Source organism: Prinia subflava, chromosome 13 (assembly GCF_021018805.1).
Source record: "Prinia subflava isolate CZ2003 ecotype Zambia chromosome 13, Cam_Psub_1.2, whole genome shotgun sequence".
In the NCBI taxonomy this organism is placed as follows: domain Eukaryota; kingdom Metazoa; phylum Chordata; class Aves; order Passeriformes; family Cisticolidae; genus Prinia; species Prinia subflava.
This window is the reverse complement of record NC_086259.1, coordinates 7,094,625-7,209,050: the sequence shown is the minus strand read 5'-3', so window position 1 is coordinate 7,209,050 and position 114,426 is coordinate 7,094,625. Positions and strand designations below refer to the sequence as shown.

Genomic DNA, 114,426 nt, shown 5'->3' with positions numbered 1-114,426 from the left:
AAAAGATGCTGCTCATCAGTCAGCCACAGCAGTCTAAAATCAGTCAACCAAGCCCCTAATGCGAGAGTTTGGGCTTATACACACAAATATTGCAAACCCTCCTCTGGCACACCTACACTGATATGAGATGAAGATTTGGGCTGCCCATGTCAATCACTCCATGTACCCACCAGGCTGGACAGCAGATTTCACCCTGCCCACCCACTCTCCACCCCAGACATGACCCTTTCCTGGACGGGTTTTTGCAGGGAACGCTGAGTACTGACTCCCTGGTAAGGTCCTGGCTGCACCGGCAGTGCTGGGAGGGAACAGCTGTGTTTGGTGTGCTCAGCCACTGGCCCCAGAACTGCTGGCACGGAGCTCCCCCAGGCCCAGAGGAGATGTCAAGGAGCAGGATGCCAAGGCTGGGGGCAGGAGCTGGTGGGATGGTGGCAGGGCTGACACGGACTGGAGGGACTCTGCTTCAGCACAGCCATGGGAGGGGGGTGGGAATTGTATTATCTGGATAGAGGAAATCAGATCAGAGGGCTTCAAATGGAAATTATTTTCACTAGTACAGATGTCCCTAGGGACCAAATTCACTGCTAATACAATTTGGCCAAGAGGAATAAACTATATTGATCTTGAGAGCTCAAATGCTTGCTGAGACAGTCCTTCTAGAGAATTACAGTATTTATTTCCTGCATCACTGTCAGCAAAAGTATAACTGTGATTACAGCCCAGTGGCTTTTTGCACACACCAGTTAACTTCACACTCATCTTTTGCTTCAGTTCATAATTACTCTTTTAAAAACAATCTCTGATCTGCTATTCCTGTATCACACAAACATCTTTAATTTTACTGTCTTTTGTCACTTCACATCTCAAGTTTTAGCTTTCTGTGACTGTCACAATAAAGCTCATTCTGTAATTGCTCCACAGCCACCCAGTTCTCCCAAGGCACTGCTGTTCCCCAGCCTGGCCTGCACATGGATTCTTGCCCATCCCTGCAGTTCCACAGCCCCAAGAGGTACAGCAATATCCTCCTCTAGGCACACAGCTAGACTGTGTCCATGAAAGAGGTTTGCATGGGTGTGAGTGTATTGCTTATTTTTGGAAAGCAATAAATAAAACCATATAGATTTAATTGGACAAGAAACACTGCTGGCACCTGTAACATGGTATTAATAGTATTTATCAGGGGATTTTATCACTACAAACCTATTCCGAGGTGATTTACTTGAAGTAAAAAGCTTCAAAATTCTAAGACACTAAGACGGGCTGCTGCACATCCCAAAACATGCATTACAGCTATTTGCTGGCATATTTCCACATCACTTTACATTCACATCTTCCTTGTCTTTCCTCATTTCTCTGAGCCTTCTTTTCTTATCTACAAACTGCCTTTGCCTATTCTGTGGTTTCTCAGTTTCTTCACCTATTCTTTTTCATGTTTATTTGATGTGTCTGGACTCCTGACGCAGAGCCTTCTTGCTGGGACACACACTAACGCGCTGATCTCGCTCCCTCAGACATTATATCTGAAGATAAATTGGGAAATGAAGATGTAGAGCTGTTGGAAGAGACTGGTTTCCCCAGGCACCAGTTTAGCCTGGATCATTGGATTTACAACACCAGCACCGCCAACACTGATTTGACTATTAATCCCTGAAGTGCTCTAAGAATTGCAGCATAAATCCAGTGAAGGAGCACTCATATGGCCCTAAAGACCCATAGCGCTTATCCTGGTACTCCATTCATGAAAATTGATCTTCTCATAGTAGCAATGACAACTCAAGGAGTCCATGCTTTGTAAAACCAAGAGATCCACTTGCTGTGGTAACGTACTTAACTGCCAGGAGGTCTGTGATACAAACCAGCTGCTGTTCGTGCTTAATACGCTGCAAAGACTGGCCCTTTCTTCTTTACACACATCAAGAGAGATCCCTATTTCATTCCCTGTTAGGGATCACTTTAGTACCTTTGTGCCCCACAGCAGCACTCCACAAAATCATTATGTTTCCTGTACCCTGCCTCTGTAACTCCCTCCCCAGATATCCTTTAGTGAGCAGTGCTTAGTTATCTGCTAAGCCAATATTGCCATGTAACAAGAATATAAATCTTATGCGTATTTGGAGAAAAATCATGCCTGAGCAGAGGACTCCAGGAGTTGGGACTGGGCTGGCAGGAAAAGGAATTGGCCATTCTGGTTTCAAGACATTTCTGTGTTGTAAGTGAGCAGGACTTTGTCCTGTCCCAGGAGAAAAGAGACCCTGATGTGTCAGAGCAGATAAATCTCACAGCGAGTGGCATCCTCCTATGTCTTGACCATGATTGCTAGAAACATGAGGGCGGATTTCAACCAAAGATCTGCTGCTGGTGGGTGTGCAGCCCCAGAAGAGATCTGACACAGTGTTAACTACCTGCAGCAGCAGCCAGGGCTGAGGCTGGAGAGCTGTAGGACAGGATGGGACCGGGAAAGAACTTCTCCCTCCTGCCAGGAGAAGTGGGGTGGGAAGAACTTCAGCGGGGACAGAGAGCACCTGTGCCTGCCATGCCCCCGGAGCTCGGGCAGTGGCCGGCTCCAGCACCACACTGGTAAATCTCGGCGGGAGGGAGATCTCCAGCACAAATAAGTGCGAGGTGAGGAGACTGCAGGATGGAAAGGTGGGAATGTCTATCCCATCATCTGTGGTGGGAGTGACTGCAGGATGAGAGAAGTGAGGACTGACACGGCCGGGCCGCCCCACACGAGTGTCCAGACTCTGCTGTTCCTGTGGGAAGGGCACGGACATATTAATATCCACCAGCCTGGTCTACTCCGCGTCCGCGACCACACTCAAGCGCTGAGTGAGCACAGAAAATGAGGTGGCCTGTGTTACAGCCATGATTGACAGGGCTTTTTAAAAAGAAAATCGCCCATGACAGTAAATGAAATATCTGTAGCTCAGTGTCTCTCGGTTCACAGAGTTTATTAGAACGCGAGCAGTACACAGCCAATTCCTGCCACAGCGTCCCTCACGGCAGGCCCCGCCCCCCGCCGCCGGCGGCGCCGCCTTGCTGCCGGAACGGGGAGCGCCGCTCTGCGCACGCGCGACCGACACGTCATCGGCCCGTGCCGCCTGCGCCGCGACACCATGGAGGGTGAGGGGACAGGGGAGAGAGCGACGGGGAGATGGAGGGTGAGGGGACAGGGGAGAGAGCGACGGGGAGATGGAGGGTGAGGGGACAGGGGAGAGAGCGACGGGGAGATGGAGGGTGAGGGGACAGGGGAGAGAGCGACGGGGAGATGGAGGGTGAGGGGACAGGGGAGAGAGCGACGGGGAGATGGAGGGTGAGGGGACAGGGGAGAGAGCGACGGGGAGATGGAGGGTGAGGGGACAGGGGAGAGAGCGACGGGGAGATGGAGGGTGAGGGGACAGGGGAGAGAGCGACGGGGAGATGGAGGATGAGGGGACAGGGGAGAGAGCGACGGGGAGATGGAGGGTGAGGGGACAGGGGTGAGAGGGACGGGGGAGATGGGGAGATGGAGGGTGAGGGATGAGGGGAGAGCGGCGGAGGGTGAGGGATGAGGGGAGAGCGGTGAAGGATGGAGGTCAGGGTTGAGGGGAGAGCAGTGGAGGGCGGGCGCCGGTGGGCAATGGAGGGATGGGTGGAGGGTGAGGGATGCAGGGTGGGCGGTGGAAGGTGAGGGATGCAGGGTGAGGGATGGGATGAGCGCCCGCCCCGGCCGACCCCCGCCGCCGTGTCTTGCAGGACAGCTGTACCGCCGGCTGCCACCCGAGGAGAGCGGGGAGCTGTGCCTGCAGGTACGGACCAGCCCCGCCCGCAGGGCCCCCGAACGCCATGCCGGGGGTCCCCTGGCGATTCCCACTCCTACACGGTCTTCTGAACGCCGTTAGACACCGACGGGCCGGGGGTGGGCTGGGTCCCCGGATTCCCCTGTACCCCACTCGGAGCTCGCTGTTTCAAACGAAATGCAAAAAAAGGGCTTTTCCCCAAAGGGTCCGAGAGCGGGCCGGACGCGAGGGCCGCGGTGTGCCCGCGCTCGGCACTGCACACAGGGGCTCGGCGTGGAACATCTCCCTCCGCTGGCACTGACGGGAAGATCTCCCGTCCCCACGGAGATTTTGCCGACTTGATGAAACCCCTGGTCAGCAGCAAGTTCTAATTTAATCCACACATACTATTTTTAAGCGTCCTTTCGCATCTCTTTAGCCCCAGGACTCAGAAAAAGCCAAGACATTTGTACATGCCTTCCTGAAGCGCAGCATGCCCAAAATGTCAGAGGAAGCTATCCAGGAGATGTTGACTCGGAAAGCTGTCGTTCTGGAGCATTATCCCAAAAAAAAGACCAAGCAAAAGAGGAAGAAGACAAAAGGTTTTACTGCCAAGCAGAGGAGAGAGCTGCGTCTGTTTGAAATTGAACCTGAACAGCAAAGGTAAGACTTTGAGAGTGTTCTTTCTCTAGTAAAGTGTAACTACATCAAAAGTGTGTAAAAGCAGCAGCACGTGCCTGTAGATAGGAACCCTCCAGTGTGGAAAGTCAGTTTGAAACACTGCCTGTGGCATTTCAGCATGAGGAGTTCTCTTGTCTGCATAGGTGAAAGATTCATTTGAGTTGAGCTCCTTTTGTGTACCTAAATATGGCAAGAAATCAAACCCAGACACGATTTCCTCTGGTTTCTGTTTGTAAAGTTGGACTGTCTGCTACCAGAGAGATAAAATTCTGCATAAGGTTCCTTGAATTCATTATGCTGAGTGAAGCCCCTGCTTTGCTAGCAGAGTAAGCAGGGAGATAAGAGTAGAAAACAAGGAGAAATCTCCTCAGTCTTAGCCTCATGCTCTAGAACACATCACTGTTTTGGGTTGGTAAAGAGGAGCATGCTTTGTGCTTGTTTTATAAAGCAAAGCAGCTGTTTGGAGTGGGTCACCTTGCAGGGTAACTAAGGCTGTGTAAATTTAAAATGTCAGTCCTAACTCTGTGAAAATATTGACTACTTCAGTAATCAACCAATGGACTTTTGTATAACTAAATTTTCATTTCTTTTCAATAATTTCATTTCATTTTCATTCATTTATCTTTTTTTTACTGCAGATATGCCATCTTCCTCCCACTCCACGAGCTCTGGAAGCAGTACATCAGAGACCTGTGCCATGGACTCAAAGCAGATGCGTACGTTGACATATTTTAAATTTAGTCTGGGTTTCATATATAACCTTCCAGTTTTATTGAGTTACTGCCTGAAACACTGTGGTTAACTGATAAGCATATAGGTACAATTTCACAGAATCACAGAATTATTGTGATTGTAACAGTCATGGTCACATTTTATAAATGTGTTGGTTCATACGATTTTTTTCCCTCCTCTTTGATCCCGTTCTCTTCTTCAAGGCAACCCCATATGATCCAGAGCAAGCTGCTCAAAGCTGATCTCCATGGAGCCATTGTTACAGGTATTCTGTTTGTTTGCTTGTAGAACATCATCTGAAATTCAGTATATGCTCCTGTAGTTGAGGTGCTTATTTTAAAATTCCTTTCAGTAGCATTAACTCTTGAATCACATTGTTAAGATCGTATTTCTCTCCTTAAAATGCTAATTACTTCATGACTACTCTTGAAAATCATGTTGTTGGTTGCAAAGGTTAACTGCATCTGAAATTTTCTAATACTTCTGTTCTTTCAGTTACAAAATCCAAGTGCCCCTCTTATGTTGGAATAACAGGAATCATTCTGCAGGAATTTAAACACGTCTTCAAAATTATCACTAAAGAGGACAAATTAAAAGGTATATAAGGTGTTCTTTTTCAGTTCTTTTCACAACTTGAATCATAAAACATTCTTGAGCACACTCTTCATTTTGTGCCTGTGAGTACATTGGTTTGTATCAGTGCTTTTGGCTCTTTGCATAGAGTGGCAGAAGTCCCCAATATCTTACCAGAAACACGTCTCATTAGAGATGAGCAGTTTTTAAGAAGTGCAGCACTTAACTGTAAGCTCCTCCATGAGGACTAACTGTGGTAATTCCAGATAATGTGGAGGCTTGGGTTATTTTTCTTCTCTTGATTAAGTATACAAACCTTGAAACGTGCCAAGGCTCAAATCTACAGGAGAATAAACATCCCCTGGTGTGTCAGTGTATTGCCATAACAGGGACTTAGTGCACTTTGTTCAGTGTGTGTCCTTTTGCATTTCAGTTGTCCCCAAACTGAACAACGTGTTCAGCCTGGAGCTTGATGGATTCATTTCCTACATCTACGGGAGCAAGTTCCTGCTCAGAGCAAGTGAGCGCTCTGCAAAGAAATTCAAGCTGAAAGGAACTATTGACCTGTGATTCCAGGGGAGTCAGAAGCACTCACAGAAACATCTGCTGTTTTCCTGCAGTTCAAAGAGCAGATGGAAAAAGTAACAGCCATTTGAAATATTTATAACGCATTTCTTTTTACTGAAGGATGAGCAGTATCTGCTCTCTTTAAGCAGTCTCACTGACTGTTGAACTTGGTTGTGTCTGGTTTTTTTATTCGTATATAATATTCTGGTTTTTGTTAAAGTTATATGATTAATATTAACTACTAAAACTTCTGTTTCAGTTTATAATTGTAAATTTGTACAGTGAAAATTATATTTTGTAACTCTCTAATAAATGTTTTTGTTGCCTTCTGTATAAAATGGACTTTGGCTCCTGTTACATGCTTGCAGGGAGGCTGCAGGTGCTGTTCTCTGTAATCATGCAATAAATGCTCATTGTCATGGCACAGTGCAGGGAGCACAGCACAGCCCACGAGAGGGAAGTGACCCCATTCAATCTTGTATTTCAATTACCCACAGAACTGCAGTATGAATATTTAACCTCTGCCACAGAGCTATTGTGCTTTGTCTGTCCTCAGCCCCTTTTTTATTTTTTACTGTACACTTCATTTTTGAGTGCCCAGATTACAATCCCTCATGGACTGGAGAGGTTTGATGTGTTTGGGAGGTGGAAGGGACCTGTATTTAGATTGCTTAATATTTTTCTGTTATAAAAGTGCTTCTATGGTGGCTTTAAGCGTAATTTTCAGGAGCTTTTCATCAATTTCACTGTCAAAGGAAAGACTTGTACCTAGGAGTTTTTTTCCCTGTTACCTTTCAAGCATTTGTAGCCAAGCAGGGTCATTTGTTCAAAGGGAACACGGCTGTTCCTCACACAGTCACCCCCCAGAGCCGAGTAACTGGGCTGGGAGGGCAGCCAGAGCTTCTCCCTGCTCTGGAGGGCACACAGGGCAGGAGAGAGGCAGAGCTGATCACCACTGCAGCCCCAGGGCTGCACAAACACCTCCCTGGCCGCCAGAGCTCCCACTGCATTCCAGGCCTGCTGCTGGGAGAGGTCACAGGAGAGCTGCTCCTCCCTGGCACCAGCCCGCAGACAAAGCACCTCCACCATCCCTGATGGATGAACTCAGTGTGGGCAACACTGGTGCTCCAGAACAGAGCCTTTGGAATCTGGAAATAGGAGCAGTTGGTACAGAAATAAAAATCTTTGTTGCATTTCTGTGAAGCATTGCCCTTGAGACAGGGAAAACAGTGTTCTTGCCAGGGACAGATATTTATATGGGGAAATAGTCATGTCACACCAACAATTTTTATCTGTGAGTAGGAACAATACATGTTAAAGTTGTTAGACATAAGTTATTCTACCTTGCACCCATTACTCCTTTCAATGTTCTCTAAATTAAAACTCTGTTTCCTGTAAGACATCAGAAGGAAAAACAAACAAAGCTGTAGAAGCCATAAATCATAACAGAAACCTTCAGGACAATGACCTAGTTTTAATTTTGCTCATAGTCTTCAGTGTAACACCTAATACTGACATCTGTTAAACGACTATAATATTAAATTAATAGGGGGAAGCTAATAGAACTTTATTGGCATAGTGCAGTTAATTAACATTAAGGGCCTTTAATGGAGGGCTGAAAGAGACATTAATGGGGGTGCCATACAAATTGGAATTAGGCACAATCATGTCTCATTTTGCTGTGAAGGACAGAACATGTTCTACCACATGGACACATAGATGAACACGATACAACTTCCCACAGCTACTATCACTTGTGTTTTTTAAATTATTTCATCCACCACAAAGCCAAACACTGCCTGGGAGTGCCTTGGTAAGAACAAGGCTTTTGATATTTACAGTGAAGAGTGCCCAGGAGATGTCAAAGGGCTCCCCAGAGCAATCCCAGGCTGGTGACAAATGAGGAGTAACAAGAGCTGAACAGCCCGGGCACTCAGGATCTTTACTGCAGCTGGTGAATCAGCTGGGAGGCCTTTCTGCAGTGCCTCCAGGAGTTCCAAACAGCCCCATAACTCACTGCAGCTGAAGCACCACAGAGCTGGCATCACTGCCCACCCCAGCAAATCAACCAAACCCCTCATGGGGTCTGCTCTGTGTTCACTTTTCCCAGAACACATTAAACTCCCCAGTGCTTGTCAAGGAACTTCCTTAGAAACCAGGAAACGTGAAAATGACAGCTCACCAGCTCTTCCCTTCATGGCCATTGCCCATCTTTTCATTAGCTGAGACAGTAAATAATGGATTTAATATTGGGAAATTGGAGAACTAATCACAGCTGTCTCTAATACACTTCATCCTTCATATGTTCACCTCTGGATTGCACTCAGCAGAGACAGAGCAGAGTTTTTTGTAATGATTTTTACACGTAAACTCTCCCTAACCAGGGAATAATGAACAGCAGTGAGCAATATCTCACTACCTTACACACATTTCTGCTTCCCTATGCATTTATATTTATAACTAATATGACCTAAAAGAATTGTAAGCAATTACTGAATTTTGAGCATTTAAGCAAGAATAGAAAAACCAAAATCTCGTAATTTCTATTAGAAACCTCAGAATAATTCATTGTGGGAAATGTTAGAAATTGAAGCCAATTCACATCCAAGAAAACACACAGAAAATTCTCTTTGAGGGGGATTTCCTCTAAAAAATGGGTTAGACAGCAATAGAGTGGAAACCCCCAAAACAGTCTGTGACTCTCATCATTAAACTCATATTAAATCACTGTAATAACAGCAGCAAGTAGCTGATGTTAACTCTATATATTCAATTCATCCAGTGTTTTAGAGAGGTGTAAGAGAGCACAAAACTCTGATCCAGACCACACTTTCAGCAGACAGCAGCAGTATTTTCTCAAAACCAGGGTGGCCCTGATTTTGTCTGAACAGGGCAATCCCTCAGCCCCTTACCAGAACAGTTCCCCACAACAAATGCTCACCTTTGTTTCTGTTGTTAGATAACCCAAATCTGATCAAGCCTGTCATGCTACAGCTCTCACCAGTCCACAAATCAAGTGCAATTATACAGCAACAACTGATTTAATGGAATTTCACAGAGGTTAGACCTGCCTTTGTTTCGTGCTCTCCACCCGTAATTCTGTCATTCCTATGGTGACTCTAGTTCTAAGTCCCTACAGTGTGTGATGAAAATGTATTATTTTGGCAAGGCAGAAATTTCCCTTCATGTATTGGTTTAATTAAATCAATGAGCAAACATGAAAAATAAGGGATCTATAAAACAAAAAAAAATATAGAGGATGTGCTGCTGAGAGGAGCAGTTACATCTGGCAAACGTGAACCTCCTGGGCTGCAGAACAAACAGCACCTGACACTGCCTGCAGATGGGTTTTGACACCTACCTCTGCAGGCTCTGCCTCTTGGATAGAGATTATGGAAAACCACAGAGAACCCAGCAACTTTTAATATTAAATTAAGAGCTCTCCCTGTGAAGAGAGCTCTCTGCTGCTTTCTACTATTACTCAGACAAGGTACAGTGCATTATAACCACTGAGAAGAGAAAAAAATGAGCATACCATTAGCTAAAATGACATAACTGACAGGAAAAGGCACAGTTTAAACTTTACATTCTATCTTGCCCTGCTCTCCAGTCTATTTTTAGGCTATTCTTTTTTTTTTTTTTTTTCATTCTGCTAAGAGCTCTTCCCATATTGCCAAACCATACTGATTTAAAACATGCTATTTTCATATACTTTCATGCATTGACCAATCTTCTAATAACCATTCCCTTCTGCAGGCATCTGAGCAGCATGTAAAGATCTGCATACAGGCCTGTTAACAGAAACCTCTTCCAGCTGTACTAGTCAATAAATTCAGCCTTATTTCCATCAACTCTCAGGATTAGCTCCTGCTCTCATAACATATGTACATACTTTTGACTGAGGAACTAATCCTGAAAGGTACAAAAATATAGCATAACATAGTTAGAATATTAATAATAATATTTAAATCAAAGGACTTTGTCTTCACCTCAAAATTTTAAATCAATAACCCAAACTGAATATAAATGCTTAGGGGTTCATGATTGTTAAGGGCTCTTTGGACATTCTCTGGTGTACACACACTACAGCCCCAAAATAGACTCCACTTTATAGCACCATTATTCTGGGAGGGAAGAATAAGACTGTGCTCTTCTTGTAAATGTTAAAATAATTCCATAAATCTGAATAAAATTAATTTTTTTTTCTTGGTGAAATTGTCTGCAACACTCTGCCATGCATATTCTTCCTCTACAGGATTATTTCAAAATTATGGACTCAGAAATGTTCAGCTGGATAGTTCTTGGGTGGCTGAGGTGCTCACTGAAGAATTTAAATGATGTAATAGCTATTGAACACCCCATTATATGGCTGCCTAATTAATGTGAATGATAGTTATGTCTTACTCACAGAAGATTATTTTACACGGAGGAAAATCTACTCACTGCCACAGTAGCCATTTCAACAGTTTTTATAGGAGCAGTTGCATTATGGCTTCATTGAGTAAAAGGTAAGTAGCCATCCTAAATAATGAAGATTGAAGGTTTAATAGTCCCAATAAAGAATCCTGCAGGTTTTTTATTTCAAAAATTAGAGTTTGATTGCAAGCGTATGATAATGAGAGGGAGAAGAGCACTGGCACGTGGAATCCTTTCGGCTCCTTGGGAACTTCCATTTCTTCTGTGCACAAATACAGAAGAATAAGGACAGGAAAACAGAAGATAAGCTGCTCTTTACTTTTCCTAACAGCATGTCCAAGCTCCAAGCCTCTCCCTGTGGAAGAGGATGTGCTGGATTGTGCTGAAGGCTGACTTTACTGGAACAGCTGCACACGGCTGATCACGTACACACAAATAACCCCAAATAACGTGAAGAGCCCAGCTTAGACCCATTTGAATGATGATATGCAGACATAAACCAGCCTTGCAAACTTGTCTCAGAATTGCAGCCTATTACAGCAACTCCTTTTTGCGAGGCAATAGTCAAGGGACTCGGCATTTCTGTTACGAGACCCTATTTCCAAGGTTATATATCACAGATTATAACAGCTATAAAAACCCAAATGAGACTTAAAACTTGGCATGAACAGTCTCACTTGGGATCTAATATTTTTTAAGCAAATCTTTACAGGAAAAGCTAAAAGTTTACTTGTAATTCTTGTTATTTTAGGTCTCCATTGGTACATAATTCTCAATCTAGGCTCTTACACTCTCCACATTGCAGAACCCAAGTAATCTCTGCTCACAGCTTGCATTTTCAGAATGGCAATTCAAAGATAGGACAATTGATTTGACATTTGTTTCTCCAAATAGCAAACTTTCAGGAAGGGTTTTAAAAGAACTTCTGTTCCAAGGCAGCCACTTTTTTTTTTTTTTTTCTTAAGCAATAAAGCACCACATGTGTTTTAGCAAGTAAAAAGTGGCAACAACATTAACCTGAATTATGGTAACAATGACTACAAAACAAGCTGGCTGGGGATTTGCAAACACAATCTCCAGATGTCTGCAAAAGATCTGATTTATCAAACACACTCCGGGTAGGATTTGCACTTCCTAATAAAAGAGGTCTGTGGTATTTATTTAGTGGTAGTGTCAGTGAAAGGTGCTACCCTTGTGACATCTTTCAGAAAAGTGAGTAGATCCCTTCTGAATAATCCACAGGATATGGAGAAAGACATAGAAAGACCCTAGAAATTAGAGCTTGGTTTCACCAGTGAAACAGGATGAAAGTGAAGGTTAAATATAGGGAGGGAGGGAAAAGATTCTAGGAACAGGAGGCAGCCTCAAGAGGAAACCTCAGCTAGTGCCTAGGGGAAGTCCAATGTACCCCAGCCTTAGGGACAGGCTAGAAACACTAAATACCAGCCATGGAGGGTGTAATTGTATTTTATCAGCACAGCCTGTGGCCATTTAAATGCTTCCCTCTGTGTGGGGCCTTGAAAACACCACAGTGAACAGTGCAGGCTGGTTTCAGCTCTAGTTTTGATGCAAGCCTTGCTGCTGAGGCTGTGATGGGAAGCCTTGGCTGGTGCTCACTGTAGGGGTGATTTTTGAGATGATTCCCTGCCATACAGCAATGCACTCTCTCCAAGCAGGTCTCCACACAACCCTCCCCATGGATAAATGCTGCATGCAAGGAACTGCTCACTCTTGTTAGCAGCACAAGCACTAGGGCCATGAAATTTATATTCCCTCATCTTCACTGTCACAGTTTAGTCATGAAGTAGTTTGGACTGAAAACTAGTGCTTTATACAAAGAATTTGGGGTCCTTTTATCCTAGGCTCACCATCCAGGGGAAAAAGGAAGAACATACTTATGTATGTACACAGGAGTAAACAAGTAAAACATATGCTCCATAGTTTTAATTTTGCATTTACAGAGCAGTGCCTCCTATTTGCAATGACTTGCAAACACTGGCTTTAGGACAGCACATCAATGAGATAATTACCTTTTGTTCTGATTCGTTGTGTTGGGTGTTATTCTAAAGCAGCAAAGTTGTGGTGATTCTTTAGGACTCTTTAGAAAACCCAAGGTTTACCCAGCAAATGATAACACCTCCTGGTTTTGAACAAGGATTTACTCCTGATTAAACCAAAATGGGTTACTAAGGTGAACAGATTGAGTAACCAAGCTCAATTAAGCATACGCAATATGCGCTGTAACAACATCCACTGTTTGGTGAAGTAATAAAACTGCTTTATTTTCTTTTGACTTCTGGCAGTCTACCTCCAAGAGCCATTCTTTCCTGCTTCTACCCAGCCAGCATTTCCACGAGGATGCCTCAGGAATTTTAGCTACTTTGCCAAAGATGTTGTTGCAGAGGGAAACAAAGAAATCCACCCTACAGCCATGAGCAGAGAACAGCACCTACACGGGCATGGGGAGAGCCCAGCTGAGCAAATCCCCTTCTCACACAGGCCAGCTTTACAAGACAAGTCACTTGGGGGCTGTACATCTAAGAGAATGTTTCAAAAGGCAGTTTTCTTCCAGCAGAATGGTTTGTAGCTTCAGGAAATCTACATTAATAACTCGTAGCTTGGCTCCAGGGCATAGGTATTTTCATTTATTGTTATTATTTCTGCTGCTGGGTTTGTTGTTGCTTTAGTAGAAGCTAACATAAAAATGATAGAGAAATTTCGCCTATACCCAGAGCAACACACTTTGCTTTGGTACCAGAAGATGGAGCCACATGCTCACAGTTTTAAAGAGGTTTGTTTTTCCTCTTGCCCAGAAACCCACCCACGAAGAAGCCAGTGCCTAGAAACTGCTCCCTTACCTTACATGAACTTGCTGCTTTCGTGTGTCTGTGTACAGCGAATCTCGTGCCTGCCTCACCCCATGTCAGCTGCCTCACTCCCATGTTTCCATAACAACTCCATTTTCCTTGCTGCAAATATATTTTCTGAATTGCCTACCATGTCAAAATGCAATCAGGAAACAGAACCAAACTAAGCCAGGCATTTCCAGTGGCTACAATATCACACTCTTCATTTCCTCAGTGGAAGGATATACTCTTCAAGGGAGTTATAAATATCCCAGAACCATCAACAGAAGACTCCTGAGTCCTCATCTTAAAGACCAAATAAAGGCAGATATTTTTATTCTGTGTCCTACAGCTTAGCTATATGTGCTCAGATGACAGAACAGGGTAGGTCTGTGCTCTGCTGGCTCTTCAGCACTGCTGCAGTCAGAGTAAGGCAGGAATTTCACATGACCACGGTGTGCCTTTGCCCACCCCAGCAGGCCAATAAACTTCTGCTTCAAAACCTACTTGCAAAAAAACCCCAAACCCCAAAACTAAACAAACAAACAAATCCACCAAAAGAAATAACTAAAAAAAAAAATCACCCACAATACAAAAAACACCTAAAACCCAGCCATGGTAGGGCATCTCCCACTGTCTGGTTTTTTGTTTGTTTGTTTGTTTGCTGTTTTTTGTTTTGTTTTGTGGGGTGTTTTTGTTTTTGTTTTTGTTCCAGTAGGTTAGGAAGCAGAACCATGCTCTGCACAGCACCCAGGCTGTGGCAGTGCCAGTGGCTGCTGCTCCACGGGCAGGGCAGGCAGGGAGCTCTGCTGGCCCCTGGCAGCTCCACCCTGAGCCACACAGAGGGGACACGGCTGGACAAGTGAGAGCCACTCTGCCAAACCCTGCCTAGGCAAGGGCTGTGCTGGTTCCACTGCTGCCAGCCATCTCCACGTGAAGATTTACAAAGGGGCCTTTGTGAAATGACACACATCTGATGGGAAGAGAAACCCTCCACTAAAGGTATTAAAGTCCATTAGGGCTTTCCTTTGTTGGCTGCTTGCTCTGTCAGCTGTATGAGCAGCCAGTCCTAGAGAGTCAGATCAAAGCAAGACAATGGCATTCCTAATAATGAGAGCAGAGACCTTTCAAGTAAAAATGTTTTTGTTCAAGAACACTGTCAGATCCTTTCACGTCCTTTTCTGACCTGGCTATGTCCCAGGTTAGTACAGAACTGTTTTAAATACACAGGTTTAATTATCTCTTTAAATACACAGGTTTAACTATTCTTTTAGCTGCTCTTTCAGACTGTTCTCAGGCAGAAGAAGCAGACAACAGTTTACTCTCATCCATTTTCTCAGTACAATGCTGTAATCTCTTCATAACAAATCCTCCACCACAACATTTAACATCTCTCTACTGGCACATTAAAAATGAAATCAGCAAAGCATTCTATCAAAGTGTTCACAAAAAAGAACCCTCAACATTATATTTAAAAAAATCTAAGTACAGGAGAAAGCATGCTGCCTCTATAACCCCAAATGCTACAACCTGTCAGCAGCAGAGGCTCACACATTGCTTCTTTGGGAAGCACCATTTGACAGAAAACCAGAAGGATCTGCACAACACTGAGTGGGGCCCACAATGGCAGAGGCTGACACAAGTGTCACCCTCTGTCCTGAGCTTGTAGATACCACGAGAAGGCTCCAGCATCTGCAACAACCACAGTAATAGTTACTATTAATTCTCAGCTTTTGTTTAAAAATTTGTACTTGCAAGATTGTCTTCATTCAATTAAAGGCAACCTGAGCAACAAATCTGAAGAAAATGTCATATCAACCCTTCTTTCCCCCATTTATTTCAGTGCCATGGCCAAAAGCCCAATTACAGCTTTGGCTGCCAGATCTTCTGAGCAGTAGCTCCATCTCTCCCTGTACAATTTTTGGATAAACATTTAAAAGCTTGGATTTGCTTCCTCTGCCTGCAACATGCATGTGGAAAATCTCACAACACCAGAGGTTTGTGTCCAAAAGGAGACAGAGGAGTCCTGTAACTTTATTTCAATAAAGGGGGAGGCCACAGGGCATTTCCCATGGGGTCTCTCAAATTGCTGGGGGATGCAGCTCCCTCTTTATCCGAAGTTCCTGCCCACATCACCCTCTCCTTTCCCCCCTGGCTGAGCTACTCTGAAGGTGCAGACTCCCAGAATCGCCTACTCCACGCTCCCTGTAACACACACCCCCCCCCCCCCCCCCCCGTTATTTTTTCTTTTATAACAAAACACTATTCATAACTGTATTAAGCCTTTATTCTTCTTCTGTAAGTTCCGGAATTTACCACGGCCTTGGCGCAGCAGCAGCCTGTGTCAATCAGTAACATTTTCTACATCTGAGGGTTTCTTCTCTCTCCCCTATCTGTGAGTCCCTGGCCCTATCTACAGGAAGATTCCCATGCTCTGTTTATAAGGACACATTCATCTCGCTCTTTTCACATGTAAACAACACTCAGAGTCCTTGGGGCTATCAAAGCACCCTGCAGAGGTGTAAGGCACCCAGGCATTCCTACACAGAAACTGAAAGGACTTTCACACTCCTCCCATGTGCGGTCCCTGGCAGAGCAGTGTCCCTTGCACAGCTGCAGCAGTTTTCCCAGTGGGGCTACAGGACTTGGAGACAGCCACAGCCAGAGCAGCCTGCTCCTGTGGGCAGCATCACCAAAAGTGGATAAACCCTGCCAGGTTTAATCCCTGCCAGCCTGCAGAACCCACAAAGGACACTGGGGCAGAGCTGCTCAGCGTGCTGTGACCCCAAACACAGCACCAGCACTGCTCAGCCAGCCAGGGCAGTCCCAACACGAGGATTCCTCTGAAGGGCTGCCCTGAGGTGTGCAAGCTGAGGAAATCTCCAGGAAGGAGCAGAAAGGGCCACAATGATCACTGACTCCTGTGTCTGCAAGATGGATGAGAATTTGAATTCCTGTGTGAGGGACCAAACATATCACTTAATAAAAACAAGGCATCCTACAATGAACCTCTCTTTCCCATATTTATTCCTCTCTAAACACAGCAGTGCACAGATTATAGGGAATGGTTTTACATTTAACTTCAACCCCAAGTGGTAAAGAAACGGATTGTATCTCACAACGTAAATTTGCATCTACCATCATTTAATGGATGTTTTATACATGCTATGTACTACTGTGTTTTTATGGAAAGGCAAAAAAATTACTTGGGAATTTGTTTTTAATTAAGCAATAAGGCTCAATGGGGTACTGCTATCATGCAATAAAACCACTCCTGGGGTGTTGTGAGGCATTTGGTCCAGATGAGTGCTTCAAATCACCCCCAGATTGTGATTAGATGATTGCTCCCTGGAGTTAATATTAGATGGCTCTCTCTACAGTTGTCTTATTGCTATTATAAAAAGCCTTCAACATGGGGAAACTAAGTAGCTTTTGTGCTTGAAGAAGATGAAGTTTGCAGTTTCGACTGTTGAGTGGCTGTGTGAGCTGTGAGGGTCCCATAGATCACTTCACCTATTTAGCATGCGTGAAAGATCATCTCGGGGCACTTCTTTGACCCAAACAGTTTTACAATTAAGTGTCTTCCTTCTTTTGCTAGAAGATGGAGGGATATAAACAGCAAACAACTCCAAAATAAAGCAATCCCAAGACAAGGCGCTGAGGAATTTGATTTAGAGATAAGAGTTACCGCTTTATCTTTTTGTTGGGAATAATGAATCCTAATCGCTATTATGCTAATTGTATTAATGAAGGCTAATGCATGCAGTATCGGCAAGAGATTCTCTCAAGTTGGGTCCATGAGGAGGTGCATGGCCTGAGGCGTTTGTGAGGGCTCCCAAGCTAATGAAATCAAACCACCCAAATGATACAGAGCCAACCTGCAGTGCCTTCCCCTGCCTGCCCCCAGCTGCTCTTCAGGGGAGAGGTTAGAGATGAAATATTTCATTCTGGGAACAGATAAAACAAAAACAAAAAGCCAAAGAAAAACAAAGAAAACCGAAGTATCCTGCATTTCAGTACATCAGTAAGGGAGAAATCTCAGCAAAACATTAACTCTTGCAAAACTCTCCCAGAAAGGCTGAATGGTACCACCTGGACATGGACAATTTTTGCAGAGCTTAAGTACAGAGCAGAATCTTCAACTCCCCCTTCAGATGTCCCCTAACAGCAACCACATTATCTCCTATTACACAACATCGCTCTGGTTTTTCAACCAGACAACAATTTTTACACTTCACAAATTAAGGTGTGAGCCTTCCTACATCCTGTGTCACATCTCATACATCCTGCACAGCCCAGGCAGCAACACAATCTGTAAAAGCCAATAAACCTCTTCTACCTCAGAAGAAATCCCCAATTCCTTGTTCAGATCAGTACCTCTCCACTTAAAGATCCAACATGTCAATGGATGGGGATCTCAGCCAAGCTGAGGTTTGCTCTCTCTGTTTCCAGGATGGCAGCAGAACACCTCGGAAAAAACCACACCACCTGGCTGTGTTCCTTTATATCTGAAGATAAAAGGAAACAAAGATTTCCATTTTTATTCCCCTTTCACAGAGCTCTCTGCACACGCACTCAATGCATGAAACCTCCCCAGGCAATGGCAGCAGATGCCTTCCTGCACAAAAGACACTGATGTGGGGCAAGGTCCCTTACAAAGAGGTTTTTCCTTTCTGAGCAACACACACATTCAGCCTGGGTTGCAGTCACAAAGGAAAGAGACCAAAGCATGTTCTTCACATAAATGGAAGCTACATCCATAGGCAAAGCAGGGTTCAGGAATGACACTCTTTTATTTGTCTTTGACTAATCAGTCAATCAGTCATTTACATCTTTTTGCATTAACCAGTGATTATCACACTCTTGTTCCCCATGCTTTTTCCCTATTTCAATATTTGAAATGGCTAATCTACCTCAGTTTAGTATTTGAAACACTTGCTCACAGTTATTTGCTCACCATGATTTATCTTGTGCAATAAAAGCACACTGAATATGAGATCACTGTTCAGACAGAACAGCAACAGTAGGTAAAGGGTTCTGAAGAACATGCACAGAATTGGTGCCTTCTGGAAGGAAGGCTGAGCTCAGAAGGTGCAGCACTCTCTCACAGCAAGCTGAAAAATGCATCCAGTAGCTTTTCTAGACACACCTCTCTTTTCCCACATTAATTTCATACATTTAGTTCTACTATTACATCCCTCTCTGCACTGAACACCTGCACCTTCTCACAGTTCTGGCATTTTATATTCTCTTACCTCAGCTTTTCCTCACCTTCCCCTTTTGTATTTCAAGCCTGCTCCCACTACTGGGGAGCACTACTCAGAACCAGGGGCTGGCAGCATATCAGAGCTGCTTCTTTATCAGTGTGTGCTCACCCATCCTGCTCCTTGGGAGTGTTCAAACTTCTGAGCTTCCCCTGTTGGGAGTCTCTGCACTGGCAGTTCTTGGGTGCAACCTGGAGACTCATCACGACCAACCCACTTGATCCACTCAGAAATTATTGATAATTTTTGGTTGTTCAAGACTGAAGTTGCATCTCTACAGCACTGTACTAATGTGACCCAGGAGCAGGGCTGAGCTCTGAGCAGGGAAGGGTGCAGCAAACACCAAGACAAGCCTGTAACTTTAGAATCTGCAAATGTGAGAGGTTTTGCTGTCCTTGCACACAAGAGCTTTTGTAAGGATCACTAAGATTGGTGAGCTGGGACATGGCCCCGTGGTGAGGCACACGGGGCAGTGAGTCAGGAGCTCTGGGGAGTGTTCCTCAGGTCCCAAGTGATTCACTCTGAGCCAGCTGCTGCTACTGAAGACAACAGCAAATGACCCACGGCTCTGTGTGGTGACCAAGCACCGTGTGACCAAATGAAACTCCCCAAGAGTGGAGCTCCCTGTGGGAAGGGTACAAACCCTCACTGTTATTAGAACTTATGCTGCACTTCAAGATCCTGAGAATAAAGTGCTGCACACACACAAGGCACAGCAATGCCTCTGTAAAAAACAAAAGCACATTGATTGAGTATTGCTTTATGCAAAGGCAGAGGAGCTAGCAAAGGTTGCTTTCAGGAATGTTTTCATCACTTGGACAATCATGTTGCAGCCAGGCTCCCAGAGCCACCCAAGAAGTGGGCAATTTCCTGCACCAGGGTTGAGAGATGCCCTAAAGGCACAAGCACCCTCTGAAACAGGTTTGCTGGGCAGCAGTTTCAAGGCATGTGGACAAGTGAGAATCTGGGAACTGGCACTCTGAAGTTCCAGCCTGCACTGACAGAGCTGAGCATGGATGTGATTTCTGCACTGTCAGACTTGGCACAACTCATTTCTAAAGCAGGCAGATGAAGCTGGTAGGGCTTCAGAGACACAAATCAATCACGGCAAGTCACTCATTTCCAGAAGAGGCTGAGCAGCTGAATCTCCAGGAGCCAGATCAAGCATTCATCCCCCCACACCACACTCTCACTCTGGACAGAGGTCACACATCCCTACAGGTAACCTGTATGATGAACACAAGTTGCCTTATTCCTTCATTAGGTCACAGTATGCCAAGCTCAATTCAATAAAATGTCCACTGCTAAAAGCTGTCTTGTCCACTGATTAAATGCCCCGTGTAGTCAATTAGTTAAAACCACTGTCTATCCCATGAGCACAGTGGGTTTCTAACATCCCAAAATGAATCTAAATATTGAGTTTGATTCAAAAGAATTTTATCAAATGCCTGGGTTGTTTTTTCTTCTTTTTCAAACATGTACTAAACATACACTGAGCTGAGAATTTAACAGATGTTTTTGTTACTATTATAATCTAATCTTTTCCTGCAGGCTGTTGTAGTAATTTTGCCACTAGAAGATAATAAAAAAATATTTTCTCCCCTGCAGAGCTTACCTTTGGCTGACTCAGCTGAGCAGCTGCAGTTTCCTTTACTTGCTTTGAAATTATTGCATCCCAATTGGGCAAGATATTTCTGCTACTGAGAAACAAGTGGCTTTGGAGAAAATGCCAGAGACAATCAGATAAAGTCTCTTCACCTTGCTCTAACTGCATTAAAAGCTGGTAATTTGGGCTGCAGCTTTTCCAAGTGGTCCCACAAATGTTTCGTTTTACAGCCAGGAAAAACAGAGCTCCTGAGCCTGCCTATCAAATAACTCTTAAGATTACTGGTGAAACTCCCAGTTTGTATCTCAGTAAGGAATTCAAACAAGTGTGTAAGAGCTTCCAAAACAAACAAACAAAATACCAACAGAAAGTCAGCTCTCGATTGCAGCTGCTTAATGCTGACTGGAAGCCCAAAGTGTATCTTGGGGCTTCTCCTGCCTTATGCAAGAGTTGCCTGAACACACCTCCACTTCTGACTGAAGAGGCACAAAGAAAAAATCCTTCAAATCCCAGGTGGCTTGGCCAACCCAGTGCTGTGTTTGGCTGACGTGTTGTCCAGGTGAGCATACTGAGAAACAACAAGAAAAATAAACTAAAATAATACATCTAATAATAAAGGCTATTATTAGGATAACATGAGAGCAAATTCAGAATAATTTTAGCATATAGGAGGAAAGAAATTGTTTCAGAGTAATAATCTGTAGCTGGTTAGGTCTGAATTAGTCTGACAGCTAAGACAAACTCTGACATATTTAGTTCAGCACTTTGTCTATTTATACTTTACAGATATTTACTGTTAGATCTTGTTAAAAAAAAACCAGCATTCTGTAGAGAATTAATTTCTAAGCTGGGCAGATCTCCCCAGAGTTAGCAGACTGCTCCCAGGGCAGCCAGGACAGAGAGAGCTGATACTCCAGCTCAACACAAACCTCCTCCCAGGTGTGAGAACCAGCCTGCAAAGGCAGACCACTCTCCTTCCATCGACAGACCCCTCAGTCCCACAGAAAAGGCAGGAGGACTGAAAAGGCCCCACACCAAAGCCCTGGTGATAACCTGAATCTGTTCAGCCCAGCAGCCTCCCCTCTGAGCTGAGCTTTCTCCCAGGTTTTCAGGGGTTTATCAGTGGCCTGCTGGCCCTCTGTGTGTCCCTCCCTCGTACACTGCTAGGCAGCCACGTACTGCACTGAACTTAGTCCATGTCCTCCTTTATCTACTCCGCTGACACAAAGTGTAAAGAAACAAGGTCTTGTGGAAACTCCCATGATTGCCAAGCACTTTAGCTCTAAAGTGCACCACGAGCTTCCCAGCCCACATTATTATTACCAAAGAAAACGAAAACCTGGAAAAAAAAATATTTCTAATACCTTGACAGGTCCATCACTTCCCATTAAAAATAGAAAAGCTATTACAGAAAGTGAGCAAGCACCTGAATTATAGATCAGCACAGGCCTGTGGTTGTGTGACTGCACCCGGCAAGGGCCTGAGCTCGGCTCCCCTGCAGCAGTGCAGAGGGGCACTCACAGCTCTGCCCACCTACCCCTGGCAGTGCCCAGCGGGAGGGATGGGTGGGTGGGAGAGAGGAATGCAAGAGATTTCCCTGCAATGCCAATTTCAGTGTTAATAGCTTGTTCTCTACACAAACGTCTGTAACTGTAATCACAATAGTGGTTAGAAGATGTGATCCAAAGCTTGGGAAGAGGTCTGGTTTCTGTTTTGGACCAGTGTAATGCATAGCTAGCTCTATTTATATCCCTCTTCTTAACTGTAAAACACCGGGGGTGTTTTATCACTGAAACAATCTTTATACAATGCCATCCCTGTGTGCCATTCTGCCTGCTGGAATATACTGTGATCAGGGGATGATGAAACCTAAAACTTCGAGCAAACTAAATACACTGAGCTAGGCTTGTGGGGCCGAGAGCAGAGTGTGCAGGAGGGTGGTGGGTGCCAGCAGGGCACACACAGCCACGGGCACAAGCAGCTGTGGGACACACACAGCCCCGGGCACGCACACAGTCCTCAGGGGACACACAGACAAGGGACACAGGGGGCATGGGACACAGGCGGGCATGGGACACAGGCGGGCATGGGGCATAGACGGGCACGGGGCACAGATGGGCATGGGGCACAGGGGGGCATGGGGCACAGATGGACATGGGGCATAGACGGGCATGGGAACAGATGGGCATGGGGCATAGGCGGGAACGGGACACAGACGGGCATGGGGCACAGGGGGGCAGGGGGCACTCGCAGCCCTCGCTCGCTCGCACCCACGGGGCGCTCGCAGCCCCGTTTTCTCGCACCCACGGGGCACTCGCAGCCCCGCTCACACACACCCGCGGGGCACTCGCAGCCCCCGCTCGCTCGCCCCCATGGGGCACTCGCAGCCCCGCTCGCTCACGGCCCGGCCCCGGGGCGCCCATTGGCCGCGGTGGCGGTGGGCGGGGAGCGGGGCCCGGCCCCGGAGCGGAGCGGAGCTGCCCGGCGCGGGCCGCGGGAGCGCTGGCCGGGGCCGGCCGGCAGGTACGGGGCGAGCGGGGCGGAGGGGCGGGCAGGGCACAGCGGGGCCTTTCCGCCGCCGGGCCGGAGACAGGAGAGGGGTGGCGGCTCCGCTGCGCCCGCCGTGGGACAGAGCGGCGGGGTGAGGGCTGTGCACGCCCCGAGGCTCGGCCCGGGGGTCCCGCGGTGTGTGCTGCCCGTCCCGGGGGTCCCGCGGTGTGTGCTGCCCGTCCCGGGGGTCCCGCGGTGTGTGCTGCCCGTCCCGGGGGTCCCGCGGTGTGTGCTGCCCGTCCCGGGGGTCCCGGGGTGTGTGCTCCCCTCCCGGGGGTCCCGCGGTGTGTGCTGCCCTCCCGGGGGTCCCGCGGTGTGTGCTCCCCTCCCGGGGGTCCCGGGGTGTGTGCTCCCCTCCCGGGGGTCCCGTCACGCGTGTGTGGGGCCGGGGTCTGTGCGCGGCCCGAGCGCTGCTCCTGAGGGGCGGCGGTGCCGGGGTGTTTCGGAGGGGCTGTTTCGGAGGGGCGGCGGTGCCGGGGTGTTTCGGAGGGGCGGCGGTGCCGGAGTGTTTCGGAGGGCCGGCGGTGCCGGGCTGTTTCGGAGGGCCGGCGGTGCCAGGGTGTTTCGGAGGGCCGGCGGTGCCGGGCTGTTTCGGAGGGGCGGCGGTGCCGGGGTGTTTCGGAGGGGCGGCGGTGCCGGGGTGTTTCGGAGGGGCGGCGGTGCCGGGGTGTTTCGGAGGGGCGGCGGTGCCGGGCTGTTTCGGAGGGACTCTAAGTTGGCAGCTCTGCCCGTGGAGCAGGAGGCCGGGCACTGCTCCCGCTGCGGAGCTGTAGGCGGGACCCCGCTCGGGCCGTGCGCCCCTTCCAGAGGGGCTCCGGGGCACAGGGAGTTGTCGCTTCCCCGGTGTCCCCCCTCGCCAGCCAGCCCGTGCCTGTCGGTGCTCACGAGTGCGGTGAGCGGCGGAGCGGGAGCGCCTCGGGGTGAGCGGGGGGACGGAGGGGGTAAGGAGCTCTGCCTTGAATTTCGTGGTTTTCCCCTCTTCCTCCCTCCCTTCCTTCCTTTCCTCTGCCGCTCGGGCGCCTCTGAGCCGGGCTGGCACTCGCAAGAGCCCCAGCTGAGCTGAGGCTGCCAACAGCCGGGTTTGTAGCACCAGTCTGAGCTCTCAAAAGCCGCTGCCCGGCCGTCCCCGTGCTCTGGCCCTGTGCTGAGCAGCAGTGGCCAGAGCTTGGTAGCTCAGTCCCCCACTGGGACTGGGGACATTCTAAAGGCCTGATGTGACAGCCAGTCCCAAATGTACGTGTGCTGAGTTGGGTGTCCTCATAAGCATGACAGCAAGGGGTTACCAGAGCCTGCCCTCCTTACCCCAGCAGTTACAGAGTGCCAGGAAAGAGGGAGAAGCAAGCTGAAGTGCCCTCAGGCAGGAAAAGGAGGAACTTTGTTCTTCTTGCTCTAAATGCTGCTCGGGCAGCTGCGTCCTGCTTGCTGTCCTTGGTGAGCAAGAGCTTATGCCAGCCCTAACTGCAGGACACATGTCTCAGAGCAAAGCAGAAAGAGGGAGTCAGGCAAAGCTGCAGAGAGATGAGGCTCGAGGCGTTTTCTGCTGGCAGCCCTCAGCAGTCAGATCTCGGTGTCATGGACCATCCCACTCGTGGTATGCATGAGGCATGCAGTGGATACCAGGGCTGTCAGTTCTGCCTGGTGGTAGGAGCAGAAGGATCAGGTAGAACAGCTCACTACATCGGTACACCTAAGCCTTAGATACATACAGGCTTGAAAAACATACCCCAGACTTGTTGACCCGTGAGCTTAGGTTGAAATGCTGTGCCTGGCAGGCATCAACATGGCTGTTTATAATCACAAGTGAACAAGCGCTCATTGTTGGGTGTTGTGGCGTGCTTACTTCTGGAGTGCCAAGCTGTATTTTTTTTCCTTTGAATATCAGTCACATTCACTGCATAGTATTTGATCACATGCAGAACCAGCAGATCTTGATGAAAAACACAACCTCAGAATTTGCCATGCCAAAAACGTCTGTGAAAAGCAGCACGCCAGAAAAACACATCTTGCCACCCTAATTTCAGCTGGGTAAGCTGCTGCTGCTGCATGTAGCACATGGGCATATGTAGCAGTTGGTAATAAGCACTGTGACCCTGCTGACCTGACACAGCAAACATGAGCAAACAGGAAAAAATCATTTACAAAAGGAATAAAATAGATTAGACTTCATATCCTCACGTTGTTCCAAAGGGAGAGGCTCTCATCTCCCAGGAAAGGAGACCACAGTAACATTCAGCAGCTATCTTTATTTACCAGATTCCCAAAGTGCTTGCATTCCAAAGCCAAACTGTGGATTATTTGCAGTGAGTCACGGTATTAACATGAAATTGGGTTTTATGTGGTCAGTCAAGCCGAGTGCTGTGTGGAACTCAGGGCAGGATGGATCTGGCTTGTGGTGGGATGTGGTGAGTCAGCCCCCCAGATGCTGTTTCTCCCCCCCTGCCTGAACAGGGAGCACACAGGGGGATAGAATGATTTGTCCAAGCCTAAAGGTAGGCACTGTAAATCCCACTCCTATTATTTTTTTTTTTTTACTTTTTATTATGTGTCTGGTATGTGCTGTTCTCCAGTCACTTATGCCTGAGGGGAGAGAGAGATGGAAGGAAAACATTCTTTTGCATCCCAGGAAAACTCCTTTGAGAAATACCCTGGGCTAGAGCAGCCAACAATTTTAGTCTTAGCAGAGAAGATTTTCCCACAACAGAACAGAGCTGGCTTTCTTAGGTTAACTCCTGGTATTTTAATTAGGTAGCAAACCAGAAGGTGGAGGAGTAAGGACATACCTGCAGGTAGAATGTGTAATGAGAGCTCACCTTCATTTTTTTTTTTTTCACACTACAGGATTGTGTTCAGCCCCCTCTCCTTTTGCTCCATGCAGTAAGTCCAAGAGCTTTATGGCCCGTGCAGGGACCCAGGTCAGTGCAACAGCTAAAGCTTTCACAGCAGCAGAGCTTACACTCCTCTTTGAAAATGAGCTTGGATTTCCTGGCTCTGTGCAGGCAAGGTCTTTAGATCTAGCAAAATATTTTCGTTTCCACTGGAATCTGGTGTGCAGAGATCCCTAGAAGTAGAATCATGTCAAGTACCATAAGTTCTTGAGAGGTTGGGCCATGCTTCTAAACTACATAAAATAAAGGTATAAGAGGTAGGCTGAGCACTCCATAACCCAGAAGTGTGAGGAAAGGAAACTGGTGGGACTGCTTTGGTTTATCCCATTTGGTGTTGCAGGTGCCAAAAGTTCTTGACAGTATATTATTGCATTCTTTGCACACCAAGGATCCCAAGCTGTAATTTGAGTTTTCCCTTTATTATTTGTGTGCTCATCTTTCTCTTTCACTCAGAAACTGCTCATCCAGGGGTTTGTGTAGACACCACATCCCAGGACAGGTGAGAGTCTGGGTAGCTGTAGTCAGGGAATTTCGAACACGGTTGTGGACAAGTTTGCCCTGCCTGTTTGTTCTTCAGCCTGATTTGTGTATTTAAGAGGGAGAGGGTAAAAACACATGGTGCTTATTGCAGCAGGGCACGTCCTCTCCATGCACAGATCCACGCAGGCTGATGGATCCACACGGAGAATGGAGGCTCTCTCCTCTCTGATGACAAGTAGCAGATCCTTTGCCCAGCTGCTGCATGTCTGTGCCATGGCAGGTTGGTTGGGGTGTGATTTCAACCCCTGGATTCCCCCTCTGGCTGCAGCCTGCCCAGAGCAGTCAGTAAATGTAAACTGCCTAGCAGAGTGGATGTGCCCAGCACTGCCCAGCTCCATCCAGTGCATTCCAGTGCTTTGAGGCCCTGGAGATCCACATCCTTCCCTCCAGTGGGACCCTGAGGAAGGCAGCTCTTGTGGAGCACTCACCACTCAGTGCCTCTCAGTGAAAGCTATTTCTGCAGATCAGGTCACTTCATTTAGGTCTCCCATGGCTAAACCTGTGTGTTGGCCTTGTGCCTTTTCATCCTAGAGAAGGAAGTTTTGGGAGCTCAGAGGAGTTGCCTGGTCTGTCTGCCAGATGGGTCAGGTGAGAGGTGCACGGTGTGCAGCCTTCAGCAGCAGCTATGTGGCTTCCCTTCCAGCACAGCAAAGGGTGACTGGGGGTGGGGGCAAGGGTAGACTGTCCTACACACACAGCACCAGGCATGTTGTCATCCTCCTGTCCCCTTCCTTCCTTGGCAGCAGGGACTCTGGGCAAGGAGCCCAGGGATGCCGTGGAGAGCAGCTCTGCAGGAGTGGTTCGATGAACCATCAGCAGGCACCAGGGTAACAACACATGTCCCTGTGATCCCCGAGCTGCCTCGTGATGGCTGAGCTACCTCGCTGCAGGAGGAAATGACTCACATTCCCATGGCCAGCTGGCCTTGGGGGACAGCACCCTCCAGCCTGCAAGGGGCAACAAAAAATCAGCTTCAGGGAGCGCCTTCCTTAGTGCTGACCGCCAAGAGCAAGCAGCTGTTTTCACTTCAGAGTTATCCTTACCTGGGTTTCCTGTTAGAACAACAACACAGCACTCTGTCAAACCCCCAGATTGTGTGAAAAGGAGGGTACAGAGGTGTGGGAGAGATGAGTGTGCTGCATTCCACTTCCCCTTCAGCAGAGCTCACACTGTTTTCAGAATGATGTGTCTTGCATTTGGAAGCACCATCAGTCCTGGGATAACAGAGGAAAGGCTTAGCTTGTGTGGGTTTATTCACATCATGAGGGCTTTTTAATTTCCTTTTTTTACCCTTTTTGTCATGCATGGAAGACCAGCAGGAAAAAGCAATACCACAGAGTTTTTCTCTGTTCTTGCCTCAGCTCTGGCCCAAAATGAAGCTGTGGGGGTGTGTCTGTAACCAGTCCTTGAGAAAGCAGGTGTGCAGTCAGAAATAGGAGGCTTGCTCTCAAGACCCTTTTATGCAGTTCTATGGATCTGCATAAAATCAGGTTCAGACCAAGCAGCTTTCTTTTCTAAGGGCACATAGGGAGACTGGTAGAAAGCACAACCAGGAGGACCTGGCTGTGCCTTCAAGGACTTCCTCTGCTGCAAATTGACCCATCCCAGTATAGGCTGGGCTGTTGCAAAATGAGGTCAGAAAGTTTGAAGGTTTTATTTAGGAGGGTAACAAACTAAAGGTCGGAGTGCTGATGAAATTACCTGTACCCTCATACTGCATTAGGAGCATCTCACCTGGGCATGCACTGGCCACTCACCCTCACCCTGGTGCAGCTGTGTGCAGGTTCAGCACTTCACTCTTTGTTTTCCTCTCTTCAGAGTGGGCTGGAGATGGTGGACCACCTTGCAAACACGGAGATCAACAGCCAGCGCATTGCTGCCGTGGAAAGCTGCTTCGGGGCTTCTGGGCAGCCCTTAGCCTTGCCAGGCAGGGTCCTTCTGGGAGAAGGGATTTTAACCAAAGAATGCCGCAAGAAACCAAAGCCTCGCATATTTTTCCTTTTCAACGACATCCTGGTCTACGGCAGCATAATCCTCAACAAGAGGAAGTACAACTCCCAGCACATCATCCCCCTTGAAGATGTCACTTTGGAGACGCTGCCAGACACCTTGCAGATGAAGAACCGCTGGATGATTAAAACCTCCAAGAAGTCCTTTGTGGTGTCTGCGGCCTCCCTGACGGAGAGGAAGGAGTGGATCAGCCATCTGGAGGAGTGCATCAAGCACCTGCTGACGAAGACGGGCCGGCAGCCGTGCCGGGAGCACGCGGCGCCCTGGATCCCCGACAAGGCCACGGACATCTGCATGCGCTGCACGCACACCAAGTTCTCCACGCTCACCCGCAGGCACCACTGCCGCAAGTGCGGCTTCGTGGTGTGCGCGGACTGCTCCCGGCACAGGTTCCTGATGCCCCGGCTGTCCCCCAAGCCCCTCAGGGTCTGCAACCTGTGCTACAGGCAGCTGCTGGCAGAGAAGAAGGAGGAGGCGGAGGCGGAGCGGAGGCAGGCGGAGCCGCTCCGCGCTGCCCTGCAGGGCTACGAACCCTCCAGCGGCGACGACAGCGACAAGTCTGACGACGAGAGAGCCGAGCAGTGGCCAGCAGACACGGAGTTTTACACCTCACAGGTGTCCTGGTCATCCTTCCACAGCTGACCTCCCTGGCAGCAGCGTTTCGACACTGGGGAGCCAGCCTCTGGCTCCAGTGCATCCTCTTCTGCATGTTCTCCCTGAAGGCCATGCCTAGGAAGGTGGATCTTGGCCCCTGTGTGTGGTGGCAGAGCAGAGAGGAGGGTACCCCTCTGAGAACCCCTCACACAATGTGAGCACAGAGAGAACAGCTCAGTGAAGAGCACTGAGGACTGGGGCAGCGCCCTGTGGATCAGTCTTGGCCAAATGAGCTCACCTTTGGTGCCTTATTCATTCTTCCTCTCTGCTAAAACACAGCAATGCAAACACCTTATTTGAAATGTTTTGAGATTGGCTCCTGGGAGAAAAAAGAGCACAAAATCCTGGAGTTGATCACATTTGCCTGCTCAGAGTGTGTTCCTCTATCACAGCAAGAGCCACTCTGGATGCTGCTTTCCATGAGCATTTGGAGATTCTCACTGCAAGCTGCCAGCCTGAGGGAATAGCTGCCCATCCCTGCTCTGTAAGGCCAGCTCCAGCTTCCCTGTCTTCACCTGCATCTCTCCAGGCTGGAAACACTTCAGAGAGTGGTACTTTGAGTGCAGGGAGATGTGTGAGGCTCAGTGTGAGCAGCCCTAGCAAAGCCCTGGAGCATGCAGCTCTCTCACATGGAAAGAGGCCATGCCAGTGGTACCAGGCCAGGAGGAGGAAGGAGAGGGGAAAGGGACAGGGAAAATTACACTGAGCACTGAAATATGGAGGCAGAGAGGTACTGCAGCTCACTGAGTAACTAAATGCAGAGCCCAGATCTCAAACTCAGGCAGTTACACTAGATTACTAGAAACTTGAAAAACTCAAGCCTATCAGGTAAAAGGACAGCCCAGGGAAAACTTGTTAAAAGTCTTTAAAAATCCAGGACAAAGCCCCAAATTAAGATCCTGTGAAGTACAGCACATCAACTTCCCCCTTCCCTCCTGGGCTGCTGCCCAAGGCATCAGATTCTCACTTGTGGGCTCACCTCCTGCCTTATCAGTCTCATGAGCCCAAAGTTATTGTCCTTTATGTACTTCAGGGATGGGAGCCAAAGACTTTACAGTTTACTTGAGATCAACTTTAAAGTTCAAACTCAGTTAGAAATAAACTGTGTTTATTCAAGTATTCTATCCAAATGTAGCGTGGGAGTAGATAGAGAGGAAATCAGACAACAGCAATTGTTTTGCAGCAGACATTTCTACAAACTCCATTATTACTTTTAGTGTATTTTTGTGTTGTGTACTTTGTGGTCTGGAAAAGCAACATGGCTGGGAATACACTGCCAGTGATCTAAAATGTTTCCTGACCATGACCTGTTACAAGCAGTGCATTGCTTGACAGATGGCTGTGAGTTTTTTAAAATTTCAGTTCAAGATAATTATTCTTTCTGTCTTTTATAAACTACTACTGTTCCAGTGAATTTGTATCACTTGACTGTGTGTGAATAAAGACATGGCCAACAGGAAGGAGCCAGGAAAACAGGACAATAAAGGGTGTTGTTATTGAACAAGAGTCTTAACAAGAGCTGGGATCCAGGCCTGGCCAGCCCAGCACAAGCTGGGACTCCTCAGCTGTGGGGAGACTGCTCTGGTTTCTATTTACTGCTTCAAGGTAAGGGCATCAAATCTGATGCTTCCTTTCTATTTATACCGTGGTGTCATCTGACAGACTCTTCCCAACTCTTCTGCAATCCCCTGCAGTAGTCTGTATTAATTGGAATGGTATTTTTCCAGTGGGGACACAGCTCAGAGTGGGCCAGCAAACCTTAGGACCTCAGCAGATGTTTTTGGGCTTTAAAGCAATAAGTACACTGAGTTCTGTGTTTTCCATCCCTCTCCAGGCTTGGTTCCTAACTCTGCACAGCAGTGATTGTTTTTTCAATGCCTCCCACCCAGCAGAAGGGTGGGCATGCTATGCAAACAGAAAATGACCTTAAAAATAAACAGCCATTAGAGTGGTTCACGAGCCAAAAATAGCCCAGCTGCTGAATCTGCATCCAATCCGAAATGTATTGCAGTTTTGAACCCAATCCTTAGTTCTGTTAGAGATCAGCTTACTTGATGTGTTCGAAGGTCTTACTGTTGCCAGCCCCAAAAGACCTATGAACTGCTTTTATGCTCTAATGAGGGACAGGCACGCCTCTAAAGAATGCCTTCTTGGTGAGCAAGAGCTTCTCTTAATAACAGCAGGGGAAAAATAGCAGAAAAAACTAAACGACCATAACGAAGCCAGCCTCTTTTTTTAGTGCATGTTGCTGATGGCTTTTGGGGAGATGCACACAATTTCCACAACTGGAAGCCCCAAGAAACCAAGCAATTCTTAAATGCCTGTGGTAAAAGGATCCTGCCCAGGAAAATGGGGAAATTTAAACAAAGCCTCTCCCCCACTTCCTGAAGTTCTGTAGCAGAGCTCAGCACTGGGATTAGAGCCTGGGGCTCCTGGCTTCTGGCCTGCTGAACACATGGGTTTTAAATCACAGGCTGTGTGCTGTTACAGTCCAGCCTGGAGTTTTCCAGCCTGATTCTATCTCCAGTGCATTAATAGGGCATTTCCTGATGGTTTGTGCTCTTTCTATTTTAGCTAAAGAAAGGCCTTACCAGGGATTCATTGCAGTTTGCAGCCCCACGTGGCCAGGAAGAGCAGCAGCTCCAGGGCTCATCTTGGGAAACATCTGCAGGCTGGAGGGTTTGTGGGGTCACAGCCTGCTCCTGAGGGGCTCCAGGCATGAAGGGTGGGGATCATTGGCCAGAAGGGTTCCTTGCTCAACCTCTGCCTGAAGGTGTCACAGCCCAGAGGGCACAGCAGGGTGAAGGTGAATTGCACACCATCCTCTCCTGCTCTCCAGAGCAGCTTAGAGCGGGAGGAAGAGGATGGCCCTGGTGCAGCAGCCAGTCAGGAAAGCTTAAGAGAAGGTTGTGGGGAGATTTGCTCTGCAAATAAACTGAAAGAATCAAAAAGGTTCAAGGAAAGCTGCTTGTTTTGCTGTCCTAAGGCACAGCTCAAGCACACCCTACCAGCTCCCAGGCACACCCCAGCAGCTCCCAGGCACACCCCAGCAGCAGGTCCCAGCACGGTGCTGACTCAGCACTCACAAGCACTCAGGAGGAGAAGTGAGCCAGCTGCTCCAACCAGGGCTTGCTCCCAGTTACTCAAACACTCAGTTTCCATCCAGGCTGGATTTCTGGCTCTGCCACTGCTCACAGCCTCTTCCAGCTCACTGCTGCTGCAAGGCAGTTTCTCATGTTCCTCACTCAGCCTGGATTTTTGATTAGGAGGAGGAACTGAGGAGTGCACATGGTCCCAGCTGCTCCTGAGCTGTAATGGGGTGTCTTCAAGGGAAGGTACAGGCTTCTGTTTCTCACTTTTTCTGCCCCAGGCCATGGCCCTTTGGGAATGGTGCTGGCAGGAAGGAGCTGTTACACTGCTGTCCCATCCATGGTGGACACAAAACAGCTGCAAGAAGCCCTTGCCCAAGACCTGCGTGCTGGAGATGGTGTCCAGGGCACGTGGAGAGGAGCACAGGCTGCACACCAGGGTGTGAACACTGCAGGGGCAGACCCAGCCAGGTCTGCTTGATGTTCCATGTCACAGGCAGCAACAGCCCCAGTGCCACGAGGTGTGTGGCAGGGAGCCCCCCTGCCTGTGACCTTGTTCATAAAACCTCTAAAGGCAGCCAGTGCTGCGGTCCTGAGCCACAGGTGGAGGAGAGGAGGCAGGCAGGGAGGTGGTGTGAAGGGCTGGTGAACCCTGAACAACATCAAAGCTGGCATTTGACTACAATTCCAGTAAGGGCTGGAAATGCAAAGAAGCAATGAGCAGGTTTTCTGTCAGCCTCTTCTGGAGAGGTTCACGGCCCAGAGCAAGTTACACAACCTCCTCAGTCTGTGACTCTAGGAAGGGGAGAGAAGGAGGAGGGTAGCTAGATAAAAGGTTTTACTTTAGCAAAGTTCTATTGTGCAGCACCTTCTATTGCACACACCCTGGGACAGAGCATCTGCTGCCAGCAGCCATCCTGCTACCTGTGATCCTGCTGCCCAGACTGCCCCATGCAGCAAGGGACTGCTGAGCTTTGGCCAACCTCTTCTTTTTCAAAATCATAAACGCAATGTGTATGGACAAAATGGATTTGAGAAGAAAAAAGCATTAACTCAAGGCCAGACAGGTCTCTTTCCCTCTAACAGCAACAAGAAAAAAAATTCATGTGTTTTTTACAGGGAGAGTTACACATAAAGTAAAACCAGAGCCTTAGTGGCTTCATATAAAAAGGGTTTCCAGAGAGCTTTCAGAAGTGCCCCTCACAGCCATCCTCAGATGGCTTTAACAACTCCAGCAGGGGTGAGAGACAGAACCAATCCACAGAGCAGAGCCACCAGCACCCAGGTGACCCAGGTGACCCAGGTCACAGCTTCCTGGCTTCCTCAGAGCCTCGGACGTGGTGAGTGCTCAGCAGCAAGGTGCAGGCAAACTACGTGAGATCCTCCCCAGAATGTCCCTGGGCACACCTGTTTCCTGCTGAGCAGCCTCTGAGAGCCCGGTGGTGTTCACAGCCCAGGTCTCGTGTGCTGCCCCAGGCTTTGTGCTCCCTGTGAGGCAGCCCTGCTCCCCAGGGACCCACTGCCAGGGCCCACAGCATCCTCCCCCTGCACAGCTCCTGGCAGCAGGGAGCCCACGCCACTGCAGGGCTGTCTGCTCTGGGGAGGGGCTGCTTCTGCCTGGCCTGGCAGGACCCTGCTGCTGTCCTGACACCCCCATGTGTCGCTGTCTGTAGAGCCCAGGGGAGCAGAGGCAGCAGTGGCGCCGTGCATTAACCCTGCCGGGCTGCAGCACAGCTCCCTGCTGGGGCTCAGGCAGGGCAGATGCCTGCCCCCAAACCTCAGCAGAGGCAGCCTGGTGTCAGCACATCCGTCCCGCGGGGCTGCAGCGGCATGGGTTCATTCAGCAGCACCGGGCTGGAGGCTGAGACAGCCCCCGCGGGCTGAGACAGTCCCCGCGGGCTGAGCAAGCCCCTCTCGGGTCCCACAGGCACTCGGGATGTACACACTGCAGCATCTGCTTGCAAGGAAACTGCTTCCATGAGAGGGGGTCTACAAAATCCACTGGCAAAGAGCTGCTAATCAGGGGAGGGTGACAAATGGAGACTGTCAGCTTGGCCACTTCAGGACTTCACAGTACTGCTGCTGCTCCCTGCAATGCAGCAGCTGGAGCTGTGTTACCTCCATGAAAACGGGATCTGGAATGAAGCTGGTGTAGCCCTGGAGCAGGGGCAGCCCTTACAGCACACCCTGGAGCCTAAAACAGCCCCCTGGAGCAGCAGATCTCACAGCAGCTGCCGTCCTCCCTCTCTCCTCAGGGACACTCCAAAGCCAGCCATGGTTGTGTCACAGCAGGATCCAAAAGGATGTGTGTGCTTGTTGAGACCTTACAAGTTAGAGCTCCACAGAGCTTCCCCCCATTCCTGCAGCCTCACGCTTTGGGAGAACCATCTGGGCAGTGCTTGAAGAATGGGGAGCCCCCAGCACTGGAAATGCTGCTCCCCTTGGGAAATGGGGGAAGGGTCCTGTGCTGGAAGCTGGCAGAGGAGCTGTCATTGTCTAAGCATTGGCAACACAGTACCCTGGACACAGACCTTTACAGGCTGCCCCAGAGCAGATCTGTTCTTAACACTGTCTGGAGGCTCATCACCTCCCAGACAGCTCTGCCTCCCACTCAGAGCACTGCAACTTTCTCCTCCTGCTCATCCTCCCCACAGAATTTGCCTCTGGAGGCTGGATCCTCCTGGGGCCAGCTCATCCAGCTGCACTGGGACGAGGCTGCAGCAAGCAGGGCCTCCCCCCAAGCTGTACCAGCCCTGCACAACAGGCACCTGTGTGAGCTGGAGAGTGCCTGCCTGCAGGTTTAGGAATGACAGCAAGACAGGGGAAGAGAAGCAGCTTTTTAAATGTATATAAATATATATGTATCTAGAGAGAGATTCTGCAAAACAGCAATAGCACGACCATATCTTAATACAACTTCCACTTTGAAAGGGTGTGAATAAAGATTTCCCTCCTTATAAATATGGCCTAGTGCTTTGGGTTCTGGTGGCTTGAGGACATTTTCTCTGTGGTGCAAGTAATAAAGGCATTTGGTTTATTTTTAAAGTTGAAATTGCAATTTTGAGATCATGAAGTAACTGATTGCAAGTGATGGACCAGGAGAGGTCAGGTCCTCTGCTTAATCACTTGTTTGTACATGGGAAAGCAGTGAGAGAGGAAGGCTCCCCTCCTGAGCAGAATAAAAGACACAAAGGCAAATGGGCAGGTCTTCTCTAGCACAGGAAACCCCTTTTGTACAACACAAAAAATGCCAAGCTTTTTTCAGAACACAATTGCTTTGGCAGTTCATACGTTGTATTTTACTCACAGTGTTGGCACAACACTGCAGGAATTGGGAGAACATGAAAGCAGCCTTACTAACCCAGAGCCAGGGTTTACCTATCCCAAAATCCCGAGGAACAGCATCTGAGGCACCGACAGAGTAACACCCCTGCTGCTGTAATTTCTTGTCAGCCTGTGAGAAGCTGGTGGAGGCAGTGGTTGGTCCTGGTCCCGTGTGGCCAGTCCTCACTCTCAGTCTGCCTAATCACTTTCTGAACACATTTTTGTTTTGGCACTTCGAGCATCCTGTGCCAATCAGCTCCACAATTCCGTGTCACACGGTGTGAGCAAGCACTTCCCCTCACCTCTGCCAGTTCAGGGGGTGTCCCCTGCCTTCTATACCACAGTACTGTTCCTCCTATTCACCTCTGTGCCAGCTGTGACAAAATCTCCCCCGTTAGTGCCTTTTAAAGGTAGAGCAGTTTAAACCAGCCCATCTTTGCACAGGTGCCCTCCTGTGTATTTCTCCAGTGTTATTCTTCTCTGTATCCTTCACAGCTCACAAATGCCCTCTTTGGCTCCAAAAGGACAAAGGCGAGTGGACCAAGCAGGCTGCACAGACTATTCAAGATGTGGCTGCTACCTGGCTTTGTTCAAGGACATAACTACATTGGCTTCTTGGTTTCCTTTCTGTCTTAACCTTCTGACTCACTGCTGAGCCCTGAGCTTGTGGTGTCAGAAATCTGCCCAGTGACCTCAAGCTCCTTCCTGAGAGAAAACAGGTCAGCACTCTAGTCAGGGTTATCCTTCGGTGGCACGTCCCTGTTCCCAGGGCTGTGCTGGCTGCAGGCTCATGGCCATGTCTGCAGCTGCTGGCAGGCTCTGGGGGGCTGTGGGAAGGTGGCTTTGCTGCCCAGTGAGGTTTTGAAATCTGGCAGATAAACAGAGCATCCCCTCTATTCCTCTCCAGGGTGTGACCTTGTTTCCCTTTGCAGCCAGTGCTCACCAGGATGATGCTGGACTGGGGACACAGCAGCAGCAGCACAGAGCTGGGGCCCTTTGGCTAAGCCTGGCTTTAACTCAGGAGCACTGGGACTGCATCCTCTGGGCAGGGCTGAGAGATGGCGTGGCTGGAAAGGGAGCTGCTGCAAAAACCCTGCAAGCACAGCGTTAAACACTCAGCACCTGCAGCTTTCCATGAATATCCGAGGCTCCCAAAGACAGCCCAAGGCTGTCCAAAGGACATGGGGCAGCTTTGAAGCTGGCTCGGTTGCTGGGGTGTCAGCAGCCAGTAGTTGGTTAATTGATTTCCTGATTGCTATCTGCAGACACCATCCAATTTTGGTCTATTGCACAACAATTCAGCACAGTTACATTAGGCACAACACAAATACATACCTTTGGCACAAGGCAGCTTAATTACTCAGTAAGAGCAGAGCACTTGGAAGATGTAAAGCACTACAAGAGTGCTCCTTATTATCCTGGCCGGTACTTATCATGAGAGGCACAATGTGGGGGCTAATCTTCAGCCCATCCTCCCCAGGGATGTGCTGCTGCCATTGTCAGCAGCCCCAGCCCCACGGGCCGGGTGGAGGACATGAAAGTCTGAATTTGGGATTGCCTGAGCGTCAGCACAGGCTCCTGCAGGGTTAAACTTCAGACAGCACAAAGCCTCAAGTATGCAGGCGGCTGCCAGGCAATGGGAGGCTGTTTGCTGTGGTTATGGAGCAAATATTTTTATACACAGATTCCTGGAGAGAATGGCTGGGAAAAAGCATGTGAGCCCCTGTTATGGAAGCCAGCAAAATCAGATCCAGGATCCTTCCTCACCAGAACCCCAGTTAGCCTTTTATTACTGAGTTTGTTCCTGCATAAGCCATGAATAAACTGCAGTTTGGCCAAAGTCTGCTGCAGGAACTGTGCTCACAGACAGGCACAGAGCAGGCAGCTGATTCCTACTGATACCTCAGCAAGTATTCTGCTTCAATCTACTATTTTCTGGACCATTTTGCCCCATCCCCTGCTTTGTTGAGTAACCAAGCATTTGTTCTTGCACCAAGAATTTGTTCTCTCTCAAGCCCAAATATTACATTCAGCTTTTGTGTCTTTTGTATCCTACACTGCTCTAAAAGGGAGCAAGTTTTTAACTTAGCATTTTGAAAAACTAGTTATGTAGGGTTTGAAATCTGCCTGGAAGAGCAAGGTAGAAAAGTGAGATAGCCCCCTCATTTTTGCCCTAAAGGAGTAGGATTTGTAGAGCCAGAGAGGTTTGGGTAAATGCAGATAACAACCAAAAATCAGAGCTGCCCTGGACTCCTTTCTTGCAGAAAATTTCTATTAGTACCAAGCAGAATTGTGTGCCAGGGAGAGGGCAGAAATGGAGAGGAAATATCCATTGGACAGTTAGCTGGGTGAGAACAAACACTGATTTTGGGAATCTATGCCAATATCAGAAGAATTATCTTACCTACACCCAGGACAGACTTTACCCACTTTGTGAGGAGAGGCAGATCTCCCCCAGCTGTGAGGGAATGCCAGCACCTGGGGAGGTACAGCTGAGGCTAAACCTGCACTGGCTCCATGGTGTCTCCCACTGCCAACACTCAGATCTCTGTAAATGTTCAGGAGCTGATTCTGATTCTCCAATTATTTTGCTTTAACGTCTCAGCACAAGGAGCTGCTCAGGGAGCTGCAGCTGGGTAAGGTATAAATAAGACCTTCAAAGCTTTTGTGTTTTTAGAATGAACCCAAATTACAAAGACTATTCATCATATCTCACTGACTGATACAGAAATAAAACCCCCTTCATTCTGTCTTCAGATTTCATGTACAAAGTAATCTGAGAGCGCTCTACTCCAAAGCAGCATGTCAGAGCACAGGACAGATTTAATTTCACCCTAAATCACTCCTGCCTACTGAAGCTGAGCAGGAAATAAGGAATACAAAACATTTGCATCCTGTTAGACACTCCTGTACAGGGTCTAATTAGTTAAGGTCAAACATCAGTGTAAATCTTTCACTCCCCTGCCACAAAGAAAGTAGCTACATTTCAAAACTTAGCAGTTTCTTCTTTGTCCTGATTGCTGTGAACCTCTATAACATTCATTACATTCCTTCTTTGATGCTCATGTCCTGAGTGCAGGATCAGAGAGTGGTTAGCTACAGAACAGTGCTATCACATTTCTGTAACACACCATTTCCTACTGACAGATTACAAAGTGTTTAACAAAAAGCTCATTCAGGATCTAGATGGGAAGGTACTCAAGGTCACCCAGCAAACAGGCAGAAGAGCCAGAGGAGGTGATAGATCTCCTGAGGCCCAGCAGAATGGACTTGCCTCAAAGCCACACTGCTTTCCCTGGTGACAGCTGAAGGGTGAGCTCGGGTGAAAGATGAGCAGTGACTCGGAGGGATCTGCAAAGGTACAGGTGTCCAAATGCAGTGTTTGTACTGAATGCTGAAAGCTGTAATGCTCACATTAAATTCTTCCTGCTGAACAGTCATCCAAAGAAATGAATACCTTCATTTTTGCAGACTTCAGAATAATTTTATATATTTACCTCGTAGGCTCTTCTGGAATTCATAAATCACGCTTAATGAGAAGTATTAGCCCACACTTACTGCAATTACATGATGAATGTTTGATTTCTGGCTTACAGCCTGAAAAATACATAGATTTCTGTGATCTCTAGAAAGGTAAAGATGAAACCTCACGTTTTAATTAGGGGCTAATAGCTTTAGTTCACTTCAGTGCAAAGGCCTTTGGTTTTCTAAAAGCTTTCCAACCCAGCTGAAAGGCTGCTACTCAATTAGTCTGGAGTTATACATCAGCTGATCAAGCAGTGACAGCCTAAGCTATTGCTTTCTCTGTAAGAGCTTTTAGATGGGGGAAAAAACGCATTGCTTTTACATCCTCTGGCTGCACCAGTTTCCAAACTGCTGATGAAGACTGAGCTCAGCAGGTCCTACCACTGCAGCTACACAGGATCAACCCCTGGCCTGCCCCCGTGTCACCAGTGAGCACTGCTGGAGCTGCTGCAACTCTGCGAGGAAAAAAAGGGGAAATTTAATCTCCACATGAATCTGCACAGTTTTTAACAGGAATATTAATTTTGGAATAAGTGATTGGAAGTGTGTGTATGTGAAAGCACCAGAACAATTAACAGAGAGGCCTCTCTGGCTAGTGAGGGATGCCATTCCATCAAAGGGAGGATTCACTCCTGCTGTCCAGCCCAGGAGGCCCACTGGTGAGAACACAGCACAGCAGCTCCTGAACAAGACCCTGCACTGACAGCAGGACAGTCACAGGAGTTTCAGAAAACCACATGTGCCAGTCCTCCTGCCAGCCCAACAGGCCAAGGGGCTCACAGGAAGGCCAGCAGGAAGGCAGCAGCAGTAGGATATAAAAGATATCCTAAAGGAAAGAAAAGATTCGTTCAAAAAGCTAGCTAATCATTGACAATCAAGAAGAACCAGGAGATGAAGTGAGGATTTGACTCATCCTCCATGTGCATAAGCAAACTTGGCCAGACCCTCTCAGCAGGTATGTCATGAGAGTAAGGCTGTGTAAAATCAAATTGCTTAATGACTTTGAATATTACAATCCCCTTCCAATAATCTTTCAGTGAGTTTTGTAGCCCTAATTTCCTACGAACCAACCAAAGTGAGAAAAGGCATGCTCATCTCCACTGGGTTGCAATCATCAGAGGGGTGTCATGTGATAGACATGTGGACACACACAAATAGCTCAAATAGCTTTATGTGTGCCTAGCAGAATTGTACCTCCAAAGAGCAGCTATCCTGGCCCCCTCAGCCCTCTGAAGGACAGGTTTCCTCCCTGAAGAGGTGGGTGTTAGTGGGAGCAGGTGATGGCAGCCATTCCACCCTACCTGTGCCCCACGTGCTGCAGCACACGTGGCAGGAGCTACAAACTGTGACCTGTGAGAAGGGCAAGAGTTCTGCCAGGGCACAGCAGCCTGTGACCAGGCTACAGCACACAGCAGCACACACCACACTGCTGGAACCGTCTGAAACGATGCTGAGAAACAATCCAACACCGACAACATGCTGCTAGCATCACACCCCAGTGCTGCTGTCACTGAGCTCACACAGCCCCCCACCACCAGCTGCGTGCTGTCCTCACCCCCTCACACCAAAGCATCTGATGGGAAAGCTGGGTGAGTGTCCAAGTGTTAAAAATAAGACGCTTGACACGGCCAATATATCAAGCAGCAATTTAATAATTAATTAATTAACATGGTAAAGTGTGAGCAAAAAGGCAGTGCTGGGTACAGTGGTAGGGGTTTTCCCTTCCAACTGCACACCCATTGCTGGATTTGATGGTATTTTATTTGCTATATTCATACATATTCATAAGCTTTCTCAGCAGTTTCCATTTCTAGTTTTAACGTCACAATTCAATACCTAACAGCCATAAATCTATAGATTGTCCTGTATAATTCTATAGACCATTGTGATCTATTCTGATATTTCAATACTCCAGGATGTACTTCCAGGATATGTTTTTCCAGGTGGTGGGATCTGGCTTTCAGATGTGGGGTCCCATCTCTATTTTCAAGTCCATCAATCTCCAATGCTGATGTCCAGTTTCCCTCTCCAGGAGCCATAAATCAGTGAGCTGAAGTCATATCTTCATGTCCAGGATGTTTTCCCACCTTGTGTGAGGCCTGAGCCCCCTCCTTATTTCCTTCTTTTGTCTAAAAAAACCTTTTTGCACTCTAAAACTACAGTTTAAAATTCTTTAATACAAAGCAAGCTTCTAAAGTTATAATTAAAGGACACTTATTGCAGAATAGCTTGAGACTTATAATAGATAATTGCAAGCAAAAGATTTATTCAAAAACTTCCTTCCATGCTTTCCTCAGCTGTTTATTAGAACTCATCTTTATAACTGTCCCATGGCTGTGTTCCACCACTATGATTACACAGATTTTCTTCATTTCCCTGACACGAAACATAACTTTGTATTTCACACAAGCCATGCAGCAAACCACTGCTGCAGGAGAACATTCAGCCTTAAACAAAGGTGCTCAGGCAGCAAAGCAGCTCTGCAGCCTCGCAGCGGGCACGGGCAGGGCACTGCAGCCCGTGGGGGAACCCCAGCCCACGCTGCCCTGGAAAAGAAAGGACAGGGACACGCGTGTGTGCCCCTGCACAGGTGGCTGCACAGCACCCCCTCCTGCCAGCAGCCCTTCTCTCCCTCAGAGAATGGGAATGTGTCTCCTTTGGGAATGTTCTGGCCAGCAAAGCCCTCTGCAGGTGCGGCTGTGAGCCCTGCAGGGAGAGGCTGTCCTTGGAAAAGCTGCCCAGGGAATGCTAATCCCTGGTGCTTCTCACATTGCCTAAGAGGTGAGAGGTGCTGTGACAAATGTGACGGGAACAGGCTGAGCCAAGAGCCACCCTCCTCTGTGGGGCACAAAGAAATGCAGCCCTCCAGGTAACACACTCCTCCACTGTGGACCATCTGCCTTTGCAAACTGGCTGCTGCTCAGCTCACAAAATCCACTTGTCCTTCAGTAATCAAGAAGTAAACTGCCCTCCTCTGCCTGATTCTGTATTTTCTCGCTATAATTAAATGTGACATGCAGCTGCAGTAAATATTTGTGCTGTCACAGCTCACATATGATAATCACCAAAGAGCCAACTTGAGCAGGGAATGCATATAAATTCAAGTCTAGTCTGTAGCTGGGCTAGTATTTTAGTCTAATACAAATTCACTAAAGCTAGAAATTTGGCAGATTAAAAGCAAAAAAAGAATGCAACCTTACTTTCATAGAAAAAGGTAACTAACTGTGTTATCCAGATACTGAGGCAGTCTTGAGAGGCTGAGTTTAAGAATTAATCTAATTGCCACTAGATGGCACATCTCAATTACTAATCTGTGTCTGAATTCAGGACTGAACTTGAAAAAGCATATATATTCCGTTCCATTTCTACAAAACACTTTGTGTTGCTTTCTATTTTGAAATCAGAAAGCTTAACACCCCCCCAAAAGGAATTCTCAACTAAAAATACACCATCTGCCAGTGAAAATCTAGCTTGATTTTGTCACATCTACAACCAAACCAGGTTAATAATCAGCATCACAGATGGTTTCTTTATATAAATATGTACATCTCCCCACAGTGACTCTTTCAGCTGCTTCCCAAAACTGCTGGCACTGTCTCCCCTCGTTTCCTAGGCAATGGCAGTGCCTCACACTCAGGCTGGACATTGCACAGCTGGAATGGGTTTCAGAAGATGCCATCCCCTGCCTGGGGCTGTTTCCAACACCAACAAGGGATGCAGTGGTGAACAGCCACGTCTCACCAAAGAACAGCAACAGATGGATATTAAAGCACTCCCGTGCAGCTGCTCGTCTCCCTCGGATGATCAAATCTGCTGAAGGGTGCTTTTAACTCGCCCAAATTCCCACATAAGGCTACAGACCAAAAATCACAGTGACCTCCATACGACAGCGTGGGGCTGCAGTCAGAGCACTAAAGGTACAATCTGCTCTTCCTGCAGCATGCAGCAATATCAACTGTTATAAACCACTGAAACACAAACCACAAAACCTTTCTGGCTGCCATGCTCATTTTCCCTCAGTAGTTATGTATCAGGGTGCCCATCAGGAATGGTCATGTCCTAATTCTCTTAAGTGCAAACTCACATGAGATGAGCACTTGAGCTCATTTCTGTTCTTCCATTGCCAGCAGTGAAATGTGCTTCAGAGCAGCCTGCAAACCTCCTGCTACCACTTTGAAAACAGGTACCTGCCACCTTCCGAGGGGCTCCGAGAACATCAAACCTGTAAAATAGAGATGGGAGAACAAACAGAATTCAGTTCTGGTCTTCTGGTTCTACTCCAGTCTAAAAACCTGTAGAAGTTAAATTTATTGTAGTGACTAAGAGCATGCTCCTCTGTGGCACAAAGCTTCTCAGGAGCTCAGCAGCAGTGGGGTTTGACATGAGCTGGGACTGGTCTGTACAGAACTCTGAACTACTTGGACCCAAGGTCTGTTGGCATCTATATGACACATGCCCTTTTACACCACAGTGAAGGCTAAAAGAGTGTAGTTATAACTGGTTTACAATTTCTAAGGGTATAATAAAAAGCCTTTTAAAGAAGAGTATCACAGGAGAGCAGAGGAACAGAGTGAAATGATCTAAACTCCATCCACATCTATTACACTGGTACAAGTGATAAAAATCCATTCACTACCTACGTTTGGGCCCAAATTTATGAATACCTGTAAAGTGGGGGTCATGATATTGATGTCTGAAACCACTGAAACTTGTACAGGTCTGTTTAAATACTAAATGCTATTACAGAGGAACAGGAACCCCCATTTTCCTACGGCCTGCTTCACAATCAGTTGTCAGTTCTGTTCATTCTGGGTTTGAACAGCTGAGCATAGGATGCCAACTCCATCCCACTGGATCATTCCATCATCTGCCACTGCCAGCAGAGTGTTGTTTTGGAAAGACTGAATTTAATTTGTGAAATAATCAGAAAACTGCAAATGAAAGCAACAGGATTCATAAAAATGGTATTTTTAAATGGACATAGTTTTTAAAATCTTTTAAAAGTTGCAGTGTGTGTAATCTGTCAATGAAACTGAAACCCCAGTGGTTTCAGGCTTGGCATTATGAAACTCTGACAAGGTTAGGAGTGTCCATTTACCATTCACTTCCACCTCCTTTTCCCATCACTGAAAAAGTGTTATCAAATGCAGAGAACAATCACTGCCCTGCACTCCACTGAATTTATCAAAGGCAAATGGTACCTGCAGAAATGAATTAATCAAATGCATACAACAGCAGCTTTGAATTTAAAGCTTTACCATTTAAATCTTTACTTAAATAAACCTCATCATGCACATGGCGATAGACCTTTATTTGAGGCAAAAAAATGAACTTGTCAGAGAAGTTTTAACTTGTCCTTACATAGAAAGAAGGCACACCTGCACAATTTCTACCCACAAACTTGTCTTACAAGTGCCTTGAAACCCAGTGTGAACAACTGGCTGGGCCATTGAGCACCATGGCATTTGGTGCTCACAGTAACAATGCAGCTGGCACGTCACCCCACCCCACCAGCACTGCTGCTGCCAACTGCTGGGTGCCCACTACAGCCCTGCCTGAGTTCCTAAAGAGTTCATTTCATTTAAAGCAACACACAGATCACTAAGAGGCTTCTTATGAATATTTTAATGAAAACACAGGACCATCTGTACAGACTCAGTCAAGAAACCAATACTGAAATGATAACCTTAATCCTGGGGCTAATATAAAACTGGCAGATTCAGCTCCCCAGTTTTATAGTGCTTGCCACACCCTCCCATTCTAGGGCACAGGACCTTGGTGAAAACTGCATTTAAAGCGTTCACAGACTGTTTTCCTGTTACTTGAAATCTTGATTAAGTATTTGCTTCATTTCTTACATAAAAAGGTAACTCAAGAATTACAATAAAAATGTGACAAACAAGGTATGGATTGAGTTGTTGGAGTTCACAGTTGAGTAATACACTTCCTTATAAAACTTTCCTTTGCAGGGCTGAAACAAACAGCAGGTAAAATTCTTCCAAGTGCCCCAGCAATGTTGGCACTTTAATGTGTCATTCACAGGAAAAAAAATATTAAAGCACTTAAACAGAACGAAGTCTCCTAAATAAAATGGCTTTGAGAATTTTCACAAGTGATACATTAGCCTAAGAGCAACATGATTCCCTTCAGCAATTTGAATTAGTCCTAGTGCAGAGCAATCCAAAATTACATAGCAAGTCAGTGTCAGGATAATGCAGTCATCTAATGCTAGCCTTACAAATCCACACAAATCAAAAATGATAATAAAAACTCCCAAAAACTAAACACAACAATTACTTAGATTGGCCTATATTTATAATTAGTATCAATAGTAATTGTTGTGTTGAAGATTCACAGCTATGGGAGTGAAATTCATTCCAGCATAAAAAGCCTGCCCCATAGAGGATTACTCTCCATATCTTATTTGTGCTTTTAGCTCATTGGTGAGGTATGTGGTCAGCACTGCTAACATCTTGTCCGTGAGACTCGAATTTGTCATTACAAGAGCAATCAGCTGAGCAGCATCAGTCCAATGTAAGTTCTGGACAACAGCTGTGGCTTCAGCGCAGAGTTTCTGCTTCTCAGCAGCAGGCAATTCCATTAAAATCTGAGGGACTGACTTGAACTGTCCAGAAGTCATCCATCCAAGCAATCCACCCACTGCTCCTCCTAGGAAAGACAGAAAATCATTAGTCTTTATCAGTCAATGTTAAACCTGAAGTTCTGTCCACAGCCTTCACCAACAAAGTTCCCACCTCAATTATAAAGCAACTCAGAGCTGTACATGTGTCTGCTTTAACTAGAGTTATACACGATATTCAAGGCACCAAAAAGGATTTTAAAAGCTCTTTACATCCACAGCAATCATAAAAAAACCCTTCTACAATCAAAACTAATAGCTTCAAGCTACAAACCAGAAACAAAACACTCCTTGGGACACTCTCTTAGGATAAGCTCTGCTACTAAATAAAACCTTACCCAAGGAAAACCCCAGACCAACAACTGCCTTATCAGTGCCATAATCTCTTACCAGATACTCCCAGCCTGATCAAAGCTTTCTGCTTCTTCAAGAGTCACCCACTGCAGCCTCCTACACACATGAAGCCCTCCCCTGCAGGTGCTCAGAGACCAAACCCACGAGACACGTTCAGGCTTTCATCTACCACACGCACACCCCACCCAGCCAAGGTGGACAAGACATGCTCAGGTAAGCTGAAGGTCCCAGAATACCAGCAGAGGGACGGATCATCCACAGTGGCTGCTGAAAAACCAGCCTGGCAGCCCTAGAGGGCTCTTCTCCATCAGCAGTGTGAGGGCAGCACAGCAACCCACGGGGCTGACAGCACTGCCGGGAGGGAGGGAGGGAGGGAGGGAGGAAGGAAGGGACTCTCACAATGGAGAGGTGGCAGAACTGACCCTGCCACCCCCTGAGACTGTTCCTAAAAAGTCATCTATGCACTCACAGGGATGCAGTTTTTCATTAGACAAAAATTCTTAATTTGCAGCTTTTACTCAGTTAGCAATTTTCCCCATGATACCACAGAAATACTTGAAAGCCTACGATGGCTGAATTCATCTTCAAGGGACTTTTATGAGAACATCAATAACTGATTTAGGGGCACTTAATGCAAAAGCCACTAGAAGTATTGATGTCTAAGCTCCTTGTCCATTGAGACAAGATTTGTTATATGATCACATTTTTTCCCCCAAGCAACCAAGTCCACTCTGCTCAGAGCAGGCAGTCCTAGGGAAGCATGATGACTGCAAGCTTCTCCAGCAATGCTGCACATCCTCATTCCTGGTGCAAAGCAGCGAGAGGGACAACCCCTGCCATGCCTATCCAGGCTGCTTGAGCAAGTGGAGGTGCACTTGACTGTAAATGTCTCCCTGTTTTGCTTATTTACTTTTCCAATTTAAAAAGTTCAATGGGACGGTTATGATTTAGTTGCACTGTAACTGAGTCGTTGCTTTTAGTTTAGTTAGTACTTATTACTCTTATTGTATATGCTTATTATTGTATACTTTCAGTATAAAGTAATAGATATACTTGTTCCAGTGCCTTCCTCAGTGGCTGAAGAACATCCATAGTGAGTGGGAGACACTATGAAAGCTTAAACAAACACTTAGAAGAGAAAATACATCCAATAATAATATTATTTCTCTTCATCTCACTCAAGAATAAGGCCACTTACATTATTACCTTTACTTCAGCTTACAGATTTCTTACAAAAGCTTGATTTCCCTTCTTTGTTCCTGATAACTTCGGTCATATATTTGTCTAAATACTACTCTGGCTATTAATTAAGTTTAGTTCCTGTAATAGGAGTAAACACACAGCTTCACTTTGCGTTTTCTGTTACCACTCCTCACAAATGATTTGCTTGTTTTTGTAACTCAACCTGACGGAGGCACATTGCAACTCACTCCAGAATCAGTGAGCCTGTGAAATTCCTGCAACTGCTCACACGACATTCAGGGGCCAGGGCCCACATGCCTTCAGTCACAAGGCAGCTTCCAAACTAGACAACTCTTAATTCCAGAGTTACAGGGGAGAAACAATTCTTTATTATTAGACTTTGGCTTTCCTGTAACAAGAAGAAAAGCAAAGTGACAGGGAATAATGAATCCCAGAGGAAAAAGACAAGTTCATCAGCACATGGATATCAGGAACTTTTAAAATACAGAAATAATAATCGTTTTTAGTAAGAGCATTTGGAAAATGATCCTGCCTCATGCTAAGGCTTATGAGGCCATCACTCTCACCCCCTGTGGAATTGCATTTTATTGAAATGGTATGCTGTAGCTCACCCCTGGAATCCAGGCAGCAACAACCCCCCACGGCAGCAGGAAATCTCAGCACTGAATGCCCTTTTCCTTCAGCCCACACCTCTCATTTCTTCTCTCGGGGACTGAACCCCACTCTTGCCCCAAGGCAGCGCTCACTTACCCACGGCGATTCCCGGCGGGCCGCCCAGCACGCCCCCCACGAAGGCGGAGGCGCCGGTGAGCAGCGCGCCCCGGCCCGAGTGAGCCACAGCGGCTCTCATGCCCTTCACCCTGGCCAGGTGGCTGAGCAGCTCCAGCACATCGTCAGTGCGCACCGGCATCTCGCCCACACCGAGGCCTGCAACAGAGATGGAAGTTATCTGCTCAGCACTGCAGCTCAGACTGAACCTAGCTGCTGGGAGTTCGAGGGGAACAAACCTCTGGTGTTCAAGGACACACAGAGTTATATAGGAAACAGTATCTGCTTTCTGTTTCGTTTCGGGGAAAACCAGCCCTTACAGTAATTGCTGAACGTTACTGAATCTGCCAATGGTTAACTCAGGATAGACCAGGAAAATTTGGTTTATGACAAATTCAGATTCTGTATCAAATACATTGCTTCTGGCCTGAGCAATTCCCATGTGTGTTCAGCATCACATACCGCTCTGGGAAAAAGAGAGAGTTTCACTCTACCACAACTAGCAGATTATAAATGACAAATCTGTCAGGTATCTTCTCATTGTCCTAATTTTTACCCCAAATCAGTCCATTATTTTCACATATCAGTTCTTCTCCCTGTTTTGTTACGTTTAAACACTTCCATGCTGATTTCTGAAGGCAAGAGGCTGGCTGTAGCAACCAAGAAGGCCCTGAGGAAAGGTTGGAGGAAGACCTGGCACTGGGACATTTAGTGCTCTGGAGTCAGGCCATCAGAAATGGAGGGGTGGATGGACAAGGCAGTCAGGACTCTGAGCAGAGATGCCAGAAGAGTCTCATGTAGGAGCAAGCAGAGACACAGGACCTTCAGCTTGTAAAATGCTGTCACATGTCCTCAGCAAGGGACAGAGACCTGTCCCTGAGAACAAGCACTTTGAGATGAAAAAGAAGACTCTCCACCTCATTCACTTGCTACTGCTACTCATTACATAAATACTTCCTACTATGCACATCAGATGATGAAAGGGCTTCCAGGGATAATTAAAACCAAACAAAAAGTATTGAATAGGATTAAAAATAAAATCACATATACACAAGTTGCAGATTTCTCATACGTGTAATGTCAGCACTATAGAACAGATGAGCATTTGGGGTTTTTTCAGCCCCTAGAAAACTTCTTATCCCAGTGTGTGTGCAATACTTTGTCAGCACAAGCCAACCTGTTTTAGAGTCTTTCCTCAATAGATCTCCTCCGTGCAAAGTGAAAGTGGAGTGGAATCACACTATTTTTCATATTAAAAATTAACTACTGCAACAGAGAAAGCTTTCTTTTGCACCAAAATAGCTGACTGCAAATCATCCACGTCACTGCAGCATCCAAGCACTGCTGACACTGAACAAGAGGCTGGGTTTCAGGAAGGGACTCCATATGCTCCATAGCTGCAAAGAGGCACAGTAGGAAATTCATCAAATAGTTGATTTCTCTCACTACTTCATTCATCTTTGTGCCAGTCTAAAGAAAACATCCAAGTTCATCATTTTACCACTGTTGCTTTTGGGTTTTTGGTGGGCTGATGACACAGCAGTGGCTCAGAAGGGCAGAGCGTGCTGGTCAGCAACAGCAGAGCAGTACACTCTGCTTCCAGAGTTACATATTGTCTGACTCAATAGGGCTCAAGCTCCAAGTAATGAACAAATGGCTGCTCTGTCTGTCCTAGAGCAGTAGGGAAAACCCCCCAAATACACAACTGGTACAGCTCCCACTGCCAGGCCTGGGAATGATGGAAAATGAGACAATGAAGTGTTTGTTTTTACCTTTCTAACAAAAGGTGAGGAGCTTTCCTCTCACAGTGACAATCACACCAGCTCCACGCAGCCTGAACTGCTGCAGGATGCACTCACTCCTCTCAGACTCTGATTTGTCCTTGTGCTTCACCTCTGTGCCATGTCCTCAGACTAACCCAAGGTGCTGAAAACAACTTGCATCTCCTCTCTGTGCTAAACTCAGTGACTTTCTCACACCAAGCCCTCTAGAGTATGAAGGCTCTGCAGCATGGGTGGGACACCACCAGTTGGAGAGCTGACAACACAATGACAGCAATATAATCAGCCTTGCCCCCTCAGACTGAGGCAGTGCTACAATTTCCTAAAGCAATCTAATTGTAGCAGATGTGAAATGATGTTCTGTGAGCAGACACTGCCGGAGCTGAGGCAGGAGGCTCCTGCACTGGGCTGAAGCTGGCTGCCCAAAGTCACCTGCATTACCATCCTCCATGTGGCCAATACTGCCAGCTGCCTCTTGGTGATATGGCAAAGGCGACACAGTGCAAGGATGATCAGCTACCACTGGTTTCTCCAGATAAACAAAACACTCCTTAACAACTAGCTTCAAACTGTAGATAACTTACAAAAGTAGCAATCACACTGCTGTCTGATGCTGTACAAATTTGTGGCAAATACGTAACTCATTAACCAGCCTCAAGATAAAGCAGAAATTTACTGGGACTCAAGAAACTGAAAGTAGTTTTCCCATACTGAATTACTAACCATTTCGATCCCTTCACAACTCCCTTAAAAGGGAATTTTCACTCGCAAAATTAACATTTATTTGGGTTTTTTTGGCTTCACTGAACAAGGTTCTTGGCATAGCAGAGCGGGTCCTGCTTAATTCTGGATGTGAGCATCACACTCAAAACTCTCAAAGACTTGACAAGGAGCACTCATTTTCTCTAAACTCTTACAAGTATTTCTATGATCTCTTGTCATATTCACTATAATTTAAGTCCTGCAGAGAACATTAGTGAGCACAGTACATACATGGAGGTTTTTTTTTTTAACTGTACATACAGAGCACTAGTGGAAACCACTGAAACATAAACCATGTCCTAACATGTAAAGTAATCCCAGATTCCTGCATTTGGCACATTGAATTATGAATTCCTTGAAAAATTCAATTAAGTTCCATTTAAGAATCAAGATGATCAATCAGGCAATTTTCAGTGAGCAGGTATTTATTTAACCACACACCACAGGCCATTAAAGGATATTTTGACAATACACTAACAAGCTGTAGCACAGAGACACCACAAAAGCATTTAACCTGCTGTTAGGATAAGCAGCCCCTACCAAAAAACCAACCAAGTAACTGTCAGCAGCCAGCCAGCTCGCTCAGGAAATCAAACAAAAGCTTATAAAGCTCTGCAGCTGCAAACCTCTAACACCTCACAGACTGGTAAGGTCTGAAAGCAGCCAAGTGCAAGAATGTGGAGCACAAAGTTGCATCTGACATCAACCTACTGATGAGAATCACAAGCAAGCAGAAGGGGAAGACAGGCATGTTGCAAAACGCCAGTGGTGCTACAAAGGAGCAAGGGCCTTACCCCAGAATAGCACAGAAGAAACTGTAAACTTTGTGTGTTAAAGGTACAATCACCATAGCCAAAAACATTTATAAACTCTGATGGTGTAACTGACAAGTGACTCCATGTGCAATTTCATTCTAGCACCAAACTGTTCCCTACTGATTTCACCCAGGCATTAGGAAACACCAAGATTGTAAAATACTGAATTTGGTCTAATGAAGGGATAGAAATGTCAACATCCATAAAATTGTGTGCAGCTATCAAAGGTGCTAAGGCCCCACAGCTCCTACCGACTTCACACGGTACCAAGAATCTTCAGCACCTCAAGAAAAAAACCAAACCCAGGAGTTCTAGAACATGGAGTGGCTGAGAAACCAAGCCTTGCTGTGCAGTGTTTTTGTTCTGCTGCAGTTCAGTGGCTGCTTGCCTTGTGTCTTTGTGGTCTCCCCAAACACTCATCCAAAGCCTTCAGTACTGCACTTCAGTTAATGCCCCTCCCTCACTTTCACCCCAAGGACAGGGGAACACAGTGAACAATGCTCCTCTCTCCCTATCCAAAGGGAATGGATCATGTTACAACACCTCAACTTTGAACCTACAGCCAGCAGGTTTCCTTAAAAAATCCCATAGAAAGAATTAAAGCAACAACATTGCACCCAGCTCACTGAAAGTCCTGCTAATACAAATAATTGAAGAGGGTCCCCAGATAACTCTGTGGTGTGGACCCCATTTCAGCTCTTTCCAGTTTAACATTCCCACCTCATCACCCTACTTCCCCCTTCACCAAATGATGACCTTAAACAAGCAAAAACCCATCTATGCTTGGGCTCACTATCCCACTTAGAGAAAAATGAGCCTCTTCCTGAATGTCCACACATGGAGACAATTCTCCCCAGCACCCAGCCTGCCCCACCACTGAGCTGTGCTCACTGCTCCTTGCAGCTTCTCACTGAGGTAATTGAGTGAACACCTCTGCCACATCTCTGTGCATGCACCCAGCACAAAACTCCACCCACACTGCACATTCCAAACACACCAGGCCATGAAAATGTGGAGCTGAGTCCTCTTACCTGCAGCTGTCTGTATCATGGTGGACATCATATGGTGATGAACAAGAATGTGAGCTGACAATTTCTTCTGTCTCAACTGTGCAGCGACAGCTCTGTATGTGCTGGAACCTTTTATAAGAAATGTGAGAACAGCACTGAAGCAAATCCAAACACAAGGTGCTCCGACACTGAGACAGACTAAAGAACATGACTTCCTAAACAACAGTGGGCAAGAAGATGTCACCTGATTGATTAAATAGCCAGAAGTCCACCAGTTATTTCAATAACAGCTGGTGGACAGACAGGGGCTCAAGATACTCCCATCTGCAAAGGAGGACTATCTCACCACTGGTCCATACACATCCTGTAAGCACGAGCAGCACCTGGCTCCTAAAACATCACTTTCTGAAAATCCTACCTTTAGAGCCTGGTCTAGTACCTGGAACCTGCAAAGCAGATGGTCTGTCTGATACAAAGCATGATTGGCATCAGCAGGCAGCAAATATACCAGTTCTGAACCTGCTCTGCATTTGCAATTTTCATTTATTTTGCTGAGAGAGTGTTTACTCCTGCTTGGTGGCATAAAGGTTAAAACATGCTTAATGCCATCCTCCCCTCAGCATTTGGTACTCTTCTTTCCTAACCATAAGGATTCACTGTATCTACAAATATTTACTGTAATATGTTACTATGTATTTACTCAGATTTCTTTCCGTTTCAATTATACGAGATGGTAAGAAACTCTGGTATTTGCTAGACAACCTGAATTCAATTGAAATGCATAAAAGAGCATTTTAATATTGTTTTGTAAGAACTGAGACCTTAAGAGCATGGCTCTTCCTCTGTGTATTTATCAAAGCATGTAATATAATCAAAGCACTTAATTGGTTTATTTAACACAAGAGGTAACAGATTTACTCATTAGATGAGCAAACTACTTCTAGAGACCTAGAAGCTGATTTTACAAGGTTCTTAGGTACCTAAAAATGCAGGTAAATATTCAGTGGGAATGATTTCAGTTCACTGAGATAAAAGGAAATTTGGCACCTAACCTGTCTAGGCACTTAGGACACCCAGCTTACCTGGTCTGCTAAATTACAGAGCATCTGTGAAAGACTGCCCATAACTCCTTCCGCCCTTGAATTTTTATAGACTTATTCATTGTCTTTCTAATTATAAACTAAGAGTGGGGTTTTTTTCTCTCTCCATTTCCTAGCCAGTTTCTCAATTTTGGAAGCTGTATTCAAAAAAGTTACAGGTAGCTTTCATTAGCTAGCTGATACTGAAACCAATAATCAGAGTTTCACTTAAGAAAGGAGCTGACACTCAAACACAAATAGCAGAGCTGTTCCCCTGTAGAGGTATTTAGCACAGCACACGGCAGTGATATCTTCAAAATCTGAACTAAGCCTGAAAATTAAAGATGTTTTCCCTGACTCATTGCAAAAACATAAAACTTCCATCTCATTAAAATTAATCAACATGTTCTGAATGTTTTAAATTTTATTAAAAATGTTATGACTAAAATAGGCTGAGCATAAAATGTAATTATGAATCCTTTCAAATAGCCGAAATTTAATTACACCATAGCTATTTCTTTATTTATTTTCCTGTCAATGTCAGGTTTACTACCGCTGAAGCATTGCTCCAGCCGCAGTGTGATTTGGAGAAATGCGGAGTGAGGTGTTCACTCCAAACCCACCTAGACGCGATTGTGTGTCAGCTGCTGGGGGTGAGCCCGCCCGGGCTGGGGCGGATGATCTCAGAGCCCCTTCCCACCACCGTGACTCGGGGATTCCGTGCAGCTGAAGGGGCTCAGCGGGGCCTGGCGGCCTGAGGGCCGCACCCGGACCGCGGCCCCATGTCCGGGCCGGGCCGCGGGGGCTCCCCCGGCGCTCCCTGCGAGGCGGCCGCGCACACGCGAACCCCGCGGGCCGGGGGCGCTGCCGGGGAGCGGGGCCCTCCCGGACAGAGCCAGCACCGCGCCCTCCCCTCCCTGCTCTCCTCCCCGCCTACCTCCGCCGGCGGCGCCCGGCTCTCCGCAGGCCGGGCAGGACGCAGCGGCGGCGCCGGAGGAGGGGCCCCGCGCAGCGCCCGGCCCAGCCCGGCCCGGCCCGGCCCGCCCTCAGCGCCGCCGGGCCCGGCAGCGCGGCCTCGGGCCCCGCCCCGCTCCGCCCCGCAGCCCGGAGCGGACACGGGCTCTGTGCGGGGCCCGGAGCGGACGCGGGCTCTGTGCGGGGCCCGGAGCGGACGCGGGCTCTGTGCCGGGCCCGGAGCGGACGCGGGCTCTGTGCCGGGCCCGGAGCGGACGCGGCCTCTGTGCCGGGCCCGGAGCGGACGCGGCCTCTGTGCCGGGCCCGGAGCGGACGCGGCCTCTGTGCCGGGCCCGGAGCGGACGCGGCCTCTGTGCCGGGCCCGGAGCGGACGCGGCCTCTGTGCCGGGCCCGGAGCGGGCGCGGGCTCCGTGCGGGGCCCGGAGCGGACACGGGCTCTGTTCGGGGCGGCCCCGCGGTGCCGGGCCCGGAGCGGACGCGGGCACGGAGCGCCTCCTGCCAAGAGAGCCTGCGAGAGCCGGGAGCGTTCGGCCTGCAGAGGAGCAGCTTGGGGTGACCTCGCTGGGGCCTTCCAGGGCGCGAAGGGAACTTAGAGGAGACATAGGGCAAGGCTATTTACTGGAGCATGTAGTGGCAGGACGAGGGGGAAGGGGTTCACGCTGACAGACAGCAGGTTTAGATGACAGATTAGTGTCAGGAAATTAATTCATGATGCCAGAGGTTTCTGTCCAAAGAGGAGACAGAGGAGTAAATGAAGTTCTGTGATTTTATTTGAATAAAGGGAGAGGCCACGGGGCATTTCCCACGGGTCTCTCAAACTGCTAGAGGATGCTGCCTCCTTTTGATCCTAATTTCCCGGCCGCATTTCCCCCTCTGTTTCCCCAGTGCCTGAGGTACTTGAGAGGTACAGACTTCCCAAATCTCCAAATACAGAGCCTCTTCTAATGCGTATCCTATTCTTGTTCTCCAAGTCCAGGAATGTAACAGGGCCTTGGGTGAGCAGCAATCTGTCAATTAGTGGAATTCCTGTGGAAATTTTTTGGTTCCCGTCATTGCTTCTTTCACCTGTCAGTATCTTATCTACCAGCAGGCCCACAGTTTGTTTGTAAAGACACCTTCCTCTCATTGCTTTCATTAGGACAAAATTCTTTGATTGTGGTGAGGCACTGAAACAGGGAAGGACAGTCACTGTGGCTGCCCCATCCCTGGAAGTGTTCAAGGCCAGGTTGGACAGGGCTTGGAGAAACCTGGGATTGTTGGAGGTGTCCTGCCCCTGGCAGGGGGTTGGAAGAAGATGTTTCTCAAGGTCTCCTTCTAAGCCAAACCATTCCATGATGCTATGAATTTAGGGACAGGGTTGTGGCACAGAACATCTCAACGCCATCCGAGGTGGGATGAAGGAGGAGAAAAGAGGCTGCCTGCTACAGAAGAGTGTTGGGACATACCAGGCTCTACTCTGAGAATTTCATCTCAGAATATTTTTGCATGCTTGTCACCCAGGTTTGTTTCAGTCAGCAGCTCAGTAAAATGCAGTGTGCTAGTCTGATCGAGCACCAGGAGCAATCAAAGGAGCATTAAAACAGCCGTGTCACATATGGCTACGAAATATCACACTGGATCCTAATACCAGTACAGTCTGGGAAAAATTACACCAAATGTTAAAAACGCTGCCATTTCCTCAAGAATGGTTTAATAACAGAGGGGTTTGGCTTTGTAAACTAAGCCTTCATTAAGATTTCATTTCTGATTTAAGATAAACCATCTCCTGTCAGTTCCTTGTTCAGAAATTGAAAATGCAGGATGAGAAAATGAAGGCGAAATATAACTCACAATTTTTGTCCCTTTCCTGTGGCTACACTGGGGACTTCTTAACCTCCTCATGCTTTATGTAATCACATAAAATAACTCTCTGTGTAACAACTCAAAATGTTACAGGTCTACTGATGCTCTTGATTTTTATGATTTGGATGTAAAACACAAATGTAATTCCTAAAATGAGCAAAGAACCTAAATGCCATGTACATTTTAAAAAGTAACACCCCAAATTCCAGCTGCAAGCAGCTTTGCAAGGGGCAAAATGAAAAGCAATGAAGTCTGCCAACCATCAAAGGAGGGATTTTTTTTATCACTCTGCTAAACCGAATTGTTACTTCACTGCTCCATCTAAAAATACATACTGGTTATTAGGCTATATCAGTAGGTATTTATTAGGTTTTTTAGTAGGATAGAAATGACTAAAATCGAAACGTAAGGTAGCTGTGTAGGATATATATCCTTAATGCTGTACATGCTGTTGCAATCGCACTACACTCTTACACAAACACTGACTTCTCTGCAGTCAGCGGAAATCTGGTTCTTGCGGGAATGTTTTTTACAGGAAACTGGTTCCTTATGGGAATCTGGTTCTTTACGGGAATCTGGTTCTTGCATCTGCTGGGTTGCATAGGAGTGTGTCCGCGGCTGGCAGCCCGATCTGATGGAATACTCCTGCTGCTCTCCTGGGTGGGCGCTCACGGGTGCCCGTGTGTGAGCACAGCTCTCGCTCGCAGGGCCTGCGCTGGGTGCCGGCGCTGGCCCGGGTCTCCCCGCGATGGCATTTCCGCGCCCCGCTCCCGCTGCCCGGCGGCTCCACCTGGCGGCAGCCGCACCTCCGAGAGCCCACAGCTCCTCTCAGGGATCTGGGGAAACCTGCAGCTCCTGTCAGGGATCAGGGAAACCCGCAGCTCCTCTCATGGATCAGGGAAACCCGCAGCTGCTCTCAGGGATCTGAGAAACCCGCATCTCCTCTCATAGATCAGGGAAAACCCGCAGCTCCTCTCATGGCTCTAGGGAAAGCCGCAGCTCCTCACCTGCACCTCGGGAATGGCCTCCTCAACACGAGCTTTGCTCCAGGTACAGACCTTTGAGTGATTTTTAATTCTAGGAGCTGGTGGAGTGAGAGCAGGTCAAGGCAGTCCTGTTGCATGCGCAATGCTATTAATAATCTCACCGTATTCTCTCTATGTGTAGGGACTGGAGCATCTCCCTTAGGACAGGCTGAGTGAATCAGCCTGCTCAGCCTCGAGAAGACTGCGAAGGGATCTCATCCCTGTCTGCCAAAGGGAGGTATCAGAGCACGGAGCAGGCTCTGCTCCTGGGGCTCAGCAGTGGGACAGGAACAGGCAGGAGCTGATGCCCAGGCAGTTCCACCTGAACACGAGCAGGAGCTTTGCTGTGCAGTGACTGAGCACTGAACAGGCTGACATGGAGAGTGTGAGTGTCCCTCACTGGGGACATTCCAGAACTGTCTGGACACGATCCTGGGTCACAAAGCTGTGGGATGACCCTGCTGGAGCAGGGAGGTGGGGCCAGACCCACTGTGTCCCCTTCCAACCTGACCCATTCTGTGATTCCGTATTCACTGCAGTGAGCTAGGCTCTTAATAAATACTAGATGTCATTGCTCTCCCCCCATCCCTTTTAGCAGCATTGATTCACTATTTCATTTCCTGTATCAGGATGTTTTATATAGTTTTCTTCTTCAGGTTACTGGGATCTCCATGCTTTTAAAAATCATGATAAAAACCACATTCCCTTTTACACCCAAAAATCCTCTTTATATGTCAGAACCAGGCATCAGAAATCAATCACAGCAATGGTGCACTGGCATTCGGGTCTGATGAGTCACTTGGCAGATTTCTGCCAAGGGCTTCCCTAACATACAGAACCCAAAATGACTGCAAGCCCCTTCAGTCTGTCCTCAGCCTCAAGTTTGCACAGCTTTTGACATACTAAGAGATAGGCCAAGGGGCACCATGAATTACTTCAGTTGCAGATGGGCTGTTGCTACCAAAACAATGATTCATTCTGGCTTTCAGCCTGTCCTTTACTACATCTTGACAAAATGCTTATCAGAAGCAGGCTCAGTCTGGAGAAACTGTCCAGAGACACCTAATCAAATTATCTGAAACACCTATCACCTTCACACAAAACCCTGACAGTGTGGTTTTGGGTTTTTTTCAAGATGAGACACAATCTTGTTGCACAGAAAAATGGTGGTTTCTCTGCATTTTATTCTATGCTGGAGAATCCCAGAGAAAACATGAGGATTAGGCAACTGTATGTGACAGAATTAGTTTCATCATTTCATCAAGTTGCACCCTTTTTTTTTTTCCTTAAAATCTTGAAATTTTTTTATTATCACAATGGCAGGACAAAAAAATCATTTCAAGCTTGAGGCATGCATGGAGTAATATTGATCTGTTTGTCTAAGTTTGCAAAGCACCTACAAATACTCTGCAGGTTTCGCTTTTGTGTCAATGCATTGCTTGGATATGGGCAAGAATGGCTGAATTTACAATGTTAGATCAAAGCAAAGAGAAGAGAGGAAAAAGGAAGAAATGTCATGTGTTCTCCAGAACATGTGGTGGGAGGGGTTCACAGAGAAGAAAGAGGATGGAAGATGTAACAAAGCAAGTTTCTAATCACATCCCAGTTTAGGAAGGTTTCCCCCAGAGTCTGGAAAACAGTGCTGCAGTGATGAAAAGCTGCTTTGCTTATCCCTCTCTCTGATGTCTCGGGCTCCAGACAACTTCCATCTCTCCCTGGGTACTGTAATACCCTGGCATGTGTGCTCCTACAGGGTCACAGCCATCACAGCACTGCTCTGGAACAGTCTGTCACTTCTGCTTCATATTACAGTGATCATTTGAACATTCCCTTCTTGACAACACAACGGTTTTATAACTTTTTGATATAAAACTTGAGCTCCTCATAATATACTCAGGATTGCCAGGAGAATGGTGAGCCTTCACAGGATCAAACAAGGCACAACTGTATCAAAAAAGAAAATGAATATGGAAGTAATGCTACAGCATTTAAATCCTTAAACACAGCTACTTAGTAAGGGAAATTTGCAACTGCAGAATGGCTTTTTAAAAGGAAGGAGAAAAGGCATGATTTCTAAGAGCAGGAACATAACTCCAGTTGTCACCTATTAACTCTTTACCCCTGAGCTGGAAGTGTAAATAATGCAGTAGAAATGACCAAATCACTGCAGGAAGACAGAAGAGCAGGTTACTGAAATCCACTGCTAGCAAAGCATATGCTTGATAGCAAATCTTTTCCCCATTTCCTACATTAGATATTCATCGGGGTCTGACTTCTGATTGAATGCAAATAAAGAATAACAGGTTTTTGCATATGAAGTGAAGCTATAGAACATCTGCCTCTTCACAGCCTTTCAATGTACCTTATGTGATATTAAGCAAAGAAGAGGTTTGCCTCCTCAGCTGGTAAGAAACGGTGAATTTGAAGAACAGTGTGACAGAACTAAATCATTCCCCTGCTGCTGTAAAATGTGTCTCTTTGATCTCCCCATCTACTCCTAGGTGATAAAATGCCAAGTTGGGCAAAATCAGTTTCCATGCCAAAAAGATGGACTACTGGTGCAGAAGGTCACAAAACACTATTAATTGCCTTATATCATCTCAGTCTTGAAAGATGATCCAAAAATATAGGCTGGTGCTTTGGAACAGAGCACACATTGCTAGCTAGCACTATCCAAGCAGGCTGCCAAGGGTACTTTAGGCATGCTCTTACCTGCAAATGGAATACCCTATCTCCTGCTCTTTTAACCTCTTTTACAGTAGTCATTTATGCTGGTTTTTTACTTCCTCAGCAACCTAATTCACAAATCATGTTTGCTGGTATATTCATTTTGTGACCTTTTCAGAAAAAAGCTACAGCAATCTGAATGCAAAAGTCAGTGTCCTGAAATTAGCTTACATGTTTATAGGTTATAGCATGGACAAGGACTGATGTGGAAATAAAAACCTGGTTAAAAAATAGCTACATAAAATACCAGAGAAGAGCTAGAAACTTCCCACAGAAGAGCTAAAAAAATCCCCATCTCCTACAGCCACTCTTTTGCAGTGTATGTCTAAAATAGTGCACCTAAGGTTTTGTCAAAACTCTAATTAAAGGACATACATGAAGTAGACAAATGTCAAAATCAGATCTAAAATGCCTACTGTACATTTAGTTAAGGAACAAAACATGTGGGTATCAAGGATGGATGATATGTGAAGGTCTGGAATAACATCAGCAATACATTTCCATGCTTGGTACTGTTCTGTGGTGTGAGAGATGTGCACTGGTGCTTCTGGGGTCTGAGAACAGTAAGTGTCCAGTTGGGTGTAATTCTGGCCCCAACACACATTACTATGGAGATGTAAGTGCAAAGGAGCTGATTTCAGTCCCATCAGAGCCAAGGGTCCTTCCCTTCCAACCTTTCACCCCTCTCCAGAGCTGCTGAGTGAGAGCCCCAGTTTTCCAAAGGAACACAGAATCATTCTCCCCAGCACTCCTGGGTATGAGTTCTGATAATGTGGCAGGCAGGAGGGGAAGTGCAGCTGGGCAGTAGGCTGAAAGAGGCCAGCTTGTACAGATTACACTACCTGATTCTCTTTTATCATGGTAAGTTGGAGGCAAAAAAGTGAAAAGGTGAATTTGAATCACTCTCTACAATGAGGGACCAGATTTGAAGCTTCCAGAAGTCACTGCAAATACTCAAATAAGTTAAAATGGGATTTTCAGACTTACCTAGTTTAGCAGATTTTAATACTGTCTCCTGGGTCACCCCTCAGTGTCACATGCAAGCACAAAGGTGTCACCCTTTGGGACCACATAGTGCCTATGTGGCTGCAACAGGGTTCTCTGAAGACCTAAGCTAAACAAAGAGTAGGGCAGTGTTTATATTACATTGATATCGTCCTCTAACATGAGCCAGACTTTGGAAACAAAATGAACTGGAAACTCTGCAAACTACAAAGAAACCTTTTGCTGGCTTTCTGCAGCCCTCATTTTGGGAGCCACTGCTTTAAAAATGTCACAAATGACTGTGTCAGGAGTAAAATGATGCAATGCAAAACCAGTAATGGGCATAATCTGTAAGGAACAGCTAATGCTGAATGGCTTTATGGACAACAGGGTGTGTATATACACTCATGAGAGGCAAGTGCCACAGGGGAGAGGGCACTGCCCAGGCAGGTGACTGAATGCCAGAGAGGGAAAGAACTGGGAAACTTTCTCTACAATGAGTTCCAGGAAATTCTTTATTCTTCCCTAAGCAGACAAGCATTAAGTTTTCAGTATGTTGGAAAGACTCACAGCAGGATGTGCCAATTCAATCACTACCACGGAAGAATAAAAGGCCGAGACTTTGCTGCAGTTAGAATAAACAACTGTCCTAAATTTCTGACAGACAGTACCTGTGTCTCTTTGCTAGTACTTGTGATGTGTGTAAAATGTTGTTAGGGTACACATCCACAGCCAGCATCATTACCCTTTTTTTTCAGCCCATGTTCCCATCATGCCTTAGAGATGATGAAAGGAAATACTGAGTCCAAACCTGAGAACAGTCTCACAAAAGCAAGAAATTATGCAACCTACTGAAGAGATTTTCTTCAGAAGGATCACAGGTCTCATGCTTTAGTCATGGCCGTTCCTTTGCCAGCAGGTTCACTGCGAGCTAAGTGATTTCTTTCACGTAAGCTGCTCACGACGACTACAGAAACCTCCAGGATTACAGTGCACAAACAATGGGAGAAAAGCTGCTTCCAATAATACACCCAGACAATGGAGCTGCCATTATGGTGGCAATGCAAAATATAGACAGGGATTTAAATGAAACGGGTGATATCTGTATACTTTGGAGGGCTCACGTGTGCCAAATTTGGCAGCGTGAGTGTTCATATTGCTTGTTGCTCCACCCCTTGAACAATGAGGCTAAACCCCATATGTGCAGGAGTTGGTAGAGCACAAGCAGTTTTCCTAATCACGCTGCATGCCAAAGCAAAAAGACAAAGGAAACTAGTAATGCTTAGACTAGCATTGGGGAAATAATTAAGCATGAATGAAATATTGTATGTGGATTTGAAATGAATGTTCTCAAAAACAATTGTGCTGTTTCAGTTGTGCTGCTTTCCTCCCTAAGTTTCACAAAGTAATTTGCATGTCATTTAAATAAATACCATAAATTATTGCAAACTTTTTGTTTTTATTTACATAAAACAAAATACTAATCTCCATTATTGTTTGGATTACCTGACAGGAATGAAATGCAGAGGTGTGAGAGGAAACCTGTCTCTCCCTGTAAGTATTCCAGAGAACCAGAAAGCAGGACCCCATATTCAGCTTTGCCTGACGTAGACAAGGAATGTTCTGCACATGAAACAGAGGTATGGGATCAGATCTTCCAGCTGAGCCAAGCTGGAGCTCACATTCTTTCACTTTCTTTCAGTGTCACCCACATGTCACCTATTTGATTTCACCTCTGATAAATATTTGCCTTCCTTCTTAATTACACTTCTTTGTCAGATTCCTTCTCAAACCTGTTTTCTCCTCTCACCCCATTGTGGGGTCAACAGCAGCCAATTCAGAACCCTTGACAGTGCGTGTGTTTAGACAAATCAGAAGAAAATAAATGACTGAAGTACACAAATCCAGGAAAAACTGAGTGGACAACAGCCTAAAAAGTTAGGAAGGTGCATACAACTCTGCAAGATCCTATGGAGCCTGATGGCCACTCAAAACTAAATAAAGGTACCACCACCTCAAAGACCAAGTGACCTAACATCCTGCAAAAGGAGGACTTTAATACATAGCATAAATTTTAATGTTCTGGCTATAAGAGCATGGCTATCATTCGTGCTTCTGACCTATGAAGTCTGCCTGCAGGTTTCCTCCACAATGCTTTTATTTATATCTAGTTGCTCTCTCTGTTCTAAATGGGAGCCCAAGAGATATTTCTCACTCTTCTCACATAACATTGGGCTGTTTTTCCCCATGTTGTTAAACATGTCAAACATTATAGATTGCAAGCCAGATGAACTCACTATACAGATGTTCTTTTCACAGAGGACTAGCCTGTAGTCTGTTTCTAAGGCTGTTTTTTGCTTTATAAACCCACTTCTCATCTTGGATACAAAGGCATTTAGGCATTTACTTTCTGGGGCTTTTCGTACTGGAGTCCTAAGCTGTGCTTCACCACAAAGGAAATAAAATTGACTGGGTGTAACTTCATGATTTCCAGATATCACTAGGGTGTGCTGTAGATCATGAAATTTCAGTAAAGCACCCTTAACAGGGAAAAATCTAGCTGCTGTAATAAATATTTTAAATTAATTACAAACACAGAAGCAGCTCTCCACTGACTTGAATTCCTCTTAAAACAACATACACACTCAAGAGAGGTAATGTAACATCTAAACAATTTAAAACATTTTTGTACACAGGCTTGGTCAGCACTCTAGCAGAAAACTAGAGTCAGGCAGATAATCACACACCTAAACTGCACACAGGTAGCTAAAATTTAAACATGCAGTCTGGTGGGAATTGAAAAAATGTGACTGTAAGCAATATCCATAACAAACCAGGTAATAAGCAATAACACTGTTGAAAACTTTTCTGAAAAAAAAAAAAAAAAAAAGAAAGAAAAATAGTCTGTGTAAGCCACCAAAACTCACAAAGGTAGTACAGAGTGAGGGGATGAATTATAGTTTTGAATCAATATTAAAAATGGTGCTGAAATTTCCAGTGAGCATAACAGTAGGACTGAACCAAATTCACCACAGGAGACTGCACCTCTTGGGTGTCAGCTCTGAGTAAAGGAGGAGGCTGCAGCACTGGAAGGAGAGCTTCAGCTCCCAGCTCTGGACTTCCACGCACTGCCAGCTCCTGCAGGAGCTGGGAACCCTCGTTGCAAACTACACCCAGCAGCTGCTCAGCACCTGGGATGAGGCACCTTCCTACTCTTGCACCTCTTACCTTTAGAAAGGAAAGAAACACTGTGGCACCCCATCCTTCAGCACTCACCAGCTCCAAGTGCAGGCACGGAGTGCTGCTGGGACCATGAACCCAGCACAGTGAGGATGCTGAATCAGAAGAGTTTTTAAGCACAGCTAACTTCAAGCATATATATACACCAAAACCCCACAGACTCAAATTTTAAAAGCACCTATTGAAACATGAACAAAAGTTTAACTGGTTTGCTGAGACCCCTAGCTGTCAAGATATCTCCAGAATGCCACAGTCAGTGGTAACAGCAAACAGAATTATTAAGTGATGCTTTCAAGCTCCATGAACTGAGTTTGGTAGTCATGGTAGTCACCATATATTAATTAAATAACAAATGGTATTACTATTTGTAGCATCTAGGAAACCCCAATCAGGGCTCTATTGTGTGACAGACTGTACAAGCACAGAAAAATAAGATGGCTTTCATAGTGAGTACATCACAAGCCCCACTACCATAATTAACATTGATTAGCATCGATGCAAACAGCATGGGAAGACAAAGATTGAGCCAGTTTGGAAGCTGAGGTACTCTCTCACCCTTTAAGGTGGCTCCTTTGGTTCCCAGCTGCAGAACAGAGGGGAGGCTGTTTCAGTGGGGAAGGCTGCAGGCCCCAGCACTCCCAGGAACACATTCTAGGACATGGGATTCAAAAAGGCATCTTTGTCACTTACTAATCCACTTTCTATCACAGGCAAAACCACATGGCAGCACCACCATTAATTCTGATTAAAAAGGGCTGTTGGCAACATCTGATCTACTCCCTGTACTAGAAGAGACCCCAAAAAGCCAAATTCACTTAAAATGAAATCTCAAAAGAGTGACCTCAGTGGACGTGGGATGTGTAGCTGCATGTACTATACTTCCTGCAAAAAACAGCCTTTGCTAGATCTGTAACTATCACATGCATCTCCTCATCCCAGGTCAGTGGCATTTTCCCAGACTTGCTTTGGATACTAATGCAGTTTTGCTTTTTTAACTGCAGGAAGGAGAGTTGACAGTTCTGTACTGCCAGCAAAAAATGGATAGTGTGAAATCATAGGGTTGAATATGTTGATTGTGTTAATGAAATTATCTTGACTAACCAAACCCAAAACATTTCTATGAACTCTCCTCTCCCCCAAAATGTTTCTACACTTCTTTTACTGCATAACCTAACAAAATCCAGACACCTGGAATTTTACTCCTACATTCAGCACCATGGAAAGTATATCCGCAGAAAAAATATTCACACTAGAAATTTTGTTCAGTTCCCCATGCCATAACCTAACCAGCAGTCTGCTGTCTCTTCAGACTTACTGCTTGTTTCAAGAATTCTCATATACATTAAACTGAACATGTATGTAAATATTTGCAAGACTAAACTGTAGCCACAATTTCAAATGCAATCAGGATATGTTGTGCTCAACTGTAGTTAAGGTCCAGTGTTTTGCTATTTTTTGCTGTTCTGGTGAAGTTTCTTAATTTGTTTTTCTTCTAAGCTACTTCCTACAATTTCACTCACAGGGAAATGAAACATAATTCTATAAAGCCTAAAAATAAACTCAGATCTGCTAAAAAATTCATCATTTCACTCCCAGGCTTCCACCAGCTGGGCTTGTCTGCTTTAGGTTTGCCACCCCTGAGAGCTACAAGCATGACTTACAAAGATGAGCAAGTTTACATGAGAATGATGAAAAGATCCATTTTTTTTTAATTTTTGCTTTGCCAAAATACCATCCAGGGCATTTATTACTTGAAGACATTTATTTTTGGCAATTTCTCACTCCCTTTTAATACAGCACTTAGGTTATTTGCAAATTTGGAGAGGTAATACCCAATCCATATTCTGCTTTATGTGAACTACTTTCAGCCTTGCTCATTACATTCGTTAAACTATTTAATTCTCAAGGATCTACTAGAGATACAGTGAAGACCCCCTCAACACCAGTTAAGAATAAACCTGTAATGAGAATAAATTACACACGCATATCAATTGCTTGAAGTCCTGTAAGGAGTAAGACCTTTCTACATAAACATCTGCTGTGAAATTAAATCTGATACTTTAATAAAAGCCCTCCCCACCCAAACCAAACAATGGATGTGTAACAGTTACTGCACCAGTTAAAAGAATAAACCTTTTAAATAAATAAATTTGCGCTTCACCAATTTATGTCACTGTGGTACTTAAGGCAAAACCTTTTAAAGGAATAGATTTACTGTGCACACAGATCTCCACTGGGTATGTGTAATTATGCAAAGGAAAGGCATTACTTTTAAAGTGGATGAATGGCTGATACTTTTTGATTTACTGCTAGAAACAGAAAAATGGTAATGGCATGAAATAAGCATTTGCAAAACCGTTTTGGCAGACGGAAAATGTTTGATTTACCTAGGGCATCTATCAGGTTCTATATTTTAGATCAAAGTAGATAAATGGAAAGGCAAATGGATATCTGGAAAAAAAATCTACTGCTTTTCTGTCAACCCTGCAAGTAAGTTAAATGTTTGAATGAGGAAAAAGCCCAAGGCTCTTTGGATGGAAGGAAATCATGATTCATCACTGCTCTAGCAACTACAGCTTTCTGTATTTACCTGAAAAGGTGACATGGAAGTCATTGTCACTTTCTCATTCTAGGCTTGAACCTGAGAGGTGATTTTAAATGCAGCTGGCAGAACTCAGCATTTCCCCCTGACACCTGAAGCAGACAGTGCATACCCTGGGTCATATTTTCATCTCAACTCCACATTGTTCACTCTCCTTTCTGGTTTGAATTCCCATTGGTGAAGAAATTACATTCTAGTTAGACACACAGATGCAAAATCAAAAGCCACTGCCTTCTCAGATCCTTCTGAAATCTGTGCCATAGGAAAGCACCCTGAAGGCAGGGTAAGGCTGACTACACAATTACCTGTAACAAGTCAGGAGGCTGAAGAACCTGAAAAAATCACGTTATTCCTACGGCAGAATTGTTCCTAGAGGTTCCCAGTAAAAAGCATGATTTCTGGTTGTAACACCATCCTGTTCTGAACTCCTCCTGCACTGAAATGCATCCCCAGGAGCCGTGTGGTAGAAGCAGTGTCCAACCCTCAAAGCACCACCAGCCCAGGGGTACATGTGCTGCACACATGCTCTGAACAGGCAGAGTTAATCCAAAATGTTTGGGTCACATCCAATTTGTTGTGCTTGTGGAAATCCACAGGAGGGCACACGGACCCCCAGGCACAGCAGATGCAGTGGGAGTGTGCACACCATGTGCAGGGGCACTTCCAGGCAGTGTCAGGTTTGCTCTACAGGCACGGTAGGATTTGCTTGTGTGCCGAGGAAAGGCTGGGATTACTCGACATCTGGAAATCCTGACAAACACATAATCCTTGCACATAACCTCTTGACAAAACATCTGGTGTGGGAAGGACACGTCTGGAGAAATTCAGCATGAGTCCCTCTGCCTGCTCAGTCAGGAAATGATGGAGTGGGGTATGGCCTCTCCAGTGCTCTCCACAGCATTATGAACATGAGCAGCAAATCCATCAGCTACTCCTGCATGCATTTATTCTGTGAAAGGGCTGACCAGCTCTTGAAAGGCCAAAGAACAATCAAAACTCTTATCTTTTGCCTAGACAGGTAAAAAGGCAGCAGGGCTTATAGTTACACAGGGAGGTGGTTGCTCCCTAGGATGCAAAATAAACAGATATGTGGTCCTGCTGACTTACATGGCCTGTATTTTTAACTCAGTAGCTCACCCTTGACCACTGAAATACTGGAACAGGTTACCTAGAGAGGTTGTGGGAACACCATCCTTGCATTCAAAACCTGACAAGATGCTGAGTAACCTGTTCTCACTGGCTGTGCACTGAGCTGGTGGGTCAGAATGCTCCTTCCCATGTCCACTGCTCTGTAATTCTGAGGTGAAGAACTCTCCAGTTTTGTTGATGCACTTCCCTTCTAAAAAGCAGCTGATTGATCCTACCTCTGCCTTAAGCCATGGTTATTACTGTGGACAGAGTTCAAAGATGCTGTGTTTGTGGAGCAGGCCAAATCCTCTGCAGTGATCACAAAAAATGACCAAAAAAAATGAAGTTTCACCAACAGGAGACCAAGATGCTGGCCCTCTACTTCAATCTAATACCTGTGACTGCTAAACAGCCTGTATACAAAGGGTTTTACATGCACAGCTCCACAGATGAGCAGAAAGCCAGCACATCTTCTCACCAGGCTCAGCAAGCAGCACCCAGACCTTTTGCGCCTAAATGTCCTTCAATCTCCCCTCCTCTCCCCAAGCTTATCTTTATTGATATATCTCTGAATTAACAATCCCCTTCTACAGACTTTCACATACATAAACTCCTAAAATCAAGACTCATGACTCTAAAGCCACCAAAGGCAGGATGCTTGTACACCTATAAGTCAATGTACCTCTGCAAGCTGAAGATTTGTGCACATCCAGGGCTAGCTGGAAATCTTACACTTTGTCTGCAGAAAAAGCTTCCACGCAAGGAATAAGTGTTAAAATACTGAGCCAGAAGTAAGGCCAGACCATATTTTCCCTCCTGTAATAAATCAGCGTTATATGTATATATTAAATCCAATCCCTCGATGTGTCCAGTTTCAGTAATAAAAACTTAGTGAGCAGGGCAAAAGTTATTGGGTAGAGATCAATATTCCTGCTTGTTGTCCTTGATTGGCAATAATGTGATGCTTTCTCCTTGACTGTAAGAGGTGCTTTTGTGATTTGGGAGCATAAAGAAATTCTGTACTTGACAGATTTATACAGTAGGAATACGCTAATGTCCTTTGACCCGCTTAAGAATAAATATGACCTACCAAATTGTCATTTTTATGGGTATTTACAACTGAGGCACTTTGTAAACCTTACAACTAATATTTCCCAAAGGAAATCTGTGCTCTCGAATCTTGATAAATTATGGAAAAATACAAGCCACTACCAGCCCCACAAATTTTCTCTTCTCTTTCTCCTATATTTGGTTACATAGGAATTGTCAAAGCAGACTGGACCACTAACCTTTTTCACCAGGTTTGCTGCTGCAGCCATGGCTAGTGATTCAGAGGAATCCTATAGAATTTTTTGCTATTTGATAAAGGTAGTGCAAAAAAAAATTCATAAAACTTGAAGGTTTTCAGTGCATGACTGAAATATTAGTTACAGAATTCTCAAAAAACTCTCAAATTACTGTTAGAAGAATATTACAAACTATAATTTCCACAGCTCAAATGCCACCAGCTGCATTTGCTCTCATAAATGCTACAGCTGATAAACAAATAACACAAGGAGTAGAATAAACCAGCCCAATTCACCCAGATGCCAGTGCTCACAGCCTTGTGGGTGTAGTGCAGATATTCCTTCAATTTAATAATTGTTGCTAACCAACATGCCTAGTTCCTTAACTCTGCAGGCCAGGTGACCAGAAGCCTTCCCATAATTGCTGTATCTGTTTCACTTCACCTCACCTCCCCACCCAACTTGCCACACAAGTTTTTTCCACATTTATACTGTCCCTGCCCTCAGGTTTCAGAAAAGACAAACTAATTTCCCACAGAGATGGGAAATAGTGAGCTGAGGACCTCTGCCCTTCAGAGTCCTCCTCTGAAGAGGAAGATGACAGCACATGACTTAAGGAAAGAGAAGGTTTTGACACAAAACAGATTATTAATAGTGTCATCTATACCAGAGTTATGAAAGCTATTTCCTTTTGTCCTAATTTGGCACCTGAAAATTGGCAAAGATCCAGCACTGCTCAGGACAAGATCTAAGACAAGAGACTTACAAAAGCTTCTTGTTTCACCTCTTGGTTACATCCCTGCACAACAGTACAGCAGCTCTCAAAGACTTGCAACACACCAGATTTTGAGTAAAGCATCATGACGTGGCACTCCGCTCTACTTTTACTCCATTTCTAAGGGCAGCTGCTTTTCTGTTTTTCTTTGCGCATCTGTGGACAACAAAATCTTTTCTCTCTCACAAGAATGTCTTCATTAAGTCAGTTTGTGCCTTCAGCTTATTCTTGTGCATACTATCATCTGTGTATATGCACAAGAAAGGCTTGAGAAGCAGACTGAAAAAACAGGAAGCTGGAATAAACAATGAGGCAGGAACTGCAGGAAACTTAAGCATCTTTTTTTGCCCTTATTGTGCTGCCTTCCTTTTCATCTCTATTAATCGCTCAATTTGGGATTCCTCCTCCATTTGTCAGAAACACGATTCCAGTGTTCCCTGTTTTGTGACCTCTTTCTGAAGCAATATGACACAGCACATCTAACACAGTGACCAGGCACAAAGGCAAACAATTCTGAATTCAACTACTATCCTGAACACTTGGTTTCATATCACATTTGCCAAATTTAGAGGTATAATTTTTTCTACACTTCACTTATATTTTTACACCTGATGCTGTTCAATGAGTAATAAAAATGTCCTAAATACCCTCCAATTCAGCAGCTCCTACTCCCTACACTGAATATTTCCTCTCCCTTTGCACAGGTGGTAGGACAGAGGGAGAAATTGCATTTTAACATACAAAACATCCAGTAATCCATGCACCAAACAGCATCTCTGTCCCATTCATGAACATCCCTCATTCATTCATCACTCAATTTTAAAGGAATGACAGCCTTAAAAAAAAGAAATTATGAAACACTGACATTTGCTGGCTGAAATTTACTTCATGAAACAATGAAAATTTGAGTGACAGGAAAGAGAGGAGTTAAACATAGATAGAGAGTAGTAGTTTCAGCCCAAATCAGCAAAATCCCTTTTTAGCACCTTGAAAAATACCTATTTAAGATGATCAAATTTTTTAATCAAGATAATTACCCTCACACATCTTTTCCTATCCTTAAGTGTTTAACAAGAAACATCTTAGGCTCCCCTTAGCTCTACTGCTTCTAAAGCTTCTAACTATAAGCAAAGAAACATTATGTTGTGAATTGCAACCCCTTTACCTCATATGAAAGGCTTTCCTGCTTGCATTGCAGAAAGACTTCTTTCTACCTTTAATTATCAGTGATTTAAAGATTAGGGTGAAAAAGCATCTACTTATCTCAAAATTTCACTACAGACCACCTGTCCTTTCAGTTTGGCTGCACCAGGGGAGTTTAGATTGGATATTAGAAAAAACATCTTCACTGCAGGAGGTGGTCAGTTCTACTACACACCATAGCATTTCAGCCCATAAAAACAGTATCTCAGCCCAGTTCTCCACCCTTTCTGAAAAAGATCCTTTAGGTCACAGAGATAAGCACTGTAATCACACAAGAAAAAAGCCACAGTCAGTTCTATTCCTAAATTCAACTTCCTCAGCACACCAAACACTGCCTGGATGTCAGGGCAAAATAAGTGAAGGTTTAATTTAAGTCGTAAAAACCTTCAAAGTTGTTTTTTTTTTTTCTTTTTGAAGATACATGCTTCTAAATGTGCTCTTGAACCAAAGGGCTGTGAATTCCGAGCCTGGATTTCTCTAAAGGCAGCACTTCCCATATTGCCATAATTACCTTGCAAATCCAGCTTTCACTTAGGAAAAAAATGTCTCCCTAAGCACAAATACAGCAAAGACAATCTTGGAAAAACAACCTAGGTGCAAATTCACAGAGTCTTAAGTGAAGAGGCTGCAAACAACCTGAAAGTAGAGCAAACACCCCCCCTCACTAGTCCCAGGAGAGACATGCAATGTAGCAACTTGTTGAGGACTTCAAGATTCTGCTAAAGCCAAATATTTTGGTTTCATTTGCCCTTCCTGCTCTGCCAGGACCTGTCTGTGAGTTCTCACATTCCTCAGTCTCCCCCTAGTGAGGAGTGTGCTGGGATAGGTGTGGGAAACAAGAACTGGACTCCAACTTGTGATCAGGGAGTCTGTGGAGTCAAAAAATGGATGAAAGAACAGCCCAGCAGCTACTAAAATGACACTTAACAAAATCTTCTAAGTTTATATATTTTCAGCACCAAAATAGAAAGAAAGATGGGTTTTTATTTAAGTCAACCTAAAAATACTTCTTTTATGGATGGAATGAGCATTTATGAAGATTGATACATTGATTTAGACCACGATTATTAGCATTAAGTTTTATTTATCTATGATTTCACCAAAGAGACTCCATTTCACTATGTATCTTTCCTGGTCTAAAGGTGATACTGAATCTTGATATAAAATAATTTTCCTACACAAATGGATACTTACATTCTCTGCTGGTTCACAGGTTAACAGCAGGACCCACCTGTGAAGTTTACGTGGGCAATTACTATTATATTTTCACAACCTATTGTTATTTTTCTTTCTGCTCAGCACAGAACAGACACAAGTAAGAGCTGTAACTATGCAAGAGCAAAACCTGAGAGAAAGAAGAGATCCAACAAGAAATGGAGGCCACTATCTGACATTTTAAAAGGGCAAATCGAAAGCAATCAACACCCAACAAAACGCTCAGTGTAAGATGAGGTGATAGCTTAGGGTATACTTAGGGTGGTGTAATGAGGCTAACAAGTGCTGTGTGTTTTAATGTAAATTAACACAAGATAATCTCTTCACATATTTAAGTGATGCACTTCAAGTTAATTAATACATATTTAATAGAAGTCTTCTTGAACAGCTGTTATTTACTTCTGGAGTTTCTACACATTAGCACTGGCTGCTTTGTTCTGCTCTGAAGTTGTTCATGCTCCAAAGTACTTTTAACTTGGGCTGTATAAAAATTGAACAGTCTTCCCAAAAGAGTCAGCCTTTCTGATAACTTAATATCGTCACGTTAAATATTCAAACACTTGCTGAACAAAAGGTCAAATTCTACTTACAGCATCTGGGTGAAACAGGCAAGCAGATGCTTAATGCTGCTAGACAAATACTTTTGGCACAAAGAATGATACAGAGCTGGTGATCAGTCACATTTTCAGGCTTGAAAATCAGCTTTCCTTTACTTTTCTTGCCTAAATTCTGCACTTACCTTTCATATGTAACAATACAGACCCAAATTCTGACCTGTTCCTTCCACAAGTGCTGGTGCTCCTTACACAGTGCTGTGCTACATGAAATCCTGGCAGTGAAAGTGTTGTCTGCAGAACTCACTGCATTATTATGAGTATTACACTCAGGCTTGTTTTAAACAACTACTGTGAATAACACAACTTGCATACAGCACTGAGGAAGTTCTCACTTACCCCCTCCTTTTATTCAGATGAAAACCCACGTGAGTTTCAGGCACTTCTGAGATTTTAAGATATGAGTAAGTAGAAACCAATTCAAGAAACACATTGGCAAACACAAAATTCTCATACTCACAGTGGTGAATGTGACTGAATGTGACAGTTTCTTTGAAAACATCACCAGTGAACAATCCTTATCAGTGTATCTGTTGTAGTTTTCAGCTGACTAAAGACTTTTACTCTTGTGGCACTAGAGCACCAGTGTTCACTGCTTGCACATCAGCCTTTCAAGCTCACAGGTTTACTGAAAATAACTTCCAAAGCTGGTAACAATTGTATTAGTGCATACCTGTTGGGACAACCTTCACTAAATCTTCTGTGCAATGCTGTATGGAAACATACATAAACCAGTCCTAAATGCACAAAGATCAAACGTGTACTGATTTAAGCAGACTGATATTACTGGTATCTAAGTGATTGTACCTTTATTTTAATATAATATGGTGTTTTTCACAATACAGATGACATAAAATAACATTCATTACTCAGGCTACGGATTTTAATACTAAACCAGATCATTGCTTAACCTGGCAAAGATGCTGTGGCAGTGTGGAACACAAATTCAAAAAGCACCTTCACAATCCTTAAATAATTCTGCACTGCCCCTGCAAACAGCCTGGAGTGAGAGCTGCAGATGCAAGGACTGAGGAGGATACCTCAATTCCCCCCTCCCCACCCTGAGTGTGGCTGGTACAAGCTGAGTTAGGTTCCAGCTCGAATCATTCTCCTGATTCCTAAGGCCACAGGGGGCTGCTGCTGGCACAGGGTGGGGTTGGGACACCACAGTCAGTTCTGAGGGAAGCACCACCACACACAGATTTAAAGTAAATCTGTGTAAATGTGAACTTCGACAAAGCAGTGCCAGCCACCACAACCAGGCACCTGCATGGATTTCTGTGCATTGAAGCTGTGTCAGTGCATTTAGGAGAAAAAGGGACAAAAGCCATAGTTGTCACAGGGCCTAAAAAACCTCTTTTCCAACACACCAAGGAGATTTCATTGCTTTTGATGGGAGTCAAAAGAAAAAAGACACCTGAGAAGACAATCTCACACTGTGATATTCTGGAATCACAATTATGTTAACAAAACGAAGTATCTTAAAAATCTTTTTTTCTTTGGAAGGAGGATGTACCTTGCTCAGAGAGGCATGGGTGCTCTGCCAGCTGCCACAAACCCCACGTTAGTATACTTGCTTTGCTATCCACAATTTAAATTTCATTGGCATCAGCAGAAGCCTCATGCGTACATGTCAAGAAAAAAGAGATCCTAGAGGACAAACTGAGCTCCCAGTGCCAAGGAATGAAAACATACGCCCACATTTTGTGCAGCCACAACATAATAAGTATTCCTTGGGTTCTTTTAAGATTCTTTAGAGCTAAAAGATCAAATTCGAGGGGAATTTCTTACAACATACACAGTGAGACTGTAATATTTTTCCTCTACATTTTACATGAAAAATAAAAATCTCTCTTTACCTGTGCCTTTGGTAAAAAGGTTTCTATTGTAATTATATCTTGTATTCCAAGAAAGTTTTTTACATCGCTATTACTAGTCTAGAGAGGTACAAAGCTGCAGGTGCTTGCTGAAAAATAATAAACCTTTATTAAAATTTCCACTTTTTGCAAAAGCATTTTGACTACATTCCAGATCTACTTAAAATGTAATTAAATATTTACATTTATTCTCTAATAAGTATTGTAAGTAAATCAATACCCCAATTATCCTAAATTTTTGTGTGGTATTACAAAAAGGTAGCAATTGTATAAATGCACAATTCTAATGAAAAAATAATGATCTTGAACTTTAAAAGAGCCCTTCATTTGGAGAGATGAAAGTGCTGTACATTCATTCATTCATTATGTCTTATGGCCCCTGTGTGATATAGGTGCTATTATCATCATTTTACAGATGGGGAAACTGAAAGGCTAATTAACTTGTCCAATTTACAACACTTTTAGCTGTAAATTTAGGGCATCTTATTGTACTTAAAGGCAAAACAGAACTCGGCTCACCTGTGAAGAACATTTTCTAAAAATTCTTGAACTCCATAAGCCTTTAACTTACAGAAGAGAATATTTCACACAAGATTTCAGAGTTGGCTTTGCATTGATGCTCTGAGCACCACAGAAATGTGCTGCCTAGAAGCAAACATCAGAGCAGCAGGTTACTGTGAAATATGTCACCAAGCTTCCCAGCTGGTTACAGAGATGATTTTTATTGCATTTTTATTTGGTGTTATTTGTTGTTTGGCCACGCATTTGTGCTTGAATTCCCTAGGACGTTCCACACTGCGTTTCTACAAACACACACAAACAAACAGTGTTTGCTGACAAACTCATTCCCTCAGTTTACTTATGTGTTCCATGAATTTCTTGACTCGGTCAGGATCAACAGCATTAGCCCAATATCCTTCTTTCTTGAAATATGAACCAATTATTAGAGCATCTGCATCCAAGTAATTCCTCACATTCTCCAGAGTCACTCCAGACCCAACTAGCACAGGAATCTTCACAGCATTCTTAACCTCTGAAGAGAACAAAACCAAAATCAGGGTTAATTTTTGTCTTTGAAACTCGCTCCATAAAGACTCTAATTTACCTCATTTTTCAATAGAAAAATAAAGTTATGGAGAAATTTGTGATTGTGGTATTTATTACTTCTACTGCAGAATGAAACAGGTTCTCTAGAAAAAAACATCTTCAGCTCCAAATAGAAAAAAAAAATTTTGTTTTTTACATTCTGTTGTCTGGAATGCTTCCTATATTTGTTTGTATGAAAGAGAGCAGGGATCATCCAGGCACCATTGACAGCTCAGCTCGTTTTTCCAGAAAGCAAAAGCCAGAAAAGAGAAGTGGTCTTTTATCAGTATGAGGAATGACAATGGAATAAAAAGGCCTCTTATTTTTCCTATATACAGTGTTACTTAATCATCTGACCTTTTACCTGCTTTCAAGAGGAGAAACACAAAAACAAGGCTCAAAACGCAGTACTAGCTTCTATAGGAGGAAAAAAAAAGCCCAGTTCAAGAGTTACTTAAGCATCCTTCTCATCATTTTATGTCAAACTGACCATCCAAAGAGTGACTCATAGGACTGGATGATTCATCCCTCAGAGGAATGTTGTGAGCCATTATTTCTGACCTTTAAAAACATATAAATTGGCTTAATTAGTGATAAGCTGATGGTAAGAGAGTTATAGCTGGAGGTAACTGGGGAAAGCACACATGCAACAAATAAAAGTCTGCCTCAAAACACTGTTTAAATGAAGTTTCATCAGAAGCCTAACTTATTAATTATGCTTCAGGGAAGACTAATTATTTATCACCTTCTATTTCACTGAAGAAAGGGGATAAATTAAAATGCTCTTGAATCTCTTTTTAGGTCACAGGCTCTACCATTTTTCCATCTAGGAACAATAACTCCTTTAAAAGATTTTAACACAAAAATAAAACCATTCAACAAAGCCCTTCCTGAAAATGTAAAACAAATCAGATGGATCATGCATATATGATTAAAACTTTAGTTATTTCTATGCATATTTGATATTCTTAGTCATTCTGCTTACAGCAACAAAATAATTAATTTCTAGTTATTTGAAGCATTATTACTGATACCTACTCAAAAAAACCCTAGAATTTCATTTATATAATATCTATATGCTATTAGGAATATCCTATCTGCTTTACATCAATACCAGTGCATGATTAAGGTGCATCTGACCACAGATTTGTGACAGTAGTTGACTGAATCCCCAGAGGAACCAGGCTCCAAGTCAATATTTGTTCTTACAAGTGCGTAAAGCACATTAGCAGGGAGTTGTTTCATAATTATTTCACATCAGCAGGAAAAAATGAAGAGCCAAATAATTAAACAGAGCATGTTCATATGGGTCTGAGACAACAGCTCAGCCCTGCTGGGCAAAGGGAAAACCCAGTGAAACCTGAGACTGATCTGGAACTGCAGAACAACCCAAAGCCTTCCAAAGCGGGCAGGCACCAAGGGCTGCTGCGATCTGCGCGTGACACACGGGGCGCACACATCTCCTGGGCTGGAGCTTTATTCAGAGTGACAGTGTGAGGAATGGCAAAGGCAGTGCTCAGTGTGCAGTCAGATGTGTTACCTCATTAAGTATGCTACAGATGCTACTTTTAAGTCCTTTCCAAGCACATCAGGGCCTAAAGTTGATTAGTAGAAGGTGATTTGTCTATTGGCTGTGCTAATGCAAATTCTAACCTGTAAAAGAAAATAAAGCAACAGCAGTGAGATGTGCTTTTGTGTGGCAATGTTCAGTCACTGTCAAAGAATCTCTAAACACAAAGCTCTGCTTCCAGTTTCTCCGTTTTCCTGGCATTCTTTTTCTGACTTTTTTTTTTTTTTTGACACAGTGAGAAAAAGGAGACAATTTTGTGATGTTACAGTAACAAGACACGGAAGTTTACCCAGATTTCTCTGTTTCAGTGGACCATAACTAGAGGGCACTGTGCTCTTTCTTGTGGCAGCACAGCTGCACACAGGTCTTTAATAAAACCCAATGAAATCGTGCTTGGTTGCAAAGCACAATGAAAGCATTTGAACTATGGTATGCACAAGTTTCATGAAATAAAGGCCAAGTGCGCCTAGCTTGAAAACAATGGCGAAGAGTGGTGTAAAAATAAGCACCACTCTGCCAATAACTTGCTCCACTACTCTTCTTTAACAGCTTTCTCATTGCAGTGATCACTGTACCGTACACAACATTATGTTTATGGTAATGCTCCACTCTTAACACATTTTAGGTTTTTAATTCAAAGGACTTTTTCTCTGTCATTAAATTTAGGGCTTCAACAGGCGATGTGAGTGATCAGTACTTTTTCTGTCCCTGAGGGTATCACACGGGCAGCAGCCTCTATTTTGGCCATCAAAAGATGAGAGGGTGAGTCAGTCTTGAGGCCCTTTTATGAACAGTAATTAAGGAGGTGACAGCCACAGCCAGCTGTTGGATTTCACTATGTACCTGTTTTCCACAGGTTACTCAGCTGAGACACTTTGTTTTGTTCAAAGACATAACTGAGCAGTCATTATGCAAAGCTTTGGTCACTCAAAATACAAACTGAATGCAAAGCAGGTATTTCAGCAGCTATAGCCAAAGAAAAAACCTGATGGGTTCACATATCCAACCAAAGAACATTCCACAAGGCAGCAAACTGCAACTTCTGTAACCTCTTAGATGAAAAGATGGTTTATCAATGAACTGCAATTCAAAATGCTCAGTTATAATTCTTGCTCCCTAACAACATGAATCCTGATTTTTCAGACTTTGTACTGCATCGACCTCTGGTGCCCTGGAGTGCCCAGGCAGCCCTGGAGCAGAGCCTGCCAGCCCAGAGGAGGCAGCGACACAAACTGCAAACAAAACCTGACTGAACACAGATCTCTGCCTTGACAGGGAAACACTTCCCACAGCCCATCACAAATCAATCAATTCTACACAAAGACACAATGGCAAAACCACTTCTGTATTACTGCACAACAAAGCTGAGAAAGAGACATGACAAAAATCTCATCTGTCTCTCAGCTTTGCTTTCAAGCGCTGCTTTGCAGCGTGATGAAAGGTGCCCAATCGTATCACCGAAATACAGCACTGCCAGGGCTGCATAAACTCCTGAAATGCAAAATCACACTCACATCAACACCAACTTTGTAGACTGTAGATCTGATCCCTTTTAAGAATCTCCTGACATAGATATGCCTAATTTGTCACTTTTTTATACCGTGGAATACTGATTTTTAAGTTCTTCCCTTAACTGTTTTAAGACATCTTTCTCATGAGAGGGCCTGCTAACATCCGAAACGCTGTGATCTGAGTACAATAAACCCATGATCTGCACACTCCTGCTTTCATAACACAAATCCAAACACAGAATTAATGTGTACCTCATTACAGCTGCCAACTCTGATTCATTTTGTTCTTTGGACCCAGAAAGAGAAAGAGACAGACAGAGACAAGTTTGTTCACATGAAAGAAAAGCAGAAGCTGTGGTTCTGTCTGGTTGGGGTCCTGTGACAAAAAAGCCTCTGGGCCCACAGGTCAGGTTTTGCTCTCTGATGCAGGAAATAAATGGAGGTTCCATGTGCACATATGAAAGCAGACTTTAACCTAAGATTCTGCCCAAAGACATATCAAATAGTTTTTTAAGTTATTTAATCTGCATTAATAACAGTGTAGACATTAAGTAAAAACAGGGATGGATCTCCAGATTAACAGAATTTTGCAGTCTCTAAAGCAGGCATCACTTCCAGTATCACCTGTTCCATGTATCAATTCTAATTTACTGTACCAAAAGAGCCAGGTAATTCAAGAGGCTCAGTGTTTACACTAAGCCTTCATTTTCTTTTTAACATTGGTGTCTGAGGCAGAGCAATTTGTAATCCGTTTTTTTGCAAAAGGTTTAATATGTATGAAATAAGAACCATTTTGACAAGTCCAATATTCACCTTAAATGCTCTTAAGCATGTGTGAGATACATAAAGCCCTGAAAGCACTGAACGATTTTATGCTGTTTCAAGAGATACAAAAATACACAAAAAATACAAATACAACCTGTTGAGGTCCAGGCTATCTCTGGAAGGTAAAGTATGGTTTTCATGCTGATCTGCTATCTTAAGTTGAATATAATACAGTGCACTGGAACTTCAAAACATGCCAAGTTACAGCCTGTCAGGTAAAGTAAAACCTAAGAAAAATACATGTTCTATTTTATGTAGTGAGACATTCAAATTCAAGTCATTGATCTAAATTAAAATTAGGGATGAAAATTAAATGTCCCCATGATAGAACTTTAATTCTAGCATGGGAGCAATATCATTTCATGAACACAGCCCAAACTTATGCCAATGTAAAAATATCAAGAATCATAGCACTTTTGCAAAGGTCAGAACTCATAGGTCAAATGAGTCTCCCTTGACAAAAAGTCCACACTAATTAAAAATTATTTTGATGTTAATATCTTCCTGTCTACCAAAGAAGTTGTATTCTTTCTGAAAATCTTCCAATCAGTACTTTCCCTGGTTTTAATGTTTGTTGCCTTACCAAAATGACCCTTTTCCCACAGGAATTCCATTTTTATTGTGAAAGATAAAAACACTGAACTCTTCAGTGGAAAGATATATGGCTAGCTAGTAAGTTTAACATGGCTAGCTTTAGTATAGCTAGTTTTTGAGGGTTATAAAGTGGCTTTTTACAAATGAAACAGTTATTTTCTTTCAGCCTCAGCATCATTCAGTGTTATAAAAGCTTGGAATAATTGTCATTTTTGCCCTGCCAAACTGTTGTAGAGAAAGATACCGCAGCCCATCTAAGAACACCTCAAATATGTTCATTCTGCTCAAATGAACCCCCACAGTGAGAGTTTCTTGTATCCCACTGTGGGCTCAATATTTCTGAAGCCTGAGAATTGCTAGCTTTTGCAAGGGAAACTTTTCAACAGTTTTTCCTTTCCCAAACAACTTTGTGTAAATACTTGTTATTCCCATGATATTTCTATAAACAATATTCCCTTCCCATAAGAACCTCTCTCCCAGGTGTTGTGTCACTTAACCAATGGAGAGAGGTGTCCATACTATGGACCAATAATGTGCTTTTTGGGCACAGCGGGTTATAAAAAGGCTGAATGAATTGTAAATAAAGCTGCCTGATCCTCTTCTGCCTGCTGACTGGAGTCAAACATCTTTATTTCATGTCCAACAGTGCCACCCCACCATTTCCCCCTCCCTGTGCCCGGGCGGGTGTCCCCTCACCTCGCAGCTGCCGGGGGTCGGCGGGGTGTCCGGTGGCCGTGCCGGTCAGCACCACGCCGTCGGCCAGGAACAGCTGGGCAGCGGCCGCCGTCTGCGCCACGCCGACGTCAGCCGTCAGGGCATGGGCACTGCGGGGACAGGGTCTGTCAGGACATCAGCACTGCGGGGACACAGGCCGTCAGGGGATCAGCACTGCGGGGACACAGGCCGTCAGGGCGTGGGCACTGCGGGGACAGGGTCTGTCAGGACATCAGCACTGCGGGGACAGAGGCCATCAGGGGATCAGCACTGCGGGGACAGGGTCTGTCAGGACATCAGCACTGCAGGGACACAGGCCACCAGGGGATCAGCACTGCGGGGACAGAGGCAGTCAGGGCGTGGGCACTGCGGGGACAGGGTCTGTCAGGACATCAGCACTGCAGGGACACAGGCCATCAGGGCGTGGGCACTGCGGGGACAGGGTCTGTCAGGACATCAGCACTGCGGGGACACAGGCCGTCAGGGCGTGGGCACTGCGGGGACACAGGCCGTCAGGGGATCAGCACTGTGGGGACAGAGGCCGTCAGGGCGTGGGCACTGCAGGGACAGAGGCCGTCAGGGCATGGGCACTGCAGGGACAGAGGCCACCAGGGGGTCAGCACTGCAGGGACAGAGGCCACCAGGGGGTCAGCACTGCAGGGACACGGCCCATCACACATGGTGGCACCACGCCCTGCCTCCCCACCCTCCTGCCACAGCCCCTGGGCTGCCTCACCAGCTGGCACTGCCGGCCAGCAGGAGTTATAAACCAGCCTCTCCCTGCAGAGTGCCCCAGCTGATGGGTTACTGCTCCAACCGGGTCTCCTGGCTCTAGGGAACAGTGCCAAGTGTGAGCCACCAAGAGCCAATGGAGACAGCTGCTCACATGTCAAGCACCTGTATCTCAGATGTGTTGAGCACACAGAGCTCTCTGACTTCAAGTGGGAGTTGTGGATGTGCCCTCATTCATAAATCAGATCCCGTTGCCTAGAACCTCCACAAGTCCAACTAACAGAAAGTGTAGTTAATATCCATGATGTAACCACAGGAATCATCTTACACAGAATTACAAGCATCAATTACACCTGCATCCCAGCTGTTCCACAGCAGGCTCTGATGTATGGGTGACACACTTTGTCTGAAACCTATCACAATAGCAGCTATTAATTTATGTGGTCCCAAACTTGGAAAGAACTGCAGCCATTGCTGGTTGAACATCCAGCACTGTTGTTTCCGTATTTAAATGGAAAACAACAGCTATGGCAAACACGTTGCACTGCTGAGTGGTGATGGCTCAAGAACAGTTTCTCTTCATTCAAAGAACAGGAGCATAGCAGCTCTCAGTGGCAGCTGCATTTTTCTACATTAAAAAGCTCAACCACCAATTCCTTCTGAGCTTATGGTTCTGCCTGAAACGAAAACCTCTTTGCCTTTCTTAAAGGCTAACTCTTTGAAAAATGGGATGTATAATCCAAATATCAATTCATCAATCATCAAGAATAAGAATAAAAATGACATAATGCAATTTCATTTACAGAAAGTATAATGCAACATATTTTCATTTATATATATAAATATGTATATATACACATATATACATATATATATATATAAAATCATCAGAAAAACTGCTCTGAAAGGACCTGAAAAGCTTCATCTGACCCCCACACTGCATTGTTACCTTTCTCTTTTGAAATTTATTACCTGCTTATTACATATTTAAGATCTTCCAAACTTGATTATTCTCATGATTGCTCACATACTACACACAAACATTTTAATTAGGTTATTTAGCATGTATAATACATAGCACTTGAGCAGTTTTTCTGGGGGGAAGAAAAAAAGAAATCCAAAGAGTGACATCCAAATAGCTGAAAGTACTGTGTGACAGGTGAGATAAAGTATAAGCAGAAAAGAAACTGGATTTATCTGTCATAAATTCCTTCTGTTTGATAATCATAGAACATAACCCTTACAGAGACAGCACTGATTTAAGTAGCAGGAATCAGTATTATTGGCAGGAAGGAGAAGAAAGAGAAGAGCTTTTTAAAATGCCAAAAAATATTATCACTTGGATGCTTTTATATGGCAACTGCCTTCATAACTAAAAAATAACCTTGGATACCTAACTTTCAAAAACAAAACTTATTTAAACATAATAGACATATACACATGCATACAAAGTCTCAATACCAGATGCAAGACTTTTATAGCTGGCATACTGAAAACCTGAAGGTTAAACAACTGCAAACTTCGCAGATAAAGCAACTTGCAACTTACAGCTGCAAATTTATTTTTAAATGTAGCCTCTTATAGCACTGCAATTCCATGCTTAAATAATAAACTTCTCCCTATATGATAAACTTTCCTGGAATAAAATTGGCATTAAAAAAAATCAGAAAATGAAGAAAAATATAAGATCATGATTGCATTCATATTTACATAAAATTTTGCTTGTATTTACCTATGTTTCTTTTTAATATCAGCAAAAATCTGGATGTTGTCTGCTCCAATGTGCTTCCTGTATCGTAGCAGGTCACCTGCACAGGCATTTATAATCCCTTCATCAGCCACGTGAGAGAACACAAACCCTTCAGCCCGGATAAAATCAAGACCTGAAAATAGTCAAAAGCAACATTTTAGGTAAAAATGAGAACTAGAAAAAAATACCACTAAAACCAAACTAAAATCCACCTTACTGCCCTTTGTACTTGATCCCAACACAAATCATTTCATGTGCTCTAGGACTAACCAACATCACTTTTCCACATATTTCCCATTGTTTATTTTTGCTCCTGTTCTCTCTGACTTCTTCCCATCTCACTGCTTTCAGCTCCCACCTCTTCCACTGAACCCCCCAGGTCTCCCTCAGCCCCTCGGTTTGTTCCTGTGTGGCTCAGAACAGGCAGCTGCACACCCTGCCCTGCCTCCTGCCACAGTGTGCCAGACAGAGGAGTAGGTGGGTCAAAACACAGCTCCATTATTGCAATGATATGTTTCCTCTCCAAAAAGGGTCACTAACTTGCATCTCTTCCCTCTTTCCAGAACTTTTAATTGTATTACTGCTTTTCTGGCATCTATTCCCCAGTTAAATATGCCTGAAGTTAGCCATCAAGTCAAAAGCATCAAGGCTACGGACACAGAGGAATAGCACTGTCATCCTTCTTTAGGAAATTAGGCAAGAAAGCACAGCCTGAAAAATGTCATATACAACCCACGTGACTCCATCTGAACATAACGGGTGTTTCCTGCGCAGCACCACACCAACAAATGGCTTCTAGAGCTGTGCCAAAGGCTTAGGAGAGTCAAACATTTGCCATTCTACTCCAACCATCAATTCTGCCATGCCTTAGTAACATAGGTTCCATCATATTCATTCAGTTTTGTCGCTAGGAAGGTTTTGTGGGATGGACATTGAGGAGGAAGATTATAAATTGTAATTACTCCACATGGGCCAATCACTGACATTCAGGGCCCCCCTCCACAGCCTTGAAATATCTCTGTTGAAAGACTGAAGCCTTGGACCACTGAGCAATAAGCCCACAGCCATGAGGCACAAGATTTAATTCTGACTCCCTTATTGCACTCCACACTTCTCTGCTGTCTTTCATAGCCTTGAACCTGTCACTTAAAACCTCTTTTACACATCTGTATAAAAGCTCTGCACTCATCTTGTGCAGTTTTGCTGTTCTTCCAGTTTGCTTTGAGGGTGTCTTCTAAGCCTTTCTGGAGGTCTGCTACTGCTCCAGCTTTGGAGTCAGATGCAGATTTAATTAGAGCTGACATCATACAAAGGAAAGCAAGGCATGTGGAAGCAGTCATCAAGAATGCAGGCCTACCCACCAGAGAACTGATTAGGCAACCGAGGCATTACCTTAGCACATTCCAACTATAAACATAGATGATCTTGAAAATTTATTTACCAAATGACAAGGTGTCTGTTTATTTTAAAATTTCAGTTTCATTCCAAAAGCCCTGAAGTTGCAGAAACAGAAGCTTGCGCCTGACAGAGAAGAGCCTGTATTGCTTAGCAACACAGACTCCAGCTAACAAGAAACATCACAGATGGATGCCAAATCAAATGCAAGCTGTCCTGTGCCTTGAGACTAGCGGGTGCAAAGCGTGGAGTATTCTCAGGATCCACAGACAAGAGTGTGCCACAAGTACCACTGCAGGTGCTTGTAGACACTGGGTGAGAAACACGGTGCAAACAGCTAAACTGAGATTTCTTCATCTAGGAACAAAAACTATAGCTTCTACTTACAGCACCCAAGCTTACAGTACAATTCAGAGTTATATAAGAGTAATTATTTCTCTAATCATAAGACTATGGATGAGCCTAGAGACACAATGCACTTTCACAGCAATCAAGGTTTATCTCAGGACAGGGCCTATTCACTGAGTAATTTCATTTATTGAAGTCACTGCTTACGCATTGTTTGTTGGTGCTTGGTTTGGGTTTCCTTAGTGCAGTAATATAAGACTTTCTGCTAAACATTGGATTGTACTTAGTTTAACAATGCTGCACTCTCAATCTGGGTTTTTGGAGGCCATGAAAATACAATTTTTAACCAAGTGTAATAGGTGCAGGCACCATATCATTACCCTTCTGTTTTATGAAGCCATAATCAGTTTCTGCTAATGAATTCATTTTTATGCTCATAAAATTGTGAGAATGATACTACTGCTTACTTTCACATTTGGCAAGTTGAGAAGTAATAGCTGTTGAATAGTTAATAGGCAGTCCCATTTCTGACTTATATGGGAACAACACATTTTGTAGTTTCACTGGAAAACAAGAATAGGGACTATCCAATGAAAACTAATAAACAGAACACTAGAGGAGCATTGACTTTATCTGCTGTCTGACACTGCAGGCACAGTGTGTCTGTGCTGCAAAAATCTTCTTCTCAGGACCCTCTTGCAGCAGCTCCTCCTGTGCTCAGCATGGCCTGCAGGCACAGGAGCAGGGTCTCCAGCAGGATCCACAGCACTCTCTGCCTTTCACAGCACCTTTGGGTGCTCCTTGCTGCAGTTCTCAGCTCAGCTGCCTCCCCTCACCACTGCATTCATATGGTGGCAGTTAAAAAGGAAAGCAAAAGCCACAGCATACAACTCTGCCCAATTCTGTCTTACCCTAAGCAGTATCGTGGATGATAGCAAGTGAATTCCCACTCTGCTGGTGCAGGAGGGAAAGCAATGGGCTCAGACAGCAAAGCTGTGTTTACAAAAGACATGGAGAGATCTGGGATATCTCCTGACATGAAGCCTCATTTATCAGCTACCAACTGTGTCATCATCACTGATGAAGACTGATTCAGAACTGGAATTTCAGTAACTTGATTCTCAAAGGAAAAAGGGCAGCTTCAGGTAGTGATGGCAGTTTGACTAGATGAGTATTTAAAGTCCCTTCCAACTGAACCATTTTTTTCTAAATTTAAGAGATAAGATAAATTTAAAAATTGAGCTCTGATTCATGATGAGTGACCCAGGCACAGGACCCTACATTCCTTGCTCAAGCTACTTGAGCTCCTAGTCATTGCAGACATGTGGATTTCCCCCCACCCTTTACAAAATAAAATCATCACCTTCTCCTAGAGAACAGTTATAAATTCCCCATGTCTTTCTCTTAAGAACAGTTATTTCTACCAAAGACAGAGATTTCCACAGGGAAAATGAAATTACTGTATAGTAGGCAGGAGATGCTACATATGGTTTTTAGCTGAAACACCTTCAGCAAGTTTTTTTTGCAGCAAGAGCATACAGGATTTTCTTTGTTAATAGTCACCTGCCAAAACTGTATTGCCATTAAAGTCACCACTAAGTTGCTACGGAAAAACTATTTAAAGATTTGCTACCTACAAAGTAGTGCCCACTTTACTAGGGTTTTGCTTAAAGTGATTTTCTTTTTGCTTCCCTGTTCAGTGAAGTTGAGACAATCGTTTTTAGAGAAGTGCAATGAAATGCATTAAACACAGGCCCTTCCTGGTTGGTGTTCTACAGTTACAGAGGAAATAGTGCAGAACAGTAGCAGAGCTGAGCAAAGCCCTCCAGGAATTCTCCCCTTTATTAATAATTGCAAAGAAGAAAAATACATTGTTCCCGGACTATATTCCTTATTTAGTGATGATTTTTGCTCCTCAAAGGATTGCTTTTAAAAATAGGGTATGTGCTATTTTGCCAAATACCTATGTACCTCAAGTGGCCCACATGCAGCAACCTCTAAGAGCTAAAGCTGGATTCTGTTGCCATTTTTGATGAATTCTGTTACCATTTTCATATAGGTTCCAATGCAGCAACAAAAATTAAGTTTTCACAATTTGTCAAGTAGCTAGATACTTAGAAAATGGCAACATCTGATTTTACAACTCACAAAACAAATCTCAGTTGAAAACACATCTATTAACAAAAATTTAAAGCTTTTAGAAGATATTCAGCATAATTAAAACTGCCACTGCAGATAGGTTAACCTACATGATTTTACCTGAAGTATGGCTTCCAGTTAAGACCAGCATCTTCTGCCTGGTTCCATAGAATATGTACATACAAAAATGTGCAGCCTTACCATAATGACAGTCAATTTGGGCAAAAACATGCATTAACCCTCAATTTAGAAATTTGGGAAGTACAGGCTTGCCATATTAAGCCAGCCTCCTTTACATCATGGAGGGTTATATATGAAAAACTAAAATTGCTTCAGCAAACAGTAGGAGCAGGAAGCTTAGCAAATCTAGGATTCACACAATAAAAGATAGAATAATTTATATTTAATTCCCCCAAATGCAGTTTAATTTTAAGTACTTTGACTATCTGTACACTCAGGTTTTGTCATTATATAAAATGCTTCATTCTACTCATTCATTAAAAAGGACAATGAAAACTTAGTTTTAATGGGTAACAGTAGCAGCAACAACATATCTATTTAGATGCTGAAACAGGATACTTAACTACCATGGGTTAAATTGATCCTCACATATAAATATAAGTGAAGTAAATAAGAGTTACAACAAAGGAAGCTTTTAGACATGAGCAGGTTTAAACTAATCATTACATTTAGACAGGTTTCACCTAGGAAGCTGTGATGACAGACTTTTAGCAGCCTCCAGCTGAAGCAGTGCACAAGTACCATCCATTCTAATCGAGCAGGGATCTTTCTCAGAACCCAACTGCTGCTTTTCAGGGTACAGTGAGCTTTCCATGGTATCTACGTCAGCACAAGGTGGGGTTTGTGGAGAGTAAATGCTACAGCAGGAACACCTGAGGAGCCCCTTCCTTTACCTGCAGCCTGAGCAATGGCTATTGCCTGCTGGTTGGCAGCACACAGCACCTGGACACCCAGGGGGACACGGGGACAGCTCTGTCTCACGGCAGCAGCCAGCACCGCCATGGCTGCGGTGACCTCCGGGCCCGGGCACACCGTGTACGGCACGTCGTGCATGTTCTCCACCAGCAAGCCATCCTGGGGAAAGGAGGACAAAAAACATCACTGCAGCCCACTAACACGGCTAGTTTACCAGTACAGATTGTGCATTAAACCACACAAGTGTAAAGGCTGTCCTTCAAAGGAAGGATTACCCACAGCAAGTTGTGTTGATGCATTTGGTGCACACGACCACTTACAGAAGTGCTTTCAGCAACTGCATGGCATTTGCAGAGAAATCATGAAGAGAAATAAATGTGATTTTAATTATACATTCATCAATTTGGGTTCCTTTGATCCATTCTAAAAAGTGAACTATAGGCAAATGAGTAAAATCTTATACCTCATTAAAAACAGTGTAAAGTCAAACTTCAGTTATCCAAGGGGAATACAGGATATTGGGTATGTTCGGATAACAGAGGACTCTGAGATAATCAGGGCAATTTTCAATTCAATTAATGTCAGAAAATAAGTGTTACTTTGAATAAATAAAGGAATTTTTGTTTGACTATTATTGTGTCAAATGCCATACTACGAACTACTGATATTTCTCCAATTCTGTATTCAGAATTACTGGAAGGAAGATATTGCTATTTATTGTCTATTATACCTCTCCATCCACATGGACATACTCTTAGCAAAGAATGGAGTGATGATAAAATACTCTGCTGATACAATTTGTACCTTACCTGATGCCATGCACTTTTCCAATCATCACATAGGCTATACCAAAATGTTTGCAAAAACTGCAGATAATATATAATTTTGTCAAGGATTAATAACAAGAGTAAAAGTAGAGCCTTGAAACATATTCTGTGCCTGGTATTTTGCATTAGCAGTGAGAAGATGAGAAGATATTTCTCACCAGTTTAATTCTAAAAATCTAAAAGTTTTAATAGACAAACTAACTGTATATATAGCAAATAAATTCTGCTCTCTCTGGAGTTTTATCACACATCTTAATCCTTTAAAATGAGAGCTTTACCTTTCACAGATATTGTAACTGAACAAGAATAGAAGGAACATTTTTTGGGAAAAAATACAATTAGAGATTAAGCACAGAAGCTTGGTTATTAATAACAGAGAATCAGGAAGGGGAAACAAAAAAGTTTCCTTTTAAAAAATCTCTTATATGTAACACTTCTCTAATCTTTGTTGAAGTGTGGAAGCCCTTCTGGCAGTAAAGATAAGACAGTATATAAAATAGTGTCATCAATTGATGGCTGAATTACAGTCTAAGGCACAGACATCATAAATGAACACCCAACACAGAGGGTGGGGGAAAGTGAGAACAATCCAGTGGAGCAACATGGTCAGTCCACACACACAACCTGCAAACATTCAGTGCACCAGGGCACAGCTGCCTTTCCCAAACTACTCACAGCCGAGTATTTAAATACACAAAACACGTGCTACCTAAAAAGCAAAGGGACACAACCTGTTAATGGAAAAGGTGACCTAATGTGATGACACTCCACATCAGACCTTGCACTATGTGGTGCCATTCACCAACAAATTTAATTACATAATTCCAGCCCAGAAAAACCTGAATTACGCAAAGGAACACCAGGTATGGCAACCAACCAAAATATCTGCACTTTTTTTTGTGTGTCTACTTCAATCTGTAACATCCACACTTCTGTACCTGTGATGGGAGGTAGCCACGTGACAAAGATGACACCTCGTCCTAAGGTGTCATCAAACCACAAAAAAATCACGATTTTTAGTTATTTTTTCTGGAATGAGGTTAGGACTGTTCCAACAAACCTGAACTGGCCAAATGGTCTTGGTATCTGAGGCACAGCTACTGAATCCTTTGTGGTACCAACAGAAAGAGAAACGCTGTAGCCTCTTGTTCTCTCTACATGTAAATTTATTAAGTCAGTCTAAGCAAGTTAGTAGTTGCATGTGGCAAAAGGACTAATGTAGAGTTATAATACTTTCACAAAACAAATTCAAAAAAATGCAACAAACTATCAAAATCAGGTAATTCCTTGAGGCCAAAAAGCCTGGAAGCCTTTGGCTCAAAAATGCTCTCTGCTTGGCAGACTGCAGCAAAACCTGGGTGTCAGGGAAACTCCAAGCTCATCATAAGGGCCAGGAATCAGGATCTGCAAAACTGAACCTCCAGGCTTCCAGGCAGTCAAGAATCAATCCCAGCAGGAAGAAAGGCAACTGGGAATGGGACTTCAAAATGCTCAGCTCCTAAAGAGTCATGCTAGCAGCCAAAAAAAGCAAGAGATCAGGCTGGCAGAATTCCACAGTGAAACGGAGCTTTTCACAACTTGCTACTACTTTGACAGTTCTGGATTTGCATGAAGCAAATTATTCCATTAGCTACATTAATGAATTAATTCATTTAATAAGTTATAAAAATCCCTAGCCTTAGTACTACACATAAAAAGTGTCTCATTGAAGTCTAACTCAAAATGCAGGCATATGGGAGGATTGCAACAGCTCTCTCTCCTGCTTTAAATTTAAATTTGCTATATTCACTTTTCAGCAACTGCCTCTTCCTATGGCCTCAAGGTCCACAGTTACAATGAATATTTTTGGTAGAACTTTAATAATGTGTTATTCTTTTGGTACCATCCGACTGTTCTTTTGCATATTATGCTTTGTTTAATTAAAAAGAGAACAACATATGTTCTGCAATACAGAAAGCTGAATTACAGATGCATTAAGTCAAAGCTTTCTTTCATATTTTATATAAAAATATAACACCACAGATTTGTGTTTACTGAATTGATATATATATGAAACAAACTTCAGTACTATCAGACAGCTAATTAAAATGGAGGAAAGAAAACAGTTATGCTAAATTAAAGTTCTTGGAACTTAAGCTTATGGTTTAGAAGCCTATGGAAACAGCTTCTGCATTACATCCTCCAAAGCAGGATTTATGTAGATAGTATGAGATAAAACTCTTGCAAGTACCTTCTGTGTTCCTTTTCCATTGAATATTAAGATAATTCAAGTGTTGCTTATATGCAATAACCTTATTATAAGTAATTTTCAAACAATACATTTCCTTTTTACTTTGAATGACTTCTGAAGTGCCACACATGTGAAGTGCCCTTTGTATCACAGTTAGCTCCTGAAAAACAGGTCATTTAAATAGCTCTCTAACTATATGAAAAATAATTGCCTTAGCTGTATTCCGCTTACACAAATAACCTCTTCAAACACTTCAGCCGCACACACACTACAGCTGAAAAGCCTCAGAACCCTAACAACACAAAAAACCCCAACTGATGCAACAACTGCACAGGTTTTAACTCAGCATATACCTAACATAACTTTTTCCCACAGCAACTTTAACCCCAGTGTTTCTCCCTGGAGAAAGGCTTGACCTGCAAACACGTGCACCCCAGTACAAAACGCTGCAAGCTCATCACCTCCACTCCTTCCTCCAGGAGGGGAGCAGGGCTTGCACCATCCCTGTTCTTATACAGACTCAGGTGGAGACTAAATCAACTACAGCAATTACCCCCACGCCCCTCATGTGCCCCTTATAAAGGAAATCAGGTGCCTTTGCAGAACATTTAATTGCTGTTTATAACCACAGCTCTTAGCAATTTCTTTAAAGACTCACCTCCAGAGCAGGATATCACTGCCTTAACAGAAGTAAGCTGCTATCTCATGTTCTCCTGCACATGCCATAGGAGGTGTGCGCCATAAGCTGTGGGCAGTCTGTCTGCTATTTTATTTTCCTGTAATACAGCTGAGATTTGAAATGTTAACTTCTGTAATCCGAGTGAAAGATACCCACGTTTCTATGCAGAAATACTCCTTTATTCTGTCTCCACTGTTATTAAATTCTAAGTGTTGTGAATTCCAGTTATCACTGTAGTTATAAGAGCAATAGGCTTAACACTCTTTTATTTTTTGAAAACATCAATTTAAAACATACACTAGTAACTGTTTCTAATGTCAGCTACTCCAGTAGTTACACCTAGGAACAGTAACTAACAGTCAAGTGGGAACTTGTGCTCTATTTTCTAGCTACAAATCAAATGTCAGCCATGCTGAATGGAATGAATAAAAGTTAACCTGAATATATATATTTTGCCTCTTTCTTAAAGAAAAGCAGGTACAAATTGGAGGGATTATAATGCTTCATAGCCTGCTGCTCACAAAATCTTGTCGAGGGAATTTCATTGTTTAGCAACACACAAGTACAAAGCATATACATTTTGAGCACAGATGGCTTCCTAACTGAGCACTCACTTGTTTTCATTACTGTGCTCTAATATCACAAATCTTTCATATTTATTATGTGAAGCTGCGAATGTGCCAGACAAGTCACCTTACTCTGAATATACCAGGATTTACTTCCAAGTGCAACACAGATGGAGTGAGCAAGACCATACACTTTATTTTAAAATGTTAACGCCAATTCGAACAATTTGAAACAATATGTAAACATCTAAATAGCAGCAACTGGTTACATGTTTTCTTAAGGGTTACTGTGGGCAGAATTTGGGAACACTGTCAGTACAAACAACCATGGGAAAAAACCTTTTTTCTGGCTCTTTTTCCACAAGAAAAATGGACAGCTTAACAGTTCCTTTGGAATACTGAACAAGCAACCCAAATATATTCCCATTCCAGAATAGTTTGGCAGTGGTGATCCCTGTGTAAAAGCTGGGCAGCTCCTGAAGAATCTATCATGAAAACTTGCATTTCTCTTAAGGTGACACAAAAAACTAAAGAATTGAATTGCAGAAAGTGTTAAGCAACCCTACTGATATTTATGGAGGCTCTCCTGATTATCTCTGAGACTTACCTCCTTAATAAAGGATTTGATTATTATACTGCTTGAACACTCTTCTGTTCTCTAACACTGTACAAACCTTTAGAATGAAGACTGATGGGGAAGTATATTGATGTTATTGTGACTTCTATAGGAAAATGGGTTAATTATAAGTGTAAGCCCTGAATTTGTCCAAATGTGTAGAGAATGACTGCATTCACCTCCCTGACAGGTAGGATTAAAGATATATTCAAGTTTAGAGACTGCAATACACTTGCAGAAAAGGTAAACCAGTTAGAGCTAGAACTGCAGAATTCAGTACAACTGTTGAAAAGACAAAGTATAAAAGCCAAATTCAAACTTTGTGTTAGTATTGATTTTAAAGTTTATCTCAAAGCTGCTCCAGCTTTGCACATGCCAGCAATGGAACTGCTTCTGCACCTTCCCTCACCTTCAGGAACATTTGCTGTCTTCCCCTGCTGCTGAAGGTTTCAATGTGTAACTTATGTAAGGAAATGGGCAAACAGGCACTGCAATGTGGAGCAATGACTTTATGAGTTACAGATTACTTGTGCAAGCACTTCCTCTGGCACAGGAAGGCAGGGATCAGTGTTTGCCACTCTTCTGATATAGATCAAGTCACATTATACCTCATGGTGACTGCAAAAACAAAATACAAAGGCACAGGACAGAACAGAGTTATTGCACACCTGTTCTTTTAGGAGGAGGGAAAAGGAAGAAAACTTCCTTGTTCTGTTCAGCTTGCAGTCAGGGACTGCTCTAACTGGGTGGGCATCTTACTCATGTTCACCTGGGTCACAGGTACTGAAACCCACCAGGACAGCATCATTTTATCCTTTCAATGATTCTATTCTCAGCATTCTTTCCTAATTTAGCCTCACCAGTGCTCTGCCCATAACCTACCTTGTATGACTTCTCTTGCATTTTGACCTTGCTCTTCTATTCATTAAGCTCTTGTATTCAATTTTGTTCTGTCTGTAAAGTATCATTCTAATCTATAGATTAAAAATGTTTAAACCAGCTTGTTAATAAAGCTTTTCTGCAAACAGCAGCTTGGAGCAGTGACAGCTTGTTCACTGAAGACATTTTCAAACCTTGGACATTAGAACACCACCAGAAAATGTTCATAATGCTGTAGGCAGGTCGAAGAAAAAGCACATCAACACCCCAAGACAAGGTGTAATGAAATGTTTAAAACATATCTGACCTTTCAAAAGGACACACATCCTGTTAAAATCTACTGACTTATGAAGATTACTACACCCCTTTAGGTGCAACAGCAATTCTGACAGCAGTCTCTTCTTGCCTCTGGGTGAGACTGGCCTTTTGGGCCTGCTCTTCTGGACGTGCAAAGCAGGCATGTTTGCTGCCAGGGGCCTGGAGAGAGGCTCAGAGAGGGCAGAAAAGGGCCTGAACCTTTTATTTTTTTTTAGATCCTGAATTCTCTGTGCTGTTTTGTTACAAACACAGCCGTGGGGTGATCCTGCACCCTCCAGGTTCCTGAGGTATGCATGCAGTGTATCAGCTGTGCACATGGCATTCCTCCACGACCTCAGGAAAAGAGGCTTGTACAGAGCTAAAAATACACTTGCTTGTCAGACTGGATTGATGAAGCATTCTACAGCCAGAGACCTTGAATGCCAGCAACAGCCCATGTTTCAGGCCACTTTTTTTTTTTAACTCCTTAAATTGACTTGATTCATCCAACTCAAACAACCTGAATTGTACAATTTGAATCTAACTTTTTCAATTGTTTTGAGTGCAGATGATCCTTATCACAGGTGGTTTTTTTGGTTTTTTTTTTTGTAATCTAGAAGGCCTACTTCCTATGTTGAAATAAAAGACATGGATTTAAGTATCTCCCTAATCAATGAGCTTCAAGATACTTTTGATGAATTATAGGCTCAATTTAAAATACTGGCTTTGCAGAAGTGGTTTTATGTAATGGCTATCATGGGAAGAAAGAAACCAAAACTTACAACTCCAGCATCCTTGTAAACTTCTGCCTCTTGACAAGCCTGATCAATGATCTGGGTCAATGGAAGAGAACTTCTTGGTGTCCCTGCAAGAAGAATGCAGCTTACCCCAGGGCATGCACGCACCAAACCCATGGACAGTAACAGCTTTGGGTAGGACATGCATGGGGAATGCATACTGAAACAGGGACACATAGGGCAAACTTGCTCAAAGGCTGCCCTATCTCCTTGGGACATGCCTTAGTGACATCTCTTTCCTTATCTGAACTTGGCAGAGCTGCTGTAACCATTCAGCTCCTAAATCTAGTTCACAAACTTGAGGAATGTCTGCTGTGATCAACTGTTGCACTAGGTCTGCTCTTAGCTTGCTATTCATGTACTTATAATTTACCCTGCATTAGTGATGTTCCAGATAATACAACCTATGGGCAAGACTGACCTCTAGGTCAGCACAGAACACCTCCACTAAACAACAGTGAGTTTAAACCCAATTAAAACTATGCTTAATCTGCAAGGTTAATTGTATCTGATCTTCATGGCAGAATACAGATATACAGATTTTGTTCGAGTTCAATGAATTTCCCTTAAGACCAAGGTCTCTTCTGCTATTTGTGCTCCTAAGGTCAGGCAGTGTGAGTCTGACATGGGGACTGTGCTGAGCCCTGTGTCAGCTCTGTGAGCTGGCCTGATCTCATGGCACAGGGGGAGCTGGCCACACCGCCTGGGGGCTGCTCCTGGGAAACGTGCGGCACCCTGAGCTCTGAGCATCAGCCTGTCAGGGGGAAGGTGAGCTGTCCTGAACAGCTCTGCCCCTGGAAAGGGATGAGGAGGCCAGGCCGGAACAGATCCTGCCCGTTGTCTGGGCTTCCCAGTGCCTCTGAGGGCATGAGAGCTCTATCCAACCTCCATCCTATCCCAGCGCCCATCTGTGCAACTCCCTAACCCTTGCTTCTTGAAACAAGACCTCACCAAACCCAAACCCTTGGCTTTTTCAGCCCAGGTTCCTATGTGGAGCTGTTTCCCGCCTTTTTTACCTCTAAATCGGGGAGCGCCCAAACTTCCGGTGCTTCATGAGGGGCCGTGGTTGCGGTGAAGGGCCAGCCTTCCCGGGGCCGCAGCCGGGCTGAGGGCTGACACCGGCCACCCGGACCCGCTCCTGCTCCTGGCGGGTCCCGCCGGCCGTGCCGCCCACCCACCGCTTACCTGGCAGCGCTCCCACGTGCACCATCCCGACCACCGCCGCCTTGAGCCGCCCGAACAGCCCGGGCCGCTGCATGGCCTGCGGGGAGGGGAGGAGGGCTGAGCGGAGCCGGGCCGGGCGATCCCGCCCCGGACCGGGACATGAACCGGGCCGGGACCGAGTCGGGGACAGGGCCCTCAGCCCCTCGGCTCGGCTCGGCTCGGCTCGGCTGGGCTCGGCTCGGCTCGGCCCGGCCCGGCTCACCCCGGCTCACCCCGGCGCGGTCCCACGTGCCACAGCCGCTCCCGCCGCTTCCGCGTCCGGGCTCCGCCCCGGCCCCGCCCCTCCGGGCCCGCTCCACGCGGGATCCCGCAGGCCCCGCCCCCGGCCCCGCCCCCTGTCGCGCGCGGGACTCCGCGCGGCTCCCGCGCCCCGCCGGCCCCGCCCCGGCCCGCGCGCGGGGCCACGTGCGCGGTCGGGAGGCGGCCCCGCGCCGCCGCCGCGCGTTTAAATGTCCCGCCGGGCGCGGCCCGCGCCGCGCGCACGGACGGCAGCGGCCGCGCCGTGAGGCAGCAGGCGCCCGGCGAGACCCGCCCGCCTCCGGCCCGGCCCCACCGGCCCGGCACCCGCCGACCACCCGCACCCGGCCGGCGAGGGCTGGCGCGGCGGTTAGTGAGGGGCAGCGCGGGCGGGCAGGGGGCGGTGGGCGGCCGCGGGGTGGGAGCCGTTGGGGCCGGTCCGGCCGCCCGTTGCGCGTCTCTGCCGGCCTTTGTGGGGGGGTCTGCGGCTGGGCCCGCTCGGCCGCGTCCCGTCCGGCGCTCGGCTGGCCGAGGCTGACCATGAGCCGGGGGAGTGAGTGCGCGGGGCCCGCCTGCGCGGGGCCCTGCAGGCCGAGCGCCCCGCCGGGCTCCCCGGGAGGCTCCCGCGGCCGGCGCTCGCTCAGCTTCTCCTCTCTCCGCAGCGACTGCGCGGACGAGAAGGGTGCGGAGTACGCCATGCGAGCGCGCAAGAGGAAAGCTGATGTGGCCACGGTGAGTGCGGGCCCGGCCCGGTGCCCGCGGGCCAGCGCCCGCCCCGCCGCCGGGCCGGGCCCCGCGCCCTCGCCGCCTTTTGTTGGGGTGCGGGGCCCACGCGGTGCGCCGGGGGCCGGGGGGGCCTGCGGGGCTGTGCTCCTGCGGGACCGGGCGCGGGTCACAGCGGCCAACAGCTGCTGGTCCCGCGGTTTGTACTCCGGAAATTATATGTCGCTTTTTGTAGTTCTTACAGGATCCTGATGAAGAAGTTGCTAAAATAGAGATGACTAGAAAAAAGTCGTGTGACAAACAGGTAACTGAATTGGCTTTATATGTAAATATCGTAATCTTAACTCTGCTCTTCCTTTTGCAGTCCCTCATTGTTTGTGTTAACGTGGTGAAACAGGTATGCTGCTGCCACATGCTGCATAGCAGTGGGCAAGGGGTTCTGTTGGCCCTGGTTGATGATGGATTGTACAAAACAATTCAGTTCATATATGTGGTTTTGAAGCCTTTGCGATAGGCCTGTGTCGGTCTGAAATATGTTAATGCTGAAGCTAATGCTGAATTCGGTTGTCCTGAGGTTGCAAGGGTACACCTGTCAAGCCTTTAGACCTACTCTATGTTTACTTCTCTAGAGAGGTGCAAAAGTTCAGTCATGTGCTTATGCACCTTGTACGTGTGCTCCAATAGCTTGCTGGCCAGAGCACAAGATACTTAAGCACGCAGACAGAATCATCTCTTAAGGTGGTTCTCTTTCCTGTCATGTCTCTACTTCTCTGTCATATGGGAGAGAGGAAGGCTTCCTCTTCCAGCATCAGCTGGAGTATTCCCATTGACAGGGGTATCTATCAGACAAAGTAAGGGGCTCCTGATTAGAACCTGGAAGTGTATACTAGATACTCGTGGTGTAGTAAAATAGGCTTTGTTTCTCTTCAGAATGAAGGAATATTTCTGTAAAGTCACTCTACCTGTGAAAATCAGTCCTACTCTGGAGGTTGATAATGACCATTGCCAGCTTTCTTAGCAAGGCATGTAGAATGATCTGACTTCAAAAGTCAAAACTAACTTTACTGGTGTCCTCTAGTTCTCTCTGTGTGCTTTCCATATTCTTGAAAAGCAGATGCTTTTGGTGTCTCTGTTGGATGCTGTGTTGGTGTGTGACGTAGAAAGCACGATGCATTTGTACTTTGAGTAGCCTGTGTCCTGGAATAGGTTCGTTCCCCTCCTTTTTTCCCTGAGCACCCACACCTGCTCAGGCACTGTCACTGAGGCCTCAGCCTGTCACTGCAGCAGGGTGACGCTGAAGCTGCAGAAGTCACGGTCAGGGTGTGCAGCCTGTCCTCATTTGCTAGGCAAGGCTGTGCATAATGTGGCACATCTAACCCGAAGTGGCAGCTGGAAGTTCTAAGACTGAAGTGCTACCATAACAGATGGGCATCATTGTTTGGAATGGCCTCTGCTTGTTGCAACTGCGTACACTAGTTATCAGTCAACATATTAAGCAGGGCTCAAATGGTGAGCATTTAATGAGGGGATCTCTCCTTCCCTTCTGTCTTTCTTTTGCACAGTATATTAAACTAATTCCTCACTTCTGACAAGGAAGAGCTGCCTGTCCTTCACTGCAGCTTTCTCCTTCACCAGAAGATTCATTCTGTTTAAACTGAGCAAGGCCTTCTTGTGCCTGTTTATTGCATAACAACAAGGTATTTGTTAGAAAGTCTCAATGGGAACCCAATTTTGTCTTTCAGAAAGACAGTGGAAGGAAACTTGAAGTATCTTTTGCATATGTTGACCTTCAACTTCAAAAGCAGATAAAGACTTCCAATTTTGTCTTCTTCTTTGTATTCTTGGCCTAGTAGCCATTCACTGTTAGTTCAGGAATGATAGGTGAACTAAAACTTAGATAATTTAGGCAGTAGACATCAAAAATCTTTACTTGGGAATTTTTCAAGGTAATCATAGGATGCTGGTAAGATTTGACCCTTTCATTCTATAAACAATAAATAATGTTGTGCCTGTATATCTTTCCCTACGTAGAGAAGGTATTTTTTGTGACAAAGTAGCCAGACTGTTCCAGATCTGGTTAAAAAAAGCTAACATTTGGCTGCACAGCAGCAGCTCTTCAGTCTATGGTGTGACACAAGCTATTCTCTGATATAAATTGCCATGGACCACTAATGAGAATATGTTTACGGTTCCAGCAGCAGTATAGCAGGCTGGAATGATAGCCAGGGCGACAGTTATTCTGTGGAGACACGGCAGTTCTAAAATGCAAGCAGCCATAAATCCACTGTAGCCTATACCACATGACTTGTACATTAAATAAATTGTTTACTGACACTAGTTTATCCACAAGGCAAAATATCAGAGTCACATCCCACTTTATGACATCTTCATAGTCAATTCATTAGTTTGCTTCTGTGGAACATAAGGCCCCTGTTCTTAATTAGGATGCCGTTACCCTTTATGTGATGAAAGGGTGGCTATATCATCAGGTCTGTGACAGCAGAATATTGCATAAATTCTGTGTTTGATTTTGGAGAACTGGCACTGCTGTAATTCTGCTAGCAATTCTCATACTAATTTTGACTGCTTTGTGGGGATGGATACACTTCCAAGGCTCCATGTAAAACAGAATTCATCTAACTAGATTAGAATAATCTGTGCAATTGTGATACAAATTGCATGGTCACCTCCATATAAAGTGAAGAATTGAATCTAGAAATTAGTTTCTTTAGATGAAACTAGGTAATGTTCTCATGCATAAAGGTGGAGTAAACTCTCAGGAAGGTATTTTGATCATTCCTCACGAGATGTTTTCCAGAATCTGATTTTAGCATTGTCAAAGTGTTCCACCTAAGTGTTTTGAAAATACCCTCCAAAACGTTTCTTTGACTAATGTAAATTAACTTGTAAAGATTCAATTAAAAAAAACCAAAAAGCCCACAAAAAAAGGAGTGTAAACTATGTCCAGGTTGAGAACCTGACTTGGTTCTAATCTGGACCAGGACACTTAGACTCTTACTTAAAAGGAGTAGAAGCTCCTATGCTATCCCAAGAGGATTGGAACAACTCAGTAGTGCAAGTTGCTCTTTCCTGTCCTGTTTACCAAGTCTGGAATTCCCTTCTGAGAGCAAAGAAAAAATCAGTGCTTCAAAACAGTGCATCCTATGAGTGAAAAATGGGTGAAATCACAGGTCTTGCTATTTCTGATGGGCAAACTAAGGCTGTGGGCTTGGAAGTGATACCATTTTCTATGGTATAAGGTGCTGCTTTAAGGGTGACAAACAGGCCTGTTCACCTGCCTTTGATTTCCATGCTGAAAAACCTGTGATGTTGCTGGTTGAATGCAGTTCTGTCGTTCTCTTTCTCCTGCTTCACTCCTTGGTTATCAGTGGAAGCTGATTCTGGTGGCTCCTAGCTCACATTGAGGTGCACAAGTGTTTCACCAGTTTGTATTTTTGTGTTTCTTCTTCACTGAAGGCCCTGCATGATCTATAAACAATAACCCCAGTGGTCACTACCTGCTTTGTTTTGTGTCTGATCTATATCCTGAAGGTTAAAAAGATTAATTTCTATGAATATTTGATGTATGAGTGAATGGTGACATGCTGCAGGAAGCTGAGGACTACTAATGTTTGAGCTTTAAAAAGATGCCACCTCTGGACTCTGGGTTTTCTCTGGAGCTGTATGGGTTTGGGTGCTCTAATGGGCTTACCACCCACCTTCTGCCCTCTTGGTACCCCTTCTCCTAATGAGCCTTCTCATGTGCTCAGTGCAGTTTCTCCAGTCTGTGTCTCATTCTTAGGTCTGAGGTGGAGATGTGCATCTGCTTAGCTGCTCCTGTACCTGGAATGTTACTGTGGGTGTCACCAAGCTGCCTTGCTGGGCTCCACATAGATTTGAAGGGGCCATTCTCCCCGTGCTTGTGTGCTGCTTCAGCTCCTGTTTGTCTCAGAAGCTCAGGACTGTAGTGTTTCTTCTGTTAGGCTGCACAGATTCTGGGTAACATCTGTTGCTTTCTGACAGGTCTCCACTTCTGGATTGGGTCTGTGCAAGCCCAAAGGAAGTTCTTCATGGTTTCCTCATACCCTCCCCACCTTAAACTGTTCCTTTTTTCAGTGGTGGCTCCTATTTCTTTACAGTTGCAGTGTGAGGTAATGCAGTTTCTTAACAGTGTTTCTTACTTTTGATTGAGTGTCTTGCTAAATGTGCTTTAAATACTCAAGAGCCTGATTGGTATGTTCATTCTCTCAGCCAAAATCTGTGCCAGAGTTATGGTGCTCCCTCACCTATCCTAGTTAATTCCTGTCTCCTTGCCCAGCAGGCTGCTTTCTTCTGAGGCCCTGCACATTAGTTTTGTTCTTGTCTGTAGCTAAGCTGGGTACTTGCAGTGTTGCTCACATCTTTTCCCCAGTGTCTTGTTGAGTGATATTTTGTTGTTAAAAACTTTGTTTTCCCTTCTTTTCAAAACACCTAAGAGGCTCTTAAACTTTGATTTCTATTCCCTTACAGAAAATTCAGGGTAATGAAATATCTTTAATATTGTTGCATGTGACGTGTCTGCTGTGAGAACTTTGTGAGCAAGTCTCTTGTCCTCCAGAAACTGCTGGTGTAGTAGGCACCTTTAAATAGATACTGCAGCTTTTCTGTTTGCTGATTAACTGATAAGACAGCACTTCTCCAAAGGCTGTTGGCAGCTGGGCTTGCTGTGCAGTTGGGAGAACAAAGTGTGACTAAAGTCTAGTCTTGAGGGAGGACAAAAATTAACTTCAGGCAATGCCAATGTGACATTATCATTTGAACTTTCAGTTTGTAAGGAGTCTGTCATTTCTAAGATAAAGATACTATTCCCTTGTTTTGCCTCCTCCCCACCCAAATTAAATCCTGGGATGGCTGGGTGTGTAGCTATGCTATATTTGCATGTAGAACTCCCAAGAAGAAAAAAAGACTGATCTGTGTGTCAGTAACTCAAAGTGCAAAGCAGTCTTAGCTGTGAAAGAGCTGTGAAATGTGGTTTTTGTTTCATCAAGTCAGTGGTTTTTGTTTGTGAAACTGGTGCAGGAGGGAGCCATTTTGCTGGGAAGTGATGTCATATGTAAGAAAGATGGCAAAAATCAGCTGGGGAAGCTTTTTTGCTAGAGGCAATGTTTCACATAGTGTTTTACTTGATAGTGCCTAATGATTCTTCTGAGCTTGTTTTTAATTGTTTTAGCACATTAGAAATCTGTTAGGGAGTTCTGTCCTTTTGGTGGTGCAGAACTGATCAGTTTGCTGCAAGATGGCTGACTAAAGTGTTAAACAGAAATGCCAAATTTTAATTTGTTTAGGCATGATGACACAGTGCTGGCTTTGTATTCTACTGCAAATAAAATAGTATTTTCTTGGGGCACTGTGTGAAGTGTACAAGATCCTGTTTAAGAGTTGGATGGTAGAAGAGTAAACCTAGACTTAAGTTCTGATGCAAATAAAAGTTGAAAGGGACATGACTGATGACATTTTGGATATCTGATGTTTGCAGACCATGGCAGAATTTGACATATAAAATTATCAGCTTGATAGTTTAGTAGCAATTGCTTAAAATGTACTTGGCTGTATTCTGAAAATTGGGTCATATATGCTTTGGGTTTTTATCTTTAATTCTACCAAAAGAATGAATACAAAATTCTACAGACTGTTTTGCTGTGTTCACTGTCTGAGATGCTTAGCATGAAAGCATGGCTTCAGGCATATTACCTACATATTTCTTACCAGAAATCCCGACCTCATATTTGGGTCTTTGAGTTCCATCTGCTTGTTCTTTACCTGAGGGCAAGTATATTTTTGGTAAAAACACAATACAGCATGAGAGTAGGAGGTTTTGACTTGGGTATCCTTTCATGAAGCAGTTGTGGTCCTTCAGAAGGAGAACAGAGTGAACGTGCTTCAGTTTTAGTTCCAAACTTCCTCTGCTGTGTTTATAAGCAGCACCCTCTGCTCAGCACAAGTGAGGCCACATCAGTGGTGTTGTGTGGATTTCTGGGCTCCCCAGTAACAAAAGAGACCTGAGCATACAAGAAAGAGTCCAGAAAGGTCCATTAGGGTAATTCAGGAATCAGACCATCTGTCCTGTAAGGAAAGGCTGAGGAAGCTGGGGCTGTCTAGCCTGGAGAAAAGGTGTGTGGAGATTTGTCAATTGTTTATAACTGTTTGAAGGGGAGATGTAAAGAAGATGGAGCCAAGCGATTCTTTGTGTGATGGGACAAGAGGAGATGGGCACAAACTGAGGCAGAAGAGGTTCCCTCTGAATATTGTGGAACACTTTTTGAGGGCAGCCAAGCATGGCACAAGTTGTCCAAAATAGTTGTGGCGTCTCCATCCTTGGAGATATTCTAAAGCATTCTGGACATGGTCCTGGGCAGCTGGCTCTTGGTGGCCCTGTGTGAGCAAAGAGGTTGATGAAAAGACCTAGAGGTGCCTTCCAGCCTCTACCGTTCTGTGCAGTTTAAAGAGATAAGACACTGGCAAGAAATTGTGACAAAAGTTATGAATATTTTCTATCTGCAACTAAACCAATTTCTTAAAAAAGCACAGTATAAAATCTCCTGTTTGGTTTAACAGATGCCCAGGAATAACAGTCTCGAGAATGCCCACATGCTGATTCCCACTCCGGATAAAGACGACGATCCCGTCCGTGTTGATTACTTGCGTTTCACCCATCTGAGCATTGTTCCCACCAGAGCTACCCCGCTGCCAGCTCTAGGGTGAGTGTGCTGGGCTGCTGCTGCTCTGCCAGCCTTTTGTCTTGTGATCCATGACTAAACATCAATCTCTCTTAGCTGGGCAAACAAGGATGATGTATGGAAAAACATGATAAACAAAGATGAGACCTACGTGAGGGATAAATTCTACATGCAAAGGCACCCCCAGCTGCAGCCTAAAATGAGAGCCATCCTTCTAGACTGGCTAATGGAGGTAAGCTTTTCTGTGCTTGTGAGTGTCTCAAGTGTGCTTTTGTTGAAGTGCACTAATAACTGTCATGAGTGCACTTCAGGAGCATGTTTAGCTCCAGATACTTGTCTTCATCTTAAATTTTGTTAATGAATGGCACCAAACTTAAAGAATATATGATGTATTGAGCCGGTAATTTGCAAACTGACAATATATTGTGTTATTCATTTAGATTGATTGTGGGTAATAATAAATTTTGCCCTAACACAGCGTAAACTTTTAAGGTCCCACTGCAGACAAAGGCTGAACAAATAATGACAAAAGTCACTGTAAGAGGGAGGGTGGGCAGCTCTGAGATCAGATCCATCTCACAGCCTTTTTATCTGTTTTTGTCAGGCAGAATGTGCTTCAACTCCTGTGTCTGTTTTTGCTGTTTGGATGACTTGGTGCCATAATCCCTGTTCTTAATTTTAAAGTGGTTGTGAGAATTTTCTCTTTTGAGGTGTTGGAATGATGGATCTTCGCAAAAAGTGAGGAACTGATGTTCTGACATTGTTGGAACATGTGCTTGCATTTCCTAGAAGGGTTTTCACTCTGATCTTTTTTGTTCTTGGAAGTTACTGTAATGACAGTCATCTTGTGTCAAAGGAAACTGTTTAACTCTTGCACTTAGTTACCATGTTACTTCACAATAGCAGTGAAGTAGAAAGCCAATATAAATTTTATATCTAACTCATTTTTTTTTTTTAATATGTATGTAGCATCTAGTTTTGACTTCTTAGTACTGTTCTTGACCTTTGTAATCTCTGTTGTCTCTCCAGGTTTGTGAAGCCTACAAACTTCATAGAGAAACTTTTTATTTAGCACAAGATTTCTTTGATCGCTTTATGGCAACACAACAGGATGTTGTAAAAACACTGTTGCAGCTTGTTGGTGTCACTTCTCTATTCATAGCAGCAAAGCTTGAGGTAAGTATCTCCAGCTTTAATTAGTATAAAAATGTGAATGGACACACAGCACACTTACTGGATGCTGGACACATTGTGGAAGGCTTTATGGAAGGCTTTAGTTGCTATCACTTTTTTCAGCTTGGAAAGAGAAAAAAGATTTTTTTTCCCCTTTCCAATGTTCCTGTTTTTTTATAGGTGGGTAAAATTACACTGTGATGTTAGCTAATTTTCTCATTAAAGAATTCAGTGTTAGAATAAACCTAGTTTTAGTTGCAGTTGCTAAATGAATTTTTGGCTAGCTGCTGTATACAGAGACCACTTGTTGCAATTTCATTGCAGTAGAGTACCTACTGCATGATAGTCTGAACTATTATTTACTGGAACAATTTGAACTACTAAAATACACAGTGTTTCTTAAGTTCATAATCGTTTAAGAGAGCTGCTGTTCAGTCTGTTCTTAAGCAAGAGATAAATGGCCTTTTCTTTAGGATGTTTAAAAAAATCTTGATGTCAGTTGTGATACAGTCACAGTGGTGCTGTAGTCAAACAATGTAGGTTTGTACTGATCCATCCAAAGTGGAAGTTGAGGGCTATGATGAGCAGAAAATCTGTCTATTAAAGGCAGAGAACACCAGGGTTTAGAAAGGGGGGATAGTGCCTTATCCCCCTCTTTCTGTTTTGTACGGCTGAAGCACTGGTTATTCTGTTTATTTCTTTATTTTCTGTTAAAGTAACACATCAAACTAGTTGCAACCTATTCCACAAATTAAATACTTGCTCTCCTATCTTTCAGGAAATTCATCCACCAAAGTTGCACCAGTTTGCTTATGTTACAGATGGAGCCTGTACAGAAGATGAAATCATCAGTATGGAATTGATCATTATGAAGGTAATATTTAAAAGTGGAATTAGTTTTTAAAAATGTATAGCATAATCAGACTAAAAGCAGAGCTCCTCAGTTAATCTTGGGTTCTGCTAAGAGGCACAATTTCTCTTACTAATTAGAAAGCACAGTTTTCTCTAGGTAACAAGGGATCTAAAGCATCCAGCAGTATGTGTATTAACAAAATTATTTATTCCCTGACTGTATCAGCAGGAAGAGCTACAGGACAGTATTTGATTTGCATGTTTTAAAGGTGCCTTAACCAACTGAAATTAAGAGTCTCTGATTGTTAAACCATCTTGCATATTTACGTTAGGAACTTAACTTAGTCTTGTGTATGTCTGTTCTTTCAGGCTCTTAATTGGAACTTAAATCCACTGACAGTTGTATCGTGGTTAAACATTTACCTGCAAGTTGCATATTTAAATAATCTTTATGAGGTAATGCTGCCACAATATCCACAGCAGATATTTGTACAAATAGCAGAGGTAAGACTGATTTCCTTCAAATGCTGTTTCACCTGGAAAAGTGTTTTTGTGTCAGGCTTACTAAGCATCTGTTGTCTTGTAGCTCTTGGATCTCTGTGTGCTGGATATTGGCTGCTTGGAATATACCTATGGAATACTTGCAGCTTCTGCTTTGTATCACTTCTCTTCATCTGAGTTGATGCAGAAAGTTTCAGGTATTGGCATTTGTAAACTCCAGTCCTGTGTGCTGACAAATGTTATGTCTTCATGCAGGCAGATGAGCATGTGTCTTGTGTTGCAGGTTATGAATTCTGTGAGATCGAGGACTGTGTGAAATGGATGGTCCCGTTTGCCATGGCCCTGAGGGACGTAGGAAGCTCCAAACTCAAACACTTTAGCGGGATAGCTCCTGATGATTTGCACAATATACAGACGCACATAAACAGCTTTGATTTGCTGGTACGTATGTGCAGGATGAAGACAAAATCCTGTCTGTAACATCTCTGAGGGCTTGTTTCTTTGGGTAGGACATACAGTCAATTAAGTGAAGCATTAATGGGGTTGAGAGTGAGTGTATCAGATGATAAAAGGCGTAAGGTTGTAGTCCAGATCCAAAGTTCTTGAGACAAAGACTTGTCCTGGGACTGACTTGTTCAGTATTTAGTTTAAAAAGATGGTTGTGCCTTCAGCCTCTCATCTTAAACAGCATGTAATTACCCCAGAAATCAGAAGCACTTCTCTACCCTTTGGGATGCTTCAAATACTATGTGTTAGACCTTTCTATCTAGGAAATACCACTAATAGTCTTGTCTGATCCAGAGAAAAATAATGATGGATCACTTGAGACTGATCTAGTGGGACTGTTATGTGACTGTGGTCATTGACAAGCAGTGGAGCAAGAGTGGTTTTTAGTGTGAGAAACTTGCAGAGGATCAAAATCTTGTTCAACAAATTGTGGTTTAAGCTATTGGGGTTATTTTTTCTCTTTAGGTGACTGAATTATTAGGTAGGAGTTAAAGTTCTTCCTGCTCAGTTGTTTGTGAATTTTGCTTTGTTGAAGGTACAGGAGTGCTTGTATGTTATGAATACCTAATGCTAATTATCAGATTCCAGAAGCTAATTCTGATCTCTTGGAGTTGTACTACAAGTAACTACTGTGTGCTATGTGATTTATCAGTTACTGTTAGGAGGGCTAGATATGGATATGAATTTGCAGATTAACAATCTATCAGGTTATAAAACACTAAGTTCTACTGATCTGTTGCATAGACACACCAAGGTAAAGATTTTTTTTCTCTCTTTTTCATGTGCTTTCAGGACAGAGCTCAAGCAAAACAAGCCATATTGGCTGAGCAAAATAGGACTTCACCTTTCCCCACTGGTATCCTTACACCACCACAAAGCAGTAAGAAGAAACTGTCTTCTGGACTGCAATCAATATGACTTTAGGAACTGTTGAGGGACAGTTCTGCTGAAGTGCCTGTTCTGCTGGTTTTAGCTCCTGCTCCGTTACAGAAATGCTGCCAGTGAAGTTCATAAGCTTTCCATGGAATCTGAAAAGGAAACCTTACCTTCATGTGACAGAAGTTTTTCTATTTGAAATAGTTTTATTGAATGTTAAAATATTTTAAAGAAATGGATCAAGTACACCAGCCACTTGAAAGAACACTGAAGTGTGCTCCAGATGCTGCTACGGAGGGTGATGCTTGATCAACTGTTCAGAAAAAGGGCTTGAAGTTCAGATGAGTTACTGTGCCTATTTGTCCTTTGGGTAATCTGCAGAATTCTGTCCCTTGTTGACAAATGGGCAAAAAGTGCTGTGGAAGACAACATTTCAAAGCCTCTTTTTTGAATGGTCAGCTTACAACTTGATGCCTTTTAAAAAACTCTTTATTGTAAAAGCTGCTATGTCTCTGTGTATTCATTTTTAATAAAAATGCTGTCTAAGACAGCTGGTTTTATGTATATTTCTATATTTCTTTTAACTATGATCACTTAAAATTTTTTCAGACTGTGACCATTAATAAGTGTGGGAGTTGGGGATGAATAGTGTAGTAACTATTGTTTTATTTATTTACCACTACTGGCTTACCCATGGAAACTTCTTTATTTGGATACTAAGGTAAAATGGTCATGCTGGGCTACTTGGATTTCCTGTGGCCAGGTACAGGAGGCTGGGGAGGGGACAAGTACGTGACATGTACGTGACATGACAAGTACGTGGGGAATCCTTCCTTAACACTCTGTAATGATCAGCTTAATGGAAAATTCTTGAATCAAGTTGTCTGGATTGTTACCTTTAGGTGTGGTGCTTAGTGAGAGGTGATCAGTAAAAGTCTACCTCTTAAATAATCATTTAAACACTGGGGGTTTGGTACAGTGGTACAGTATTTGACAAATAAATCATGTGTGCAGAGTTAAATTCTGGAGAGGTATGTGACTTTTTACAGGAAAGTCTTTGACCTTTGCAATGTCTGAGAATCACAGAGGTACTAATGGGACATTTTCTGGAAATTCGTGGTTCTGGAGAAGAGAGGAACACAGAAATGGTTCCTTGTTTGCATATTTTTTGGTGCTTGCTTTAAAGGACTGTTCAATAACACTGAAAGCCTTTGTGAGACTACCAGGGTTCATCATGTCCTGCTGCAGATAACTTTAATGCTACAACACCTAATATTTCAGGAAGCTCCTATTCTGTTGTTGGTTATATTTTTTTAAACAATAATTCCCAGCAAGGCTGCTTTTTAATATTTTTAAAGTTACTCTTTTTTTTCTATTCCCTGACCCAGTATTCTGATAAATAAAAATTCTGATACATTAAAGCTTTAATGTAATAAAAATGCCTATGGTAATCAATGGTAAGCAAGTTCTTTGGTGCTGCTGGCTTTTTTTCCTTGCAATGAATGGTTCTAAGTTCTGTGTTAAAACAAGTGCAAATGTGAGCTGAACATGTTTGCTGGTGCCAGTTTAGAGAGGTTTTAATTTCTCAGAATTGCATGCCTTAGACAAAGGAGATATAATACTTGCTGATTATTTAAAGGATTTGCCAAGACATATTTTGGTCTTTTGTCCTTAAATGTAGAACACAAAAGGGGGGTGGATGAGGGAAACTAATCCTCCTGAAAGGTAGTCTGTAGTCTTAATTCCTAAATCACTAACCATGCTTCAGTGCTAGGCCTTTTGGTGTTTTTCAGATCTTAGTCCCTTTTAGATGTTTCACAACAAAACCACACTTGCATTTTTTGATTTCCAGCTATCCTCTTAAAAATGGGGATTGCATTTAACTGTTCAAGAAAATATCCTGTAGTCATATTAGAGATGTGGTAAACTCTTAACTTTCAGTTTAAGCTAAATATTTAACTATGATTAATACCCCTGTAGGAGTGAATATAGATGTTTCTGGGCTGTGTGGGAAGCCAGGATCTGAGAGATAGATACACCTATGAATTAAACTTGTTCAGATAACAGGCCTCTCTCCAAATGTGAGCTCTGCTTCAGGTGGTGATCCTGCTAATTTTGCTGTTCTTTCTCTTGTGAAAGGTCAGCCTCCTTTATTCTGGTGGAGGGCAGTGTGTTCAGAGCATGGAGATTGTGGCTTTGCAGCTCCCCAGGTAGGAATGCAGTCACATCCCAGAGATGCAGCACAACCCAGCTGAGGGGACTTAGCCTGAGATCTCTCTTCTTACTATCTCACCTTTTATAAGAATTTCTTTCTGATTGTTACAACACATGGACACTGTTTCTCTGGTGCTGCCTTTCTAGGGTAGCTTGAAAAAAATTGCCCCAAGCTGAAAAGAAGTTTTTAGAGAAGAGTGCAGGTAATTTTAAGGAAGATAGTTGTACTTACTAGAAAAAAACAACCACCTCCAAGAAGGAGTTTCCTCCCTATTTCTTTGCTTGTGGATCCTATTCTCCTAAATTCTGATCCTGGCCCAGTCTGGTGGGGGGAAGTAAGGGGGCAGTTCTCCCTGGCTAGATAAGAGAAAAAAGGTTGGGGTGTTTGGGCTGAAGCTTGTGCTTCAACAGTCTAATACTCAATGCTGTTCCTGCAGGCTCTGACCCCACATGTGTTGCTCCAAAAGCTGAGGAGAGGCTCCAGGGGGGAAGAGCCCCAGGGTGATGCAGGAGGGGCAGAGGGACAGCCCTGAGAAAGCAATTTAGCTGTGCAGTGCTGCACACTCCTCAACTGGAAACTGTCTCTCTTTAATAGCTCCAGACCAGCATAAAGCATGCTGCAAAGTAAATTGAATTTGCAGTAACCCAGGTGGTGCATGATTATCTTCTCCTCCTGAAAGCTTTGTCATAACAATGCATCAAACCCTCACCTTGGTCTGAAAGCTGGGGGCATCAGAGAAACTGAACAACAGGAATGAATCCAGTGCTAACTTTGCATTACTGCTGCTGGAAAATTGGAAGCTGGGGGTTGCTGTGGGTGTATTGAAGGAAGTAGCCCCAAATGAGCGAGCTGAGGCTGCAGTTGTGAGCTGGGGTGGAGAGGAACAGTGGTGGTGAGCAGAAAGGATGGAGGCACAGCAGTCCCCACTGAGCCAGCCAGATGCTCAGCTCTTGTAAATGCTGTAGGTACCCAACAGAAATAGTTACTGGTATAAATAGGTCACAGAAGTAGTTCTGCATAGCTTGTCTGTCCTAAGGCAGGTCTTTCTCTGGTTCCTTTTCTAGGTCTCAGGTCAGCATCTCCTCTTGGTCCTCAGGAATTACAACACAAGGGGGTTATTGCATCCCTGCTTGCACAAGGTGAGGGCAAGAGCCAGCCCTCATGGCCTGGCTTGGTTCTCTCTGTCCCTGGGTGCAGTTTGCTGCCCACAGAGTAGAGCAGCAGCAGGGAGCTGGGTGTGAGGAACACTCCCTTCAGCCAGGCTCAGGCCAGACCCCAGTGCCAGCATTCCAGGCTCACAGCAGCATCTGCCCCTGGGGAAAGTGTCAGGGAACCTGAACTTTACCTGGGGAGTTGCCACAGCCCACAATGGGCTTTTTTCCAGACTTTATTTGGAGTAGCACCTGCAAGGTAAAGCCTTCTGGGGCAGCTGGGGTCAGTGGGCAGTGCAGCAGGGGGCTGTGAGTGGGCAGGTTGGCTTTGGATGGACACCTTCACCTTGCTGGCATCAGCCTTCTGTTCTGGGCATTTCTCAACATGCATGGAAAGCACCAGATCATTCATACCCCATCTTCCACGAGCCTCTGCCATCAAAAAAGCGAGGCATTAGCATATGCTGTGAAATAACACAGGCTGGCTTTGTCTGGCCTTGAATTTGTTGGGGATTAAGAGCAGCTCTGCCTTGCTGGCAAGGCCAGGGGCAGCTTGGCCTGGACTCTTGCAGTCTCTGTTCAGGTTTGGCATTTAAGTAGGGGATGTAGCTCTGTCATGTGCTGCCTGTGACAGGCAGGGCTCTTCCCCTTCTGGTCATCCTGCCCTTGCCCCAGCCATGGGGTGGCCAGTCAAGGTGGAGAAACTGAGAGGTTTGGGTTTTGGTGGTGGTTTTTTTGGCAGGGGGAGGGTGTTTTTTGTCCGTTTTGGTTTTTTGGTGGGGTTTCTTGTGTCTGTGAGACAGCAGGAGAAATGTATATACAAATATTAGAAGACTTTAATGTCCATTTCCTGTTGTTATAGCAATTTGTGGAACTTCTCTGCTTTGAAGTTAGAATTAGAGCAGGGCACTCACTTGGCTTGAGCTGATGAACAGTAAATATTTTGATGATGATCCTGTGCTCTTTCAGCCACACTAGCTGCAAACCAGCTTTAAAGCACAAAATGTGTTTCTCTCAAATTTTGAGTAGTCTGCTATTGCCACAACTTACATATAATCAAACATTTAACTAAGACTGCAGAATATTGCAGTGCTATGAGCTATCTCCTTTCAATCTCTTGAAATAATAAGTTTATGCTAAGCACAAAGAGTAGGTTTGTATATGAAGCTTTTTACTTCTGTTAAAGGTGAATTTCATACTAGAAGAAGAAAGGAAGTATTCTTTGTAGGCTGAATAAAACCAGGGATTTCAAAACTCCACAGACTGGCGAGGGCAAATTAAATGAGATGGCTATCAAGGAAGGAAGGAAAACCTTTCTGATCCCAGGGGCTTTGGTCCTACAGATGCTGGCAGTTCAGGGGAGCAGACTGTCTACTGGAAGTGCAAATCTGCTTGAAAACTGGGTTTGTTCTACCAAGCCAAACATACTCTCATGTAACTTATATGGTAAGAAAGCAAATATGTTTTTATAATGCACTGATTTTTTGATTTTCAGCACGATGGCAATAATATCCAGTGAGGAAAAATATGAAATCCTAAATGTTTGCCTCAGCATATGTTTGCCTGGGATATGAGGAAAAATTATTTGTGGAGCTTCTCCCACCTGGTGCCTTTTCTGTCGGATGTGCCCCAGCCCCTGCTCCTGGGATGGAGGGGAGCAGGTGCCTGACAAGAACTGTCTTTATTTGAGGGGAAAAGATTTCCTTTACAGTATGTGCTCCTGTGCTCTGAGTCTCAAATGTTAACTTCTGCCTTGGCTTGGCTACAGAAGTAAGGGGTTTGTTGCTTTTTAAAATTCCCATGACTATTGAAAGAAGAGAAGTTACTTTGTTTATGGATAGTGGCTGGGGAGGGGAAATGCCTCTGTAAATCTAAATGCACTTAATGTCTTTCTGGCAATATTACAGTTGGTCACTCTTCATTTAAAGATCAGTATTTGGTCACATATATTATAATTCTATACAATAAAGGCAACATCAAAGCACCAAATGTTTGGATCTCTCACAAACTGTATACAGTAGCATTCCTTGAAAATGAAACTATAATGGGTTTAATCAAGAGCTAAAAATTTTTCCTGACAGAGAAAAGCAACAAGCCTAAACATTTTCTGGAAAATGCTGCAGTTAACAGCCACCTCACAGACATGATTTTCTTGGTGCTAAAATCATAGCTGGGTCTATTTTCTTCCTTTTGGGGGGCAGATTCTTTTATTTTCAGTAGGATCAGGAGCCCAAAGTAATTTATGTACAGATGTGAGTTTCCAGAAAGAAGCTGTTGGTGGCACAAGGATGTGAAGTCCACCAAAGCTGACAGGGTGACACTGGCTGGTCTGCATGAGCAGACACTGCTCTGGAGCTAGGATTGTTGCTTTTTTCTTAAATATGGATGGAAGAGGCTTCACATACAACCAAAAATAAGTGACTTGGCTGGAAAGAAGAGAGTAAAAATGTAATGAAACTGTAGGAATGTGTTTGGGCTCCTCCCAAGGCAAAAGAAGAAGTAGGGACAGCTGTGATTTGCTCAGGTTATCGTGTTCAGACTCCAGTTACACAAACTTACCTATGGTGTGCTCTGCATGCAACCAGGATAAATGGTTTGAGCTTTCTTGGATTGGATCCCAGAGCAGCAACATCAGATGGAGAAGAGTAATATGGTGCTTTATTTTGCAGTTCTGTGCAAGGTGTTTGGGTTTTTTTGAGGGGGGCACTTTATCAGGACACCAGCCTCTGCAGCTCAGCACCTCAGCCCAATTTTTCTACGTGTCAAGAGTTATTGCCCATGACAAGAGTTAAAAGATAACCTTTATCTTTTCATCCCATTATCCATCTTCCAGTT

The 114,426-nt window shown here is 44.6% G+C and overlaps 4 protein-coding genes across 14 annotated transcripts; 3 read left to right on the top strand and 1 right to left on the bottom strand.

Moving 5' to 3' along the window:
* The first annotated feature begins 3,032 nt into the window (after positions 1-3,032).
* POP4 (POP4 homolog, ribonuclease P/MRP subunit) lies at positions 3,033-6,647 on the top strand. 2 transcript variants are annotated; one of them, XM_063410539.1, is made up of 7 exons: positions 3,033-3,123; positions 3,736-3,788; positions 4,198-4,421; positions 5,078-5,155; positions 5,375-5,436; positions 5,667-5,768; positions 6,178-6,647. In XM_063410539.1, exons 1-7 carry the CDS (start codon positions 3,117-3,119, stop codon positions 6,312-6,314), a joined length of 663 nt encoding a protein of 220 aa, XP_063266609.1. In that variant the 5' UTR covers positions 3,033-3,116; the 3' UTR covers positions 6,315-6,647. The 2 variants fall into 2 exon arrangements, with proteins under 2 accessions (XP_063266609.1, XP_063266610.1); XM_063410540.1 differs by lacking the exon at positions 3,033-3,123 and adding an exon at positions 3,423-3,465.
* A 16,196-nt stretch (positions 6,648-22,843) lies between these two features.
* Positions 22,844-30,567, top strand: PLEKHF1 (pleckstrin homology and FYVE domain containing 1). Of its 3 annotated transcripts, none has more exons than XM_063410640.1 (2): positions 22,844-22,966; positions 28,237-30,567. In XM_063410640.1, the coding sequence occupies exon 2, from the start codon at positions 28,249-28,251 to the stop codon at positions 29,068-29,070; it is 822 nt and encodes a 273-aa protein (XP_063266710.1). In that variant the 5' UTR covers positions 22,844-22,966; positions 28,237-28,248; the 3' UTR covers positions 29,071-30,567. The 3 variants fall into 3 exon arrangements, with proteins under 3 accessions (XP_063266710.1, XP_063266711.1, XP_063266709.1); XM_063410641.1 differs by having other exon boundaries at positions 22,962-23,084; XM_063410639.1 differs by lacking the exon at positions 22,844-22,966 and adding an exon at positions 25,537-25,905.
* Positions 30,568-44,622: 14,055 nt separating this feature from the next.
* On the bottom strand, positions 44,623-96,918 carry C13H19orf12 (chromosome 13 C19orf12 homolog). 7 transcript variants are annotated; one of them, XM_063411133.1, is made up of 9 exons: positions 96,853-96,918; positions 96,602-96,677; positions 95,402-95,484; positions 88,504-88,684; positions 83,690-83,840; positions 81,208-81,335; positions 52,375-52,482; positions 47,968-48,144; positions 44,623-45,689 (listed from the first exon to the last, which is right to left on the bottom strand). In XM_063411133.1, exons 2-9 carry the CDS (start codon positions 96,672-96,674, stop codon positions 45,427-45,429), a joined length of 1,164 nt encoding a protein of 387 aa, XP_063267203.1. In that variant the 5' UTR covers positions 96,675-96,677; positions 96,853-96,918; the 3' UTR covers positions 44,623-45,426. The 7 variants fall into 7 exon arrangements, with proteins under 7 accessions (XP_063267203.1, XP_063267204.1, XP_063267205.1 ...); XM_063411134.1 differs by having other exon boundaries at positions 96,843-96,907; XM_063411135.1 differs by lacking the exon at positions 52,375-52,482 and having other exon boundaries at positions 96,602-96,901.
* Positions 96,919-96,990: 72 nt separating this feature from the next.
* CCNE1 (cyclin E1) lies at positions 96,991-109,686 on the top strand. 2 transcript variants are annotated; one of them, XM_063411141.1, is made up of 11 exons: positions 96,991-97,246; positions 97,540-97,609; positions 97,836-97,904; positions 104,195-104,337; positions 104,413-104,548; positions 105,346-105,492; positions 106,268-106,363; positions 106,711-106,845; positions 106,928-107,039; positions 107,126-107,283; positions 108,142-109,686. In XM_063411141.1, exons 2-11 carry the CDS (start codon positions 97,574-97,576, stop codon positions 108,265-108,267), a joined length of 1,158 nt encoding a protein of 385 aa, XP_063267211.1. In that variant the 5' UTR covers positions 96,991-97,246; positions 97,540-97,573; the 3' UTR covers positions 108,268-109,686. The 2 variants fall into 2 exon arrangements, with proteins under 2 accessions (XP_063267211.1, XP_063267210.1); XM_063411140.1 differs by lacking the exon at positions 96,991-97,246 and adding an exon at positions 101,624-101,751 and having other exon boundaries at positions 97,546-97,609.
* The last annotated feature ends 4,740 nt before the right edge of the window (positions 109,687-114,426 follow it).

Bases quoted from the DNA above. Each gene is read 5' to 3' on its own strand.
- POP4 (XM_063410539.1), top strand. The intron at 3,789-4,197 runs GTACGGACCAGC...GCATCTCTTTAG, and splicing joins GCGGGGAGCTGTGCCTGCAG to CCCCAGGACTCAGAAAAAGC. The intron at 5,769-6,177 runs GTATATAAGGTG...TTTGCATTTCAG, and splicing joins TAAAGAGGACAAATTAAAAG to TTGTCCCCAAACTGAACAAC.
- PLEKHF1 (XM_063410639.1), top strand. From the start codon at position 25,792: ATGAGAGCTCACCTTCATTTTTTTTTTTTTCACACTACAGGATTGTGT. The intron at 25,906-28,236 runs GTCAGTGCAACA...TCCTCTCTTCAG, and splicing joins TGGCCCGTGCAGGGACCCAG to AGTGGGCTGGAGATGGTGGA.
- C13H19orf12 (XM_063411133.1), bottom strand. From the start codon at position 96,674: ATGCAGCGGCCCGGGCTGTTCGGGCGGCTCAAGGCGGCGGTGGTCGGG. The intron at 48,145-52,374 runs GTAAGAGGACTC...TCTCTGTTGCAG, and splicing joins CATGATACAGACAGCTGCAG to GCCTCGGTGTGGGCGAGATG. The intron at 45,690-47,967 runs GTAAGTGAGCGC...TGTCTTTCCTAG, and splicing joins CCCGCCGGGAATCGCCGTGG to GAGGAGCAGTGGGTGGATTG.
- CCNE1 (XM_063411141.1), top strand. From the start codon at position 97,574: ATGCGAGCGCGCAAGAGGAAAGCTGATGTGGCCACG. The intron at 106,846-106,927 runs GTAAGACTGATT...GTTGTCTTGTAG, and splicing joins TATTTGTACAAATAGCAGAG to CTCTTGGATCTCTGTGTGCT. The intron at 107,284-108,141 runs GTACGTATGTGC...ATGTGCTTTCAG, and splicing joins TAAACAGCTTTGATTTGCTG to GACAGAGCTCAAGCAAAACA.